The sequence below is a fragment of the Sorex araneus genome, chromosome 2 (genome assembly GCF_027595985.1).
Source record: "Sorex araneus isolate mSorAra2 chromosome 2, mSorAra2.pri, whole genome shotgun sequence".
Lineage (NCBI taxonomy): Eukaryota > Metazoa > Chordata > Mammalia > Eulipotyphla > Soricidae > Sorex > Sorex araneus.
Window position 1 is genome coordinate 192,673,826 of NC_073303.1, and position 143,158 is coordinate 192,816,983.

At 43.4% G+C, this 143,158-nt stretch overlaps 4 protein-coding genes and 1 pseudogene across 11 annotated transcripts in view; 3 read left to right on the forward strand and 2 right to left on the reverse strand.

The window, feature by feature from the left end:
- The first annotated feature begins 18,265 nt into the window (after positions 1-18,265).
- On the forward strand, positions 18,266-30,301 carry N6AMT1 (N-6 adenine-specific DNA methyltransferase 1). Its single transcript, XM_004618982.2, has 6 exons — positions 18,266-18,402; positions 20,372-20,458; positions 22,404-22,494; positions 23,714-23,797; positions 27,132-27,273; positions 29,116-30,301. Exons 1-6 carry the CDS (start codon positions 18,269-18,271, stop codon positions 29,220-29,222), a joined length of 645 nt encoding a protein of 214 aa, XP_004619039.2. The 5' UTR covers positions 18,266-18,268; the 3' UTR covers positions 29,223-30,301.
- Positions 30,302-33,793: 3,492 nt separating this feature from the next.
- On the reverse strand, positions 33,794-94,729 carry LTN1 (listerin E3 ubiquitin protein ligase 1). The gene is made up of 30 exons (XM_055127495.1): positions 94,582-94,729; positions 87,951-88,154; positions 86,868-86,966; positions 85,795-86,025; positions 83,635-83,687; positions 82,266-82,446; positions 80,150-80,323; positions 79,068-79,258; positions 77,383-77,518; positions 74,292-75,101; positions 73,076-73,117; positions 69,263-69,452; positions 65,788-66,027; positions 64,076-64,229; positions 62,931-63,075; positions 61,723-61,909; positions 59,113-59,272; positions 57,697-57,801; positions 54,362-54,504; positions 51,929-52,064; positions 51,596-51,740; positions 50,730-50,943; positions 49,546-49,783; positions 48,649-48,723; positions 45,800-45,986; positions 42,550-42,721; positions 41,425-41,645; positions 38,846-39,040; positions 37,268-37,435; positions 33,794-36,081 (listed from the first exon to the last, which is right to left on the reverse strand). The coding sequence occupies exons 1-30, from the start codon at positions 94,621-94,623 to the stop codon at positions 36,019-36,021; spliced, it is 5,301 nt and encodes a 1,766-aa protein (XP_054983470.1). The 5' UTR covers positions 94,624-94,729; the 3' UTR covers positions 33,794-36,018.
- Positions 94,730-98,064: 3,335 nt separating this feature from the next.
- On the reverse strand, positions 98,065-112,820 carry RWDD2B (RWD domain containing 2B). 5 transcript variants are annotated; one of them, XM_055126114.1, is made up of 6 exons: positions 107,014-107,159; positions 104,649-104,754; positions 101,797-102,023; positions 100,596-100,663; positions 100,111-100,473; positions 98,066-99,127 (listed from the first exon to the last, which is right to left on the reverse strand). In XM_055126114.1, the coding sequence occupies exons 3-6, from the start codon at positions 102,001-102,003 to the stop codon at positions 98,893-98,895; spliced, it is 873 nt and encodes a 290-aa protein (XP_054982089.1). In that variant the 5' UTR covers positions 102,004-102,023; positions 104,649-104,754; positions 107,014-107,159; the 3' UTR covers positions 98,066-98,892. The 5 variants fall into 5 exon arrangements, with proteins under 5 accessions (XP_054982092.1, XP_054982088.1, XP_054982089.1 ...); XM_055126116.1 differs by lacking the exon at positions 107,014-107,159 and adding an exon at positions 106,710-106,814; XM_055126117.1 differs by lacking the exons at positions 104,649-104,754; positions 107,014-107,159 and adding an exon at positions 112,652-112,820 and having other exon boundaries at positions 98,065-99,127.
- On the forward strand, positions 101,147-101,693 carry LOC105943356 (60S ribosomal protein L36a-like; annotated as a pseudogene).
- A 163-nt stretch (positions 112,821-112,983) lies between the features above and the next one.
- Positions 112,984-143,158, forward strand: part of USP16 (ubiquitin specific peptidase 16) — a 32,710-nt gene continuing 2,535 nt past the window's right edge. The window contains exons 1-17 of one of the 4 annotated variants that reach the window (XM_055126109.1): positions 113,002-113,110; positions 114,198-114,278; positions 116,621-116,722; positions 117,840-118,018; positions 120,151-120,254; positions 121,110-121,213; positions 123,271-123,458; positions 124,164-124,259; positions 124,814-124,944; positions 125,270-125,357; positions 129,108-129,186; positions 130,576-130,667; positions 131,560-131,616; positions 133,048-133,224; positions 136,017-136,683; positions 139,418-139,512; positions 141,416-141,502. In XM_055126109.1, coding sequence (XP_054982084.1) covers positions 116,662-116,722; positions 117,840-118,018; positions 120,151-120,254; positions 121,110-121,213; positions 123,271-123,458; positions 124,164-124,259; positions 124,814-124,944; positions 125,270-125,357; positions 129,108-129,186; positions 130,576-130,667; positions 131,560-131,616; positions 133,048-133,224; positions 136,017-136,683; positions 139,418-139,512; positions 141,416-141,502 — 2,205 coding nt within the window. In that variant the 5' untranslated portion in view covers positions 113,002-113,110; positions 114,198-114,278; positions 116,621-116,661. Of the gene's footprint in view, positions 113,111-114,197; positions 114,279-116,620; positions 116,768-117,839; positions 118,019-120,150; positions 120,255-121,109; positions 121,214-123,270; positions 123,459-124,163; positions 124,260-124,813; positions 124,945-125,269; positions 125,358-129,107; positions 129,187-130,575; positions 130,668-131,559; positions 131,617-133,047; positions 133,225-136,016; positions 136,684-139,417; positions 139,513-141,415; positions 141,503-143,158 lie in introns of those variants that run through there. The other 3 variants (XM_055126108.1, XM_055126110.1, XM_055126111.1) reach the window with 3 other exon arrangements.

Here is a 143,158-nt window from a genome sequence, read left to right on the forward strand (position 1 = left end):
CCTGCCTCTACACTCAGGAATTACTCCTGGCGGTGCTCAGGGGACCATATGGGATGAACCCGGGTTGGCCGCATGCAAGGCAAACACCCTATCTGCTCTGCTATTTCTCCAGCCCCTACATCTAGTTTTAATACATATCTCACGCTCATTTTTTACTATCTCTTGACCCCAAATGTTGTATTTCATATGACAAAATCTTACCAAGTAAATCCGTTTAAATAAATAAGTTTATTACAATTATGACTATAGAGAAAAAAAATCAATGATATTTTGGTGAAGTCACAGATACAAGTGAGAAATTATAGATAGTGAGCTAAGTATTACAGCTCTATTTGCAATGGTAAGGTTCGGGAAGCAAGTATAATTCCATCACTAACATTTTCTAATAAATATCATTTTCTTTAGCCAACATATAGTGAGAAAATGTGACCACATAGCAAACAATATGGCAAGTACACATTCAAAGTCAGGATGTTTCAAAGTTAGAAATAGTCATCCTTGGGACTGGAGCAATAGCACAGCGGGTAGGGTGTTTGCCTTGCACTCTGCTGACACATGTTTGGTTCCCAGTATCCCATATGGTCCCCTGAGCACCGCCAGGAGTAATTCCTGAGTGCAGAGCCAGGAGTAACCCTGTGCATCGCCAGGTGTGACCCAAAAAGCAAAAAAAAAAAAAAAAAAAGAAAGAAAGAAAGAAAGAAAGAAAGAAAGAAAGAAAGAAAGAAATAGTCATCCTTAAAACTATTAAACTGAGCGTTGTTTTTTTTTTTTGCTTTTTGGGTCACACCCGGCAATGCACAGGGGTTACTCCTGGCTCTGCACTCAGGAATTACCCCTGGCAGTGCTCAGGGGACCATATAAGATGGGAATTGAACCCAGGTCAGCTGCTTGCAAGGCAAACGCCCTACCCGCTGTGCTATCTCTCCAGCCCCCTGAGCGTATTATTATTGTAGGAAATTTCTTTTCCATTCTTGGCAAACGGAATTGAAAAAAATTCAATCTTAATATAAAAAGAAAGCAACAGATTAGGGTGGGGGACAGTGTATGTGGGTTGGGGGAGTGATGAAGGAGTCTTGAAACTCTGGCAGAGGGATAGCGTAGTACTCTGTGACTATACAACAATGACTTCAATCCTACTGTAAACTAGAAACTGAAGAAAGCAACTAGCCACACAAATATAATTTCAGTTACTAACACCTAGTTCTTCCTAAAGCTGTCCACATTCTACCTGGTACTTTGAGTTATTATTTTTAATTAGGACTCAATTAAATATGAGACTTAGAACTTTCTGTTAACAAGCTAGGTTAATCCAAAATTACCAATGATAATCATGGTGATAGTTCACCTATCGATTAACAATGTGACAAAATTTTAACTATGAATATCTTATTTTATTTCCACAACCCTACGTGAAGTGACTGCTATGATGACGTACGGAGAGGAAATAGTCTCTAAAGAAGCTAAGGTCACAAAATCAAGAAGTAAATTCTCACATAGCCCAGGTCTATATGAGCTAGCTCTACCATTTGTAACTCTCACCATTTAGTTACCTAAAAGTACTGAAATGCCCTTTTAAAATATATTTTATTTTCTCTTTTTATTTTAGTTATTAAAGAAATTTCAAACTCAATCATGAAAGCTTAGTAGCTATATCTCATGGTGATTCAATTAAAAAAAAGAGTTTGTGCTATATATTATGGACAAAGGAAAAATATTCTTTATTACGGGCTGGAGCAATAGCACAGCAGGTAGGACGTTTGCCTTGCAAGCAGCTGACCTGGGTTCAATTCCCATCTTATATGGTCCCCTGAGCACTGCCAGGGGTAATTCCTGAGTGCAGAGCCAGGAATAACCCCAGTGCATCACCGGGCATTACCCAAAAGCAAATATATATATATATGTATATATACATATATATATTCTTTATTATTAATATCTGTTAATCCTATCATTTCCTCTTCTAAAGGCCAGGAAGCTTGCCTTACAATTTTAGTATAATATTTTCCGGGATAAAAAATAGTAAACACTGGAAAAACATATCAAGGATAAATGCTTACATCTTAGCAAAATGTTTGGCAAGTAAAGGAATGTAAATATTAGTGTGAAAAACACAAAATATTTAATTATTAATTTCCCCATCAAAGTTTCACTTCAAAAAAACAGAGCATTGGCAGAAATCCTCCAGACTTATTACTAAAATATCAGAAATCCAAAATGCTCTTCATATCAACAATAGAAAACAAATTATCTAATGATGCCTTTCAGCAGGTCTGAGTGTTGGGGAAAATTCCAAATAATAATGGTGGATCTTTTGTCAAAATATTGAATGTGATCAAAGCAGAGAGTGAGTAAGGTGGAAATCATCTGCCACATAAGCAGGGGGGAGGGGCGGGATGGGGGTATACTGGGGTTCTTGGCGGTGGAGGGTGTGCACTGGTGAGTGGATGCGTGTTTGATCATTGTATGGCCGAGACTTAGACTGGAAAGCTTTGTAATTGTTCTCACGGTGATTCAATTAAAAAAAACACACACAGCAGACTAGTTAGTGTTTCATAATGAAAAAACAGCATACCTTAGCAACTAGTTCAGGAAGACACTTTACTTCCCTTGCTTTTTTTTTCCCCAATTAATCTTTTGCCATTTTATGCACTTCCTTTCCTTGGAGAAATATCTTGAATCTGATTTGATTGTTTTTTTAAGCCTTTTTCACTGTGCTCAAAGTATTTTTGGTATTTGCAAATTTACAAAATGTTCTTAACCTCAAGAGAAAATTAAAGCAAATCCAAATCATTAAGAAAATTTTTGAAATCCCTCAAGTATAGGAAGAATGTAGGTAGACAAGAACCAGAGACAGGCTTACGCCAAAACTTAGAGAAATCTCTGAAAATGTCAAAAACGTTTTCATATGAATAGTTATCTCTGTGGCGGGGAAGGGTAACTGTTCCTTAGAGAATTTAAAGTATTCTTTAAAAGAATGGGGGAAGATCTGGATTTAAAAAATAAGAAAGACATGATGAACCAGAGAGAGAGAGCAGAGAAGCTTGGGCACTTGCCTTATACCACAGCCAACCAGGTTTCAATCCTTGGCACTCCAGGTGGTACCTCAAGCTTGCCAGGAGTAAGGCCTGAGCACAGCTGGTTGTGACCCAAAAACAGAAGAAAAACATGAGGACTGGAAATAGTAGAGACATTAAGGCGTTTGCCTTACATGTGACCAACCCTGGTTTGATCCACACTGCCACACATGCTTCCCCAGGACCACCAGTAGAAATCCCTGAGCACAGAGCCAGAAGTAAACCCTGAGCACAGCAGGTTTTTGGTCCCCAAACACACAAAAATAAGCTTAAAAGAAGCAAGATTCCAAGATTTAGGGTTTGATGGGTTTGATGAGGCAAGATACTCTGGTATAGTTAGTCCCTCCCCCCCCTCAGCTCATCAAGTGAGCCACCTTAGAGAGGGACAGACCTAGAAGGACTGCCCTCATTTGTGGAATATAAAATAACATAATAATACACTAACGCCCAAGGACAGTAGACACAAGGGCCAGGAATATTACCCCATGGTTGGCAGCCTGCCTCATGAGCTGGGGGAGAAGGCAGCTGGGATAGAGAAGGGATCACTAAGGCAATGATGGTTGGAAGAATCTTCAGAATGGGAGATGTGTGCTGAAAGTACATAAAGGGCCAAACGTGATGGCTACTCAGTATCTGTAGTGCAAACCATAATGCCCAGAGAGAGAGTATGGGGGAAATTGTCTGCCATGGAGGCAGGGGGAGGGGTGGAAAGGGGGAGGTATACTGAGGACATTATACCTGGTATGGTGGAGAATGTGCACTGGTGGAGTGATGGATATTTGCTCATTGTATGATTGAAACTCAAACATGAAAGCTTTGAAACTGTATCTCATGGTGATTCAATAAAAAATAAATAAATAGGGGCTGGAGTGATAGCACAGCAGGTTAGGGCGTTTGCTCTGCACGCGGCCGACCCGGGTTCGAATCCCAGCATCCCATATGGTCCCCTGAGCAACGCCAGGGATAATTCCTGAGAGCATGAGCCAGGAGTGACCCCTGAGCATCTCCGGGTGTGACCCAAAAAGCAAAAAAAAAAATAAAATAAAAATAAAGAAATAAATAAAAATAAAAGTTAGCCATCTTAGTGAGATGGCCTTTCTTTTGGAGTCAATTGAAGGTTGACACGGAGTGCTAAGACTGCATAGAAATACAACTAAGACTGAATTCTTCTTTCGTTGTGGTGGTGTTGGTTTTGGGCACACCAGGCTGTGTTCCTGGATCACTCCGGGCAGTGTTCAGGGGACGGAGGGGTGTCCAGTGAGCTGCATGCAAGGCAAGTGCCCTACCCACTGTGCTGTGGCTCCCTCAGTATTGAATTGTTAAAGAGTTTGTGTTTCTCAAACAACTCGCAGGAACTGCTTAAGATGAGGAAACTGGTTCAAGATGAAAAATGATATCATGTTGTTTAAGATTAGAATATAATCCTATTACAAACAGAATGTTCCAAGTCATCTTCTCCCCAAAGTCAAGAGAATTGAACTTGATCCCCACCCACCTCACCCCCACCCCCACCGTGAAATCCTTCCAGGGCACTCTGAGGCCTCCATCTGTTTCAGACTCTATAAAACTTCTCGGTTTTCCTGCTGTTTATACCACAAATGTGATTCCATTTTAAATATTGCTCAATTTTAGATGTGAGAATGTGGAAAGGGCTGGATAGTGAATACAGCAGGCAAGATATTCGTATGCGGGCGACTTCCACTATTCACAGCCACCACATAGGGTCCACTGAGCACCTAGAAATTGTCCCTACACACAGAGCCAGGAGTAAGCCCTGGACCTTGAGAGGTATGGTTCAAAAACTCAAAAAATAAATAAAATTTTTAAAAAATGAAATGTAGGAAGAGTCCCAAGGTCTTACTTTCTGCTCCAAGGAAGAAGGCAATAGCTTAACATGCAGAGATTAACAGAGCCTAGGAACTTGCCAGGCTTGGCAGAGCCTGGCAAGCTACCTGTGGCATATTCGATATGCCAAAAACAGTAACAAGTCTCACAATGTAGATGTTATTGGTGCCCGCTTGAGCAAATTGATGGGCAGCGGGATGACAATACTACAGTGCTACAGGAACTAAGAGCATTGGACTTCAGATCCAGATGACTTTCAGAAATTCTAAAATTTTTAAATTCTATTTCTAAATTGTCACTGTCACTGTCAGTGTCATCTCGTTGTTCATCGACTTGCTCGAGTGGGCACCAGTAATGTCTCCATTGTGAGACTTGTTGTTACTGTTTTTGGCATATCAAATACGCCACAGGGAGCTTGCCAGGCTCTGCCATGTGGGTGAGATACTGTCGATAGCTTGCAGTAGGGCATTTGCCTTGTACACCACTGACCCAGGTTCTAAATTAAAAGTTCTAAATTTCAGAATCAATGCTAGACAACTTTGGGAAAGTTATTTTATCAAAGTCTTGATTCCCCTCCTCTTCAATGTGGGAATAGTAGCCTTTATTAGTTCACAAAGTAGCACTGCAGCACTGTCCTCCCGTTGTTCATCCATTTGCTCGAGCGGGCACCAATAACATCTCCATTGTGAGGCTTGTTGTTACTGTTTTTGGCATATCAAATACGCCACAGGTAGCTTGTAGGATGATCAAACAAAGCATAAAGGAAGACAAATGATGTAGCCACCGTACTCAGAAAACTAGCAGGCATAAGTGTTAACTACCCAAGTGCAGTTATTATGTTTGTTCTGGGTGTTCATTCCCACATTCCACAAATCTTCCTGACTGTCTTTTCTATTCTCACAGTGAATAAGACAGGCAAGGCCTCAGCCCCTGTGGGATGTCCTTTCACATCCCAAGGAAGAGTGCAGACACTCTCATTTTGCACATGCCAGTGCTTTGTACATATCATATTCTCTTGGTGTTTGTGTGTGAGAACTGCATAAAGAAAACATGCTTCGGAAAAGCTGGATTCCTGTGCAGAGACAATTCCAAGTCTGTGGACAAACCTACTATGATCTACTAAGAAGATCTAGAATCCCAGTCCATGGACATTGCTTAAAAGCCTTGGTGACTGAAAATACAAGGGATTACACAGAGTTTCCACTGCACTGTGCCATGTGTTTTCAACAGACAGAGACATGGCATGGCACACACTTTGGAATTGTGATGTGCAGCCAGATGAGCCCAGATCACTGTGAATATCACCACCTCGAGCATCTGACTTGCCAAGAAGATTCACTTGGCTTTGTTCTTGGCCAGGGAGGCAAAGGTATACCTTGCTATGCACTTTTCCTCCTTGAAAACTTGAGTTATTCAAACGTGTACACCTCGAGGGCATTAAAAAATCTAGGGTACCTACTATTTGTTCACTCTTCATAATAAATAAGAATCAGATTTTCAAACTCAGGTATGTGTGTTTTGTGACCAAAATCTCCAAGTTCCCACGGAGTCAGGGATGGGTGACCTTTCCCAATCCCACGATTCTTCCTGGAGCCTGGAAGTCATGGCCATGAACTGCCTCTGGCACTGTATGAGCTCATTAAAGGACATGATTCAGAGACTAACAAATAAATCTTGGAAGAGAACATCAAGCTGCAGAGATGCCTCCAGACCCCAAAGTCACCATCCAAATTCACCATCCAAAGTCACTAAATTCAACTCCAGCTATATGACCGCATTCAAAATTTTAGAATTCCTGGAGTGAAATCTCCCTCTGGGAGAACCTGGCAAGCTACCGAGAGTTTCCTGCCCACATGGGACAGCCTCACAAACTCCCCATGGCATATTCATATGCCAAAACCAGTAACAATGATGGATCTCATTCCCCTGCCCCTGAAAGAGCCTCCAATGCGGCATCATTGGGAAGGACGAGTAAAGAGAGCCTTCTAAAATCTCAGGGATAGGACGAATGGAGACGTTACTGAGACCGCTCGAGAAATTTGACTATCAATGGGATGATGATGATGGTGATGATGAAGATGGAGTGACATCAATGCCACTGATATACCACGAGTAGCATACCACAATGGATGGGATGTAAAGTGGAAGACAATCAATCTCGATTATGAAAATACTAGCATATAAAGCTTAACCTGTAACAACATTTAGTAATCTCTTATACAAGGGTTTAATTGCTCTAGGGCAAGATACAATGATCTACATACACTATCTTCTAAGGAAATCTTTTTTGATCATTCTTAGCAAATTATTATAATTGTTAGCAATACAAAATAAGTTATTTACACCAAGTAAAATGTGGTTGGGGATCATGGTGGGAAGGGAGATGCGTGCTGAAAGTAGACTAGAGACTGAACACAATGGCTACTCAATACCCCTATTGCAAACCACAACACCCAATTGGAGAGAGAGAACAAAAGGGAATGCACTGCCACAGAGGCACGGTGGGGTGGGGGAGACGGGATTGGGAGGTGGGAGGGATACTAGGTTTATTGGTGGTGGAGAATGGGCACTGGTGGAGGGATGGGTTCTTGAACATTATATGAGGGAAACACGAGCACGAAGATGTATAAATCTGTAGCTGTACCCTCATGGTGATTCACTAATTAAAAAAATAAATAGTCAAAAAGTAAGTTATTTAGGGCCTCCTCTTGGGACAGGCTTGGTGGTAGTTGGGATCATTGAAAATAATGGTGGTCAGAAGGCATAATTGTGATGGCACTGGTATTGGAATATTGAACATAATAAATTATCATGAACTATCTTATAAAATTAAAATAAAATTTAAAAAATAAATCGTATTTTAAAAAATATACGTATGTACCTAGCAGAGGAGATGATCACAAAGGTGGTTTTCTCAATAGATGGTGATCCATTGCCCTCTGGATGTGCTGGCCCCGGCAATTTCCTCAAACGTGGGAAATCTGACTGCCTCGTTTGCGGTGAGGAGGACTGTGTTTGTGCTCTCCCCTAAAAAATAACAGACTTGGTTTGCTCTTCAAGGCCGTGTTTTAACTTGCACGTGCATCTTCCTTGCTGGTCTCCAACTATCTTTGCTTGCTTTTTCCTCTGTGGAGAGTCCATGCTCTCTCTCAGACACACACATTCTCTCTTTCTCTCCTGTCACATCTTTCCCTTTTTTTTTTGGTATACATTTGTTTCTTTTGTTTGTTTCATTTTGGGGCCACACCCAGTGATGCTCAAGGGTTACTTCTGGCTCTGCATTTGGGAATTACGCCTGGCAGTGCTCAGGGGAATCACAGGGGACACTGCTATAGAACCTGCGTTGACTGTGTGCAAAGCAAGTGCCCTATGTGCTGTACTATCTCTCCAATCCTTCACTCTAAGTTTCTTTCCATTGAAAACCTAGATAGACTCACTAGAAGAAAGACAACTGAAAAAAAAAAAAGAATTAAAGAAACTTTAGGATAGACCCGAACGCAGCAGTCAAGCACATGCCTTGCATGCATGAGACCTGGATTCTGTTCCTGGCCCCACAAAAACAAATAAATACAATTTTTAATGTCATTTTAAAAATAGATCCTGGAGATTTTAGTTTAATTGTAAAAGTATGCTTGGTTCATTGAAACAAGTGAACGGTTTTATCACTTGTACACAGTTTTTGTTAAAATAAAAAATAAAAATTAGAATCCACAGAGAAGCGGCAGGCATTCTGGTGAGCAACGCGGCCCAGACAATGCTCCGGACCTGAATCGGGGCCAGCAACACCGGGGTGCCAGAAGGAGGAGGTGCCGCCAGCACACCTTCTCCAGATGGAACCCTGGCGACACTGAGCAGCAACTAACACGGCTCCAGGATTTGGGACTGGGACACATCCGAGCCGCGAGGCCGTTCTAAAATCTGAAAACATACAATCTTTGAATGGAAAACTAATTATCAAATGCCTCCTTATTGGGGTTATCTTGTTTGGGGATATAACTCCCACAACAATAGTGAGTTTTGTGTTGAAATATGGAACGTAATCAAGGTGAAGAGAAATAAAGTGAAATTCATCAGTTATACAGTTGGGGTGGGGGGCGGGGGGTATACCGGGGATTTTGGTGGTGGAATATGGGCACTGGTGAAGGAATGGTGTTTGAATATGGTATAACTGAGACATAAACCTGAGAACTCTGTAACTTTCCACATGGTGATAAAATTTAAAAAAAAATTAAAATAAAAATAAATAAATAAATAAATAAAATAAAATAAAATAAAAATTAGAGGAAACTTGCAAAAGCATTAGCCTGTGAAGTCAACTTGAGTTCTAGTTTTGACTGCGATTTAATAGTTGGTTGAATTTAAACCCTAAACAAGTGGAATAACATCTCTGGAGCCCAATTTCCACATTTGTTTTAAACACACACACACACACACACAAAATAACATTTTAGTGTATCACCTCTCAGGTCACTCCTCACTATCTTTCTTAAATGCTGTTTCAAAAAAATTATTTAATCATCTACCAGATTCCCGTCTTTTTATGCAGCATTTGAAATCATCGTGTTACATCTTAGTTATTTCTTAGTTACATCTATCACTGCATTAAAATCTTTCTAAAATATTAGAATTGGTTGCTCTCTAGTCTTCATAACCCAAAGAGTTGGATAAAGTTCTGCACAGCGATTGTGTTATACTATATACTACTAAATTCTACTTTGTCAAACAAAGCTGAGATTAATAGGGCTTTGGCACCTATTCTACCAATTCCAAAGTCTGATTTATAATGACTGCAAAACTGCCTGTCAGTTGGCTACTCCAACTGGCTTACTTACAGTCAGTGAGAATTATAAGCTTGTTTTTCCTAACAAGAAGAGACATCTTGTACCATGAATTACCTATCAACCCCCACATCACCTTGTCTAAGACCAATCCCATATTCTCTGTGGGAAAATTTCATTTTAATCCCAAACCTTTGGCTTCAATCCATCCATAGCTTTTAAATTACTAAGGAGCTGGACTTGTTAATACAATGAAATTGCAAGTATAATGAACAATTTGTATAAAGAGTAAAAAGAGTGAAGCGTCTCACAGTATATAGCAAGTCTCCTTAGAGAAAAAAGGGATTCCAGCCTCTGAATTATTTTGAGACATTTTGCCCTGTGACTTTCACTTCCATCAGTGCTAATGAGTTCTGCATGTCTTAGAAGAGATATGGGGTTGGAGAGATAATGCAGCAGGTAAGGCACTTTTCTTGCACATGGCTGACCTGGGTTTATTCCCCGCCACCTCCAGATAGTCCCTTGAGCACTGCTGGGAATAATTCCTGATTGCAGAGCCAGGAATCACCCCTGAGCATCACCAGTGTGGCCCCAAAATGAAATAAAACAGAACAAAAATAATAAAAATATGACTTGACTCTCTCTGAATTCTGTTTCTCAGTGTCCCAACCGTACCTAGCTTATAGAAATCCATCTTTCCAAATTGTAATTTAATTGTTAGCCCTTCCTTCTCTAGCTCATTAACTGCTCCCCAGGGTGGGTTAACACCACTGAACCCCAAAAGAGGTATCCAGTTGCTTAGCATGGGTGATGAACAATTTTCACCCTGCGTTTCAGCCAACAAAAATGTTGTGTCATTTAACGAGCAACAGAAGTCCCTGAAGGCCACACGACTGCATGGCATGGCATATGCAGAAAAACAATTTTAAAAATTTATGGCTCTGGGAGAGCTAACCAGTCTCAATAGTGCCCCGAGGTAGGTAAAGTTAGTGTGTTCTCACTCAGCCTCATGCTTGACATGAATTGAACTGAGAGCACCTGGACATGAAGCATTGATTCTGTGAACAGAAACATAAATAGTCCTGAACTGATGTAATCCCTTGCACTAACTTTTGCCTGTGTGCATGTATATCTCATTGACATGTTATCTAAGAAATGAGGGAAATCAGAGCTCTGTAGCACTGCCATCCCATTGCTCATCAATTTGCTCGAGCGGGCACCAGTAACGTCTCCAATGTGAGACTTGTTACTGTTTTTGGCATATCGAATATGCCATGGGTAACTTGCCAGGCTCTGCCATGCCAGCAGGATACTCTCAGTAGTTTGCCAGGCTCTCCGAGAAAGATGGAGGAATCAAACCCGGGCCGGCCGCATGCAAGGCAAACGCCCTACCCGCTGTGCTATCGCTCCATACATGAGAAAAATGAAAGCTTCATTATTTTAATCAATGCTCTGATTTTCTACCCTTGGACTGCTAAGGAATTTTCATTCCACGTCCCATTTGGAATGAAATAAGAGTTTTGCTCATGGGAGTCCAGTTGGAAATTAGCCTAGATAGCTGACATCAACTTAGTCCAGGTGTTCCTTGAAAAGTTTCTCCCTACTCCTTGATAATCTCCCTGCACCTATACCATAGTGGTAAATTTACACAGAAATGTTATCAGGATATGGGGATATAGCACTGTCGTCCTGTTGCTCATTGATTTGCTCGAGCGGGCATCAGTAACATCTCCATTGCGAGACTTGTTAGTGTACATAGGGAAGTCTTTTAAAAAGTTGCCACTTTACTTATAGGGCACTGTTCTTATTTTATTTGTTTTCTTCAAGACTTTTTATTGAATCACTGTGAGATAGACCCTTACAAAGCTGTTCATGGTTAGGTTTCAGTCATAGTGTTCCAGTACTCATCCCTCCACCAGTGTAACTTTCCAGTACTGGTGTCCTCAGTTTCCCAAACATCACCCCCACCCCACCCCCACTGTCTCTTTGGCAGGCACTTCTCTCTCTCTCTCTCACCCTCCCTTCTTCCCTCCCTCCCTCTCCCTTCCCTCCTCTCAGGCATTGTGGTTTGCAATACAGGTACCCAAATGTTGTGTCTATCCCTTTACCTACTTTTAACACTCAATTCTTGTCCAGCGTGATCATTCCCAGCTATTATTATCATACTGGTCCTTTCTCTCTCTTACCTACCCTCTGCTCCACACACACTTGTGGTAGAGTCCAACCACTGACCAGTCCTCCTAGCCCTTGTTTTCCCTGGCTTTGGATATTAGTCTTCTGCTGTATATTTTATATCCCACAAAAGAATGCCGTCATTCTATACCTGACCTTCTCCTTCTGAGTCCTCTCACTCAGCATGATACCGTCCATGTCCATCCATTATAAGCAAATTTCATGACTTCGTTCTTTCTAACATCTGCATAGTCTTGCCACCCCCTGCCTGCCTCTATGGCAGGAGCTTTTCTACTCTCTCTCTTGCTCTCTCTCTCATTGTCACTCTCACTTTCTCTTGCTCTCTCACTCTTGCTGACTCTCTCTTGCTCTCACTCTCTCACTCTCTCTTGCTCTCTCTCCCACTATTGCTCTCTCTCTTTCTTTCACTCTCTCGCTCTCTCACTCTCACTCTCTCTCACTCTTGCTTTCTTTCACTCTCACTCTCTCGCTCTCTCTCCCTCTTGCTCTCTCTCACTGTCACTCTCTATGGCTCTTTCTCGCACTCTCACTGTCTCTCTCACTCTTGCTCTCTCTCTCTCTCACGTGCTTTCTATCTCCCTCTCCCCCTCTCTCTTTTCCTCTCCCTCACTCCTTTTGGGCATTGTGGTTTGCAATAAAGATGCCCAAAGGTTGTTATTTCTATCCCTTTACCTACGTTAAACACTCAGTTCTTGTCCAGCGTGATCATTTCCAACTGTTATTGTCATACTGGTCCCTTCTGTCTCTTACCTACCCTCAGCCCCACATGCATTTATGGTAGATTCCAACCATGGACAGTTCTCCTGGCCCTTATTTTCCCTGGGTCAGCATAAGTCACTTTAGGTGGCCAACACACCAAGTAGGACATGCTGGATGCCACCATCCCCACAAAATACAGTGAAGAATTGGAAAGATACTCAAGGAAAAAATAAGATAGGATAAGATACTCAAGACAACTGAAGGACAGATCCTCTCACCAACAATCATGAGATCCACTCACATATTGACAGACTTGGTTTGTGGTCATATAGTCAAACCTTGTGCCTTAAATTCTTGGTGACACTTGGCATTCTCCAAATTGCATTAAGTACCCAGAAGCAAAGTCTACTTTTGTCTTTCACCAGAGTCTTCACTTGGGCTAGAGAGATAGTACAGTGGGAAGGGCATTGGCCTTGCACCTGGTCAACCCAGGTCTGGTAGCCAGCATCCCATATAGTCCCCTGAGCACTGCCAGGAGTAATTCCTGAGTGCAGAGCCAGGAGTAAGCCCTGAGCATCACCGGGTGTGACCCAAAAAGAAAAGAAAAGAAATCAGAGTCCTCTTTTTGCATTTATAAGCTGTACATTTAACAAAAATATTTTAAACATATTGCATTTATAATCTGTACATGTAATAAAAATATTTTTAAATATATTTTCATTTATTTTATTACATGATACACACTATTGAATATATGTATAATGTACATGTAGAATGTAATGTAGAATGTAATGTAATGTAGAATATAACATATTCCTAATACACATAAATGTTGGAATATAGCTCTAAATATATTAGGACTGACTTTGGTTCGTCCTTGCTCCCCTTGCCCAAGGAGCTTAGGTTTATCAGTCACACCCATCAAAGTGCTCCCGAGTCACTCCCATTCTTTTGTTTATCTGTAACCAATTCTACCAGTTTATCTGCTCTTCCCTTAATCAAACTCTGTTAATTGGTAAGGTCAGAACTTCCTAGGACACTGAATATTATAACATTGCCTTTCTCTCCTCTTTATGCCTTTTGAATAATTTACTTTAAAGCTATGTCTTTTTTGTATAGACACAAGAAGACAATATTATGTTTTTATAACTTAAGACTTAATTGGCCTCGAATATTATTCCCTTCTGGGCATCTGCTTTCTCCACTTAAGCCTCAGTTGCCCTCAGTTCCTAGCACCCCAAAGTAGGGTCCCCGACGTGGGACAGGAAGGATCCAGGGCAAGCGGTGAGTTATGTGCTACCCTGGCATCGAGATGGGCCTGGCCAAAGTGCCTAATTCTTAACTATAAGTTAAGAGCTTGATCAGAGACAAATGCTGTCATGATCCAATAGTAATTATGAGACTGGGACCCTGCCAGGGATAGGAAAGACTGATCTGGCCTGAGCACTGTAGTCTGAGATTGAGATGGCCCCAGGAGAGCAATTCTATAAGCTTTAATGCATCTCTTATTGTGTCCATACAAAATGATTAATATTATGAATTCTTATATGTTTGCTGGCTGAGGAGAAGAGAAACACATTCATGGGACTCTGCCCTTGGGTGGGTCTTCCTGCTGAAAGAGAGATTCTGTCCTAGTGAAGGCATTCCCCTAAGGGATAGAACTATACCCCCTATGGATTGTAACCACACCTTTAGATAAGCCCCAGGCTGCTGGGGGACAGGGAGATTTAAGGTAGCTGTATGAGGGGGCAGAGGGAGAGTTCCAGAGGAGAGTGTATAGAGTGAAGATTGGAATAAACTGCAAGTGAGACCAACCATCTTGGCTCCGTTCCTTCCTTCGCCTGCCACATCTTCGCCATCAACCTCCCCGGGGTGGGGGAAGCGGCTGGAGGCTACCGAACTCGGGTGGCGGGAGAGACAGCTGCTGCCCTAGGCCCTGTTCCTGGCTCGGTGCGGTGAGGTATCTCTTCCCTCTCCCGCGCCCTTTCTTTTTATTTTTATACACATAAATATTCTAAATATAGTAACAAAAATATTCTGAACACATATATGGATATGAAATAGAGATATATTTCTAATAGACACATATGTCATCTTTTCTCACTGAGCTCTAACATAACAACCTTCCAAAATCTAATTGCTTACAGATTCTGTTTAGTTTCCTAAGATTTCTTGATCCTACAAACATTAATCTGGTCCAGGAAATTGCACTGGCTAGATGCCTTCAAGAAACCTTGACTAAATTTCAAAAGAAATTCTGTTCCTTCAGGAAGAGAAGGATGTAATGTCCATTAAGTTTTTGTGAGAAGATGAAAAGATCTACGTGATTCAAAATTATCCTTACTGCCTGCAGGTGAAAAATTAAATGTACCCCCAAAGCAGAGCAATCATACTCATTGATCCTTATCTCTTAACAGTCCAGAAATTCACCAGTGACCTAGGCAGCTGTAACCTCATCATTCGTTTGATTGCACGTTCTGTTCTCATCCAGAACCGTTGTGTTAGTGAATTCAGAAGTTTCATATCTTTTCTAATGGCTTCAATTGGATGATTTCATCTAGGAAAGTAACCTTTTTATTATTATTAATATTATGATGATGATGATGATGATGATGATTCTCAAACTTCATTGCAAATATTCCTACACCAGGAGAAAATGTGGTTCTGATTTTAACACACACACACCCCATAAAAAAGACCTTTACATCACGTTTTTCATTACAACAATGGTCTCATATTTATAGGTCACCATTCCTTTATTGGAACAAAAGCAGCAAAAATGTGCAAAGATCACTTTTATCCAACACGAGAAGCCCAACCTTTCTTCTTGCAAAATGTCACCTTGAAGCTGCCAACAGTATGTCTGCATTCCACAAGGTTCTCCCTCCATATCTTTTTCCAGAATCTTGACTTACCTCACCACAAGTTAACTTGAGATGGTGCAGATCAGACTTTAGGAGAATGTGACTGCAAAAAGAAATGGAAATATTAGCTTAAAAACACATTAGATAAATACAAGTAAACCCATTAGCTGTCATTGCAGTGGCATGTTCACAAACCAATTGTACATTCATTGACACAGTAAACAAGCTGGATTGTGTTAGTATATCTTTGCAAGGAATTCACCTGTGTGGAGAAACATCTGTCCAAAAGAAACATTAGATGATCTCCAAGACTGTCTTGCAGTTTCCTATGTTTACTGTGTACTCACAAAGCAGAGAGAGACACTTTGAGGTCTGTTCCTTGAAGGATACTAATCACATCATAAGGGCCTGCCTGACCTTGCATGATTTCATCTAAACCTACTTATCTCCCAAAGGGCGCACTTCCAAAGACATAACATCCACAGACATAAGAATTTTTAAGGAGGGAGGATGGGGGGGGACACAATACAGCTGGTTTACTATGGATATAGATCTCTGTGCCCAAAAAAGAATGCATGCTGAGCAGCCATGATAATCTGTTGTTGTTTTGTTACTTGGCAGTGCTCAGGGTTTACTTCTGATTCTGAGTTCCCGATTCTCTGCTGCTGAGACTCAGGGAACTGTATATGGTGCCAGGAACTGAACAATGATAGGTGACATGCAAGGCATGCACCCAATCCAGTGTACTATCTCTCTGGTACCTTCCATGATGATTTTTATAAAAACTCAGTTTCAGAAAGACCCTAAACATTCATTCATAACTTCTCTCATTTTTTTTTCAAAGGAAATGACCACCATTAATCACAGAGACTGACTGGAAAGAGTAACTATTTTGTATTTGATTCTGGATATCCCCAATGTAATTATAACTAGTCATAAACTGAGATGAAGCATGATTTAATACTAAGGCAAGGGTGCTATTAAAATGTGAATATTAACTTTCCAATAATTTCTAGAAAATTAAAAGGAATCTGTTTGGCAATCACAGAACATTTTGGACATCAATGAAAATATTTTATACAGTGTGTAAGCATAAAAATAATTATTTTATAAACGTTTATCCCTCAGGACTTGTAACTAGGAAAAATCATCATAATTAACAAGATTTTGTGAGACAACCTTAAACCAACTGAAACTCATGAGGTCATTGCTGGTCTTAAATCATAAGATCTGACTACCTGGAGAAATCTTTTTAAAGCACTTGAAAGAATTTTTTCATCTACTATAGAAGTCTCCGTCTTTTACGTGGGCTTTCTATGATGCCAAACATATGCATCATCTCTTGACGAACTGTTCATATGGTGCACAAATGAATATGTGAACCCACCAGCACCGTCTGGAAAAGTAGACATAAAGGTATTATATCTGATGTATGATGAAGGCTAGATTTTGTTTCCAGGGTACTATGTACCCCAAACAATCCATTTAAGAAGAGGGTGTGAAATGACCCAGTGTATGAATAACCACCCTGACCAAATGACTGCTGCAAGTAAAGCTGTATTTTAACTTTTTAAAGTTAAATTGAAAGAGAGGGGGAAAGAAATGGAGAAGCATTCGAGGAAGAAGAAGTAAAGTAAGGGAAGGAAGGGAAGGAATGGAAAGGTGTGGGGGGGAACCGGTGTTATTTCCTAGCTGGTGCAATATCAACAAAAAAATCATAGTAATATCCAAGTTGGAGAAATAGTGTAGGAGGGAAGGTGTTTGCCTTGCATGTGACCACCCAGGTTTGATCCCTGGTACCATATATAGTCACCGGACCACCAATAGGAGTGACCCCTGAGCACAGTACCAGAAATAAGCCACAGTGATACCACTGTATGCAACCCAACCCCTCCCCACAAAATTAATTATATCTATTAAAGAGCACAGATAAAAGAGAACAAATGTGTTTGTTTTGGTTTATTTTGTGTTTGGGGGCCACATCCAGTCTGGAACTACTCCTGGCTCTATACTCAGGGATCACTCCTTAACTCATGCACTCTCTCTCCAATCCACTTTTTAAATTTGTTTTTTTTTTTAATCTTATAAAGTAGTTCACAATGTTTGATTACATTTAATATTCGAACACCAGTGGCCTAGACAGCTATAGCTTCATGGCGTGACCCAAATAGCCAGTAAAAAAACAAAAAACAGAAACAAAAAAACAAAATACCCTACTACGTTATCTTATTCAGGACACATGCAAGGTCAAGTTGATATAAATTGAGATTCTCGAATAGTAAAATAGAATTTAATAGTGAATCATTAAATAGCATGTCCGAGTAAACTGCATACTTAATAGTAAAATGAATCTGGAGCTGGAGCAATAGTACAACGGGTAGGGCGTTTGCCTTGTATGTGACTGACATGGGTTCGATTCCCAGCATCCCATATGGTTCCCTGAGCACCGCCAGGAGTAATTCCTGAGTACAAAACCAGGAGTAACCCCTGCGCATCGCCGGGTGTGACCCAAAAAGCAAAAAAAAGAAAAAAAAAGTAAAATGAATCTAACTTTTCAAACCTTTTCCAATTAGCTATAGAAAAGTTCTAGATATTAAAAAAAATAAATCTTAATAAGAAAGGGAAAAAAAAATAGTGCGAGTTCCCGTTAACCGCTTTTAACCCAGCAGAGGAGATAAATTGAAATCCCTGAGAGATTAACTACCAAGCTCCAGGCAACGACTGGCCGCCCTCAATGCCCCAGCGTCACAGCCTCGCCTGCGCCTGCGCGAAGGGTCCGCGCGCGCCTGCGCGTGGGGAGTGGCGAGCGAGAAAGATGGCGGCGCCCAGCCTGCCCACGCCGCTGCACGGGCATGTGGGCCGGGGCGCCTTCCGCGACGTGTACGAGCCCGCGGAGGACACGTTCCTGCTGCTGGACGCGCTGGAGGCGGCGGCGCCCGAGCTCAGTGGGTGCGAGGAGGCCGAGGGTGCCTGCGGGGAGTGGGCGAGGGCAGCCTGGACTGGCGGCGGGACGGCCTCGCCTATCCCGGAAGGAGGCGGTGTCGCGCCCCCTTGGCGACCTTTGCCAGCCCAGCTCCTGCAGCGATGCTTATTCCTGCAAAGCGATAGAGACTTTGCATTTTGTTTTATTTTATTTTATTTTATTTTATTTTATTTTATTTTATCTTATTTATTTTATTTTTTATCTTGGTTTCCTGTGGTTCAAGTAGTGGGGATACAGTGGTCTAAAACAAACAAACCAAAAAAAAGAAAAGACTGCTTATTAAGAAGTTGCAATTTTAGAAAATAGTAAATAGTAATAAATAAATAAACAGACTTATTGGCATTCTGTACTCGATCCATAAAATAAGCACCCCCTGGCCACGGTAGGGCGGGAGAAGGAGATGAGTTCTGAGATACTGGAGCGGGGTGGTCAGTTTCAGAGCTGTCAAGTTGCCTTCTCAGCTCCATAGCAACCGCTCAGGTGCTGTTGAGCAGCAGAAGTGCAATTGCAGAAATTAATTTTTTATTTTTTATTAAAAAATAGACAAATATTTCACTTAAGTTTTTATTTCATCGTAAACAATTTAGTTACGTGTAGCGAGCGACCAATCGCATTGGTCCAGTACATTAGAAATTCTCAGGATGTGCAGATGCTCTACTTGAAGTAACATAGACTTTTTCAGTGACCGGAATTGGGTTTAAGGAAGTCAAGATCTTTCAGTGCGTATCTAGACTTAAAATGGGGTTTCCCCAAGTCGCTGTCAGGTTTCCTAAGTTTGAATTGTATTTATTCCTCTTAAACACCATTAGATAGCTTTCCACATCATTAACCTGGATTTTCTTAGACTCCTTTTTCACTGTAAAAGATGAAACTTTGATGGTTACTGGAATATAGAATGGACCGGTATTGTTTTAAACCTCGTGCGTTGTTTGAATAGTCCCAGAAAGATTTACAAGCACAAATTGTATTGTAAAGTATTCTGTAAAGGGAGGTGATTTTGTTAGAGCTTCTTGGATAATTCTAGTTTTGGAAATCTCATTATGTATAAGACTGATTTATTTTCAAATAGGAGTCACCTAGTAATATTTAACATCTTTCTACAGCAAAATAAAGGATTGTCAGATGTATATATTGATTCTCACAATAAAATAAATTGAAATTAATTTTTAATTTAATTAGAAACCCCTAGAGTTTGCTGTTGAGTAGTTGTTTGGGTGATTAAGTGTTGGAGAGGCTTTTAAATCTCATCAATCCTATCTCTATAATGTATTTCTTGGCACTTTTGATGCATATTTAAGACTTAAGGCAAGGAAAATTAATTGAAGGGCAAAACAGTAGAATGTAAAAAAATTATAGTCTGTAGCATTCTTAGGATCATTAATATTATAAGATACCTGATTATTACCTAAATTCAAAGTATAGCTGTAAAAATAGGGGTATCTTTGCTCCCTAAATATACTATCATTAAAATGAGAATAACCCACCTCAGGATATATTGATGGGTTTATGAATGTTATATACTTTTACATGATTGAGAAGACATCTTCCATAAATATATTTTTTAAATTTATATTATACCAGCCATCTCATTTTAGAAAACCTGAAACCCTTGTCGGAATTGCTCATGTCTTTCATATTAATATTTTCAAGCTTGAATTAATGTTATTCTAAGGTTTTTATGTAATATTTTTAGAAATTAAAGGGTAACTATTGTATTCCTGTTTTATGGACTTAAACTACTCCAAATGCTAAAATTTTGCATCGTGCAATATTAAACACCAAGTGGAAGTCAGAAATTTGCTTATTTATAAGTTTCTTGTGTTTTCACAGAGGGTTAAGTGATTAATGATGCTGGGAAAGTTACATATTAAGAGTCACACTTATTTTCCGTGATTACAGAATAATTCAACTATACGTTTCTTCTTGGTCTTTCAGAGTGGAAATCTGCCTTGAAGTTGGTTCAGGGTCCGGAGTGGTGTCAGCATTTCTGGCATCTCTGATTGGTCCTCAGGCTTTATACATGTAAGTGTGAGTATGTCAGATTCACGCCAGTTCTTCCATTCACACCCACTGTGAATCTGCCACTAAAGAGATTCACAGTGGGTATGGTTTCTTGAATGAGATTATTAGTGTCAGTAGGTATTATATATCTGAAAATATCTACTGAAGTTTGTTAAGGGCTGAGATTACAAACTATGCTTACCTTTCATAAAAGCACAGTCAAAGCTGGTTTGTCCTGCATCATTGCAGAAATAGTTCAGCTCATCTCTATATTTGAATCCTTTTTAGGTGACTAATCTATGAAATTAGTCTGTGAGTACTTTGATCCAAGCAGAACATTTTGGGGGAGAAGGAGAAGAATTAAAAGATTTGGGGCTGTATTGACAGAGTGGTCAGGGAGAGTGTCCAGTGTCAGGGATTGAATCGAGGCCTTCCTTATACACCGCGTGCCTACCAGCTTTTTGAACCATCTTCTTGGTGCCCCCAAAAGGATGAAATTTTATTTGCTTTTCTAGAAGTCTGCTTGGGGAATAAAAATAATATATCTTGAAATAAGATCTCTGGATGTGTTCCAGTGTACTTTTTTCCTGTCAATGTATTTTATTTTTATTTTTACCTTGCACGCGGCTGACCTGGGTTCTATTCCTCCGCCCCTCTCGGAGAGCCCGGCAAGCTACCGAGAGTATCTCACCCACACAGCAGAGCCCGGCAAGCTACCCGTGGTGTATTCTATATGCCAAAAACAGTAACAACAAGTCTCAAAAGTGGAGACATGACTGGTGCCCGCTCAAGCAAATCGATGAGCAACAGGATGACAGTGACAGTGACAGTGACTTTTTTATGGGACTGGAGCGATAGCACAGTGGGTAGGGCGTTTACCTTGCATGCAGCTGAACTGGGTTCGATTCCTCTGTCCCTCTTGGAAAGCCCAGCAAGCTACTGAGAGTATGCGACCGCATGGCAGAGCCTGGCAAGCTACCTGTGGCGTATTGCCTATGCCAGAAACAGTAACAAGTCTCACAATGGAGATATTACTGGTGCCTACTCGAGCAAATCGATGAACAACGGGATGGCGGTGCTACAGCAGTGTGGCAGGCAGGCAATCTATGAAATGGTTTTGTAATAACTAAGATTCATTCTTAAAACATTTGAGAAGGGGCTGGAGTGATAGTACAGCAGGTAGGGTGTTTGCCTTGCATGCGGCTGACCCGTGTTTGATTCTCAGCATCCTATATGGTCCCCTGAGCACCGCCAAGAGTAATTCCTGAGTGTAAAGCCAGGAGTAACCCCTGTGCATTGCCAGGTATGACCCCCCCCAAAAAAAAACAAAACATTTGAGAATATGGAAGGTATAATGAAGAAAATAAAAATCAGGGCCAGAGCAATAGTATAGCAGGTAGGTCGTTTGCCTTGTATGCATCCAACCCAGGATCAATCCCCAGCATCCCAAATGGTCCCCCAAGCACCACCAGGACTAATTCCTGACTGCAGAGCCAGGAGTAACCCCTGATCATAACTGGGCGTGACCCAAAAAGCAAAAAAAAAAAAAGAAAGAAAGAAAAATCTTATGTAACTTTTACCACACATGCTCTTTTGGGTTTTCTTTATTTTCTCTTATTTAATATTATTATTTTTTTTATTTACTAATATTTTATCATGAACATTTTCCTTTCAAAAAATTCCTTTTGAGTTTCATCTTTCCCTAATGTCCTTTCGTTAAATTCATTACCTAATTAATCCACATATGTATGTGCCTATATTTATATTCCTCTACTCATAGACATTATATTAATGTCTTTTTAAAACAATATAACTAGTCTTTTTCCCCTTCTAATTCATTTTCAACGCATTCTAGTGTTCTTCTAAATAGTTGCTATAAACAGAATGAAGCATTCCTTCTACTTTTCAGTAACAGATTTGTCTCCTGAGCATAAAATCGGAGCTTTTACACTTTTCCTGTTTGCAGGTGCACTGACATCAACCCTGAGGCCGCAGCTTGTACCCTGGAGACAGCACGCTGTAATCAGGTTCATCTGCAACCCGTAATTACGGATTTGGTGAGCTGTTAACCCTTGCCCAATAATAACTAATTTCTTTTGTTGGCATGTTATAATCCATATGATTTTAGTTTAGAGCAAATTGAATGATTAAGTTTATTTTTATGTATTTTTTAATTTTTTAATTGAATCACCGTGAGATACAGTTACAAAGCTTTCATAATTGAGTCTCAGTTACACAATGATCAAACACCCATCCCTCCATCAGTGCGTAGTTTTGATGGCCAGTGTCCCCAGTATTCCTCCCGCCACCCCCAACCCACCCCATCCCCTACCTTTGTGGCAGGCACCTTCCTTCTTACTCTCTCTCTACTTTAGGTCATCATGGTTTGCAGTACAGGTACTGAGAGATCATCATGTTTGGTCCTTAGTCTTAGCTACTTTCAGCAAGTTTTCACTCACTAAGGATTATGCTCTGTGGGCTGGAACAATAGTACAGTGGGTAGGGCGTTTGCCTTGCACTCAACTGACCTGGGTTCAATTCCCAGCATTTCATGTGGTCCCCCAAGCACTGCCAGGAGTAATTCCTGAGTGCAGATCTGGGAGTAACCCCTGAACACTGCCGGGTGTGAACCCCCCCCAAAAAAAATTTTGATTCTCAAGCACAAAGGAGCTCTGCGTATGGTGTTTTAAAGGCACTCTCTTCTAAAAAGATATTTTTCTTGTTATTCTCTACATTGTACCCAGTTTGAAGATTTCTAAAAATGCCAGGCACTTGATATTTGCAGTCTTTTCACAGTATTTTCATTCTTGGATATGTCATTGTTTACAAGTACTTAAAGAAATAAAAAGCCCCTCCCCTCCGTGCCCATCCCCAAACTATTCCTAGATGTTTTCTGTCATCTCATAAAATATTTTTCTTGGTAATGAAAAAAATATTTAAACTGGCATAAAATTGTCTGTAAATCTATGCTACAGAGCTAGAGTTTCCTTCCTCCCTTCAGTCTTCTACAGGTGAGCCCATAGAGTAAACTATTGAGCTAAGGTCATTTCTTAGCATATATTTGTACTGCTACGAAGTTAATTTCAACAATTTTGGGCAAATGCACTTAATCTTTTCCTGAATGAAAATGAAAAAAAAAATACTGAGCTCCAATTCCCTTAGTGTATATTTCTAACATTTCCCCCCTCCCCTAAAAATACTGGAGAATACTTATAAATATCTGCTTGTTTCTTTAATTCAGTCTGGCTTAAAATGCTGCCTGTTGTTGAACATTAGGTCAAAGGCTTGCTACCGAGATTAAAGGAAAAAGTTGATCTTCTGGTGTTTAACCCCCCTTATGTGGTGACTCCACCTGAAGAGGTAAGGCTTATAACAACACTGAATTGTTAATATTATATTCAACTACTTTCTTTCTAAAATCAACTAAGCTTCATATGTTATCGGTCAGCTGCTAGTTTAGACAAAATGTTCTCTTTTAAATGTTTTTAACTTTATACACTTTACATGTTGCTGTATTTGTTCATAATATAGGGGCTGGAGCAATAGCACAGCGGGTAGGGTGTTTGCCTTGCATGCGGCCAACCCAGGTTCAATTCCCAGCATCCCATATGCTCCCCTGAGCACCGTCAGGGGTAATTCCTGAGTGCAGAGCCAGGAGTAACCCCTGTGCATTGCCAGGTGTGACCCAAAAAGGGAAAAAGAAAATTGTTCATAATATATTTTTCAGGCATTGAATATTCCAGCACCAATCCCACCACCATTGTGAATTGCCTCCACCAATGTCCCCAGTTTCCCTCCTGCCCCCCTCCTGCTTAGCAGACACGGAAGAATTCATCTGACAGTGCTCCTTAGAACAAGATGGCTAATGGAATAACTGAAAAGTACTTCTTTTTTTTTTCTTCTCTTTTTGGATCACACCCAGCGATGCACAGGGGTTACTCCTGGCTCTGCACTCAGGAATTACCCCTGGCGGTGCTCAGGGGACCATATGGGATGCTGGGAATCGAACCCGGGTTGGCCGAGTGCAAGGCAAACGCCCTACCCGCTGTGCTATTGCTCCAGCCCCCTGAAAAGTACTTCTTTTAAAGGAAAATTTGTGGAGATTGTTATATCTTACAGCGGGGTTATTCAAGTCATTGTCTGCGGGCTTACTGGGCCGGCTGTTGGCTCGTTGAGCCTTCTGTGTTCTTGTTTTTGTCTACTGAGCTTAATTGGCTTCTGCGCTACTTTCCCATCTAATTTGTTGTGCTCCTCCTGGGCTGTCAGTAGAATTTGGAGATGTGCAGCCACGTATGTGACCGTATGCTCCAAGAGCTCCAGGACCTGTAGAACTTGAGGCAGTTCTGGGCCGAGTCCTCTCCCTATGACCCGTGTACCCGTGACTCAAATCGGCCTGATGTGGCATCTTTTCGGAGATTAGCCCCAAAGCTGTGAAGCTGAGCCCTTGTCTACCCTGGCGGTGGCTGTGGGATATGGATGGCAGTTGGGGGACAGGAGCCAGACTGACCGGCACCGCTCAGAGAAGACCCTGGAGTTTTCAGCCCGAAAACTGGTGTACCCGAGCATTTCACTGACTCGGCGTCTTTGCAGAGATGAGTTGTGACGCAGTGAAGTTGGGCTGCTTGCATTGGTGGCACCTGGGGTGTGTGGGTGTGGCTGCCATGGGTCCCGGGGTTAGGGGGCTTGGTGGGGGGGACTGCCTGCCCCCACTCAGAGAAGACCCCAGAGTTTTTGGCCCAAACCCTGGTGGACCTGGGAGTTTCTTTGGCTTGGCGTCTCCGCAGCGCCCGCACACTGCTCTGGTTTACCCTCATTGCCCGTAACTGGGTATTTGGGATAGTAACCTAAAAGCAGTGGGACCGTAAACTGCAATCCAGACCTGTCCCGCACAGCCCCATCCACATCGGGCCGTGCTCTGTATGGATCTCCTCTGTCACTGAACTTTTGCATATTTGCAGAGCAAAATATTTGGAGTCACAGAAGAATTCCTCCTGATATCCTCAGGTTTCTGCACTCCTTTTATAGTATTGTCAGAGAGAGGCAGGGAGGGGGTTTCCTAATTCTCGTTTCTGTAGGAGGGAGATAACCTTTGAAAATCCTAGCGGCTGGGGAAATAGTACAGTAGGTAAGGGGCTTGCACACAGCTGACCTGGCTTTAGTCCCCTGTACTGCCTGTTGTCCCCTGGGCACCGCCAGGAGAAAGCCTTAAGCACAGCCAGATGTGCCCCCCACATAAAATCAGTGTATCTTAAAAATTGTAAGTCTTGGGGCTGGAGCAATAGCATAGCGGGTGTGGCATTTGCCTTGCACACGGCCGACCTGGGTTCAATTCTCAGCATCCCATATGGTCCCCTGAGCACCGCCAGGAGTGATTCCTGAGCGCAGAGCCAGGAGTAATCCCTGTGCATTGCCGGGTGTGACCCCAAAAAAAAGCAAAAAAAAAAAATTTGTAAGTCTCAGTAATGAAGCAGTAAGGTATTTAACTCTAATCCTGTTTAAAAGGAAAATCTTCAGGTCAGGATAGACAACGACGAACTAACATTAGCTTTCCCTGAGTATCTGTGTTTATTTATTCTTTAATGAGGATTCCCTGCCAGGACTAAAACATTAAAACTACTTCTACTGACACAGAAAAGGTCAGTGGTTAGTTGTTCTTCCCACTAAGGGTAATTAAATAACTAAAAAGCTGTCCTCCTGACATGAACCCACGAGAAGGAAATCCATTGCCCTAATATGATCAGCACTTGAGAGAAATGCAACTTTAATGCACCTGTCTAGGAAAATACTGTAGGGTGGGGGGGCGGGCAGAGTGATACTACAGCTGGAAAGGCGCTGGCCTTGCACACAGCCAACCTGGGTTCCATCCCTGGCATTCCATATGGTCCCCCAAGCCCACCAAGAATGACCCCTGAACGAAGAGCCAGAAGTAACCCCTGAGCATCACCAAGTGTGGCCCTCAAAGAAAAACAAAACAAGAAAGTTTGATTGGTGCACCGTGCTTCCCAGAGTTATTCATGCTGGGTTTCTTTCTTTCTTTTTTTTTTTTTTTAATTGAATCACCGTGAGATCATTACAAAGCTTTCATGTTTGAATTTCAATCATACAGTGATCAAACACCCATCCCTCCACCAGTGCACATTCTCCACTACCAATGTCCCGGTATACCCCCCTTTTCCCACCCTCCCCCTGCCTCCATAGCAGACAATTTCCCCCATACTTTCTCTCTACTTTTGGACATTATGGTTTTCAGTAACGATACTGAAAGGTTATCAGTATCGTTTATCTACTTTCCTTTATCTACTTTCAGCACACATCTCCCATCCCGAACCATCCCTCCAACCCTCATGACGGGGTTTCAGGCGTGTGGCTTCCAGTGCCCACCCCTCCACCAGGGTCCCCCGTTTCCCTCCCTCCCACCCTCCAGCTACTGAAGACCAGTCCTCAAGTTCTGTTTCCGCTGCCTCTTGGCATTTGATATTCCCCTACATGTTGATTTTCTGATTTTCCAGTGAAGGGAGGGAAGTAATTTCCAAAGATTACAAACTTATACAAGGTCACCTGGACCGGGGAACTGTGGGTTCGGATCCAGCCTGGCTGCTTCCTCTTTGGCTGTGCAGTAGCGCTTATGTAGCGGGGATGATTGTGATGCTGGCTGTGACATGAGTCCAAACAAAAGTCTTTCGAAATGTCACAGGTAGGAAGTCATGGGATAGAGGCCGCCTGGGCTGGTGGCAGACATGGTCGAGAAGTTATGGACAGATTCTTCCCCCTGGCTCTGGATCTCCTTTCACCAAGAGGCCTCTTCTACTTGGTCACCATCAGAGAGAACAACCCAGGTAAAACACACCACTTCATCTTTTCCCGCGCCCTTTGCTAAAATCAAACATTAATCATGTCAAAGACCCTCTAGAGTAACCCGGAACTGTCCTGGTGTAATCCCAACAGCCGTTTCACAAAACAGCTGTCCCCAAGGATACAAGAGTGTTCTTTTTAAAGAGTATAGCACATCGGTTGGACTTTCGGCTTTCACGCTGCCAACCCGAGTAAGATTCCTCCGCCCCTCTCAGAGAGCCCGGCAAGCTACCTAGAGTATCCAGTCCGAGCAGGCAAGCTACCCGTGCATATTGGACATGCCAAAAACAGTAACAGTAAGTCTCTCAATGAGACACGTTACTGGTGCCTGCTCGAACAAATCGATGAGCAACGGGGTGACAGTGACAGTGATTGCCTTGGGGGTGGAAAGCTTTTCCCATTATTTATGAACTCACTATAAACTCACAATCTCTTTCTTCTAACATCTCACCTTAATATCCAAATACAAAATTCAAAATTTCTTTTGCCGACTTCCCCCTCAGCTTTTGCTCTGTGCTGCCAGCCTCCATGCCGTTGGCACTTCTGCTTTCAGGCAGGGGGTGGACTCTTAGCTCTTGGCTGTCCGCTTACTTTGGGGCTGGCTCATCAGCAGATGGGCTCCTTCACGGGAACCTCAGATTTGCTTTTTATCATGTACCTTCTGTCCTTGACCTCTCACTTTTTTTTTTTGGATCACACCCACCGATGCACAGGGGTTTCTTCCTGGCTCTACACTCAGGAATTATCCCTGGTGGTGCTCAGGGGACCATATGGGATGCTGGGAATCGAACCCGGGTCGGCCGCGTGCAAGGCAAATGCCCTACCCGCTGTGCTATTTATTGCTCCAGCCCCTCTCACTTGGTTTTGGTAACTGGATTTTCTTGGATAGTCGTGTGTGTGTGTGTGTGTGTGTGTGTGTGTGTGTGTGTGTGTGTGTGTGTGTGTGTGTGTGTGTGTGTTTAATGTGTGTGTGTATGTGTTTAAAGAAAGGGTCAGAGAGCTCTTGCAGGGTTGTGGTGCTTACCTGTCATCCCACTGACTTGTTCAGGTCGCTGTCACCACAGAGAGTCCCCTGCACACTGCGGGGTATGCCATCCCCCAAATAAAGCAGGACAAAAAGTTGCCGGGAAGAGGGAGATTTTTGCTTTTTTAAAAAACAGCTGAAGGGGCTGGAGTGATAGCACAGTGGGTAGGGCGTTTGCCTTGCACGTGGCCAACCCGGGTTCGATTCCCAGCATCCCATATGGTCCCCTGAGCACCACCAGGAGTGGTTCTTGAGTGCAGAGCCAGGTGTGACCCCAAAAGCAAATAAATAAATAAATAAATAAGTTTTTTTTTAAATAAAATAAAATAAATAATAATAAAAAATGAAAAACAGCTGAGTAAAGAAAAAGTGAGAGAGAAAACTTCACTTACTTCCACTACGCAGTGTTCCTCGGTCACTGTGGTTTGTCTATACCTTCATTGACATTTTTGGTCCAAAACAATAATCAGAAGGCAGAAATTGGAGCCAGGCAACTAAAATACGAATCACCTCCTTAGTAACAAGTCTGACTCAAGATTCTGTGGCGTTCAGAGTGAGTTCCTGCTGTAAAATAGGCCGCTCGGGCTATTTTGTGAAAATTCTTGGAAATGCCTTGTAAAAATGAAGTGTTCCCATCAGTCTGAAGTCCAGGTTGCCTTTCCACAGAAATCACACCCAGGGTGCATTGCTCTCCCCTGGGAACAGAATTCACCACTAGTCTGTGTTATCATCTTCCGAATCCGTCAGTGAGCCCTCTAACCCACCGTGTGGTCTAATCGGATTCTTTCTATTTTCATTGTAGAAGAGATTTTGGAAGCAATGAAGACCAAAGGTCTGCAGGGGACCACTGCCCTTTCCAGGCAAGCCGGCCGGGAGTGCCTCTCGGTCCTCAAGTTCACCAAGTCCTGACGGCCAGTGTATGTCCTAGATGGTGGCAGATGGAGCAGATAATGTATTCTATTGAATACGTACACGAGTATATCGATAAGCTGACATTGAATGTTTTGATTCGATTTGGGGGCTTTGTTTTCTTGTTTTTATTTTGGGGATGGGGGGGCCACACACCCTGAGGTGTTCAGGACTTACTCTTGTCTCTGTGCTCAGGGATCACTGCTAGCAGACTTGTGGGACCAAATGGGGTACCAGGGATCGAACCCAGGTCTGCCCCTCGCAAGGCCCTGCCTTGTGGTGCTGTCTCTCTGGCTCCTGACGAGTTGACATTTAATTTAATTTGAAATAGAAGTCATTTCTTGGTTGATGAAAGTGTGTTGTAATATAGAAAAAGATGCAAGAGGATTCTCTTTCACCTGGGAATCAGGCCTACAAAAATACTTGTATCAAAAAACAAATACATATGTGTGTGTGAGTGTGTGTATGTAATTGTTATTTATATGTAAAATACAAATAAAAAATTAATTTCAGTATTACCTGTTAAGGCAAAATAATGAAATAAACTTAAGTGTCTCTAAAGAAGTTAATAAATGATAGTACATCCGTGAACAGAACACGAGTGACATATCCAGGCACTTACATACTTGTATCAGGTCTGTAGATACTGAACCAGAGGGGCATATGATGTATTACCAAGTATAAAAGAACAATATTATGCTGTAAATATACATATATTTTTAAATTAGGTATTATGCTGTATATATGTATTTCTTAAAAATCAGCGAGGTCTGTGTTATGTGTATTTAAGATGATCTCATTATAGTGAGGATGGAGGAATGTTCAAATTTGGGGGAGGGGGTAGTATTTGCACAGTAACATTTGCATGAAATTTTCATATTTTTTACTGGAAAGAATGTTTCCACAAACTGAAGTGCTCCCACCATGGCAGAGGTGGGTGACAGGTGGGTTCCTGAGACAGTGCAGGCAGGAAGCAGTGATGGACAGAACACTGTGAGCTTTATAAAGCCATCATTAGCAGTATTGTAAGTCACAGTGCCTCAAGGAAAACTGTAAAATAAAAATTTATTTTTAATGGTTTCACTTGCTATTTATTGTTGTTGTAGAATGCCTCCATTGTCCTTGGGCAGACTTTTCCTCTTATTTTATTTTCTGTTTTCTTCTGGGATGTCTATCCATCTATCTCTATACTGCACACTTTTTCCCAAGATCAGTTTCACTTGGACATCAGCACATTTTGCAAATGTCCTAATCACATTTTGCAAAGCTGATTGTGTCAAAACATGTGAAATTATCCTAAAATGTAGTGAGCTACTCCATAACTTCCACATGACTTAAAATACACTCAAGGCCAGATAGTGAGAGAATACAGGTCAGATATTCTTACGTGTGCCTTGGAGCCCACACACCTTAAATCCCCAAATTTCAGTCCCCTGAGTACTGCCATGGTCACACTGAAGCACCAAGCCAGGAATATCCTGGGAGCACCCCCAGGTGTGGCCCCCAAAGCAAAATACAAACATAAAATCTGTGAGCAGGCCTGTGCAGAACCAGAATGAGAAGAATCCAGAATTCCTTTCTATTAACATAATCAACAAGGGAAGCTTTTTAAGATTAAAATTTTCAACCCCACCATAGACGCATGAAAGCCTCTGAACAGACCTCAAGATAGTATTTTTTGTGTCTGGCTTATACAGACAGCGTCATTTACTGGGATAAAAGTTTCACTGACGCAAAGGCCATTTCGTTAGCATATCCTGCCGAATATTTGTTCTGAGGCCGCCCAGGGGCCAGCACATTGCTTGCAACAGCCATCTCCTTCGAGTCTTTCCTGAAGGGACTAGATCTCTGGGTCCTGGGAAGTGGGGGGTATCTTGGAACAATCCAGTGATTGCAAGTAGTGTGGAAGCAGCCTGGTCTCTCTCTCTCTCTCTCTCTCTCTCTCTCTCTCTCTCTCTCTCTCTCTCTCTCTCTCTCTCTCTCTCTCTCTCTCTCTCTCTCACACACACACACACACACACACACACACACACACACACAGAGGGCCTGGGAGCTCACCCCCACAAAAAAATTCAGTCATCTAAGAAATCCCTAAAGTATGAAGGAAAGGAAAGGAAAGGAAAGGAAAGGAAAGGTAATTCCTGTGAGGACAGATGGAAGAAAAGGATCGATGACTCAGGGATGTGGCTTCGTGGTAGAGTGTGTCTTCTGGGCATGTGTGTGACCTTGGGCTTGAGCCCCAGCATCATGAGAAAAAGACAAACTAGCAGAACAAGAGTCCCTGGCATTGGGGCTGGAGCGATAGTACAGTGGATAGGGCATTTGCCTTGCATGCGGACGACCCAGGTTCAATTCCCAGCATCCCATAGGGTCCCCTGAGCACCACCAGGGGTAATTCCTGAGTGCAGAGCCAGGAGCAACCCCTGTGCATCGCCTGGTTTGACCCAAAAACCAAAAAAAATAAATAAATAGAGTCCCTGGCACTGCTCTGTCTCCCAGTACTGCTGCATGTGACTCAGAAAAGAATCAACAGATGGTTTTGGAATAAAATCCAGGTCCTTCCCCACTCATTCATGTAGCCCCCGGAATGGCCTACTTGAGTAGTGGAAACTGTAAGAACCAGGAGACTGGCCACACTCTGCAGAACAGTCTCCTAATTAATATGCTAAGCATCTCGTTGGAGAAAATAGAATTCAAATAAAGTAGGAAAATAGGGACTCTGTGAGCAAAATTTGTAAAATGATGAAAAGGGCAAATATTTGAATTAAAAAAATTCTGATGTCAAAAGATGCAAACAAAAAGGCATTCTGAGAAACATTTTGATGCTAATAATTCCCTTTCTGCTGGTTCTGGCACCTGCTCCAGGGCTGAGGCTGTTCCCAGCTGGTTGTTCAGGGGTCTTTCAGTGGCATGAAATTCAGGCCTCAAAGCAAGCCTGCATTTCTCCAGCCTCATGCCAATCATTAAGTGAACCGTGCTCTAGAAGATCTTAAACTTCAGCTACTGCAGCCCACCTGGAGGAGGTGGGTTTATCAGATTACTGATCTAATGCCCTTAGAGCTCCTTGTTCACTAGGTCTGGGGAGGAGCTCAAGTATAGTTGAAGAATCTCCCAGGTGATAAAGGTTTCAATAACAGTCCTTCAAAACATCAAGTTGTGATCAAACCCAGTGGGCCACATGCAAGGTAAATACCCTACCCATTGTACTATCACTCAGGTCCCTAATCTCACGCTCAGCTGCTGGTACTCAGAGAATATACTTTGATTGTGGGTGTTTTTTTTTTTTTTTTTTGGTTTTTTGGTTCACACCTAGCGATGCTCAGGGGTTACTCCTGGCTCTGCACTCAGGAATTAGTCCTGGCAGTGCTTGGGGGATGCTGGGGAGCAAACCCAGTAGGCCGTGTGCAGAAATTGAGCTCCCATTTGACCCAGCAATGCCACTGCTGGGAATATATCCCAGAAAAGCAAAAAAGTATAGTTGAAATGACATCTGCACTTATATGTTCATCGCAGCACTATTTACAATAGCCAGAATCTGGAAAAAACCCGAGTGCCCTAGAACAGATGACTGGTTGAAGAAACTTTGGTACATCTATACAATGGAATACTATGCGGCTGGGAGGTTGACTCCATGGCTTGGAAGCTGGCCTCACATTCTAGGGAGAGGGCAGCTCAAATAGAGAAGGGAACACCAAGTAAAATGTGGTTGGAGGCCACGTGGGGCAAGGGTGATGCGCGCTGAATGTCGACTAGAGACTGAACACAATGGCCACTCAACACCTTTATTGCAAACCACAACAACTAATTAGAGAGAGAGAACAAAAGGGAATACACTGCCACAGTGGCAGGGTGGGGTGGAGGGAGATGGAATTGGGGGTGTGTGAGGGATACTGGGTTTATTTGTGGTGGAGAATGGGCACTGGTGAAGGGATGGGTTCTCGAACTTTGTATGAGGGAAACATGAACACGAAAATGTGTAAATCTGTAACTGTACCCTCACGGTGATTCACTAATTAAAAAATAAGTTAATTTAAAAAAATTAAAAGAAAAGAAAACTCTCCTGTGTTTGTTTTGTGGGCCACACCTGACAGTTCTCAGGGGTTGTGCCCGGCTTGCGGCTGGTAAGTCAGACGCAAAGACAGGAATCAAACCCACATTCTAGCATGCGAAAGCTGCACACTAACTCTGCACTATCTTCACTGGCCCTTCAAAATACTCTTCTTCAGGGGGGATGTGTCCTTAGGCAGCGGGCGCCAGAGGGGCACACCCAGCAGTGCTTGTAAGCCATTCTCAACAGTGCTCAGGGGAACATTAGCAGAGGAACTGGTAAATAAACTGAGGTGATATGAAACAGCCTTTATATTGAGTGGAGGAGTGTTATGAGATTATACAAGTGGAAGAGTATTATGAGATCATACACAACAGGATATAATTGTTTTCTATTATGTTTTAAAATGCTACGTAGTATGAATCCAAACACATGTAGTAAAGTATAGGATCTTAAATAGGAAACAGTCTTGACTTCAGAATAGGAAGTTAGCTCTGAAGAGGGAAAGAGTAGAGAAGCGCCGTGGAGTACAAAAGAGTAACATTTTATTTAAAAATCAGAAGCAAATATGGCAAAATAGTTTGCGAGGAATACAAGGGCATTTATATTATTACTACTGTTCTCCATATTTTAAATATTTTGTAATTAAAAAGAATTTTGATGGGCACATATGGTTTAACAATGAAATAAATAATAAACCAGACCACAAATATTACCAAGTAATAACATTAGTGATTTAAGCCACAGAAACTTATATACATACATCAGAGCATGAGATAAATTTTTAAATGGAAAATTTATTTACACTGGGATTTTAAATTAAAAATTTGGCTAATGAGCTTTGAATCTCATGCGATTTGAAATGTCCTATGGTAGAATTTGAAGGGACACTAGAGTTGTCAAAGCTCATAAATAAAATTCTAATTCAATGTGGGTATACGCAGTTTAGTTTTCTTTTGGAAAGTTTTTTCTTTAGCATATAAACAGGTACAAGCTTTACATTATATTTACAATTCTCCAAGATATATGAGTCCTAAATAGGGAGCAAGAATCCCACTTAATTACAGTATTTTATCAAGAACCTCATGCCCTAATTCTAATGAGGAAAAGCAATGCTGCATTACTCCCCTTTTCTTTTACTTGAGGGTTGGGGTGGGAGCCAAAAAGTACCAATACTGGAAAAGTCATAAACAAAGTTATTATAAAACCATTTTTAAAGGAGAAATGGATAACTTTCACAGAGAAGTAACACAAGTCTTCGGATTACTATGTCAGAGAGATATAGGGGTTATGAAGAGGTAGGAAAATTTTACTATTTGTACTTCACTTACTGACTCCTTGAACCTTAAACTAGAAGATAATAAACACAAGAGAAAAAAAATTGAAAACAGACAAAACTGGTTTGGAGAGTGCACTTATAAATATAACCCAAGAATCTGTTAAGTCACACGTAATACTTCACTCTCAACTATAATACTTTGACCACATTCATACTATTTCAATAATAGTCATTTTACCCAGTTGATGGTAAGCAGGAATTTTATTTAACAAGTTGCTTTGTGCCAATTAAACATTTGCAACAAAAATGATTAGATGATTTCTCAAGCAACCCTGCTATTAGCTAAGCTAATATTTCCCATGTAATGGAAGAAAGCAATAAAATTATTCCAAATTTCAAACTTCTGTATTTATATATTTGGAGCACAATTTTTATAGGTATTTATGGCAAGAGGCAATTTTTCACCTCCTTTACTTCAGCCTGTTATAGTCCATTTTATTTAGTACTAAAATTCTTTTACTTTGGGAAACTTAGAAAAGTTAGCTACGCCATAGCTCCAAGTAGTGTAACTTTGGCCAGTAAGAAAAGCTTAAAATCTGAAAGTTTACAACATTTAAATTTCTTCTCTTTTGTTCTTCACCAATATTAAGCTCAAAGTAATTTATTTCTTCTTCTCAGTAGAGGGTTAAGTACCATCCTGCCTTATAAACAAAATCATCCAAATCGTAGTTCTATCAAAGTTTCATCCTGTAGACTCACCCAAACAGACAAGTCAGCAATTCAATCTCATTAATACCTGGAAACTCTTCCACAGCAAAAGGTCAGTGTCACGAATTTTATTTTCTGAATTTCATGACCCTTAATACTGGAGGCACCTTAAACTTCAGTTTATACTCTTTATAAAGGATTTCACAGCATGCTTTAAAATAGCTTTAAGGTAAGCTATATTAATAGCTTAGTGTAATTTTTATCATTAAAATAACTTACAAGAACCAGAATACTAATTCTGCTGTCTTGATAAGGAAGTGTTAAAATTTATCTGTATATGTAAATCAAGCCTATCTATTCATTTGTCTCACTTGGATTTTTCTAGAGCATTTATCAACAAACTAGAGTTTTTAATACAATACAGTTTGCACAATACAACTGCAAATTCCAATTCTGAAATTTAGCAATCTTCCTTATTCATTTTTTTAATATATAGAGACTAAACTATTAATATATTTTCCTTCAAATATGTATTTCTCTTATGTAAAAGAAAAGGTTTCCAAACATTTACAAAGCAATTAAAGGAGAAGGAAGTCTGATTTTAGAATCATCACATTAACCAAAATAATTTTGCAGAGAAGGTCCTTTGTCCAGGTGATGTTCCCTGTCCTCACAGCAACCCTTTAAGCTGGATCCACATGCACTGCTTCCGTTTGATGGACCTCGGGGATCACTTCCAACGGGAGGAGGGGAAGGAAATCTCAGAAAAAGGTCTCACGACAGAGTGGACAGGTGGACTTGTTGCTAGACGTAAACCATTTGTACTAAAAAAAGGGAAAGGTTTAAATATTAAAAAAAAAAAAAGCAACCAGATATACCTAAAGTAATCTTAAAATGGTATACAAAAAAACTAGCAAATTTTGCTTCCCCCATCCACCTCCAATGTCAATACATCCAAGTATTGCTTCCCGAGTAATAACTGAGGCTGATGCACGTAACAGCAGCAAGAGGAGTGAGAAGACCTCCGAGAAGCAGATGCACATTTTCTTTTAATGATGAACTTTGTGGGATATTTAAAAAAGCATAGTATGAGACCATGACCCAAGGACAGTAGCACTGAGGGCAGGAGGACTCGCCCACAGTTGGCAACCTGCCACAGGTTTTGGAAAGGAGGCAGCTGGGATAGAGAAGGAACCACTATGACAATGAAAGCTGGAGATGATCACTTGGACAGTAACTGAGTGCTGAAAGGAGGTAAGGGACAAACATGATAACCTTTCAGGTGTCTGTACTGCGAACCACAATGCTGGGGGGTGAGGGCAGAAGGAGGGAGTGTGGGGGGAGAGGGAGATGGAAAGGGAGAGAAAGGGAGGGAGAAAGGGAGAGGGAGAGGGAGACGGGGAGAGGCAGAGAAGAAAGTGCCTGCCATAGAGGCAGATGGGATGGCAGTGGAAGGAGAAAAACTGGGGCCACTGGTGGTGGGAAATGTACTGGTGGGAAAACGGGTGTTGGGACATTGTATGACCATTGCATGATGAAAACCCAATCATGAACAGATTTGTGATTGTGTATTCTCAAGGTGATTTAATAAAAAAATTTTTCTTTAAAGATGAGTAATTTTTCTAATGAATAAGGTATTTTGAATAGGTATTTCGAGAAGGTAAGATATTTTGAAGAGGTATTTTGAACAGAAAATAAGAAAACAAACAAATAAAAACCAAGCAAAGGCCACTGATGTTGTCACATGGCTCCAGATCTCACTCTTTAACACTCTCCTTCATGCCCATATATTACCAGATCATGCACATTTTGGAGTGCTAAGTATATTAAAAAATATTCATTTATTAAAGAGCCTTGGATGAAACTAATCTTCAGTAAATTACTATTCTCTTAGAAACGTGAAAAAATGCTTGATGCCTGCAGGTGAAGAATGTAATATTCAGTGGTGCTTTAGTAACTCAGATGTGAGACATAAAACTCATAAAATACTGTAATTTTATTTAGACTTACCAAGCAGGCAGAATGGAACTTTTTCTTGCACGTTCTACAGGCTTTTTTGGGAAGAGAATAGTTGAAACCATGAATGACTGAGAAACAGATCATGCAGTCTTCAACACCTTCAAAACGTTTGTCCACATTATTTTTCCATAATGCTAAGCCTTCCATTATACTTCCATTCTGTTAAAAAGGAAAAAATATGTCAGTGTGTGTGTGTGTGTGTGTGTGTGTGTGTAACCACAAGTGTTGGCTATATTCACATATCCTAATTATATTATTGTTGGCTTTTAAAGTAACCTTCAAAATCATATAAATTTTCTCCAGTAATGATAGAACTGTCAGAAATTCAGTAACAAGGCATCGTGTTTTATAGTGTCAGCCTGTTGTTTAATGGGCTTTTAATAACTAAGTCATCTAGACCAGTTCTCCAAACTTCTGACCAAAAATGGAGAGATAAATTACTTCACTTCCACTATTCTGTCCTATTTCTACACTACTTTTAAATGTTTAAAAACAATTTTTCTGAGCTGGAGAGAGTACAGAGGGTTAGGCAGTGAGTATGGAGGGAAAGTACAGTGGGTCAGGCATCAGGTTTGATCCCCGGCAACACTTATGACCCCAAGCACCACCAGAAGTGATCCCTCTGAGTCAGGAGTAAGCCCTAACACAGCTGGGTGCAGCCCCAAATCCAAAATAATTTTTTTTTTCTTTTTGGGTCACACCCAGTGATACTCGGGTTACTCCTGGCTCCGCACTCAGGAATTACTCCTGGCGGTGCTTGGGGGACCATATGGGACACTGGGGATTGAACCTGGGTCGGCCGTGTGCAAGGCAAACGCTCTACCCGCTGTACTATCGCTCTGGCCCCTAATTATAATTTTCTTGTCCTGAAGAATGCATTACAATGGTGCACTGAGACATATCATAATGTGCAACCCAAACTAGAGAAGTCCAGTGATGTGCCTAAAAAGCAAGGGTCTTTTAAATTCCTAAAATTTTTTTAACCATAGAAGAGCTGCAATGTAAAAGTAACTTGAGAAGATATATTCAGTAGCTTACAGAACAATTCCTGCTCTCAATTTCCTTAGCACTATATATTATTATTATTATTATTATTATTATTATTTGCTTTTTGAGTCACATCCGTCGATGCACAGGGGTTACTCCTGGTTCATGCACTCAGGAATTCACTCCCGGCGGTGCTCGGGGTACTATATGCGGATGCTGGGAATCAAACCTGGGGCAACTGCTTGCGAGGCAAATGGGCAAATGCCCTACCCACTGTGCTATCACTCCAGCCCCAGCACTATGTATTATTGACTATTATTATTCACTTGCCACGCTGGGGATCGAACATAGGGTCTCAGGTGCGATACCAAAGCAGCATCCCTGGCCCGACTCCATGGTGGTATCTCCAGCGTAATTGCTCCAAAGTCTCCTACTCTTAAAAGGCACTTGTAGGGCCTCAAATGAATAAATGAATAAACCCCGCACTGGCAGATTCAAGTCATTTCGGCTTGCTGGTCCAAGGAACTGGAGCACGTCTCTGTCCTTGAAGCCAATGGCAGCTGGGTGCAGACCCCCACGCACCTGGTGGGTGAGGTACGTGCTCAGCTGCAGCATCCAGTTCCGCCACTGCTGCACGGCCACGCCGACCCTCTTCCCGCTCTCCACGGAGATGGAGCCCAGAGGGTAATTGGACGGCAGCTGGATGATGAGCTCGATGACTATGTCCTCAATCGAATACGTAGCCATCACCTCTCGGGTAGTAGCTCGGGCTTTAACCTGCAACACACAGAAGCATCCCATTTCCTTTCAGTCAAAATGTCCTCCTTTCCTTTCACTCCAAAAATCTCCATGGGGGGAAGAACGGGAGGACACCTGGCCACAGGAAAACCTGGCGGAGGGAAGTGGACACTGGTGGTGGGATCAGTAGTACAACCCTGCGTGTCTAAAAGCCAACTGAGTAATTTTGTAAATTATACTTCAGTGTAAGAAGAAAAAATTTTTTTGAATCTTCAGAGCTTGACTATTAGCAGGCAAAGTCTTCAGTTAAGAAGGATGCTGGTGGGGCTGGAGTGATAGCACAGCGGGTAGGGCGTTTGCCTTGCATGCGGCCGACCCGGGTTCGATCCCCAGCATCCCATATGGTCCCCTGAGGACCGCCAGGAGTAATTCCTGAGTGCAGAGCCAGGAGTAACCCCTGTGCAGAGCCAGGTGTGACCCAAAAAGCAAAAAAAAAAAAAAAAAAAAAGGATGCTAGTGAAGAAATAGGCTTATTTGAGATATGATATTAACATATTAAATACATATTATATAAATAAATATTACATAGTTTTTAAGAATTATGCATCGTAGGGGCTGGAGCAATAGCACAAGCGGGGAGGGCGTTTGCCTTGCACGCGGCCGACCTCGGTTCGATTCCCAGCATCCCGTATGGTCCCCTGAGCACCGCCAGGAGCAATTCCTGAGTGCAGAGCCAGGAGTGACCCCTGCGCATCGCCAGGTTTGACCCAAAAAGAAAAAAAAAAAAGAATTATGCATCTGTATAGTCATCTAGAACACTTAAAATCTGTTTTGAAAGACAATACAATGTGCATAAAAAATGTCTGTCATGTAGTATAAATTGCTTTTGAACAGACAAATGACAGAGTGAGCTACTTATTCCTCTCTTCCACATCCTGGGCATCAGTGTCTTTCTACTTAAGATGTCTCTCATGTCTTTCTACCACAGAATTCTGAGCTCTAGCGCCACCCATCATTTGCCAGAACACTTATATCTGATTTTGGATGTTGCATCAACATTGCAAATTCAACATTAAACACTACTTATCAGCCTTCATGAACTTATTCTTTTGACTCGTCTATTTCCAGTTCAACCACCATAGCCTTAGCTTAAATTGCTCCTTCTATTTCATCCCAGAAATTAACTGCTTGTTCAGATGGATCAACACAAAATTTCTGCCATTTCTCCCCTTTAAAATGCTCAGAATATCTATCATAGTCTATAACAGTCTCCCAGAATAACCATATGAGCCAGGCTCATGTTTTCTACTGCAAACACAGCAAGTCTAATAATATAGTTCTATCGCTGCCTCAAAGAAAAATTTCACTGACCTGTATTTAATTCTTTTTGTTTGTTTCTTTCGGGGCCACACCTAGAAATGCTCAGGGCTTACTTCTGGCTCTGTGCTCACTCCTGGCAGGCTCAGGGACCATCTGAGGTGCCAGGGATCAAACCCAGGTTGGCCGCATGCAAGGCAAGATCCCTACCTGGTGTACTATCACTCCAGCCTTAAGTGACCAATATTTTTTCATTTTTTTAAGGTCTTTTCCCCTTCAGCGTCCCAATTCACCAATGAATCAATCTGTTTTCTGACTATTCACCTTCACAAATGTTACTGTAAGTGATGACTGAGTTAGTCATTGTTTCTTGGGCCAATCACAGGAATTCTACTCCAGCTCCAAGGCTTTTGCATTTATCATTCTTTACACTAAAAGGTTTCCCCCTTCTACTCATGATAAAACCCTGCCCGGCCCAAAGTAATCCTCTGTAACATCCCACCTACTCACTCAGCCAGGTGGACCTTTCCCACTGCTGAGCTCTCTTCCCTCTGTGCCATACTCCATTTCACACCAAAAAGCAATTTCACTATGGTTCCTTTTCCTTTGTGAAGACTATATGTTAATATGGGACAGGAATCTGTCCTATTAAATGACTTAGTTCCCAGGTGACTGGCACACAGAGCCTGGCATCTATACACATTATAATGCACAGTTGGAGTAACTGGTGAATGTTTTAAAACACGACATGATGGGGGCTAAGGAAACTATAATAATGTTTCGATCTACAAACACTAAGATTTGATACTCTGGACCAGAAAGAAGACTATTTTGAGCCTGAGAAAAACGGGTTAAGGTGCTTACCTTCATATAAGTGATCATGGTTCAATTCCCTGGATACCTCTGTGGCAATTAGAAAGCACAGGGTGAAGAGTGGCCCCTAAACACTGCCGGGTGTGGCCTCCAAGCCCTGATCAGTTCATTAGTTAATTAATTTCATAAACAACTTCTGAGCTACAATGGTGAGGGCACTTCTACCAAATGACAGGGCGTGACCAATATTCGAGCAACTTCCCTCGGGAAAAAAAATTCAGGTCCATACTCACCGTCATGCCATTAAAGAGTTGTGTGCTTGTTTGCACAGAGGAGATTTCTTGGAAAGAAAGAACGTTGCTGACATATTTGCTCGTAAATCTATCGACAATGTTGAAAACCCGCTTCTCGCTGCTGTTCCACCACAGCCGCACCATGGCGGGTAGGTCCTTCAGTGTCATATGATAGACAGAGCAGGCCAAGTGTGGGATGTGGTACGGGAGAGTTGCTGTGTCTGAGGGAAAAGCAAATCCTTTGTTAGTAACAGACTGATCGTGGTATGCTCCTTAGAAAGTCATTTTCAATTACTCAGCATCAGTAATAGCACTCGTAAAACAAATTATACCCAAGGCATCAATAATCCAGCATGTTGGCATTCTCCTCGACATTCAAAAAGAAACACTAGAAAGGGAAAAAGAAGAGCCACAGGATGTGGCTCAAGGATAGAGCGTATGCCTTGCATGTGCGAGACCCTGAGTTTAATCCCCAGTATGAATGCCCCCGGCCCTAGCATTGCTGGATGTGGTCCCCGCAACAATAGGCAAAAACAAGAGGCAACAAAGAAGCAAGGTGAATGATGAGCTCTATTACCACTGGAAAGTATGCCGAGAAAATAATATTCCTCATAAAGTAATGCAAAACACATCTTGAGAAATAAAAAATAGGGGCCAGATAAATAGTACAGGGGTGTTTGCCTTGCATGAGGCCAACCTGGGTTTGATCCCTGGCATCCCATATGGTCCACTGAGCACAGAGCCAAGAGTAATTCCCGAGCACAGAGTCAGGCATAACCCCTGAGCACCGCTGGGTCTGGGCCCCAAACCAAAAATAAATCAGTAAATATTGCTTCTATAAAACACAAAAAAGATTTTGAGCCTCCTGGAGACTCCTCACAGTTCATCTCTTTCTTCCATGGTAGAATACAAAATATTGTCTGTAGCAAATGACAGTTTACACAAGAACATACAATAGTCTCAATCAACTCAACCTGAGAACTAATCAAATGTGCTATTTGGAGAACTATGTGAAGGTTTGCACTTGAGCATTCCCCCAACCAGGGTAGTTATTCTCCATACCTCCTGGATAAAGAAGAGTGATGAACCTCTGAAATGAGAGAGAAAACAAACATACTTACTAACCTCTGATACTCAAGTGGAGTTCTTCGGTAAAGAATGTCTTCGGCTCTTTGTTGGAGGGCTCACCAGCTGCCTCTGTATAGGTTGGGTTTTCTGGCATAAGTCTGAACAGGTGGTAAAGCAATTTATTCAAACTCTTCGTTTTCCGAAGATACATTGAATACAGGGCCCGAAGCTGGTGGAAAGCAAAGAATATTTGTAGTAAAGCTGAATTAAACCAAAACAACAAAATGATACAAGAAAATAATTTAAAAAATTGTGAACACTGAAAATTACATGGAAGTGTCTGACAAAGCATATGCCACATTCTTAATCTGCACATGCGCCGTTTGATGGAACTAGTATCTTTCCTATTAACTAACAGTTTTTACTATTTTCTCACTTAGACATATGCTTCGAGCAGTTTTCTCAAATTCCTTTTATTAGTAAGAATGTCTATCAGCCAAGTAAACTTATTCATCATTTTTCACAAGTGAGTCACTCACGCTCTCCTAAATCTTCCACATTTTCCTTTCAAACCATAGTTTCTCCATATCCTGTTTAAAATACAATTTTCTTTTCCTTTTTCTGGCTTTTGGGTCACACCCAGGAGTACTTAGGGATTACTCCTGGTCTTGTTCTCAGAAGACATGTGGAACCACACTATGGAAAGAATTTATGACTTTCATAGAATTATTCATCCAACTTCTCTATAAGTCTGAACTTGAAAAAAAAAACAAAAAAAATTAGAGGAAAAGAGAGATAGTATAGTGGGTAGGATAATTGCCTAGCACATGGCTGACCGGGGTTCAATCCCCTAGTGCCTTGTATGATCCCCTGAACCCACCAGGAGTGATTTCTTAGTGAAGAACCAGGACTAAGCCCTGAGCATTGCTGGGGGTAGTCCAGAAACAGAAAAACAAACAAACAAAACACACAAAGTGGAAAATAGAATTTTTAAAGCAATCACACTTATCAATTGGCCTTTAAAACCGAAAGCTTAGGGCTGGAGCCTTGCTTTAAAGTTCTATCCCTGGCACCCTAAATGGTCCCCTGAACCTACCAGTGTGCCAGAAGGAAGCCCTGAGCACAGTTGGGTGTGGTTAAAATACAAAAACAGGGGCTGGAGTGATAGCACAGCGGGTAGGGTATTTGCCTTGCATGCGGCCGACCCGAGTTCGATTCCCAGCATCCCATATGCCAGGAGTAATTCCTGAGTGTAGAGCCAGGAGTAACCCCTGAGCATCGCTTTTCCCGAAAAGCAAAACAAACAAACAAACAAAAAAAACAATAAAAAACAAAATAAAAACAAAGAATTTAAAAATCTACATCACTGTCACTTCTGTGATTTGATTTTCCTAAGACATGCAAGTGCAAAGATACCGTGTTAATATATTTCTACCTGGGATGATGGTGGGGCCAGACAGACAGCTCAGATGCTGAACACAAACTTTGCAAACAGGGGGCTCAGCTGCAATCCCTAGCACCAAATGGCTCCCTGGACAAACACTGCTGGGGTCAATCCTCCCCGCAAAACAAACAAACTAAAAACCCCAAAACAAACAAACAAGAAGAGGCAAAAGTGAATTTTAATTTGCTCATCCTAGAAACTAATGCCATAGTATTTATCTCCATATTGAGCTGTCAAAGAACCTACATTCGATCAGTTTAACTTTTGTTGTTATTGTTTTAGGTCCACACCTACTGGAATACTCCTGACTATGTGCTCACGGCAGGGCTCGGGAGGAACCACTGAGGTTCTGGGGATCGAACCCAAGTCGGACATGTGCAAGGCAAGTGCCTGACACACTATACTATCCCTCTGGCCCCTACCATTTTAAAATGGGCAACTACCAAAAATGAGAAGAAAACAAAGCAGGAGTAGATTTCTCACTCTCCTTCCTACACACCAAGGTCTTTTCTCCCTAAACATAAGTTAACAGAGACATCTAGTGGCTGGTAGAATAATTTGGGCAAAATAGTTAGAGGTTTTTTTTTTCTTAATCACTAAGAGATGAGTTTGCATTACACTGGATGATGTTTCATTGGTATCTGTCTAAACAGCAATTTGTTTTGGGGGGCCTTGGGGGAGTGGCACACCCAGCAGTGCTCAGGGGCTACTCCTGGCTCTACACTCAAGAATTACTCTTGGTGTTGCTCTAGGGACCATAAAGGGTGCTGGAGAGAGAAACCTGGTTGGCCATATGCAAGGTAAACACCCTACTCACTGTTTTATCTCTCAGGCCCTAAGCAGTGTGATCTTAAGGTAAATTTCCAATGAAGAGTCAGAAGCTGATCAAGGAAAAATTAGTAAAATCCAATTCTTTTAAAATTACTACCTGGATAGTAATTAAGACTGGAGCGATAGCACAGTGGGTAGGGCATTTGCCTTGCACATGGCCAACCTGGGTTTGATTCCTCCATCCCTCTCGGAGAGTCCAGCAAGCTACCGAGAGTATCCTGCCCGCACGGCAGAGCCTGGCAAGCTACCCGTGGCGTATTTGATATGCCAAAAACAGTAACAAGTCTCACAATTATTACTGTAAGACGTTACTGGTACCTGCTCGAGCCAATCGATGAACAACGGGATGACAGTGACAGTGCTACAGTGCTACCTGGGTAGTACAATATTGTTAAATACATTTTGCTTTCTTCATTAAGGACTAGATGGCTATCTGTGGTGGGAGCGGGGAGGGGGGAGATGCGGGGGTAGGATGAAGGCAAGCACATTCCTGAGACTATCTTAGCAAAAATTGTGTATCGGGTATGTGTGTGTGTGTGTGTGTGTGTGTGTGTGTGAGAGAGAGAGAGAGAGAGAGAGAGAGAGAGAGAGAGAGAGAGAGAGAGAGAGAGAGAGAGAATACGTGTGAAAGAAAAAAATGTGTGTATGGTGTTTGTGTGTATATAAAATACTGTGGGAGGTGAGAAAGCAGGAGCTGACATCAGCAGTTCCCGAGGCTGCTGATAGATTGCAATGCAAGGTACTTTCCCCTTTTCAAAGACAGTTGTGGGGAGAAAGGAAAGAGTAGGGGACCACTCCCAGCAGTACTCAGAGGCTAGTCCTGGCATTCTGCTCAGAAGTGAGCCCCGGTGGTGCTTGGGGATCATATGCTATGCCAGGGGTTCGAACCAGGTGGGCAGAATACCAGCAAGAACTTTCTGTCCTGTAGGGTCTCCCGGGCCCCTCTCCAATTTTGAACAAAAGGAAGAAGAGGTTTATGGAATTACGGAAGCACAGAGAGCACAGGACTGCTGAGAGCTGTCGCTTGTTTACCTGCGATGAAGCAGCTTTGAAGAAAGTAAGTATTAATTTCCAAGTGAGGAGGTATCCCAGCACATAGCAGAATTCTTCGCTCAGTGGCTTAATAGTGACTATCTGCCCAACAGGAACACATTCCAAAATGTTTTCTAGTAAGTCCTCTTGAGAGCTTAGAAGAGACATCAGCACTGCCGGTGGAGACCTCGAGACAAATGTGAAAACGAGTTTTTCTTCATGAATCATTCCTTAGCAAAGAGAACAGGACTTTACTTCGAGTCTTTTAAAGAAATCTTTCTCGACTTTCCAGAGGTCTAGAGCCTTAACGGTCTACCCTTAGATTTAATTTTCACTTTTAATTTCACTCAGTGGAACTGTAGAACAGGAAAACATACATACCTATTTTTCACTGTATAATCACTGTACTCCATTATTCAATAATGGTGCAAGCCTTTAAAAAAGAAAAGCTTTACAAAAGTATTGGATGCCATGCTTTTGCAAGAACAAACAAAAACCCCTCAAAATATCTATAACAAGGGATGGGGCGATAGCACAGCGGGTAGGGTGTTTGCCTTACGTGCGACCGACACGGGTTTGATTCCCAGCATTCCAAATGGTCCCCTGAGCACTGCCAGGAGTAATTCCTGACTGCAAAGCCAGGAGTAACCCCTGTGCACTGCCAGGTGTGACCTAAAAAGCTTAAAAAAAAAAAAAATCTGTGATATGCAGTAAAAGGCTATTAAGTAAATAATACAAATTACTGAGCTGGAGAGAGAGTACTGCAGGTAGGGCACCTGCCACGCATGCAGCCCCTCTGTCCCCACCTTCCTTCCTCAGTCCGTATCAACCGTCACAAACCTATGAACTCTCTGCCAAGAGTTCTCTGCACCTTACCCACTGCCCTCCGTGCTCCGGTACAAAGCTGCTGTGATCACACCCCTGCTTGCTTCTTTACACAAAGCATTTGCCCTTCCTACTCTCTCGCAGAAGCAGTGCTGAAACCCTTCTTCTAGTAAATAGTATCCTGGTCATAAAACTTGTTATTGCGAAGGTCCTTTGGCATCATAAGTAGCCCAACCTCCTGGGGCCGGAGCGATAGCACAGCGGGTAGGGCGTTTGCCTTGCACGCGGCCGACCCGGGTTCGATCCCCGGCATCCCATATGGTCCCCCAAGCACCGCCAGGAGTGATTCCTGAGTGCAAAGCCAGGAGTAACTCCTGAGCAGCGCTGGGTGTGACCCAAAAAGCAAAAAAAAAAAAAAAAAAAAAAAGTAGCCCAACCTCCTTTGCATTGCCCTGCCTGTCTTACACCTCCACCCCCACCACGCACACTTGTTTATTTAAAAATCCTTCTGTCCAACAAGCTCAAGTTTTCTTTAGGGGAGAAACCATTTTCAGTGCTGTGAATCTATAAAGTCGGGAATACTCGGCTCCTCGTGTGGCCGAGCAATGTCTCATACTCTACGCCACTGATGAACTAAGAGTAGCAGACCACATTTGATGGAGTGTAAAGCAGAAGGCAACCCATCTCAGGGGGAAAACAGATACGTAAGCACACAAGGCTCAACTTTAACAACGTGTTAATAATCTCTTACAGGAGAGCTTAAAGGCTCCTGGGTAAAATACAACAATCTCACACACTGCCCTCTCAGGAAAACTTTTTGAACTATTTTTAGCAGATCATTCATAACAAGCAATACAAAATTAATGATTTTGGTTCTGCTTTGGGGGTATGGTTTGGGGTTTGGGGTGGCAACATTCAAAATATGGTGGTGGGAAGGTGCAATGGTGGTGGGAATGTTGTTCGAATAGTAAATATGATGAATTATTGTGAACAACTTTATAAAATTTGAAAAATAAAAAAGGACAAAGAAAATGAGGCTCCAAAATGCCTGCCTTCACAGTTACTATCCCAGTGTAAGACCCAGAAAAATTTTTAAATCTTGCAGAGCCAATGATTCCACATTTTCCCTACACATCCCAAGTAATCACCCCTGTGTGTACACCCCTAAATGTAGATTGTCTTTCCTGTCCAGCTGAAACAGCACCTTAGCCTTCAGAGGTTCTGCATGACTGTCTCCCCCTCAGCGGGCTGTCTCTTCCCGGTGCTCTCCTAACAAGCTCTATCTATCCTTGCTCTTCACATTTAGTCACTCCCTTCCTTCAATCACAGAATATTAACTGCATTAGGATACAAACTCCTAGAGGGCTCAGATAATAAGGGGTGGAAAGATTTACTAAATATACTTATTTTCCTCAGCATTTAATGTTTTGCGTGAAGGATTCAATACAATTTCAAATTAATGTACTCTTTCCACTATACCATCTGGAATTAACAAAGTTTGATCAAACAGCATCAAATTGACTCCTAAGTTGATTAAAGAATTAACGGCAGAAAAAAATCCAATGTTTTTGGGTGAATTCTACAGTTTAGGGGGGACCATATAACTTTATAGATAACAATCTCATAAATAACTTTAAGAGCTCTTTTTAGTACCTGTATTGCAAACCATAATGCCCAAACGGGGGGGGGGGGGGGCAGAGAAAGAGAGAAAAAAAAGTGCTTGCCATACAGGCAGACTTGGCGGGGGTGGGAAAAAAAAGGGGGACAGTGGAATGAGTGAAACTGAGAACTGGGGAGACACTGTTGGTGGGAAATGTATACTGGTAAAGGGACAGGTGTTCGAACATTTCATGACTAAAGTCTAATCATAATTCTGTAACTCTATCTCATGGTAATAAAAATAAGTAAAAGCTCTGTTGAAACAAATACCTAAGTTTACAGTACTTTGTTCTCAGTCTTCTAGAGAGAGGCACTGAAAGTGGGATGAACTCTAAGAATTAAAAGAAAATTTTAAAACAACTTACAGAGCTGGTTCTTCTTCTTCATCTCCATATGACTTTAAATTATCCTGATCATATTGTGGCAATTCAGGCATTAATCTGCAAAGTAGACCATCACTTGATTTTACTAGGATATTTTTTTTGGGGGGGTCACACCTGGCAATCAGAGCTACTCCTGGCTCTGCACTCAGGAATTACTCCTGATGGTGCTCGGGAGACCATATGGAATGCCAGGCATCGAACTCCGGTCAGCTGTGGGAAAGGCAAACGCCCTATCCGCTGTACTACTGCTCAGGTCCCCATCACTTGATTTTAAATTAAGTGGTCCTGCCTACAAGAACAGAGGCCTGTAAATTGCTGATGCCAGCACGCAGTGCTTTAAGTAACACAAATGACAGCATTGGTGTCAATGTGCTGAATTCAGTTTTAAGTGTTTCTCTCCCCCAACCCACTCCCAAAACCACCAATGACCAGGACTATGTAAATGTAATTGCAACATATGACTTTTACTGTATGAGTTTTTTAAAGGTGTGAGGGGGGGTTGGAGGAGGCTAGCAAGCACATGATCATAAATTTGAATCCCGGTGCAACCCCCATGTACGGAGGTGATCCTGAGAGCTCTCACAGGGATTGGCCCAGAAGATGGTGAGGTGAGTAGGCACACTCATGGCAAGCCTCAGGCCCCTAGCTTAGTCCCTGGAACCATGCAGTCACCAACTGCTCCAGTCTACAGTCCCCGCTGAGGGAAATGAAATAAACAAAAACTAGAAATTCTGCTACTGCAAGACATGTTCAAGCTGACTTTGGGGGAATGTGTCTGAAGGACTATGGATTAACACTGAAGATGTATTCTGTTGTAAATTTCTATTCGTTGCTATTATTGTTCTATAAATACTTTTTTTGGTAAAGAACATCACTTACTTGTAGAGCATATGATACACAGCAATTTGCACAGGTCGAGCTCTGGAGAGGAGTAATGGGGCCAAAGTATTTAACAGAGTCTGGAGATTTTCTGGCAAGTTTGTTTTCTGGCCAGCAACCAATCTTGCAGGAAGTTTGTGATTCAACAGCTGATCCTTTGGGATATATGTTAATGTTTCACACATGGGCTTCAACACTGCATTCTGAAAGGACCTTTCAGATGTGTCTTTGTTTTCTCCTGAAGACAAAAATGCAAGCAACAAGTGCAACCCAAAACAAAGTGAGGGAAACAGAAAAAATGCAAACTGATAGAGTCCACTGTGATTTTAAAAAAGAAACATACCTGAGAAGTTTTAGAGAAGTCCTAACTAGAATCATATAATAAATATAAAATTCAAAGCACCCCAGTTGTTAGAAAAACTCCTGTTGTCTTAACCCTAAGGATACTCAAAGACAAGTTTGAATAATCACTTGGATCTAAATTGCTATTATCATTTGCAATAGTGTTCAGAAACACCATTGTTTCACTCAAGATCTATAAAGCAGAAGCACATAAGAGACTATTCATTTCAGGGACTGGAGTGACAGCACAGCAGGTAGGGCGTTTGCCTTGCATGAGGCAGACCCGGGTCTGATTCCCAGCATCCCATATGGTCCCCTGAGCACCGCCAGGAGTAATTCCTGAGTGCAGAGCCAGGAGGAACCCCTGAGCATTGCCGGGTGTGACCCAAAAAGCAAAAAAAAAAAAAAAAGAGAGAGAGAGAGAGAGACTATTCATTGCAAACTTCTCCCTGGTTCTTTTGTTGTTTAACAGTTTCTGTTTTGCTCTTTTCATGAAAGCTTTCCTTCCCAGCCCACCCACCCTGCCGCTTTTTAAATCGAATCACTTTGAGATATCATTACAAATCTTTCATGTTTGGGTTTCAGTCGTACAATGACCGAACACCCATTCCTCCACCAGTGCACATTTTCCACCACCAAAGTCCCCTACGCCACCCCACCCCCTGCCTCTATGGCAGACAACTTCCCCCATACTCTGACTACTTTTGCCCCTGCCCCCAATTTCAATGTAAAACTTCTCCCAGGTTCTTTCACTGTTTAACAGTTTCTATCTTGCAGTTTCCATGAAAGCTTTCCGACCCTCCACTTTTCACGTGCCACGCCCACCGCCTTGTTTCACTTGCCTGTAACAGTCACCAAAAGAGGCAAAAGCAAACTGTGGATGCCGAGGGAGAAAAATTCTTTCCATTCACTGATAAGATTTGCAGGAAGATTGCCAACCGCCTCCGGGGTGGTGGACTCAAAGAAAGCACTGAGCTCACAGGCTAAGTCGCAGCTGACACAGGCGAACAGCTGGATGAGCGGGACTCCATACAGAGCCTGATTCTCGTTTGTCGTCTGGAGAAGCAAAAAACACAATAGGGAAGCGGACTTCCATAGACCATCACAAATCAAGGCAATAAAGAGACAACCCTTGGGGCTAGAGCGATAGCACAGCGGGTAGGGCCTTTGCCTTGACCGTGGCCGACCTGGGTTCGATTCCCAGCATCCCATACAGTCCCCTGAGCACCGCCAGGAGTAATTCCTGAGTGCAGAGCCAGGAGTGACCCCTGTGCATAGCCAGGTGTGACACAAAAAGCAAAAAAAAAAAAAAAGAGACAACCCTTTCATTGCAAATTTTTAATTCTATACTTTTTTCTGTAGGGGGGAGGGGATCCCATACCCAGCAATGATCAGGGGTTATTCCCAGCTATGAGCTTAGGAGTGACTGATACCTCTGGCTGTGCTCAGGGGCCATATGTGGTGCTGGGGATTCAAAGCAGTTAGGCACAATGCAAGGCAGATGCCTGTTGTGCCTAGCCAAGTTCATTACAATCATGAAAGAATAAGAATTGGGGGCCAGGGTTGTAGCTCGGTGGGAGAGAATGTCTCTGTGACCCTGGCTGAAAGCCTGGGAGGGACAAAAATAAAGATGTGAAAGATTATGGATGAGTCGAGTGTTCTGACATGCAGACAGGCTGGCAGACCAAGAGAGGCGCTAACAGCTTACCTCCAACCACGCCAGCATGGAGCACATGATAAAGTCCCATTCACTCTCTGCTAAGGGAGAGGAGCAGTACTTCAGAAACAGGGAAAGGAACCGCATTATTTCTATATTTACACCCAGTGTCTCTGGACTTACTTCTGAGAGATTACTATAGTCAAGACAAAAGCAAAAGGAAAAAAGTATCAGAAAATTTTACAGCCATCCAGTTAGAAAATATTCCAAGTCCTGTAAGAATCTGGCTTAACTGTCTTAATCAACAAAACTGTGACTATAACATCCCAAACCTGGGTCCGTAATGTGTCAAAGGAGGAGAAAAGAGGAGAGAATATCACCTACCAACTGAAAAGGAAAATATCCTCATGATCTTTCTTCCAGGTCATTAGGATTTTTAAGATGCCATGTAATAATTCTCCATCATCTATACTTCTGGTTTTCAGACAAGAATTCAAAATGGCAAGATGTCCAAAACCTCCTAAAAATTCAAAATAAAATTACATTGCTTTTATTAAAAAAAAAGAGACAATCTACATCAAAAAAGATCAAAAACTTGGAGACACACGCAGAAAAAACTTCTATGAACATCAACAAGTGACTGTAAGCTTCAGGGGACAGAAACCCATAATCTGATCCCAGCAAAGGTCAGCAATGGGACAGAGATGGCAGGAAGTGGCTGAACCGCCCTCAACAATTCTATACTGTACCACTTCTCTAAAAAAAACCCAAATAAGACAAAAGAACACAGCCCAAGTAAACTTAAATATGGTTGGGAAAAGAAAATATTCTGTTCCCTAATTCATACATTTACCCTGAATTGCATTTGCTATAGCTAGAACCTGGGCTAAAGCGATAGCACAGCGGTTGGGCGTTCGCCTTTCACGAGGTCGACCCGTGTTCGATCCCTCCGCCCCTCTCAGAGAGCCCGGCAAGCTACCAAGAATATGGAGCCCGCATGGCAGAGCCTGGCAAGCTACCCGTGCGTACTGGATATGCCAAAAACAGTAACAATAAGTCTCTCAATGAGAGACGTTACTGGTGCCCGCTCAAACAAATTGATGAGCAACGGGATGACAGTGATAGCTAGAACGCGCATGTGTGTGTGTGTGTGTGTGTGTGTGTGTGTGTGTGTGTGTGTGGTGTCATTTTATTTATTTATTTCCTAAAACTCCTCTTTTTTAGGCAGAGGGGCCTCCTAACCAGGGCTCTGGGAGGGGCTGGCCATATCCAGAAATGTTTGCCCCCTGAGGCTGGTGGCAGAACTTCTCTAGTTCTTATTTCCGTCTCCCTCTACCAACATACTCCCGGGCTGTCTACTCCCTTGGAATCCTTCTTACGGTGGGTGAGACACACCATGACAGTGTCCGGGACCCAGGACCACTCCCCGTGATGCTCAGCCTGACCTGGCCGCTTAATGGCTGAGCTGAGTACATGCAGTAGCCACCACCAGCGCATCACACAACAGTGCCAGGTTCCTTTGGGGCAGAAGAGCACAAGGCACGGACTCCTCCCCACTGTTCCTTCTCCACTCCGCACTCTCCTGACACAAGTTTATCCTGACAAGACGGGTTTAAATTAGCACCAAGATGAAGTTAATAAACATCTTCTGAAGCTGTTCCAGTCCGGAAGCTACTGCCTCTTGACATCTAACCAGGATACGGCCCCAGCCTGCATCCACCCCCCCACCCTCCCAATTCAGCTTTCTGAAAGAACCAATGGTACTTCCGTCTACCTCCGATACAGACACATGACGAGAAAATCTCACCAGTTCTGCTTCATCTCTTTCATGCCCAGCTCTTCTCTTCCCTGAATGCCGTGATTTTAACTATCCGTCAGGAAGCCGGTCCCAACTGCTTCCTGCTGCTACTGCTGCAGTCCAATGTACACATTCTTAAGCATCCCAATTCCCTTGGCCTCCAACCTTCACCGCAAGCAGCTATCAAACAGAATTATTTGTACTGTTTTATGCTTTTGTATCCCTGACCCATTTACATCCATAAGGAAAATTATCCTTCAAGTGAAATATAAATATCTCTTTCAGAAATTGTCACTGACAGCCACCCTAAAGCAGTAAAGACTCCTTTCCTACCATTTGCACAAAGAATCAATTTCTTTGCTACATCAGTATCACAAGCCTTCTCTGTCTGCCTTCTCTACAAGAATTATAAAACCAGAGTTCAATATGTGCTTATGAAATTAATACTCAAGAGCCAGGGATGAAGCTCAGTGGGAGAATGCTTGCCTGACAAGAATGACCTTAGAGTTTCATCACTGGCAGGAGGCCAGTCAGGGCCACATTGCTAGCGTGACCCCAAGAACCACAATCTCTAACGACCCGCAACCAAGTCTGTGATCCTGGAAACTACTCCCCAGCATGAGGCAAGTAAGTGCTTGACCCCCGACACTGCAATAAGAACACCCCAACATTCCCGACAAGGGAAAGGAAACAAATGATAGAGTTCGAGGGTCTTAAAAAGACGGATAGAAAATAAAAGCTATTCATCTTCGCCTTTGTATGTTCACTCTTTAGTTAACTAAGAAGACAAGATGGAAATGGTATGACAGGATATTTGTGGTGGTAAACCCTCCCCTAATATAACAGTTAGTCTCCAATAAAACTCATCTGTCAAGCTGTTTTGTAATTAACCTATAGACTAGGAATAAATCAGCAATAATAACACCTATCTGTGAGATTTGGGGTTAGGTATTAAGAAACAAGTCTTTCCCGCCATGTAATAATTAAATTACTAAGATGCTTACTATCAAGCAACTAACCATTGGTGTTCCAAAGATCTTCCTTTGTCCAGGCCAAAAGGGCAGGTATACATTGAGCAATGAATTCCTTCTTGTCTTCTTTTGACAAAAACGGACAGAGACTCTGGATGGTATGCATATTACCTTCTGTTAGTGGGAAAAAACTGTTCAATGAAAAGAAAAAGTATAAATATGTTTATCCTAAACTGTTATTTCCAAAATTTTTGTTCACACAAATAAGCAGCAAAGAATCAATAATCCTCATTATACTAAAATACTAATGATATTTAACTATAGCAGAAATTGACACTTGTTAATTTTAAATAATGAAATCATGTATATTACCTTTTGCTTTTTGTTACTTTTTTATTATAGGCACATATAAAATTTCCCCATGTATATTTCTTAAAATTATGTAAATAACATGACTGCTCTTTTAAGAGTTAACTATTTCAACTTAAACAATTCCAGGTCTGTATCTTTCTACAAATGGATATCCATATATGCCATATAAGCCCAGGAAAGTACAGAATAAAACAGTTTAGGGTCTTTTAGATATAGAGGGCAAGGGCGGAGGGTAAAGACAGAGTTAGAAACTGTCACGATTTTATGCTTTAAGGCTGCCAGCTGACTGGTTCAGGGAACTAACTATCCCATTCCCTGCTCCTCACATACCCACTTAATGCTGATGTCTTAATGCTGATGTCTTCACTGTTCTTAATGTCTCTGTCAACTTAAAAAATAGCTCGTGTGAGGGGAGTGATTTGCTAGTGAATAAATGAGCAGCCTGGGAGACCACTCATAGCCTCCCTAGTGGCCCTAAAGCATGGACAGTCCCTGCATGCCTGTCTGCTTATGTATTTGCCTTGTTTTCTGCCACCGTCCCCTGCTGGACAGAGGCTGAAGGGGCCAATCTGACCGGCAGTGAAACATGCAGTGCTGGGGCTCGAACTCAGGTTTCAACGAATGCAAAGCATGCATCCTAAGCCCCTGAGCTGTCTCCATGACTCCATTCTAGAAATTCTTTAAGCCCTCATTACTCTCATAATCTAAAATGTGTGTGTGTATGTGTGTGTGTGTGTGTGTGTTTAGCTTACGCTGAATAAAAAAACCCTGTATCAAAAGAAACTATGGTTTCATGATTTTAAGCCCCTGAGCTGTCTCCATGTCTCCATTCTAGAAATTCTTTAAGCCCTCATTACTCTCATAATCTAAAATGTGTGTGTGTGTGTGTGTGTGTGTTCAGCTTACGCTGAATAAAAATACCCTGTATCAAAAGAAACTATGGCTTCATGATTTTATGGTTTCATGATTACTAAGTTTTATACAAACCATGGCAAAAAGATTATGATTCTCTGAAAGCCTAGATGGTGATTAGCAAGTTTTAACAGTTTTTTAAATTATGGATCTTTTGTCTGTTTGTTTGTTTGTGGGCCACATCTGACAGTGCTCAGGGCTTACTACTGGTTCTGCACTCAGGAATCACTCCTGGTAGTGCTTGGGAGACAATATAGGGTGCCGGGGATTGAATCTGGATTGGCTGCATGCAAAGCAAGTGCATTACCCACTGTTCTATCTCCCCAGCCCGTTTTGTTTTGTTTTTTAAAAATAATGCTCTGTTGGGGCTGGAGCAATAGCACAGCAGGTAGGGCGTTTGCCTTGCACACGGCCGACCCGAGTTCAATTCCCAGCATCACATATGGTCCCCTGAGCACCACCAGGGGTAATTCCTGAATGCAAAGCCAGGAGTGACCCCTGTGCATTGCCGGATGTGACCCAAAAAGCAAAAATTAAAAAAAAAAATAGTGCTCTGCCTCACTTGACTTAAAAACTCCAATATAAAGTGAATATAAATCTCATAAGCACTGAGAAGCAAAATTAGTTGTGTGATTTGATTTATGGCAGTGATCTTAACCTAAAATCACGATGATCTCTAATTGAACCTGCTCTGTATGATTCCATTTGATATCATCATGGAGAGAGATTATTATTGATTACTAGGGATAAGACAGGGAGGGAGGGAGCTGTAGCTATTAAAAAAGGTAACAAAAAGAGATCTTCATAATAGAATTTTTCTCTATCTTAAGCTGTGGCAGAGATCACACATGTACTATATACAGAATATACAAATGAGTGAGTGCAAGCCTGCTGTCTAGAGTGCAGCAATGCCATTTTCTTGGTTGTGAATTCAAAAGCATACTAAACTGAGGCAATGGGAGAAACTGAGAACAATCTCTTTGCATTGTTTATTTTAGTTGCAGGTAAAAAAAAATGGGGCGTGGGGGAGGCAGTTAAATCCAATGTTTTAAAATCAGATTTAAGTTCTCAATTTTACTACCATGCAATATACACAAATCAAACATGACTCTTGGGATATCCTTCAACAGGATGATCCTCATTAAACAACAACACCAATAATAATGATGATGAAATAAAGGGACTAGAGAGACAGAATAGAGGTTGAGGCATCTTGCCTTGCATGTGGCTAGCATGGGTTCAATCCTAGTCACTGCTACAACTGATCCCTGAGCACAAAGCCAGGAGTAAGTGCTGAGCACAGCCAGGTGTGGCTCCCAAGCAGCAACAACGACAGGAGAAATAAGCAGCTTTCACTGTCATTTCCATATGGGAAATAAAGCCATAGGAGAGTGGAAAAAGAAAGATGTCTGCCAAATGGGTTTCTAGAAGGACCTGAGCGGTAGTACGGCAGGGAGAGAGTCTGCTTGCACACAGCTGACCTGGGTTCAATTCCCAGCATCCCACATGGTTCTCCAACCCCATTATGAGTGATCCCTGAGCCCAGAGCCAGGAGTGAGCCCTGAGCACTGTGGGGTATGGCACCCAAACAAAAAACAAACCAAAAAAGATTTCTAGGGAAAAGAAAACATGCTTATGAAATGCTACTTGTTTAAAATAAGTAGAAAATTCCACAGCAATATTATAAAGTATTAAAAGCTTATTACAGGGGCCAAGGTGATAGTAAAGGGGGTAGGGCATTAGCCTTGCATGCAGCCAATATCGATCCCTGCCATTCCATATGATCCACGGTGCACTGCCAGGAGTAATTCCTGAGTATATAGCCAGCAGTAACCCCTTAGTATCACCAGGTGTGGCCCAAAAAGCAAAATAAACAAACAAACAAATAAATAAATAAATAAATGTATGTTTATGTATGAAGAGAAAAAGGCCTATCTTTAAGCTAAAATAATTTAAATTATTTAGTCTTTTTTTCATTTTTGTTAATTTTCGCACTTGCTATACTGTGCTTTCTTAAATTGTAAGAGACTGTTCATTAGCTGAAGGCTACCAAGGTAAAACTGCAGAAAGTTACAAAGCTAAAAAAATTTGAAGAATACCCTTCTTTTCTCCTGTAATGCTGTTTTACTTCTTCAGATGAAATACTTCGAGAAAGGATCAACTTAGCAATTATGAGAGACCAAAGGGTGCCATTTTCCATGGACCTAGTAAGAGAGAGAAATGCACATTGAATAAGCATCAAGATTTTTTTTTCAATAAGCTAGATTACTACAGAATTTAAAAAACCACTTTATGAAGCAGCAATTCACCTTGTATTTCTGCACAACAACCGCCCTGGCCAAACAAAACTGGGAGCTTAGGCTTCTTCACACTCCATCCACGCCCCAAATTCCCACACAGGAGATGACCCTCAAGATCAGACTTAGAGAGGCCATTATGCATAAGCCAGGGGTAGTGTGCAAAAGGTGCTGGGTTAAATCCCCGACAACAAGAAACAAACAAACTTCATGACAGTCGAAGATTTGACTTGAAGATGAGAGACTGACAGAAGCTGCAGGACCGAAGAGACTCTGATTGTCTAGACGCAGGAATAAAAGTGGAGAAAAGGGCTGGAGCGATAGCACAGCGGGGAGGGCGTTTGCCTTACACACGGCCGACCCGGGTTCGAATCCCAGCATCCCACATGGTACCCTGAGCACCGCCAGGAGTAATTCCTGAGTGAAGAGCCAGGAGTAACCCCTGTGCATTGCCGGGTGTGACCCAAAAAGCAAATAAATAAATAAATAAATAAATAAAAGTGGAGAAAACCTGTTCAGTCTGGGCCAGCCTCCGATCCTGCAAAGCTTACTCAAAGGAAAGGGAAGTGAAAATACTCTTAAAGCAAAAGCTGCTCAAAGGCCAAAGTGATAGTTCAGCAGGTAGGGCGCTTGCCCTGCACGCCGACAACCCGGGCTTCAACCCTACGCATCCTAAATGGGCCCTCAAGCACTGCCAGGAGTAATTCCTGAGTACAGGGTCAGGAGAAAGCACTGAGCACCACCAAGTGTGGCCCCCAAACAAAAAAGGAACCAAAAAAAAGAAAGAATTGTTCAACACAAAACTTCAATAAGCAAATAATCTAATGCCTATAACCTGTGTAACAACTGTTTCCACAATGGCCCTGGGATAGAGATGTGGGCATATTAAAGATGCGTTTGTAACAACATGCAAAGCTATAGGCTTCCCCACTTTTTGTCAGAAGCCCCTTGGGGTTCTTTTTTAGGTTAGTAAAAATGAACATCCCCAAATGAAAATTAGGAGCTGGAGCGATAGCACAACAGGTAGGGCGTTGGCCTTGCATGTGGCCGACCTGGGCTCGATCCCCAGCATCCCATATGGTCCCCTGAGCACCGCCAAGAGTAATTCCTGTGCATCGCCAGGTGTGACCCAAAAAGCAAAATAAATAAATAAATAAATAAAAAATAAAGAGTTCTTGTTTAAAAAAAAAAAAAAGGAAAATTAAAAGGGATACTTACCTATTAAACAACAGCTGTAAAACACCAGAAGTATTGCCAAATTCACATAAGTTGTCATATGTAATACTCATTTTTTGAAGCATTTCACAAAATCCAGTTAGAAAAATAGGCGGATCATCTAATTCTTCATACCACTGCAATGAATACAGCAGTTCTGCAACTAACAAAATAAAACCCGTATCACCCGACATGTATTTTCTGAACAGACCTTTCAATCAGGTTCCCTTCTCTGCCCATTCTTCAACATGCCTGTGTGTGTCCACTCAGTTCAAAATATCCATGAACAGATTTCCAACTGAGAATTTGATTAATTTTTTTTTAAAAATTGCCACTCCTCTTGAAATCCCACTTGGTTCCTTATCTAATTAAGAATATTTCAGGAATCTAAAATATTAGAAATACTAGAAGAATTGCATTGACATTTTGAAGCTCAATAAACAACAGTAACACAGAAGGCTCAACTAGCAAGGAACAGCTTAGGAAACCCTCAGACAATGACCCCGTGGTGAGATATAATAATTCTCCTAATTTTTTTTTATTAAAGTAGTTTTTTATAATCCTATAAGCCATTCGCTTCTAAAAAGCAATATAATATAAATTATTTTGTACCTATTAAGGAGGCAGGCCTGGGCGGGGGGTAGTTGGGAAAACAGGGACAATAATGGAGGGAAGGTGACATTGGTGGTAGGATTGATGCTGGAATATTAAATGCCTATAACAAATGTATGATGGACAACTCTGCAAATTATGGTGTTTCAATAAAGGGAAAAAATGCTGCGTACAGAATTTGGATACAGAAGACTTGAGACCTAGCTGGAACAAATCCAGGTCTACCTTTTATAAGCTAAGTAATGTGAAGAAGTCAAGATAAGAAAATATTTGCCCCACTGGGCTAATGAGAAGACTAAATGTATGTGAGATTTTAATCAGTAACAATTTAAAAAGGAATTATTACAATGTTGGAACACACTCACTCTGTGAGCACTGTAAACAATGGTCTAATTTTCAGGCCCTAATGGTATGTGGTACTGGCTACCTGAAAGAGGTATTTCCAGCTTTTCTTGTACAGGGCCAATGATCTCCTCTGCTAGTAACTGTTACAGCAGAGGGCTTAAACGAATGATACATAATTCTGCAGCTCCCCTACTTTCAACAGCAGCTCCTCCAGCTCACACTGTAATCTACAATTCTGTATCATTTCCTGGAAGGGAGGAAATTTCTGAACTCCTAAGTCTTTGGGATTCAATGTTAGAATCTCTACAGGAACATTAGAATCTCTACAAGAAGCCAGGCCGACTTCACTGGGGTGCCTCACACAGGGGCAGGCGTCGTCCCTCCAGCTGCCCCCTAAAAGCTCCGGTGGCCACCAACTACCAGACCCCATGAGAAAAGCAGGGACTCGGGTTCAGTGACGGCAAACTCCAGGCTTCAAGGGACAGGGGATGGGCTGGTTCTTCTCATCCCACCATCCCCCAGGGGACCCTGGCAGTCACTCCCACCAACTGCCTCCAGCTGCTGTTTAAGCTCCTTACTGGCCATGACCCAGACATACAAAAGAATCTCTGAACTGAGAGCTCTTGCAGAGATTCTTCCAGTCCCTAACCATCTAAAATTTTAAAATTCCAGGAGAGCTGCAGCCGTGACATCGTATGCTATTCATAAGAAGCAATACAAAAGAGAGTACGGGGAAGACTGCCTGCTATAGAGGCAGGGGGAGGGGTGGGAAAGGGGGGATACTGGGAACCTTGGTGGTGGGAGATGTGCACTGGTGAAGGGTTTAGTGATTGATCATTGTATAACTGAAACTCAAACAGGAAAGCTTTATAACTATACCTCACAAGGATATAAATATGTATATAATAATTTTAAAAAATTAATTTAACACTGAAAAAAAAGTAATGTGGAGTCCATGCCCAATTCAGTCAGCTTAATCAATGGCTGAATAAATAGCATACTCCTACATTATTAAAAGAAAAAAAAAAGAACTCCTAAGTCTTCAACATTAGAATCTCCACACCAAGAAAAGATTACAGTTCTATGAATACATAAGAGTGGTTCAGAAATAAACTAATAATTCTAGGCCCTAGGCCCTTGATGAACTGCTAGAGACAAAGGATTCCTTAGGGTTGTGCAATATACAAATTTCTTATACGGACACATGTTAGAGTAACTGATCTTAAACCAAATTCTTCACTAGAAGCAACAAGATTCTAGCCAGATTTTATTATGTTTACATCCAATTGCAATTGAACAGTCACCACTTTAAATAACCTCAAGTTTCTCATCTCAAAAATAAGACAACTCGGGGGCTGGAACGATAGCACAGCGCATAGGGCATTTGCCTTGCACGAGGCCACGACCCGGGTTTGAATCCCAGCATCCCATAGGGTCCCCTGAGCACCGCCAGGAGTAATTCCAAAGCCAGGAGTAACCCCTGTGCATTACCCAGAGTGACCCAAAAAGCAAAAAAATAAAAAAATAAGACAACTCAAGAGTCTAAACTCTTGAAAGATTTAAGTTGCACAGTGAGGAAAACTATTTTAAAATTGTACTCAAAATTACTTCCAATTTTACATTTGTACTTATTCCTGAATGCTCATATATACTTACTGATTTTCTCAAGTTCATTATTTTCTAGAACAATTTCCTTTTTCAAAGCGACTAGCAACATTTTGCTCAATAATGCTGAAGTACATAAGTGGCTGGGGAGAGTCTTTGTATCTTCTTCTTTAGAAGTGGCTTTGAAACACTCATAATTCAAACTCAGTCTTCCTTCTAAGAGTGGTCTGTGCAACCACTGTAAAAAAGAATATATTAAGTTAGATACAAAAGCATGGGACTGGAGAGAAAGCAGCGGGAAGGGTGCTTGCCTCGTATCCCTGGCGCCCCACATGGCCACCTAGCCCTAAGTTGGGGCTCACTGAGAATAGCCCAGTATGGCCCCCAAAACCATGATTATATAATTAAGACCGGGGTGAGGGTGCTTGCCTGCATGCTGCTCATTGGCACCCCGAAAGGCTCCCCAAGCAACTCTAGGAGTGGTCCCCGAGCACAGAGCTAGGAGTAAACCCTGAGCACAGCCAGGTGTAGCCCTCCCTCATCCCCCCCAAAATATAAACAAGTATCTTATAAACAAAAATAAAACTAATTTATACACAAAACTTCAGAATCCTAGAAGTTTGGTTTCTACAGAAGAAAATCACCAACGTGGGGGCTGGACCAAGAGTACAGAAGGGAGGGTGCTTGCCTCACATGTGGCCAGCCCTGGTTTCATCCCTGGAACACCATATGACCCCTTAAAACAACAACAACAACACAAAAGAAATGATGGATATGTGTGCAAGAATCTTTGACAACAGAACTCAGTTTTATGCACCTTGTACCATGGCTACTGCACTGTCAACTGGTATCTTGCAAGCAGCAAGCATGCATCATATAAACATTTAAGAGAGATAAAGTAAAATGATCACTTCCTTAGCTTATTATTTCTTCCCCTAGGTAAAACAGAATATACCCATTTGAAATTGACTTTCTTCCTCTGAATAAAACAAAAATTTGGGAGCCAGAACGATAGTAACAGCGGGGAGGGCATTTGCCTTGCATGCAGCTGATGTGGGTTTGACCTCCAGCACGCCCAGATGGTCCCTAGGGCATTGCAAGGAGTAATTTCTTAATGTAGAGCCAGGAGCAACCCCTGAGTACCACAGGGTATGACCCCAAAAGCCCAAAAAATAAAAAAATACAAATAAAATTAAACAAAAGCTTGTAGGAAATGTAAACTTTAGGCTGAGATCTGCAGTCTTCGATTTCAACCATACCTGCATAGGAAGAGACTGTCTCATATGCTCCCATTCACTACTGCTTGGCATTACGCTTCCAATATAAACTCCCAGAAGAGAAGTATCTTCACTTTCTAGAAATGCATTAAGCAAATCCTCAACAGTCGACAAAAGAACTTGAAGACTGAAAGCAGTACAAAAAAAATTTAATGTCCACGTGCTATGGAAATCTGAAAACTGCCACCAGAAACACAGTAAATACCCAAGAGCAGTGAGTAGCTTAGCTCAAGCAAAGAGAAATAACAATAAAGCTAGTGATCCCTAGAACACCCTCCCTGCCCACATGCACAAGTCAAATCAGGGACTTTAATCCAACTTTTGATTTGAAACTGAACGCCATTTTAATTTCAACACAAAGGGAGAACTAAGGAATTTCAGATCAGGTATTTCTGGACTAGTTGCCTTAGTCCAAGAAGAAAGCATAATGATCAGAAAAGATCTGACCAAACTCCAACCGACTCTGAGGCACTCTCTCTTCATTTTTACCAGATCATTATGCATGGATTTAGTTATGTGGTTTGGGCAGTATTTGCCAAGTTAAACCAGTAGCTATCAGGACCAGGTACAGCGGGAAGGGCACTTGCCTTTCATGTAGCTGACCCAGGCTCAACCCCCAGCATCCCATCTGGTGCCCAAGCCCTGCCAGGAGTGATCCCTAAGCACAGAGCCAGGTGTAAGCCCTGCACACAGCTGGGTGTGGCACAAAAAAACAAAACAAAATGAAGAACCCAGTATCTATCGACCCCCATAAATAAATACTGGAAAACAATAACTATGTTGTAACATTTCATGTCATGGTCACAATCCACAGTGGGTTGTACAAACAAGACATTAGGTGTCTAGAGTGGGTGGTATACACAAGAGGGTACCATGATCACATCACTATCCACAAATGAGGAATGCAGGAAATGAGCTATACTCCATTATTCTTTAAGAAAATGAGTGTGGATAACCATTAACATATAGTCCCTCTGGGAAGAAAATCTGTTTGGATCTTGAAGAGTCTTATAGATTTTTTTTTTTCAAAACTCTGTTGCCTTTCATAGTCACTCAGATTAATTGTGGAACTTTAAAAGGTGGAGATCATATGTTAGAAACTGGGCAAGTGGACACATAAAGACTACCTTTTTATATCCAGAGTGGAAGACTGAACTTGGTTCTTCAGCCACAGTGCAGATAAACGTAGGAAGGTACTCTGTTTATACGTATTGTCAGGCTGACGGACCAATAAATTCACACCAGAGAGCCATGTATTTCTCAATTTGCATAGAAGAAAGTCTAAAATCAAGGTGTCAACAGTAAGTTGAAACCCCATTAACATAACTATGATCAGTACAAAAGATCTGAAAGAATTCACTGGAGATCTGAGATTTTTAAGGTACCATTAAAAAACTAAAACAAACTTACTGTTCAATTGTTTCAGTAATTCAAGCTAGCTCATACCATATAAATTGCTTTTTTTTTTGTCCTGAGATTTGTTTATAAGAGTTATCCTTTTGGAGATTTGAAAACTAGGAGCTGGATAGCACAGCGGGTAGGGCGTTTGTCTTGCATATGTATATCTTTTCCTAACAGGAAAGTTAGTATTTAAAAACAGATTAGAGAGGCGAGCTCTCTATAAATCATTTTTTCTATTTCTTTCAGGTAACTCTGAGTTACTAGAGAGCAAGAATACAGCACTTCAGAAGGAAAATCTCAGGCTGGAGACAGTGCTGTAGGCTGAGCACATGCTTTGCACGCAGAAGGCCCGGAGCTCAATCCCGGGCATGGCCTGGTCCCCCCAGAGCACCACTAGAATAGACCCCCTCACTGCCCAGCCCCAAGCACAGAGCCAGGAATAGCCCCTAAGTGCTCAAGTGTGGCCCCAAAGCTACACACATACTGGGAGAAAAAAAAGACAATTTCATTTTTCTTTTTATAAAAAGTAAAACATTTTAACTACAAGTAGGAAAATGAAATATTAACATTTCCATTTAAGAATGGAGATTGGGGCCAGAGTAATAGGACAGCGGGGAGGGTGTTATATCTTGCACGTGGCCGACCAGGGTTCAATCCCCAGCACCCCATTATAGCCCCCTGAGCCTGCTGGCACTGATCCCTGAGCACAGAGTCAGGAGTAAGCCCGAACAGTGCCAGGTATGGCCCAAAAACCAAAAAAAAAAAAAAAAAAAAAAACCAAGATACTAAAATAGAAAGAAGTGACCTGGACCTGTATGTCACCTTGCATGCAGCAGAACCTGCCTTTATACAGTCCCCTGAGCACCACCAGAGGTCACGCCAGAACCAGGAATAGCCCCTGACCATTGCTGGGTATGGCACTGGTGGCTCAACCCCCGCCCCAAAATGGAATAAAATATTAAGCAATTTATCACAGTTAATAAGTGAGGGACTTAAGTCCTAACTGGGTATCTTGGCCCTTTTCAAAACTATTTCCTTACTATAAAGTAAGAATCTCAAATAGGTTTCAATATACATGATATACACTTGGTTTCAAAAGCTGAAATTATCAAAGATTCGTAGAGTTTACTTGACTCAAAATTGCTTTCAATTTTTAGGCTTTATGATTCCATTAATAAAGTCTAGGACCCAGAGGGCCAGAGCGACAGTTCAGTGGGTAGGGCACTTGCCTTGCACACGCCAAAAAGGCTTCAATCCCTGGCATCCCAGAATTGTCGTCTCCCCGCACCACGCCCCTACCACCGAGCCTGCCAGGTGGGGACTCAAACCAAAAAATAAAAAAATAAGAATAAATAAATACAAAGCAAGCCTAGACCCTTACACAATGAAGGTCAGAGAGGGAGATCTCCAACAAAACATTTGAGCAGTTCCATTTTACCTGGCAAATGGGTTTTCTCTTTGCTCTCAGCACAGAACTGAAAGAGAGTTAATAATAAATCTTCAGACGACGGCGTCAGTGAGCACCGTGCCGCAGAGCTGAAATAGTGATAGATCACATCACAGATGGAAGAGACGGGCGAGTCCTTATTTTCAACTGTCGACAATGTGTTTGTTTCGACTAAAGTTCCATGAAGTTTAACAATAATTCTTTCAACATATACTTCTCCAATCAAGTAATCTAGAGGGGAAAAAAATTCAGACAAACCCCCCCAACCAAAGATCAGCAGTATATTTTTAAATTAAGTTTGCAAACACTTGGCTCTTATTTATATCTATAATCACAAATACTGCTTAGGGCTCAAAGTAGTAGTTCTGGTGGCTTAGAAGACCCGATTGTAAGCATTAGGGTCACCATCTGGATCCCAAGTACAATGCCCTGCTCCTAAAGGGATTTCCATCATACAAGTAACCACAGCCAGGCATGTGTGAGCACCACAGCCAAAATGCATGGCCCCCAGCTAACAACAATGCAGGCAAGCCAGCAGTGCCTCCCAGGGAGAGCAACTAGTGTGACCACCACAATTGACACCTTAGTGAGCACTGCATGTGTGAACACTAGCACTAAAGATGTTGTGAAATTTGCTTTTAAGTGGACAGATGTGGAGAGCATCAGACTGAGTGAGATGAGTCAGAAGGAGAGGGACAGAGACAGAGTAACTGCATTCACTTGTGGGATATAAAAAAATATACAGCAGAAGACTAATATTCAAGGCGAGAGAAAACAAGGGCTAGGAGGACTGGTCGATGGTTGGAATCTACCACAAGTGTGTGTGGGCAGGAGGGTAGGTAAGATAGAGAAGGGACCAGTATGACAAGAATAGCTGGGAATGATCACGCTGGACAAGAGCTGAGTGTTAAAAGTAGGTAAAGTGGGGGCTGGAGCGATAGCATAGCGGGTAGGGCGTTTGCCTTGCATGCGGCCGACCCGGGTTCAAATCCCAGCATCCCATATGGTCCCCTGAGCACCGCCAGGAGTAATTCCTGAGTGCAAAGCCAGGAGTAACCCCTGTGCATCGCCGGGTGTGACCCAAAAAGCAAAAAAAAAAAAAAAAAAAAAAAAGGTAGGTAAAGGGATATACCTGATAACCTTCCAGTATCTGTACTGCAAATCACAATGCCCAAAAGGAAGGAGGGGGGCTGGAGCGATAGCACAGCAGGTAGGGCGTTTGCCTTGCAGGCGGCCAACCCAGATTCGATTTCCAGCATCCCATACGGTCCCCTGAGCACCACCAGGAGTAATTCCTGAGTACAGAGCTAGGAGTCACCCCTGCGCATCACCAGGTGACCCAAAAAAAGCAAATAAAAAACCAAAACCAAAAAACAACAACAAAAACAAACCAAAAGGGAGGAGGGAGGGGAGAGAAAAGGGAGGAAGAGAGAAAGTGGATGAGGGAGGAAGGAGAAAGGGAGGGGGAGAGAGGGAGAGAGCGGGGGTCTGCCAGTGGAGTCAGGCTGGGGTTGATGGGAAGGAAACTGGGGACACTGGTGCTGGGAAATGTACACTGGTGGAGGGATCGATGCTGGAACACTGTATGACTGAATTCTATTATGAACAGCTTTGGAAGGGTCTATCTCACAATGATTCAATTTTAAAACTACAAGAAAAAAAAGCGGCGACGATGTGTGGTAATGGGCCCCTCTTGGTGACCCGACCCATGTACAAGCAGCAGAACTATAGCAGTGCAGCCTCAGGGAGTACTGCAGGTGGCAGATGAGCACTACACTCTGATGGGTGAGCCCCAGGAAGCACCTAAAATATGCAAGCACCACAACCAAGCCCACAGACGGGGCCCCAGCTCTGCAACAACAAGAATGTAAGAAAGGATAGGGGTCGGGGGCAAACATTTAAAAAGAAGATTGGCGGGGCTGGAGCAATAGCACAGCGGGTGGGGCGTTTGCCTTGCATGCGACCAACCCGGGTTCGATTCCCAGCATCCCATATGGTCCCCTAAGCACCGCCAGGGGTGATTCCTGAGTACAGAGCCAGGAGTAACCCCTGTGCATTGCCAGGTATGACCCAAAAAGCAAAAAAAATAAATAAATAAATAAATAAATAAATAAAAAGAAGATTGGCATACATAACAAAGAACAAAAACAGCCAATGCTGGTACAGATGTGAGGCAAGGGGGACCCTGACTTTCTGCTGGTGGGGACATCAACTGGCCTAGCCTCTACAGAAAACAATATGGGCACTCTTCAAAGTACTAGGAATCAAGCTCTCATATGACATGGCAATTCCACTTCCTGGCATCAAAGCCAAAATCTCAAAACTCTATTCAGAAAAGACATTTGCACTCCGACACTCATTGTAGCACTACTCACAACAGCCAAAATCTGGTAACAACCCAGGTAGCCAAGAACAGAAGAATGCATAAAGGGATTGCTGGGAATGATCACGCTGGACAAGAACTGAGTGTTAAAAGTAGGTGACTCAGGCCAGAGTGATGGCACAGTGGGTAGGGCATTTGCCTTTTAAGTGACGGATCCAGGTTCAATCCCTGGTATCCCATCCCATATGGTTCCCCAAGCATCGCCAGGAGTAATTATGAGTGTAGAGCAGGGAGTATTTTTGGGTGTGACCCAACAAGCAAAAAAAAAAAAAAAGAAAGAAACTATGGCTCATATACACAATGGAATGCTACCTGGGTGTAAAAACAAACAAACAAAACACAACAATGAAATTGTGCCATTTGCTTCTATATGGGTTAACCTGGAGAGCATCACGCAGGGGATAAAGTCAGTCAGGAGAGGGACAGACACAGAATGTCTCATATGCAGGATATAAAGAAACACAGTAGGGGAATAACAAAAGTTCAAAGGCCAAAGAAATTGGTCTTGAATAGGAAGCTACCACATGGGAAGAAAGGGTGGAGGGGAAGACACTGGAGCACTCTGGAATGTGGCATGGGAACGTGTGAAACCTGAAACCCTGTCCTCAATAATACTGTACATTACAGTACTTAAAATAAAGTTTTGAAAATAATTAAAGAGGAAAAAAAGCTTTGTAAGCATCTATCTCACAGTAATTCAATAAATAGTCAACAAAAAAATTTAAGGAGGAAAAAAGAATAAAAAAGTAGAAATACATTCAAAATGTTTATGCATTAAGAGAAAGAAAAATGTATCAAATTAATTTGTTCTCACACACAAAAAAGTTTAAAGAGCAATGGTCTATAAAATCAATGTGGTGTTTACTCATTTCAAAACACTGTCAAATCTGAAACTAAAAATATTCGGTCTTCCAAATCATACTAAACAGATTATGAACATTTAAAGTTCTCATAAAATGAAGCTATCTGAGCGCTGCGTTTTAATATTCTTAACCAATCTATGCAAACTGTGCTGCATGGAATTTCCCCAACAGTGAAAAAGGAAAAAAAAAACAAACCCACAGAAGCCCTGTTGGTTCCTACCATTTTTCACATGCTGGGATAACACCAGACTTAGCAGAGTCCATCTTTCCGAGAAGTGAGATTCGGGTGAAACCGGGGATTCGAAGTCCTTGTTACAAAGCTGATCTGCCAGGGTTACCAGTTTCTCTCCAAGGATATCTCCTTTGAGCCAAAGAGTCACTAAGGCATGCTTATCTGAACTAGAACATGCCTAAAACCATAAAATTAAAGATTAGAAGCAAGATCAAACAGCACATCTGGCCAAAACAATCGCGTGTGTCATATTATTGCTCTTCATCGACAATGCTGTCCCATGAATCCATGCTTCTACACACTTTCACGCTTTGCTCATGGTGTCTTCCCAGTAGAGACATTCCCCATCTTCATTAATTGTAAGAAACGCATCCATTTTTTGTGGGCTGGAGAGACAGTACAGCAGGTAGGGCATTTTGCCTTGCAGGCAGCTAACCCAGGCTCAATTCCCAGTATCACAATATGGTCTGGGAGCACTGCCAGGAGTAATTTGAGTGCAGAATCAGAAGTAAGCCCAGAGTATCATGGGCATGCCCCAGAAAAAAAAATTTAAAAAAAAAGAAAAAGAAAACAAGAAAAGAAATTCATTCGAGATTCATTGCAAATCCCACCTGCTGCCTAATGAAGTTCTCCCATCCATTCCAACACACACTCATTGCTGCTTTTCTCTAAATTTCTCGAGCACTTACTGGACTGCATTTTTATTAAATGTTTCATCTGTGTATGTATGTCTTGTTTCCAGTGAGATTTAAGTTCCAAGTGAGCAGACTGTCTTAAACTTCATTGATACTTGCTATCAACAATGCAGATGTGTTCAATGAATAGTGCATGGAGGAATTTGGGAGACAGATCTACAAATGCTCTAGAGGTATTAAGAGTGTGCTTGTTAATTTTGCTAAAAAAAAAAAAAAACAACTGGGTCGGAGAGATAGTATAACGGATAGGGTGCTTGCCTTGCAGGTAGCCAACTGGGTTCGACCCTTGCCAATGCATATGGCTCCCTGAGTGGACAGCATAGTAGTAAGTCCAGGGAGGTACAAAATTGGAAGGAAAAAAAAAAGAAAAAGAAAAAGAAGGCTGGAGTGATAGTACAGTGGGTAGGGCATTTGCCTTGCATGCAGCCGGCCTGGGTTCAATTTCTATTATCCTATATGGTTTCCCAAGCACCATCAGGAGCCATTCCTGAGTGCACAGTCAGGAGTAAGACCTAAGCACTGCCGGTGTGGCCCCCAAACCAAGAAAAACAACAAAAAAATTAAATAATTGGTGTAAGTTACTGGTATAAATTTAAACAGTGGGCTTTATTTCTCCCAATTATATAAAATAGTTACTAGGCCAGACCTGACAGAAACTGTTTTATTTCCAGGTGGCAAAGCAAGGAAAGAAACTGTAAATCCACCCCCAAAAGCATGCTGATCCGTGTTCCCTGAGCTTCTTTTTGCTTTAAAGGCTGAGAAGAAAGGAATTTGGTTCATTTCAAAGCAATCTGAAAAAAGAAAAAAAATCCAAGTGCAGATTGAACAGTGACTATAAACTGTTTATCTTTATTATAAAATTTGTGGGTAACTAGACCTTTTATTTTAAAATTTTACCACTATTCCTACCTTACACTGGGCAACTTTCTTAAAAAACCACAACCAATTTTCTAATTTGAATAAAGGAAAGCTTAACCTAGAACATCTTTAAAGTCCTTTTTTACGTCATTACAAAATTTCAACCAAAATTCAGTTTGGTTTGAAAGGAGCGGGCCAGAGCGATAGTACAGTGGGGAGGGCATTTGCCTTGCACACGGCCGACCTGGGTTCAACCCCCAGTGTCCCATATGGTCCCCCGAGCACTGCCAGGAATAATTCCTGAGTGCAGAGCCTGGAGTAACCCCTGAGTATCGCTGGATATGACCCAAAAAGAAAAAAAAGAAGAAAAAAAAAGAAAGGAACTGATTTAGGACTCTGTTCATGAAGAATCACATTGCATAAAAACAAAGAAAACTAGAGTTTAGGAGATTACTGATAATGGTTTTCATATTAAAATTTCCAAATAAAGCTATCTGTCTTAGAGGGTATTGAAAATAAACTTCAAAATAAAATGTCGCTCACCTAAGCATATTTATAGAAAAAAATCTAGACAACTTTAAAGGAATGAGGAGGCTAGTTAAGGAGACAAATGTTGGCTATCGACTTTCCAGTGCTATCCTAGAAAAGAAAACTCTTCCAAACACATCTGAGAATTTGAGTGACCTGGCAGGTATATAGTTAAATGGAACTGGAAATGGATAGACTAGTCTTCTCTTAATAAAACTACCAACTCTCCTTGCTCTAATTCAAACTGTACGATTACACTGGGGTTTTTATGCAGATGACTAACAAGGATAAAAAGTACTGGAAACTAATGCAAATCAATGCCTGATAGGTTGTAATTCTAACTGAAAAGGAGTAAATTAATATTCTGTAAGCATTTTCTAAAAATAAGCTCCTGGAAGAAATGGGGAGCTGCTTAATGAGTCACGGTTTCAGTTTTGCAAGAGGAAGTTGTGGTGGCAACTCTTGCAATAATACAGCAGGCTGGGCGTTTGCTTTGCATGCAGCCAACCCAGGTTTAATCCCTGGCATCCCATATGTTCCTGGGAGCACCGCCAGGAATGATTCCTGAGTGCAGAGACGGGAGTAACCTGAGCATCACTGGGTGTGACCCAAAAAGCCAAAAATTAATAAACAGAATTTTGAAAAAAGATGAAGTTCTGAAGGTTGATTTCCCAGTAATGTGAAAATACTTAACACGTCTGAACTGCACACCTAGAAATGGTTATGGTGGTAAATTTTTCTATTAGGAGATTTTTATCATAATGTAAAAGTTGTCTATAAACATGTAAATACAAAACTTATGAAAAATAGTTATCTATGTAAAATTTTGAATGTTTAGAAAATTCAGATGGGGGTAGAGCAATAGCACTGCGGGTAGGGCATTTGCTTTGCATGCAGCCGACCCAGGTTCGATTCCCAGCATCCCATATGGTTCCCTGGGCACCGCCAGGGGTGATTCCTGAGTGCAGAGCCAGGAGTAACCCCTGTGCATCGCCAGGTATGACCCAAAGAAAAAAAAAATTCAGATGGTACTCATTCCTAAGACTTACCTGCTGTACTACTGCTCCAGCCCCACAGATTTCGTTATTCTTACCAGCATTTTTTAAATTATATAAGTAGCACTCAAATAAAGGCAAAAAGAATTTAACTGGTGGGGCGAAGGGATAGTATAGTGGGTTGGGCACTTGCCTTGCACACAACAGACCCAGGTTCAATCCCTAGCAATTTAATTCCGGGTTCAATCCATACGGACCCCCCCAAGCACAGGCTGGAGTGATTTCTGAGCACAGAGTCAGGAGTAAGCACTGAGCACTGCCACATGTGGCCCAAAATTGGGGAGGGAAAAAAGGACGGCATTCTATTTGCAGAGCCAACAATTTTTCAATCTAGCCAAATTGAGAACCAGAATAAGAGAAGAATCCTACAGCCTGAGTTTCAAGGAAAATAAAGCCTCTAACTCTTCCTCTGCTTCCTACTAGAGAAGAAACACCAAATCATCAACAGCCTGTTCATACTTTCCTGTTACCTCTTCACTAGAAAAATACTACAAGGGGACAGATACTTAAATGCCTTCCCAAATTTTGGGAAAACACTATAATAATAAAGGTTCTTTAACACTAACAAGCTGACCACATACTGGTGTGTGAAAATGATTGTTCCCATTTTTCTATACACCGAGAGACGATAAAAACAAAAAGAAGAAAAAAACTCATTAAGATACCTTTTCAATAACCTGAAGAATAGAATTCCATTTAAGTTCCACCTGAAAAAGAACAAAGAGAAACAATTGGCTGGGAGAAACAATGAGAATCACCATGGGGTAGTTACAAACTTACACATCTTAGTGTTTGCGTTTCAGTCATACAATGATCGAGTACCCATCCCTCCACCAGCGCCCATTCTCCACCACTAATGATCCCACTATCCCTCCCAACACCCTCACCCCATCCGCCCCCTCTCACCCCGCCTCTGTGGCAGGGCATTCCCTTTTGTTCTCTCCCTTCTTTTGGGTGTTGTGGTTTGCAATAGAGGCACTGAGTGGCCATTGTGTTCGATCTATAGTTTACATTCGGCACACATCTCCCAACAGGAGCAGGTCCTCCAAACACCCTTTACTTGGTGTTCCCTTCTCTATCTGAGCTGTCTTTTCCCCCAGCATGTGAGGCCGGCTTCCAAGCCATGGGGCAAACTTCCTGGCAATTACTTCTACTATTCTTGGGTGTTAGTCTCCTATTCTGTTACTTTACATTCCACAGATGAGTGCAATTTTTCTATGTCTATCCCTCTCTTTCTGACTCATTTCACTTAACATGTTATTTTCCATGTTGATCCACTTATATGCAAATTTCATGACTTCATCTTTTCAAACAGCTGCATAGTATTTTATTGTGTAGATGTACCAAAGTTTCTTTAGCCAGTCATCTGTTCTTGGGCACTCGGGTTTTATCCAGATTTTGGCTAACAATGAGAATTTTTACAAGTAGACAAAGTCACATGTAACCAAAACAAAATTATTTTTTAGCTAGTTGCTAGTTCATTTTTTTTTAAGTATGGGCTGAAAAATTTTACATTCACTAACAAGCTTCTGTCACAAAGTCTCATATACTTTCCAAAGTATGAGATACTGTCTTGAAATTAATATGTCAAAATAAATAAATAACCTCCATGTAGATTCCATTCTGCTTAGTATAATTTCAAGTATACCAGGGGCTGGAGAGATAATATTGCAGATAAAGCACTTGCCTTGCACACAGTTAGCCTAGGTTTCATCCCCGACATTCAATTTGGTCCCCCAAGCACCACCAGGAGTAATTCCTGAGTGCAGAGCCAGGAGCAAACCTTTAAGCATTGTCATGTGTGGTTCTCCCCAAAACACAAAACTAAAAGTGTGCCAGTACAAACTGTTAGCTTTGAAAAGATTTTACCCATGTTAATACCTCAGTGAGATCATCTAAGATGGCTTTTCTCTCCGCATTACTGTCACAGCAGTGGAGGGCACTGTACAAAATATCCACCAAGAAGCTGGCATCTTTCCTTTGATCTTCATTTAGCCAACCGATGAGTTTCTGGTATAAAAACTGCACAGCAGGATTCTTTTGCGCGAGTTTGACGATGTCTAGAGGCTTGCTTTTGACAGTACTATGTTTCTCGTCATTTAGCAGCATGTTAAATACTTCCTTTGAGGAGAAAGAGTTGAGCAGAGTAGAGAGAAATCTGAGGTGTTTCTCAGATTTGTGCTCATTGATATAATTAATACTCATTTCTGCCAGCTTACAAACCAACTCTTCCAAAGGCTTTTTCCTCAGCGGGGATAGATGGTTCGAGTCAGTATTAGTGATCGACGACTGGGCTATTAATTCAGAGCCTTCGCTACTCCGCGCTTCAGAAAATACAAGTGTTTCATTGTCCTTCGCATTTTCCGTCACTTCATCAGCAAACCTAACCTTACAGGCCTTTTTTTTATTGGACTTCAGTGAGCTCTTTGGCTTCTGCAGGACCTGTAACAGGTTGGACACGCCTGCAACAGACTGAACATCAGCTTCTGACCCATCGATTTTCTCCACACAGATCTCTGACAGCTTTTTCCAGAATTTCAGCAGCACCTTCTCCAAGTTCTGAGCCATTATGTCACCTTTTTCTGTATCTGCTTTGGCCTCCCAGGAAGTTAAGGTTTCTGCTAAATGATCAAATAGCTCCCCCTCTTGAAACCTGGGTTCTTGGAGAACTGAATCAATGAAAGGAATCAACTGAAACAGCAGAAAACATTAAGTTGAGTTTTTTTCAGGAGAAATAACATTTAACCAAGACATTAAGGGAAAAAAAAAATAGAACAAAATCCCAAAACACAGCCAAATTTTATACCCAGGCCAGAGCGAGCTCCATAGGCTCTTCATAAGGGAGGCCTGGCTCCATCCCTGGTACCACCTGGTCCTCTGAGCACCAGTTGTGAGCATCACCAGGTGTGGTTCCCCAAAACCGAACGTCCCCCTAAATTTCTAAGGAACAGTTTTTCCCCCCAAGAATTCAGAGAATAGGCTTGTAGATCACTTTTATATTATATAATCGCTTAATAATAACTTAATAACTTTATTTTAAAGTTGTTTTAAAATTGACCAAGATTATGGGGCCGGAGCGATAGCACAGCGGGTAGGGCGTTTGCCTTGCACGCGGCCGACCCGGGTTCGATCCCCGGCATCCCATATGGTCCCCCAAGCACCGCCAGGAGTAGTTCCTGAGTGCAAAGCCAGGAGTAACCCCTGAGCATCGCTGGGTGTGACCCAAAAAGCAAAAAAAAAAAAAAATTGACCAAGATTATTTCTACAAATAACAGTTCTCATTGTAGCTTTTGAATGTATTTAGATTTTTCTGGTTTCATCTAAGACAATAAGACATGTAGGGGCCAGGCGATAGTACAGCAGGTAGGGCAACTGCCTAAATTGCAGCTGACCCGGGTTTGATCTCCAGCATCCCATATGGTCCCCCAAGCACTGCCAGGCGTAATTCCTGAGTGCAGAGCCAGGAGTAACCCCTGAGCATCGCTGGGTGTGACCCAAAAAGCAAAACAAAACAAAACAAATAAAATAAAACAAAATAAAATAAAGAGACATGTAGAATCACAAAATTCAGAATACTTTTCCACGAATCATAACTATTTTTAAAAAATCAACTAAAACATCAACTAAGATCTGAGCTTTTATATCCTTATTGGTTTCCTAGCATATGGAACTGTATTTTAGAACCTACTGTTCACAAAATAAATGTACCTGAATATTTTCAAAATAACACTTCATAGTTTAAGCCTAATATGAAAGGTGATATAAAACCATATAAACTATAAAACCAAGCTCCAGGAAGCGCGCAGCAGCACTGTGTCCGCGCAACATCTGATAAACTAGTTCTCCCTCTTGGAGAGCCTGACAATCTACTCAGAGTTTACTGCCTGCATGGGGGAGAGCCTGGCAAGCTCCCCGTGGCATATTCATATGCCAAATACAGTAACAATGATGGGTCTCATTCCCCTGACCGTGACGAGCCTCTAATGCAGCACCAATGGGAAGGATGAGTAAAGAGAGGCTGCTAAAATCTCAGGGCTAGGATGAATGGAGACGTTATTGGGCCCACTCAAGCAAATCGATGATCAATGGTATGACAGTGATACAGTAATGAAAGACCACAAAATCACTTTTTTTCTTTCCTGTCTTTTTTTTTTGGTTTTTGGGTCACACCTGGCGATGCACAGGGGTTACTCCTGGCTTTGCACTCAGGAATTACTCCTGGCGATGCTCAGGGGACCATATGGGATGCTGGGAATTGAACCCGGGTTGGCCACGTGCAAGGCAAACACCCTACCCGCTGTGCTATTATCGCTCCAGCCCCATCTTTTCTGTCTTTTTGGGTCACACCCAGTGATGTTCGGGGGTCACTCATGGCTCTGCACCCAGATATTACTCCTGGCAGTGCTTGGGGGACCATACAAGATGCCAGGTATTAAATCTGGGTTGGCTGTGTACAAGGCAAACACCCTACCCACTGCACTCTCTCTCTGACTCATAAACATCATTTTCTAAATTCTATTTTACATTGCAACTCTCTAAAACAATCAGGATCTATACATTCAGAAACTGTTTTATACTCAGGAATTATCATTATTATGCTAAAAACTAATGAAGTACTTTGTTTTTTTCATCTGAAATACATATTAATTGCAAATTAAAAAAAAGTAAAGTCTTATCAAGAAAATTTAATGATAATTAGTAACAACACGCAATGGATTTTATTCTTCAAAGTGCAAAATCACTTGGCCTGGAGCAATAGCATAGCACGCAGGGCGTTTGGCCGATGTGGCTGACCCGGGTTCGATCTCCAGCATCCCATATGATCACCTGAGCACTGCCAGGAGTAATTCCTGAGTGCATAAGCCAGGAGTAACCTCTGAACATCGCCGGGTGTGACCCAAAAAGAAAAGAAAAGAAAACAAAACAAAACAAAAAAAGTGCAAAATCACTTATGATTTGCCATTATAAGTACCTGATCATTGATGAGCATCTCTTCAATATCGTCCTCACCTAAGTTTTGCTGCATTATAAAGCGTAAGCATTCAAAAAAAGCAGCTATGACTGCTGAGCACTCTGAAAAGCTGGTTTTTATTTTCTCTGTTGAGAGCCTAAAAAGTAAATAAATAACACTGGCTCAGTCTTTCATGAAGAAAACAAAAACTATGAAACTAAAATAAATGGCAATGCATTGTACCAAAAAGATTATTTTTTAATATTAGACTTGATTTATATCAAAATAGGAAAGACTATGGGGGGAAAGTATCTGTACAGACATTGTGCCGACAAAAACCTTTTCCTGTTAGAAAAAAATATTTCCTATTCATGAACCAATCCACATGCAAATTTAAGAGTTAATAATAAAATATAGTAGGGGGGTTAAAAAAAATGTTTTCAAGCATTAAAACACTCTATTTTTTGGCAACACCTGCAATGCTCAGGAACATGAAATCACGGGGATTGAACTAGGAGCTCTGGCATACAAATCAAATGCTTGACCTTGAGGTACTGCCCCAGACCCCAAACTGAGTCTCTTTTACTTATTAAGATGAACAATGCAGTAAAACAATTTAAGTGTAATTTTAAGAAATTGTTAAGTTCACAAAAGTTTTTGAAACTTCAAAGATTCATTTCCAACATAAGGACATCTGTATGTATAAACATACTGAAAAGCAGCATTAGCTATCCCTCTTAAGAACAGCCGTATTTACTCCCCTTTCTGCTGTGAACTACTAATGAAGTTTGGAATGCAACCAATAAGAAATTCTAATTGTGTTGGGGCCAGAGAGATAGTACAGAGGACAGAGGATAGGGCATTTGCTTTGCGTGCCGCTGACCCGGGTTCAATTCAATCCCTGTCATGCATTTTCTTGAGCCATGCTAGGAATGATCCCTGAGCACAGAACCAGGAGTAAGCCCTGTGCACACCAGTTGTGGCCCAAAACAGACAAACAGACAGACAGACAGACATTCTCTCTCTCTCTCTCTCTCTCTCTCCCTCTCTCCCTCCCCCCTCCCTCTCTCCCTTTCTCCCTCCCCCCCCTCTCTCTACCTCTCCAACTGTAATTTCCTGAAAGTTTTACAAGTGTGTAATGAGCAACAAAACATTTGGGGATATTTAAGCAAGAGTACATTATTCTGGCGATCTATGAAAAAAACTTAAACATCTTTTGTCTTAAAAATCAAGAATTCAAGGGTTGGAGTGATAGCACAGCTGGTAGGGCGTTTGCCTTGCATGTTGCCGACCTGGGTTCGATTGCCAGCATCCCATATGGTCCCCTGAGCACCGCCAGAATTCCTGAGTGCAGAGCCAGGAGTGACCCCTGAGCATTGCTGGGTGTGACCCAAAAAGCAAAAAAAAAAAAAAAATCAAGAATTCAAATTCCTTGCTGGGGCTATAGCTCAGAAGAAGTGCACTTGCTTTTGCATGTGTGGACTGGATCCCCAAAACAATCTGAATTCCTTACCCAGAGGGCTGGAGAGACAATACAGTGGGTAGTGTGTCTGCCTTGCACGTGCCTGACATAGGTTTGATATGGTCCCCAGAGCACTGACAGGAGTGATTCCTGAGTACAGAGCCAGGAGTAACTCCTAAGCATCTCTTTGTGTGACCCCAAAACCGAAAAAAAGAAAAGGAATAAAAAAAAAAAAATTCCTTACCCAGTAACTAGAGAGGTGAGAAAATTTTTGAAGAAATCCAACTTTGGCTCTGTAACGGTCTGAGGAAGTTTGCTGATAAATGGCAGAAGATAAGGGTAGATGACAGTCGCCAGGCCCCGGCCACCTTCACGGACAACAGCTGACAGCTTGGGAAACACACTCTTTTTTGCATTGACATGAAGCCAACAATCCTAATCAAAGGAAAGGTATAACAACCAGCACAGATGATAAGTGTACTTTTCCAAGTGAACAGCATACATACAAGCATTTAAAAATAGTCAACATAGAGATTTAAATCTCTCCATTAAAAACTCAAACTTAAAAAAAAAAAAACTCAAACTTAGAATGTAACAAATATATTACATGCAGCAATCATGTACACTGTGCTTCCAGTATAATATTAAAATTAATTTATTTTTAAAGGTTTTTATGGAGCCAGAGCAATCGTCCTTGGGTGCTTGCAATAGTAGGGTGCTTGCGGCTGACCCGGGTTCATTCAAACTGGAAAGTATGGGGTGATTCCCCACACATTCAATAAACTAGTCTTTGAATCAAAAAAAAAAAGTTTTAAGCAAAGAAAAAGGTTGTTATAGCATCTGCTTTGCAGCGAGGACAGTGGTATTCAATCTTAGTATGATTTAGATATGCTCACTTCACTGAAGACACAAAATGATTAAGAATAACAAACCCTGGCTAAACTGAAAGCAAAACAAAATGGCAGTTTTGTGATTATTATAAGATTCAGAACAAATCTGGAGCTAAGCATTTTATTTCCAAGAAAGTATTTTTCCGGGGGCTGGAGTAATAGCACAGCAGGTAGGGTGTTTGCCTTGCACGCAGGTGACCCGGGTTCGAGTCCCAGCATCCCATATGGTCCCCCGACACCGCCAGGAATAATTTCTGAGTGCAGAGCCAGGAGTAACCCCTGTGTATTGCCAGGTGTGACCCAAAAAGCAAAAAAAAAAAAAAAAAAAAGTATTTTTCCAAGAAGGTTCAAATATAATCTGACATGCTCTTGGTTCAAGCCAAGCCTTCTGAAACAGCTAATTCCCAGGTGTCCCAACTGCAGCCCTCTGACACACCTCAATAGTTGTGAGTGTATAAAGTACAGCTTCCCACAGAGCTGGGCACACAACGGGGTCACTGTCGTCAATGCTCAGAAGAACAGATGGGCTCACTTTGGACGCTTCCTCCTTCATCAACCGCGGAATACGTTGGCACAAAGCAGAAACTAACTCAAAATAAGCTGAGCGAACCTAAGAGAAAAGAATAAACAAAATCAGAAATATGAATTAAAGCGACAGTATTTTAATTCGTGATCACGGTAAAAGCATTATTCATACTAACCCTCAAATTTAAGAATATGAAATGTCAGGAATGGAGAGATAGTACAGCTATGTTAAGATGCTTGCCTGGCCACCCACTGGACCTAGTTCCAAATTCTCAGCACCACACAGGCCCCCTGGCATGACCAGGTGTGGCCCAAACACTTCCATCTCAAAAAAATCTGAAAATCTGAAAATCAGAAAAAAAGAAAACCTTTTTTTTCTTTTTTGGCCTTTTCAGGTCATACCCAGCAGTGCTCAGGGATTATGCTTGACTTTGCACTCAGGAATAACTCCTGGCGGTATTCAGGGGACCATATGGGATGCTGCAGAGAGAACCAGGGTTGGTCAAGTGCAAGGCAAATGCTGTACTATCACTCCGACCCCCGAGAAAAATAGAAAATCTTAAGAACTTCTGGATCAGAGCGATAGTGCAGCTGGTAAGGTATTTTGTCTTACTAGTTCAATTCCAGGAATCCCATACAGTCACTCACGAGTACGTACCACTGTTAGTGATCCCTGAGTGCAGAGCCAGGAGTAAGGCCTGAGCACTGACGGGTGTGGCACAAAAACCAAAGGAGAAAAAAAAAATTTCAAAGGACAAATGTGAGGAGAAGGCAGGAACAAGTTAGCAGAGAAGGACACACCCCAGGCTCTCAAGAAGACCAAAATGCGACCCAACAGAGGTCACCAAAGGATGATACCAGCAGTCACACGGAGGACATGCATGGCAATAACCCATGAACACCGATGAGAGCAGCTATAAAGTAAACAACGCAAAAGGAGCAGCTTGGAGGCTGGGGTAGAGGGGAAAAAGACAAGAGGAATAGCAGAGAACCAAAAGCAGTGACAGTGACACCGATGGGGGAGGGGGGAGGGCACTGGGTGCTGTGAATGCTGGCCACTGCAGCCCATTTGCCGTACGAGCTCTCAGCACCAGCTGGCTGCAACACCGACACAGCCATGCAAGCGAAGTGGTGAACCGGAACCTCGGATTGTGACCCAAACCTGCATGACACCAGGCCCTCGGCACTGAGCAGCAGACAATGCAGATGTGAAGTCCACCCCAAATTAAAGGGTGAAGATGGCAATCCAAAAGGTGGGTGGGTCCCCGCAGGCTCTATGAACTCTCGAAGGGGCAGCTTCAAAGACACCACCACGAGGTTGCTTCACTGTGGGGAATAACAGAACAGACCACCAACAAAGCAAAGGTCTGAGGCGGGACACGAGCACACTGCTACGAAAGTCACTGAACTGAAGGAGCATGGGAGGTGAGCAATAACCCCCCAAAACATTCCCAAACAGAAAAACAACTATCAAAAGTCTTAGCAGGGCCAGAAAGATAGTACAGCAGGTAGGGCACTTGCCTTGCATGTGGCCAACCTAGGTTTGATCCCAACCATCCCATATGGGTCCCCCTAGCCCACCAGGAGGGATCCCTGGGTGCAGAGCATCACCTGGTATGGTCCAAACCAAAAAAACACAAAATAAAAAACAGGTCTCAGCAGTACAGTGACAGAAACAGAATCAGCTACACAAGCAAAAAAGACATATATTAAGCACATTTAGAGTGATCAACAGGAAGAGGTGGACAAAAGGGAGACAGTGAAAAATGTGATAAGTACAATAAATGAGAAGAGATTTGCGCACATAACAATTTTCAGGAGCCATGAACAGGGGTGTGCATGACGATGGAATTTTGAATCTGAAGTCAAAAACCTGAAAATACATTAAAACTTTAGTAATCCAGGCCACTCATCCAACCACAAAGATGTGTTTGCTGAGGTTAAGCATAAACATAGCAAAAGATCTAAGATTGGAGTGGGGGAGAAACACAAAAATATCTTAAAATAAGAAAGAGAGACTGATATACCTGAGGTATACTGTGTTTTCCATATTTCCAAAATTTATTCTGTGATAGGAGAGACTTAAATTTCTCCTCAAGTGATTCAAGCTCACTGTCAGGTAACAGGTGGAGCATTTTCTTCAATGCCAGTAAGGAGCAAGTTACAACTCGATAGAATTTAGCTTTTCTTTCTTCCTCTGGAATAGTCCTTGATGTGAAAAGAAAATATATATAAAGATTGAGAATAAGTTACCTTACATATTTGGTACTCCTATTTTAAATATTCTAAAGTTGCCTTATTTGGTCCCACCGCCAAAACAGATATGAAGATTCTAATCTTATTTGGACCCTACCCCCGCCAAAATACACATTCTAATAATATATTTTCAACTAATACGAGATGAAGACCTTAGGCGAAATAAGTGTGCAAGAACAAAGCTCTCAGTAACAGGTAATAGAGTGAGCACAGGAAAGAGATCTCAATGCATTTAACATTACTTTCCCTTACAAACTACATTAATAAGGGGCTGGAGACAGAGAACAGTGGGTAGGGCATTTGCCTTGCACGAGGCTCACCCGGGTTCAATCTCCGGCATCCATATGGTGCCCCCAGCACCACCAGGAGCAACCCCTGAGCATCCCTGGGTATGACCCAAAAAGCAAAAAAACAAATTATACTAACAGTTTAACTAGCATATAAGGGAGGAAATGCAATGTTTTACTACTCCTTCAATAAATCTATTCACAAATCTTCAATTATTTCAACACTAACTTGAAATTATTACTGGTATGAGTTATCAAATGGTTAACATAGGAAAAATCCACAAACATCTGTGTAAAGGAATCACATGTTGGGACTGAGGAAGAGACAGCCTCGGATGCAACCATCCCAGTCGATCCACAGCACCATGTGTGATGCCCCAAGCATCACAGGATTGAGCCCTGTGCACAGAGCCAAGAATAAGCCCAAAGTTCAGACAGATGTGCCCACCCCCCCAAAAAAAAAGAAACCTAGTATTTCATTCCCAGATACCTCACACGAGATCGTAAAACAATTTACAAGTAAAACTCTCTAAATAAAATGACCCGCTGTATTTTCATCTTTACATTTAGCATCTCCTTTGTAAAACGTCAATAGTAGGACTAGAAAGATAGTACAGGCAGCAAGGCACTTAGCTTGCATGTGACCACTTCTACTATGACACTGGTTCAATCTTGGCCCCTCATATGGTTTCCTGAGCACTGTCAGAAACCATATGTGGAGCAGAGCCAGGAATGGCCCCTGAGCACTGCTGGGCATGACCCCAAAGCCTTTACCCACCTCCCTGCTCCCAATCAAAAAATATCACATTGCAATTATGTCATTACCTCCAAGAATTACAAAGATGCGACTTACTGTGGGTCACTGAGTGTATCAGGTGTTTCTTTTATAAGATGATCTTGCAGTACCTATGAAAGAAAGATCTTATAACCTGAAGGTTTTACTGAAATGTCAAGCATGAACCTAGCTTATCTTTCAGTGTCCAACCCGGAGGAGCAATTAGCAAAATGAAGTGGGGAAAAAAAAAAACCCTAAAACATTTAAATTTTACCCTCCCCCCTAGTAATATAATATGTAAGGTTGGCTGCTTTTGGAGAAAGAACACCCAGTTTCTACCAAAAGGAATTTTCCCCTAGCCGGGGATGTAGCTGTGTGGTAAAGCACATGAACTGCATTTGTAAGGCCCTGGGTTCAATCCAAAGCGCCTTATTACCACCACCACCCCTCAGCACCACCAGACCCAAGCATCTCAAGGAGTGCTCCTTTCTGCAGCCCCCAAAAGAGAAGTCTGTTTTTTGTTTTGTCTTTTTTTGTGGGGGGGGGCCACACCCAGTGATGCACAGGGGCTAATCCTGGAATTACTGCTGGCAGTGCTCGGGGGACCATATGGGATGCTGGAAATCAAACCCCAATCGGCCGAGTGCGCAAGGGAAGCGCCCTACCCCGCTGTGCTATTGCTCCAGCCCCCAAAAAAGAGAAGAAATCTGGACTTGGTAGTATAATGGGAAGCAGCCAAGAAGATGGATCAAAGTAATGAAGGGAAAACACTTAGATATTGAATGTTTAGACAATGAATGTTTACATAATGGTCATTATAGATGTAATGAAAATGCAAATACATAATCCTTATGGGAATGAATGCAATAGGATATTTTTCGTTTGTTTTGGTGTGGTTTTGGGGTCACATCCAGTGGTGCTCCGAACTTACCCTTGGCCCTGAGCTTGGGGATCACACATGAGGACTGAACCCAGGTTGGCTGCATGCACTGGCAAGCACCCTACCTGCTGTACTATCGTTCCAGCCCCCAATCTACTTTAACTTCTTCACATAATATTAACAAAATAGTACCCTCATTTTTCTAGTCCACGGAATAGAGAAAGAAACAAAAGAGGCAGAAAGAAATATACACAAATTTGGGGGCTGGAGTGATAGCACCGAGTGTAGGGCGTTTGCCTTGCACTCGGCCGACCTGGGTTCAATTCCCAGCATCCCGTATGGTCCACTGAGCACCGCCAGGAGTAATTCCTGAGTGCAGAGCCAGGAGTAATCCCTGTGCATCACCGGGTGTGACCCAAAAAGAAAAAAAAAAAAAAAGAAAGAAAGAAATATACATAAATTAAAACTCACCAACTATATATACACTGGATCATAGCAGTCTAGCAAGTGTTGGTAAAATATTGGAGAAATTTACCTTATCTGTTAATGGGAATATTCACTTGGCCCTCTGAAAGGGCCATTCATCAATATCAAATATTTCGAGTGTTCTACTCCGGCTCAGAGGATCACTGCTGGAAGTGAAGCAAGTATCACCCCTGCAGGTTGTGAGACATCTATTTGAAGAATGCCCACAGGTGGCCAGAGAACCAGTACAGGGATGAAGGGTCAGAGAAACAGATCAAAGGAATTGAGCAGAGGCCTCGCAAAGCATGCACAGGGCTTCAAAGTGTGACCCCTGCACCACACAGCTCCCGAGCACTGCCTCGTGCAGTCTGGGCAGTGTGGGGCCCCTCCACTTCCCTCGGGTGTCAGGAGTACTGCTTCCCTTGGCCTGAATACAATTTTCAGCCATGCTGGCGGGCACTGCCATGGAAGCCATCCCCCACAAAACGTCCACCAAAGCAAGGTTTGTTTTTCAATTTAAAAAATAATTAATTTTTTGGGGGCTGGAGCCATAGTACAGAGGGTAGGGCGTTTGCCTTGCACGCGGCCGACCCGGGTTCGATTCTCAGCATCCCATACGGTCCCCTGAGCACCGCCCAGGGGTAATTCCTGAGTGCAGAGCCAGGAGTAACCCCTGTGCATCGCTGGGTGTGACCCAAAAAGAAAAAAAATAATAATTTTTAAAAAACATCTGGGGGTGGGCAAACAAACTGTACATAAAAGACAAGACAAACTGTGGCCTATTCACACAAAGGAATACCAGACAGTCAACAACAATAATAACAACAAAGTATGCTGTATAGCCCCTTAAAGGACTGCGAGGAGGAAATAATCCAGATGCAGCAAGAACTTACACTGGCAATTTCATCCTTACAAAACGCGATGGCTTCCGATTGCTTGCTTGGAGGGAAGGCGGCTTCAAAAGCATCTCTGGCGGCAGATGCGGCTGGCGAGTAAGTGTCACACTGAGCCATGAGCCAATAGCCCATCACACTTTTTAAGTAGGGGGCCAAGTGTTTCTTCACTTTGAGGATAAGTTTTTCAAAAGCTTGCTGTGTGGCTTCTCGAACCCGGCGGTCATGATCCTGTTGAAAAGTAAGGAAAAGGCTGAAACCAGTTCTAAGGTAACTCACAAAGGAATTCAGAAATACGATGAGTTATTTATTTCCAGTTCTACAGATTCACTCTAAATGACCCAACTGACGAGAATCACCCAATGGATGTGGTCAAATAAAAGCAAAATCAGGGGCTGGAGGGATTGTACAGTGGGTAGGGTGCTTCCCTTGCACTGCCGTGATCCTTGGCATCCCATAGGGTCGTCTGAGCACGCAGAAGTGATCCCTCCTGAGTGCAGAACCAGGAGGAAGCCCTCAACACTGCCGGGAGTAGCCCCCAAATAAAACTAAAAATAAAGTAAAAAGCATGTGAAATAGTTGATATTTCCTTTTCCTCATAATGAAAAATATGCCTTGAATTAAGCAAGTCACACTCATCTACAGCAAATACAAAATTGTCAAAATTCATTATGACTAAATGATTCTCTAGTAATAACCAAATTTTGTTTTGGGGAACATCCAGCGATGCTCAGGGGCTACTCCTGGCTCTGCACTAAGGATTACTTCTGGTGGTGCTCTGGGAACCATACGGGGTGTTGGGGATTGAACCCAGGTCAGCCGTATGTAAGGCGAATATGCCCTATCCACTGTACTATCATTCCAGCCTTGTAATGACCGAATTTTTTAAAATAAAGATCTTATACAGTTTATACACCCCACCAAGATCTGATCTGTACTATAAACACTTCATAATATCAATGAAAATGAAGCTCATAAATCTACAAACTACTATTTTAACCAAATATATGTGTACACACACACACACACACACACACACACACAAACCCTCCTAGTAAAGCCTTAATACTTACAAGTGAAATTTTGCAGAAAATTCTTGGCCAGTAGGGAAGAACTCCTTTAACAATTTCTGTGTCTCTCTCTGTACACATAGTTCCAAATTCCTGCATAGCCTAAAAGTAAATTATCAACAGCATTATGTATCAAGAGTCATACAAGCGGCAACTAATTCTGTACTTAACCTTGTTAGAGAAGATCAGAAGATTTTTATGTATTGGGAGAAAACATTGTTTCAGTTTGTACCTTAAAAATGTAATTTGAAGAGTTTCTTCTCAGGCTACTATTTATGGTAGAAACTTCAGGAATCTTTTTTTATAAAAATAAAACATGTACTAACAAAAACAAACATATACTAACAAAAACAGGGGCCAGAGGATAATGCAGTGAATAGGGTTCAATCCCTGGCATCCCATATGGTCAGGAGCACTGCCAGGAGTAATTCCTGAGTGAAAAGGCAGGAGTAACCTTCGAGTATCACTGGGTGTAGCCTCAAAACCAAAAAAACAAATTTATGGGTCTAGAGAGATAGTACAGTGGATAAGGCACGTGTCTTGCACGTGGCCAACCCAGGTTTGATTCCCTACATCCCATATGGTCCCCTGAGCATTCTCAGGAGTGATTCCTGAGTACACAGCCAGGACTAACCCCTAAGTACAGCAGATGTGACCCCATGCAATTAAATTATAAGACAAAATTATATTCCCTAATAGGAAATATGGCCAAGATTCCCAATGATATTTTAAAATATAGTGCAACAAAACCATGCATGGGGCTGGACAAACAGTACAGTGGGTAGGGTGCTTTGTCTTGCAAAATGGTCAACCTGGGTTCAGTCCCACATGGAGCACCCCAGATGGTCCTCCAAGTTCCGCAGAAAGTGATCCCTGAGCACAGAGCCAGCAGTAAATGCCAAGCGCCTCTAAATATGACCCCAAAACACCACCCCCACACACACACAAAGGCCCGTGTATAACCCAGGAGATATATGCCAAGTAAACATAAGCCTATGTGTGATAGAAAAGTACAAATGTGAAAGAACTTATTAGTGATAGGCGATGGCTTAATTTTAACTAATAATTTATGAAAACAAAACTTGCTTTTAATTTTGTGGTGACATCTTTCTTCGAAAGTTTCCGCAGTACCATTCGGAAATCAGAATCCACAAGACTGTCTATTTCTTCAGCTCCTTGGATGGCAGGGACATAGCCAAGGTCACTCTGAGATGTTCCGAAACCAATAAATCCTGGCACTGTTCCCTTTTCTTTGGCTAAGAGTTCTGCAGCACGGCCACTGTTTGAAGGCTGGTAAGAAAGGAGGGGGAAAACGTCAGTCCAAGTGCAACTCTGACTGCTTCGAAGAGATTCCTCGATAGTTCCCAAGATAGACCAAGCTTTTATTTTAGGACTTCCTCTTTCCAAAGGTGTCATTATTTACAATACTCCCTAAAGATGAATGTTTCTATCAGCAAGGAATTAGCAATAAGGATTCAAGGAGTTACTTCTTGGTTTTCTAATCAGAACAACACCTTTGTTTGGGGGGTAACTATGGATATAATCCTATGGAGGCTGATGCCATCAACTGAATGCGCCATGGCAGCATTTTAAAGAAATAAGAATGACATTTCAAAAATCAAAATGCATTACCTAAAATTAAGGTTTATAAAATTTTTATACAATTCATATCTTTTATACAATTCATAGCTATACATAAGTATTGTGTAATAATACTTTGACAAAGAGAGACCATTCATTCATATATTCATTTGCTCCTACATTTAAGAAACTGCAAGATTGATGTTAGAATATTTAATGACTGTAACAAATCATCAAAAGTAACTTTGTAAACAGAGAGAGAGCACAGGGGAGAAAGGGAGAGAGGAAGCAGAATGGAGGGAGATTCGGAGAGGGGTGAGGAGAGAGAGAGAGAGAGAGAGAGAGAGAGAGAGAGAGAGAGAACAGCAGGTTAAAAAAAAAACCAACACCACAAGGGGTTGACCCAGGTTCAATCCCCAGCACCCCATATGGCCCCCAGGCCTGCCAGGGGTGATCCAGGAGCACAAGGCCAGGAATAAGTTCTGAGCACTGCCAGGTGTGGCCCAAAACAGAAACAAACACAACAAAAGAGAGAGAGGGGGGAAAAAAAAATACCATAAGACAAGAGTCCAGTGGCTGGTCCCAGGAGGAGCCCTGGATGGCATAATCATTTACACACACACCAAGCCCGAGCCACCCCTTTCACCTAAAATGGTTACAAACAGCCGTAGGCTCAGAAAAATCAATAAAACGGCGGCCAGGATAGAAGAGGCGGTTTTGAGTCAAAGTCAATGGTTAATTTGATTTAGGCTCCAAACATGACAGGAATTAGTCATGACAGAGAAAAAAAAATACTTAACACATTCACAAAATAACTTAATCATTTTCATCTAATAGAAAAAGTCTTCATTTTGAGCCCTAGACCATACCATGACCCAAACAAGTGAAAGTGGTGAATGGGGACCCTGGACTGCTCCCCAAACCTGCCCAGGATGCCTGCAACGGAACTCGGGTCAGCAGCATGCCAGGCGAGCGCCTCGCCTGGTCTACTCTCTCTCCAGCTCCATAATGTGATCTTGGGAGAATCTTTTTTCTCCACCCGCAAATCTTTCATCCCATTGCCCTAAGTAAGACAAACTCCTCCTTATCTTCCGAAACACATTTTTCCTCAACACTTACCCCTCTCCATTCAATCACAGTTCTTTTCTGCTTTCCTCCTCACACTTGAACCATAACACTCTAACGAATTTTATTTGCTCACTTATTGGTCTCTCTCATCAAACTAATGGCTTATAAACAGTAGCCCTGGGCCACTGAGTACAGGAGTTCAGAATTCCAAGTCTCTCCTTGAATGAAGGCCCACCGGCACTCTGTAGTTCAAATCCCAGCACTGATTTCTTGGCTCTATGACCTTTGGGCAAGTCCATTTCTCTAAGCCTCTGGAGCAGGACAGAGGGCACCGCAGTAAGGTGCTGGTCTTGTAACCCAGCAAGACCATGAAGTTTTAGATTACACAAAATCCATAAAAGTTAGCCATGCACAAAGCAAACACCTACACTATCCTCTTATTTTGTTGCTGTTTGGTTTTGTTTCTGGGCCACCCATGAAGATGCTGAGGAGTCACTCCAGCACTCAGGAATCAGTCCTGATGGAGCTCTGGGGCCCATCCGGGATGCCTGGGATTGAATCCAAGTTGGCTGTATGCAAGTGTCCTGTCCACTACACTATCTCTCCAGCCCAAATCCCCATACTATCTCTTTTTGGTCCAACAGAGTCAAAAAATAAGGTCAAGGGGCAGGAGCGATAGCACAGCGGGTAGGGAGTTTGCCTTGCACGCGGCCGACTCGGGTTCGATTCCCAGCATCCCATATGGTCCCCTGAGCACTGCCAGGGGTAATTCCTGAGTGCAGAGCCAGGAGTAACTCCTGAGCATCACCGGGTGTGACCCAAAAAGCAAATAAAATAAAATAAAATAAAATAAATAAGGTCAAAAAAACTAAACATTTGGGGCTGGAGCGATAGCACAGCGAGTAGGGCGTTTGCCTTGCATGCGGCCGACCCGGGTTCGATTCCCAGCATCCCATATAGTCCCCTGAGCACCGCCAGAGGTGATTCCTGAGTGCAGAGCCAGGAGTAACCCCTGAGCATTGCCAGGTGTGACCCAAAAAGCAAAAAAAAAAAAAAAAAAAAACAATAAAAAAAACAAAAACAACAACAAAAAAATCAAACCAAACATTTACATGATTTGTCTAGATTAAATATAAGTTGTTCTAGAGTGGAAGAGGGGTACACTGGGCAGTGCTCAGGGCTGACTCCTGGCTCCGCATTCAGGGATCAATCCTGGAAGGCACAGGGGGAAAAAAGAGGTGGCAGGGACTGAGCCCAGGCCAGCCTTGAGCAAGGCAAGTGCCCCACCCACTGCACGATCTCTGCAGCCCGAAATGTAATTTTTTGCTTTGTTTTTTGTTTGGGGGTCACACTCGGCAATATTCAAGAGTTAGTCCTGGCTCTGAACTCATGAGTCACTCCTGGACTATCACTCCGTCTGCTTAAACTTAATTTTTTTAGCCACCATAGCAGTAACTGATTGCAGCAAAATCATCAAAGAATGCTCAAACCCTTACATGAAAGTGCGTGGGAGAACAGACTATCCTCAGTCTCAAAGTACCACTCATATTGTTAGTAACCAATGTAAAAAGACATTGGTTTGGGGCTGGAGTGATAGCACAGCGGATAGGGCGTTTGCCTTGCATGCGGCCGACCAGGGTTCGATTCCCAGCATCCCATATGGTCCCCTGAGCATCACCAGGGGTAATTCTTGAGTGCAGAGCCTGTGCATCGCTGGGTGTGACCCCAACGGCAAAAAATAAAAAATAAAAAGACATTGGTTTTTATATCGGACATCACCTAACCAAGTAGTTAAACAAATACCAGTAATAATGGGACAAACAGTGCCCCAGGGTATAATACACTGTAAAAGAGAGACCATCTGTAAACATGAACCTAACAATAAGGAAAAATTATGCAAATCTAAATTAGGCAGGACAATTCACCCAGATTTTTCCAAATTGTCTGGGACCCTGTGCAGATCTAAATGAACGGAATGAGAGATTCCCTAACTAAACTTCGTGTTTTCTATAATGCCACCTCTAAAATAAAACTTAGAGAACACATTATTACATGGACCATTGACATCTAAATGCTGTGTATGACTAGGTGATTGTGATAGACATACTAAGCTTCCTGACATTTTTGCTCATAGTACTGTAGAAGATGGCACTATGTTTAAAATATAAGGCTTTAAGTGTGCAAGTGTCATTCATGATTCCTGCAAATCTCTTACAATTAGCAAAAATACATAGGCCACAAGAAAGCAAATGTGTCCAAAGACGAACAATTGCTGAATCTAGGTTAAAGAATGTAAAGGTTGTTGCTCTTTAGAGTCATGCAGCTTTTCCTCACATTTGGATTATTTCAAAAAGTAAAACACGGAGAAACCAAATTAGAGATGAAAGGAGAACAAAAAGCACTCAGCACAGCACTGGCACAGACAGTTACTACTACCACTGAAAACAGACTAGTGACATCTCTAGAACTGGATCAGAAATGGGCAAAAAAGCACGTTCAAAATTGGGCTGCAGCAAAACGAATTTAGTACCTTTAAACCTAGTATCTTTAGACGAATGGATATACTATGGCACATCTACACAACGGACTACTATACAGTTGTTAGGAAAAATGAAGTTACGAGATTTGCTTATAAAGAGATGGACATAGAGAGTATCATGGTGAGATAATGAGTCAGGAGAAGGACAGACATAAAATGAATGTATTCATCGGTGGGCAATAAAGAATATCTAGCAGAAGACTAATATCCACGGCCAGGGAAAACAGGGGCTAGGAGGATGGTCAATGGTTGGAATCACCCACAAGTGTGTGCGGGGTAATGGGACCAGTATGACAAAAAGAACTGAGAGTGATCACACTGGACAAGAACCGAGTGTTAAAAGTATGTAGAAGGATAATCCTGATGGCCTTTCAGAGTCTATATTGCAAACCACAAGGGGAGGGAGGGAGGGAGGGAGGGAGGGAGAGAGAGAGAGAGAAATATGCCTGCCATAGAGGCTGGCGGGGGTGGGGTAGGGTGATGGGAAGGAAACTGGGACACTGGTGGTGGGAAGTGTACACTGGTGGAGGGATGGGTGCTGGAACACTGTATGACTGAACCCTAATCCTGAGCAGCTTTGTAAGGGTCTATTTCACAGTGATTCAATAAAATTTTTTTTAATCTAGCATCTTTATGTATGTATGCATATTTGTATGGATGTATTTATGTATGTATGTGTGTATATACACAACCTCTCTCTCTTTTTTTTTTTTGTCTTGGTTTTGGGGTCACACCTGGAGCTGCTCAGAGGCTACTCCTGACTGCACTGAGGAACTAGCTCTGGGGGTGCTCAGGAGAGGGACCATATGTGATGCCAGGGACCAAACTGGTCAGCCACACTTGCTACCTATGTACATGCTTTCTCACGGCGCTGACACTGCAGGTTTCATCCTCTTTGGGGATTCAACAAGTCGAGTGGGGTCTCTACCATATGGCGGCTCTGGCTCCAAGGAGAAGAGGGCGCACAGGCAAACAACCTGCCCTCTAAGCCAGGGAAACCTAGGTCTCAATTACCTGCTAAATCAGAAGCCCTGCGAGGGTAGGGGGAAGGGCCAGGAGACCTGACCCAGTGGGGCTCGAGAAAAATTCAGGGCCACCTAGGGACGGCTGCAGGGGGCTGGAGAGAGGGGAGAACCAGGAGGGCTTTGCTTTGTACCCTGGGGTGCTCTGTCCGGTTCTGGAGCAAAGGACAGCCCACTCCTGGGGGCCGGAGCGACAGGACAGCGGGGGAGGGCGTTTGCCTGGCAAGCTGCCTACCCAGGTTTGATCCTGAGCATCTCATATGGTGAAGCCCCGAGTCCCACTAGGAGTGATTCCTGAGTGCAGAGTCCTGAGCATTGCTGGTGTGACCCAAAGTGCCTCTCCACCCCCCCCCCCAAAAAAAAAAAGCCAGAAAGAAAAAGAAAGAAGAAAAACTACTCCTTATACACTGAGACCACTGAACTTAACAATCCTGGCAAGAAGGAACCTCTGAGCATCGCGGGGTGTGACCCAAAAAGCAGAAAAAGAAAGAAAATGGAAGAAAGAAAAAAAGAAAGAAAGGAAGAAAGAAAGAGAAAGAAAGAGAAAGAAAGAAAGGCTGGAGCGATAGCACAGCAGGTAGGGTGTTTGCCTTGCACTCGGCCTACCCAGGCTCGATTCCCAGCATCCCATATGGTCCCCTGAGCACTGCCAGGAGTAATTCCTGAGTGCAAAGCCAGGAGGAACCCCTGTGCATCGCCAGGTGTGACCCAAAAAGTAAAAAAAAAAAAAAAAAAGGAAGAAAGAAAGTTAAAACACATTTCATTAAAAACATTTACAGAAGCTCAAAAAAAAAAAAAAGGAAAGAGAGAAGGCAGGAAGTAAAGGAAGAGAAAAAAAGAAAAGTCACTCCTTAGACAGCAAGATCACTGAACTTACTACTCCTGGCCAGGAGGAACCCCTGAGCATCGCCGGGTGTGATCCAATGAGTGAGTGAGATTGTGAGAGAGAGAGAGAGACAGAGAGACATCGAGACAGAGACAGAGAGAGACAGAGAGAAAGGGAAAAAGAGAAAAGGGAAAAGTCTTTTCTTACAAACTGAGCTCCCTGAGCTCCCTCCTGGCAGAGCCGGGAGTAACCCCAGAACCTCCGGGCGTAACCCAAAAAGTCAAAAGAAAAAAGAAGAAGAAAAGAAAAGAAAAGAAAGAGCAGCCACTCCTTGCCCAGGGAGCTCACCCGAACCGCTTGTCACCCAATCTGTCCTTTCCCACGCCCCCCCCCGCCTCCTCGCCCCTCACCCCAACACACCCCGCCCTCAAGGGAAAGTTGACAGCGAGCCGGGGCGGGAAGGGGCGACGCCGTGCGCACCCCTGAGAACTGTGTGCAGGCGAGGGGTCTGCCTGCGTCCCCGAGGACCAGCCCCGGACCCGGACGCCCGCGGCAGCGCCGAGAGGTCACTCCCCGCCCGCAGAGCCCCGGCTCCGTCCCGCCCGCGGCGCGCCACACGCGCCCGCGGCTCCTCACGGCGGCGGGCGGCGCCGGGCCGGGCCGGGGCAGGCCCACACTCACCCGCAGGTTCCCCTTAGTTCGCTGCTTGTTCTTCCCGCCCATGATCGCGGTCGCAGCGCACCGGGTAGACGCGGCAGCCCCGGGGAGGAGGAGGAGACGCCGCCGCCGCCGCCGCCGCCGGGCCACAACTTCCGGCCCCCAAGGCCGGAAGAGGGTCCTCTAGAACGACTTCCCCTCGCTCAGCTCTTCCGCCACCCTCCCCGCCCGCCGGTCCCCACCTGCCCACTTCCGCTCCCGCCTCCCGCTGCTTCTCTTGGCCAGCCAGCGCCGGAGACGTCATAATGATGGCCACGCCCCTCTCCGAGTGACGTCAGTTCTGTCCAATCGAAAAGTCCAACGCTGAGTTCCAGGCACCCGACGCTGTCTTCTGCGCTCTTCTAGGAGCAAGGAGCCAAGATTTGGCCCGTACTTCGCTACACTTAGCTGGCGCTAGGGAATTGTCAGGAGTCCTAAGGGGAATGTTTTTCAACTTAGAGTAGCAATATGAAAAAAGAGAGAGATGGGGCTGGAGGGCGTTTGCCTTGCACGCGGCCGACCCGGGTTCGATTCCCAGCATCCCATATGGTCCCCTGAGCACCGCCAGGAGTGACTCCTGAGTGCAACTGAGTGCAGAGCCAGGAGTAAGCCCGGTGCATCGTCAGGTGTGACCCGAAAAGCAAAAAAAAAAAAAAAGAGAGGAAAAAAGTTTTTTAAATAAGTAGCAATAGAATGAGACGCTAGCGGCTATAGGTAAAAGAATGTTCGACCTTTTCGAAAGCAATCATGAGCAGCATCTGGGCTTTTATTGAACTGCAGGCTGCCAGGTCCAACTCAGAAGTAATTGAATCTGAATCTGCATTTTAGCAAGATTTCCAGATCAAATCAAACTTTGAGAAAAGGTGATTTAAACTTTGAGAAATGGTGACATACAGTGTTTTCCCTAACCCCGTCCCTTCTCTCCCCCATATCATGTGCCCGTTACAGGAACAAAGGGTAATGTAGCAGTCTGAACACTTGAAAAGCACAAGTCTATATAATTTAGTGATTTGATTGCTGACACAGAGGTAGAAGCACTTGTTGCTGACAATTGTCTTTCATATCCACACGCTCTCTTTTATCCCAACCCTACTATGCTGGGACTCTGTAAATCGTGTCTCCCTTACTCAGCCAGATTCCTCATTAAATGGAGCTAGAAGGAACTTAAATCAGAAGTGAGGGGATTTGCTTGGTGTGTATGAGTCCATGTGGCAGCATGTTTTGTTGGCATGCTAAGCCACCACTTCTGGACACCAAGTCTAGTAGGGGAAAGACCACCTAAAGGTCAATTTTAGGCACTTAGAAAAGCTGACATGGTCAGTTGTGTTTCGTTGTGCCCCACAGTATTTATACAGGATCCAATAACATTCTGCTCCCCCACTTTCAGTTGAGATAAACTTGCCCAAAGAGAATAGCAGTTTGCGGGGCCGGAGCGATAGCACAGCGGGTAGGGTGTTTGCCTTGCACGCAGCCGACCTGGGTTCGATTCCCTGCATCCCATATGGTCCCTTGAGCACTGCTAGGAGTAATTCCCGAGTGCATTGCCGGGTGTGACAAAAAAATAGCAAAAAAAAAAAAAAAGCAGTTTGTATCCTCAAGACAAGGGCTGGAGAACTAGTGTGGTGAGTAGGGCACTTGCCTTGCACACACAGTTGGGTGTGGCCCAACACACACACACACACACACACACGAGCTCAGAGTGGGGAGACAACCCAGGGGACTGGGCTGCATTTTCTGCATGAAAAACACCTGGCTTGGTCCCTGTCACCACATGGTCCCTGATCTCCACTGGGATGACCCCAAGCACAGAGCCAGTGTAAGCCCTGAGCACATCAGGTCTGGCAACAAAACAAAAGGGTTGAGGCTCGGCTTATGCCTCAGCCACCTAACTGTATGATGAGCCCAGGATTATTAGAGAAGGGGCCAGTGTGACAATAATAGCTGAAAAGGATCACCCTGGACAAGAATTGAGTGCTAAAAATAGGTAAAGGGATATACACGATAACCTTTCAGTATCTGTATTGTAAACCATAATGCCCAAAAGAGGTATGGGAGAGGTATGGGAGAGAGAGGGAGAAAGAGGGAGAGGAAGGAGAGAGAGAGAGAGAGAGAGAGAGAGAGAGAGAGAGAGAGAGAGAGAGAGAGAGAGAGAGAGAGAGAAGAACTGGTGCTGGGAAATGTACACTGGTGGAGGGATGGGTGTTGGAACACTATGACTAAAACCTACTCATGAACAGTTTTGTAAGAGTCTATCTCACAGTGACTCAATAAGAAAAAATATGTAAATACTAAAATAAAAAGTAGGGGGGCTGGAGCAATAGCACAGCGGGTAGGGCATTTGCCTTGCATGCGGCCGACCCGGGTTCGATTCCCAGCATCCCACATGGTCCCCTGAGCACCACCAGGAGTAATTCCTGAGTGCATAAGCCAGGAATAACCCCTGTGCATCGCCGGGTGTGACCCAAAAAAAAGCAAAAAAAAAAAAAAAAGTAGGCGCTGGAGAGATAGCACATTGGGTCGGGCTCTTACAGCTGACTCGGGATCGACCCCAGCTCCCCTGAGCCCATCGCGAGTGAGCCTTGAGCACCACTGGGTATGGACCCTCAAAGAAAAGCAACCAGACAAACAAAAGAAAAAGAAACCTAAGAGAGCCTGGTGACATGCCTAATAAGCTGTCCAGAGATGGGCTGGCGCTGCTGTTGCCATGGAGACTTGCTCTCACAGTCCTTCACCCTTAGCGGAAAGTACCGCAGTGCTGGCCCTTGTGAGGCGCCGCAGGGGGAGACTGAGGGACAGCTGGGGTCGAGGATGAGTTCCTGAGACTTGACCCAAGTGGACGAGCGGTAGGGGGGCCCGTCCCCTGGCAGGGTCCCCTTGAGTTCCCAGCAGCAACTCCTCTCTTCTGCCTCAAATGGCCGGACGCAATGTCCAGTCACTATGTCAAAAACAAAACATCAGGGGCCACTGAGCAGGCTAATTGCCAGCCAGCCGGGGAGCGTGAGGAACCAGAACACCCTGTTCCACTGCCTGTGGGCTGTGCAGGAAACCTCCCCGGAAAGGTGTTCACTCATTGTTCTCCCGCTTCTATTTTTGCTTTTTTTGGATCACACCCGGTAATGCATAGGAGTTACTCCTGGCTCTGCACTCAGGAATCACTCCTGGCGGTGCTTGGGGAACCATATGGGATGCTGAGGATCTCTAACCCTGGTCAGCTGCATGCAAAGCAAATGCCCTCCCCGCCGTGCTATAGCTCCAGCCCTGTCTTTTTTTCTTTTTTTTTTTTTTTTTTTTTTGCTTTTTGGGTCACATCCGGCAATGCACGGGGATTACTCCTGTCTCATGCACTCAGGAATTACTCCTGGCGGTGCTTGGGGGACCATATGAGATGCTGGGGATCGAACCCGGGTCGGCCGCGTGCAAGGCAAATGCCCTACCAGTTGTGCTATCGCTCCGCCCCCTCCTCCTCTCTTTTTCTTTTAAGGTCACTGTCATCCCATTGCTCATCGATTTGTTCGAGTGGGCACCAGTAACGTCTCTCATTGAGAGACTTACTGTTACTGTTTTTGGCATATCCAATATGCACGCGTAGCTTGCCAGGCTCTACCGCTCGGGCTCGATACTCTCAATAGCTTGCCGGGCTCTCCGAGAGGGGCAGAGGAATCGAACACGGGTCAGCCGCGTGAAAGGCAAACGCCCAACCGCTGTGCTATCGCTCCAGCCCTATCCTAAGCCTGCTTGCACTAAACCGACTCTCCTCCCTGCAGAAGCTCCCAGAGCCGTTGGTTGTCCTGTCTCTCTTGTTTCTGTCTCTTGTCTTTCCATATGGCTCCTCGTACTCCTCCTCCCGCTAGGGGCCGTCTTCCTCCCCTGTCCCGTGCGCAATGGATGGGGCTGGACGGACTGCCATGGCCGGCTCTCTTGCTGGTTTCATGGACCCAACGTGGTCAGGATGACAGGCCCTCACACCGTGTTTGTGGCAGAAAGGGAGGCCAGATGCGACAAGTTACAGCAGCTATTATTTTAATTGCAAACATGAAAACCATTTCCACCCACAATCTGTAAGGTTATGATCTACAACTCTGTTCTCCTTTTAGTCCCGGCATCCTGAAATGAGCCTTTTCAAATGCAGCACATACATTCTGGCTGTACCACTTCATCTCTCCTCCCACTTTCCCTCACATTTCTGAATGGGACAAAAGTAAGCATCACTTAACCTTTGAAGAAAGGTGCTGGGGGGTGGGGGGTGGGAGCTTGGAGTCAAAAGGTTCAAAACGTTCAAAGGCTCTTCTGCTTTGGTCATTGTCCTTCCACGCCAAAGAGCATTTGGAAAACCTCTCCACACCTGTTGGCATTTAAAAATTGGTACAGCTGACCAAAATCCATGTGGTTCCCTCTGGCTCCATTAACACTGAACACTTTTTCTTCAAACATTGTAAATTTCCTTTCTCTTTCCATTTCCACATTTGCACCATCCAAAGGAATATCTTCTCGATGACGAACTAAAATTCTCTTCCAGTTTAATTTTCTGAGCCTGGAAGGAAAACCGTTTTTAAAGTAGAAATTTTGAAAATGCATATTCTAAATCCCTGAAAATAGAATTTTTTTTATCTGGAGGTAAGGTGGGCACACCCGGTGGTGCTCAGGGGATACTCCTGGTAGTGTTCAGGGGACCATATGGGATGCTGGGGAATGAATCCGGCTGAACAAGTGCAACACCCTACCTGCTGGATTGTTGTTCCAACCCCTGAAAACAGAATTTCTAAAAACAGATCCAGCAAGACTGTTTCCTAGAGGTAAAAAGATCTCATATCTCACAGGGATTTTTTTTTTTTTTTTTTTTTTTTTTTTTGCTTTTTGGGTCACACTCAGCAATGCACAGGGGTTACTCCTGGCTCTGCGCTCAGGAATTACTCCTGGCGGTGCTCAGGGGACCATATGGGGCGCTGGGACTTGAACCCGGGTCGGCTGTGTGCAAGGCAAACGCCCTACCCATCACTCCAGCCCCTCACAGGAATTTATTTTAATCCAATGCGAGTCTGGTCCTTAGCCTCATCCCCAACTCATGTATTACTTTTTTTTAATCACTGTTTTGTGTAAGCATTTCAGTAATGTGGAAATTACTGACTTTCAAATTCCCAAAGAGACTTCTAAGAAACATAGCTGGGGAAACAGTAGAGAAAAAGACTAGGAAGCCTTTGATTTCACAGGGTAAATAGAGCTAACCGCATAGCTGCGATGCGGAAAGGCCCAGGCCCATGGCAATGGAAAGGATTACAGCCCATTTCTCAGGGAGGGGCTGAATACAACATCTGCTTGTTATACGATCACCACCTGAGGGCAGTCAGGCGAGGTCGAAGGATGCTCTTAATCGGTGTATCCCTGTTTTAGCCTCTGAATTGAGACTGAATTTCCTTCAGATACAATGCCAGGGACATCCCACTTTCCACCTGTCTGGTAACTTCTTCGGTATGACAAGGATTGACCCAGCAATACAAAAAACGGGAGAAAACCAACCTTGACCAGAATTCTTCACAGGCACTTTGTGGGCCCTCTACACAGACGACACCAGGCTTCCCGGGCATGCTAAACCCAGAGAGGGACAGCTCTTTTGCCCACTCCAGAATATTCTTTCTTTTGTATTTGTTGTAGATGTGATGGCTATAGATCCACAGTCTCGTGAGAATGAGGTCTCCTGGCTGCACCGTGCTTCCAGGGGCAGGACCGGGTGTAGCGTCTATGCTGACGTAGCCAGATCCATGCTCTCGAACCCACTCCGTGGCATTCAGTATACACACGTCCCCAAGGCAGTTTGCTTGCAGGTAGGCAGTCAGGTCTGAGTTCAGCTGAGTCTGCTGGGATCTGCTCAGGATGGCTGATCTGAGCAAAGGAAAAGGACAGGGCGTCCAAAAAGGCAATCCCTTGTCTTGGAACAGAAAACCAACACGCGTGACTTTTATTCTCTGATAAATGACTCAAGTTCACCAATTTCTGAAACATACCTGACGGTGATTTCAGGCAGTACTGTAGGGTATTTGAAGGGGAGAACACAGGCCAGCGAAAACACCACCTGAAAAATAAAACGCCCCTGAGAGTTGTTTTAGATCTTGAGATGCTTCAGTTCTCCCGGACACAAAAACTGAGAGGCCAGGAGATAACTTAAGTGGTAGAGAATGTGCCCAACATGTACACAGTCTCGAATTCACTCCCTGGCTCCCCACTCCTCTACCCTAGGTGTGGTCCCAAGCTGCATGGGTGCAGCCCTGCTAGGTGGGGCCCCAGACTCCCCCAGCACTGTTAGGTGTGGTCCTTGCTTTAAAAAAAAAAATTAGGGGCTGGAGCAATAGCACAGCGGGTAGGGCGTTTGCCTTGCACACGGCCGACCCAAGTTCAATCCTCAGCATCCCATATGGTCCCCTGAGCACCGCCAGGGGTAATTCCTGAGTGCAGAGCCAGGAGTAAACCCTGTGCATCGCCAGTGTGATCCAAAAAGAAAACAACAACAACAACAACAACAAAATTAGTTTCCCTCTAGGATACTGCTCCCAAAAGCATGATGAACATACCAAAAACCTGCCAGACTTGTTTAAAGAAATGTGGCAAACATCAGCACCGCAAAGCCACACAGTACAAAAGGGCAAGGATTCTCTGTATGTCCAGGGAAAGTGGCATTATGACAGGAAGCAGAGTGCTTACAGGGGTCAGACTAAGCCAGTTTTCCAGAAAAAAGGCTAAAACCACAAAGAAAATTGTGTTGAGACTTGAACACGTCGAGCCAACCACAGATCTAACAGAAGGCTGGCCGTTAGGAGATGCCAGCATTTGGAACTGGGAGGTGATAAAAAGAGAAAGGGAGGGGGCTGGAGAGATAGCACAGCGGGTAGGGCGTTTGCCTTGCACGCGGCCGACCCGGGTTCAAATCCCAGCATCCCATATGGTCCCCTGAGCACGGCCAGGGGTAATTCCTGAGTGAAGAGCCAGGAGTAACCCCTGTGCATCGCCAGATGTGACCCAAAAAAAAAAAAAAAGAGAAAGGGAAAAGGGATCCAGTCCTAAGTTTCATCTTCTCTTATGAAGACAAAAATCCTGGGCTGTGCTAGACGGATGGTACAATCAGTGAGTGTTCTAGGAGGAAAACTGAGTAGTAACGTGAATAAACTCCCTGAGAGGGAAAAAAAATAATTGAAATAGAAAAGGAATTACCGTTGCTTCCTTGGATATGTCCAGGTTCATATTGAGAGTAAAGTAAATTTTTGAGGATCGCCCCTCCGTCGTCCTCTTTTCAACGCACTCCTTCAGTTCTGCCAGCGCCAGCTGGTCATTCACAATGAGCTCGTTCTCGCCTGGGAACATGCTGGCCAGCAGGTCCAGCTCCGACAGCTGGGCCTCCGCCTCTTCCATCTCTGTCATTTCCGGATATCCATTAGGGTCTAAGGAGGAAAGGGCAGGTGAGACAATTTGCATCAGTGGCCTTGGAGGAGCTCATGGCTACTTTCTACACACATATTTAATGTCTTCATAAAAGCTGAAACTGAGAGAGGGGTGGAGAGACAGGATAGCAGGTAGGGTGTTTGGATCCCTGGCATTCCATATGGTCCCCCGGAGCCCGCCAGAAGTAATTCTTGAGTGCAGAACCGAAAGTAAGCCCTGAGCTCCGCCAGATGTGCCTGCCTGCCCCCCACTCCCAAAACAACAACAAAAAATGCTGAAACTTAGAGTATCTCCCCATGATCCTACATTCATATATTCTTTTATGTTTTGTTTTGTTTGGGGACACACCCAGCAACGCTCAAGGGTTACTCCTGGCTTCAGGAATGACTCCTGGCGGTGCATGGTGGAGCATATAGGATGCCGGGGATTTAACCCAGGTTGACCATGTGCAAGGTAAGTGTCCTACTTGTTGACAACAACCCCATTTATTTTCAGATAATCTATGCTAAGGACCCCAATGAAAAGACAATGGAAAGGCGAGGAGGATTGAGAAAACTCTAATAACAGCAATGAGGCATCAAATTCATTTGCAGCGATAACACAGCGCTTGCCTGGTTCCTCGAGCCCTGCCAGGAGTGATGCCTGAGCACATAGCCAAGAGGAAGCCTTGAGCACAGCTAGGTGTGGACCCCAGATAAAACAAAAATATGTGTATATGCACATAGAATATTAACTATTATACTATCACATATTCATGGAAAAGGTGAGGAAGAGTGTTTGCCAAATGTTAACAGTTGATTCAATGAGAATACAGGGAAGAAGGGAGGGATTCTATGCATATGTTTTGGTATCGTCTGAAGTTTCATGAAGAGACTACCTATAGTCCTCCCAAATTCATCAGGGAAAGAAAATTCATCCTGCTTCAGAAAGGAAAAGCAGAGCTGAGCCCCACTGCTGAAGAGAAAACGGCTTACCTTCTCAAAGAGAAACCAAACAGCATGAGTTCTACTAATGGCACTTTCGTAGAAGTCTTTCTGTTCTTTTTAAAGGGTTTATTGAGCAGCTATTATATGGAGTACTTAATCACCCCTTCCTGAATGGTTCTATTTAACCTCTGGACCCAACCGATGTTTATCAAACTAGATACATAACAGTGAAGATTAAAAGAATAAGTATTGGGGTCAGAGCATTAGTACAAAGGGTAGGGCATCTGCCTTACATTCGGTTGACCTGGGTTCGATCCCCAGTATCCCATATGGTTCTCTGAGCACTGCCAGTAGTAATTCCCGAGTGCACAGCCAGGTGTGACCCCCAAAATAAAAAAAAATAATAAAAAAGGATAAATGCTAAGTGAAAAATATAGGTATTACCATGGGTCAATGAACTGAACTACCAGGAAAACGTGAAAGGCACAGGAGTTGGGATAATCATTGGAGGAAGGGTAAGATAGATAGACAGAGAAGGAGGCATTCTGGAGATAGAAATGTTGGTAGGAAAGGGAAGCTCTAGAGAAATAGTACAGAACTCAATCTGTGCCTTCCCCCATCACCAAAGACTCAAGTTTAGACTATATTCAAAGTCTCACTTTTTATTTTATTTATTTAAATTTTAAAAAATTTCTTGCTTTTTAGATCACACCCATCGATGCACAGGGGTTACTCCTGGCTCTGCACTCAGGAATTATCCCTGGTGGTGCTCAGGGGACCGTATGGGATGCTGGGGATTGAACCAGGGTCAGCCGCATGCAAGGCAAATGCCCTACCCACTGTGCTATTGCTCCAGACCTTCACCTTGAATTTCTAAATGGAGACCCTGGGGGACAAATGTTGGGGGTGGCTCAATGGCGAAAAATGCAGGCATGAGGCCTTGAGCTCAATCCCTAGTGCCAACCATGTATACTAAGTAAGGCTGAGTCCTGCTGTCTAGGGCCCCCAGGGCAGGATCTGATCTTTGATGATCTTTGGTCCTCAGTCAGGTGTGTATGTGAACATGGCAACTACATCTGTGGGCCCTGTTGAGCTCTGTGGCCAGGAGTGTGACCTTGGTGAGCATATGTGTATCACAGTGGCCCTCAGTGAGCATAACACGTGTAATGTGCAGAACTAAGAGAGTGGGATCCCTAGTGATCACGGGAAGAGGGGAAATATATATATATATATATTTTTTGTTGTTGTTGTTGTTCTGGTTTAGGGTCACACCTCGCAGTACTCATGGCTGACTTCTGACTCTTTGCTCTGGGATCACTCCTGGTTTCATTTAGGGGAACACAGAGAATGCCAGGGATCAAATCTGGGCCAGCTGCTTGCAAGGCAAGTGCCCTATCCACTGTACTATTTCTCTGACACCTGTGAACATTTAAAACATAAAAAATAAAGATAAGGGCTGGGGAGATGGCATAGGGACTGGAGTGTAAGCACTGCCTGTGGGAGTCTGGGTTCAATCCTGGAACCACCTGGTCCCCCAAGCCCTGCTGGGAATAAACCACAGGCACCAAGCCTAGAGGAGTCCTAGAACACTGCTGGCTGTATTTGCCCCAAACAAAACAATGTTCAAGCATGAGAGGGAGGAAAAGATAAAACAGCATTGGGGGCAGGTGAGATAGTGCAGCGAGTTAAGGTGCTTGCCTTGTACATGGCTGATCCAAGTTCGATCCCAGGTACTCCCTATAGTCTCTCGAGTCTTTCAGAGTGAATCCGGAGTGCAAAGCCAGGAGTAAACCATGAGCACCAGCTGGTGTGGCCCCAAAATTAAACAAACACAAAAAAGACAAATTAAATTTAAAAGGAGCTTTGGACCTGAGAGTACAGTGCCTTGCATACAGCTGACCTGGGTTCAATCCCTGGCATCCCTCATATAGTTCCCCTGAATGCCACTGAGTGATCCCCGAGCACAGAGTAAGAAGTAAGGCCTGAGCACAGTCAAGTGTGGCCCCAAAACAAAACAAAAACAATAAAATAAAACAAAACATGGGGCCAGAGGCATAGGACAGTGGGTAGGACATACAGACATAGGATAGTGGGTTTTCCTTGCACACAGCAGACCTGGGTTCGATCCCTGGCATCACATATATCCGTCCAAGCAACATTAGGAGTGATTCCTGAGTGCAGAGCCAGGTGTAACTCTTGAGCATTACCAGGTGAGGATTGTCACTGTCACTGTCACTGTCATCCTGTTGCTCATCGATTTGCTCAAGCGGGCACCAGTAACATCTCTCATTGTGAGAATTACTGCTACTGTTTTTGGCGTAGTAAATACACGATTGAGAGCTTGCCAGGCTCCAAGAAACAAAAAAACAAAAACGACCCAATTAAAAAAAAAAATCAGGTAATGACATGCATTGTGTGGCAGTTTACATTGGGACTCATAGGGCAAGGCAACACTTGGGCGGGAGAATTGGGATCTTTGGGCCACAGAAGTGATGCTCAGGACTGACTCCTGTTGCCGTGCTTCCACGTCACTCCTTGGTGTTTGTGGTGCTAGGGATTGAACTGGGGGTAAGCCATATGCAAGGCACATGTCTCAATTTCAGCCCCAGGGCATGCCAACATTTTATCCAAGACTGAAATGGAAGTCCACTAGAAGTCCAAGGGGCCAAGGGGCCACATTCACTGCTGTGAACAGTGTAGGACAGTGCAAAGGAGAAAGATCCATTAGGTACTTACAACGCCTGGAAAAGAGATTTGGCCCAGGTGGTGCCAAATGGATCATGATCTGGACGACAGAGAGTGGAATCCAAACAATTTACTGATGCCATATGTAGGAAGCGAAAGAATGATCCCCAAGGGGCTGAACTGATAGCACAGCGGGTAGGCGTTTGCCTTCCACGCAGCCGACCCGGGTTCAATTCCCAGCATCCCATATGGTCCCCTGAGCACTGCCAGGGGTGCTTCCTGAGTGCAGAGCCAGGAGTAACCCCTGTGCATTGCCGGGTGTGACCCAAAAAGCAAAAAAAAAAAAAAAAATAATAATAATAATAAAAGAATGATCCCCAAGCTTTAAGTAAAGCTTGCCAGTTATTTGCCTGGATGAGAGGACAATGGAAGCTGGAAACCTGAGTTTAGATATAGCAGGATCTAATGGCGCACCAACAAAACTGTCTACTAAGGGGAAACGGTCGACAGGCAGTAGTTTGTACAGCTACGGAATTTGCGAGCGATCCAAATCCAGCTGGGGATGGAGCAACTTTGGGAGCAACCAACACTTGAACAAAGCACATTCCTTTAGCCACCCTGGGAATTAAGTTACTTAGGGAGAAGGCCATGCTTTGTCTGAAAGTCTGGAGGGTGCATTGCCAAGAGGCGAAAAAGTCTGGGACCAAGGGATCCGTGAGCTGGACCGCTCGGTATCAAGTCGCTGCTTTTACCCGCATCACTGTCATGAGATTTCAGACGGGGACGGAGGAAAGATGATATAGCAGGTGAAATTGCTTGCCTTCCACGCGTCCAACCCGGGTTCGATCCCCGGCATCCCATATGGTCCCCAGAGCAATTCCGGGAATAATTCCTTAAGTGCAGCGCCGGGAATCACCCTTGAGCATCGCTGGGTGTGACCCCCAAAACGAAAAACTAAGTAACTATAAAATACACATAAAAAAAATTCTCGGGAGAATTCTGACTTAAGAATGCTGTGAGAACAGAGAATAAAATGAGATTTCCCCCAAGAGGAAATATTGCTTTTCCTCGCACCTCGTTTCATTCTCGACAGCGAAATATCAATTTAGTAGATTAATCCGGGGCATGTGGAAAGCGTCCTCGCCAGATGCCCAGCATTGGGCCTAGCGCGCAGGCGCCGTGGCCCCTCGTAACTGACAGGGCTCGGAGGGCGGGGCGGGTCCCGGATGGGGGCGGGGCTTCCGTTGGCTCTGACCAATGAGCGGTGTGCACGCGTGGGAAAGCGGCGCCCACCGCAACTCACGACGGCCCCAGGGTGGGATTGGCCGCCGCACTGGAAACGCTGGGTTTGCTGCACGCTCGCGAGCAGAAGACTCACCTCTAGCCACGGAGACCCCCTCACGGCAGTTACCCGGGGGTTCTTGGCTGCACAAACATCTCGATTCACAGTGTCAGGGCTAGACGGCCCCGAAGCCGGCGAACTGCACACAGGCGGGCGGGCCGGGGGGAGTGTGGCAGGGCGATTCCAAGCTGTGCGCATGCGTGCGTGACCCGGAAGCCCACGCAGACCCGGAAGGCCGTTGGCCAGCCCGCTGCTCCTTGGTCCAGCTCGTGCATCGCAGCCCTGGAGTTTAGGGACTAGCCCGTTGCTACTTTCCAGCAGCTGACAACGACAAGAAGCGTTTGCCTTGCACGCGCTGACCAGGGTTCGAGTCCCTCGAGCACCGCCAGGAGTAATTTCTGAGTGCATGAGCCAGGATTAACCCCTGTGCATTGCCGGATGTGACCGACCCAAAAAGCAAAAAGATAAAAATAAAAATCATAGCAGGACTGGAGCAGTTAGTACAGCGAGTAGGTAGGACGTTTGCTTTGCACTCGGAGGACCCCCGGCATCCCATAAGGTCCCCCTGAGCATCACCAGGAGTAATTCCTGAGTGCAGAGCCAGGAGTAAGCCCTGAGCATTGCTGGGTGTGACTCATTTAAAAAAAAAAAAGCCCTCCCCTGTCATAGAGCAGGCAATCATCACAAGTTGGCCTATTGATTTATTTTCTGATAATTCCATTTGCTATGCCTTTAAGAGTTTTTGTTTGGGGGCCACACCTAGCAGTACTCAGGGATTACTCCAGACTCTGCACTTAGGAATTACTCCTGGCAGTGTTCAGGGGACCATATGGGTTGCTCCATATGGAACCAGGGATCTAACACTGGTTGGCCACGTGCAAAGCAAATGCCCTACCCATTGTACTTTTCTGCCATTGCTCTGGCTCCCGAGTCCTTTAAGTTTTGTTGGAGCAAGTGATATGGAATATATTTGTTATAGTCCTGCCATGGGGACAGGGGTTAGAAGGGAACCTGGGAACACTGGTGGAAGGAAGGGGACACTGGCAATGATAATGGTGTTGGAACACTGTATGCCTGAAATAACTGTTATAGACAACTTAAAACGTGGTGTCTTAATAAATATAAAAAATTACACACGAGTTTAAATTATCGTTGGTATCACTGTATCACTGTCATCCCATTGATCATCAATTTGCTCGAGTGGGCCCAGTAATGTCTCCATTCATCCTAGCCTGGAGATTTTAGAAACCTTTCTTTACTCATCCTTTCCAATGGTGCTGCATTGGAGGCTCTTTCAGGGTCAGGGGAATAAGACCCACCATTGCTACTGTATTTGGCAAATGAATAAGCCATGGAGAGCTTGCCAGGCTCTCCCCCCGTGTGGGCAGTAAACTCTTGGTAGCTTGCCACATTCTCCAAGAGGTAGAACTAGGCTATTAGATGAGCAGCTTCCAGGCGCTTGGTTTTATAGTCTCTGAATATTGGCCATTGATGGGATTGCACCGTGTTGGGGTCAGTTTCTGGATGTGACTGCCGAGCTGCTGGAAAATGGGGAATCTGAGTGGAAGAGGCCCAGTCCCTATCCGAGCAACCTTAGAGATCTCGACCCCAGGTCCCACACACTTTGGTAACATGTTGACTTGGATCTTATAGTCTGTGATCCAGTATTCTGATCTTGCTGAGACCAATCTTCCTGTTGGTCCTGGAAGGACAGAGTGGAAGGGCATTAGGGAGCAGAATGGGTGGTCTCTGTGAACACTTTAGGCAGAAGCACCTGCCGGCACATAAATGTAGGTTTATGTAGGGAAGAGTGAAGGCGACTGATATCAACATTTCTGCAGAAGCATTTTATTTCTAATGGCTGATTGTCTTCATTGAGAACTTATTAAAGGGGTCAAAGCAATGTACCATGGCTAGGGCACTTGCTTTGTACTTGGCTGGCCCAGGTTTAATCTGTCACCACTGATGGGTCCCCAAGCCTCACCAGGAGTAATCCCTCAGTACAGAGCCAGGAGTAAACCTTGAGCATCTTGTTGAGGGTGGCCCCCTGACAAACAAAACTCTTATTATACATTTAGTATGGTCCTGACACTTCTAGTTTTCATAGCTATAGCCCCAAGTAAGACAAGGGTATGCTAAGTGCTTACATTTACAGGTTTTTATGTATATATGGACATAGGAGGAAAGAGGGCTGGAGCGATAGCACAGCAGTAGGGCGTTCGCCTTTTACGAGGCCGACCCATGTTCAATTTTCTGCCCCTCTCAGAGAGCCCGGCAATCTACCGAGAGTATCGCACCCGTACGGCAGAGCCTGGTAAGCTACCCATGGCATATTCCATATGCCAAAAAACAGTAACAATGTCTCACACTGAGAGACGTTACCGGTGGCCGCTTGAACAAATCGATGAGCAATGGGATGACAGTGACAGTGACAGTGAGGAGGAAATATACAGAAAAATAACGAAGAAAAATAGTGATAACAGCTAGGCAAAGATGTAGTATAAGACTAAGAGTGGTCAGTGGCTTTTAGACATAAACTGCTCAATTTCTCTGAGAAAGTCACTTTCAAGGAGTGAACAGTTACAAGAGGACACCAACTGCAAAGGCCGAAATTGTGGCTCAGTGGTACAATGCAGCCTTGTAGGTGAGTTAAAAAAAAGGTACATGAGAGGGCTGGAGAGATAGCACAGCGGGTAGGGCATTTGCCTTGCACGCGGCCGACCCGGGTTCAAATCCCAGCATCCCATATGGTCCCCTGAGCACGGCCAGTCGTAATTCCTGAGTGCAGAGCGAGGAGTAATCCCTGTGCATCGCCAGGTGTGACCCAAAAAGCAAAAAAAAAAAAAAAAAAGGTACATGAAGGTACATGAGAGGCTAGAGCGATAGCACAGCGGGTAGCGCATTTACCTTGCAGGCAGCTGACCCGGGTTTGATTTCCAGCATCCCATATGGTCCCCTGAGCACCGACAAGGGTAATTCCTGAGTGCAGAGCCAGGAGTAACCCCTGTGCATCGCCAGGTGTGACCCCTCCCAAAAAGCAAAAAGAAAAAAAAGTACATGAATTACGTTTGTCAAGGGTTAAGGCACTTGTAGGTGAGTTAAGAAAGGAACGTGTGTATGGGGAATATTGTCTGCCATAGAGGCAGGGGGAGGGTGGAAAGGGGGGGTATACCCGGGATATTGGTGGTGGGGAATGTGCACTGGTGGAGGGATGGGTGATCATTGTGAAATTGCAACCCAAACATGAAAGCTTGTAACTATCTCATGGTGATTCAATAAAATTAAAAAAAAAAATTTAAAAAAAGAAAAGAAAGGTACGTGCATTGCATTTGTTAAGGGTCAGCTGCACTGCCTTCCTGTTCTGAGTGGGCTGGGAATGGCGGGCTGCCCTGGGCCTCTGCGGTTCCCTTGGATAAGAGAGTGGGAATGCTGACGCTGAAAAACAGCTTGTTAAGAACTCACGATGGAACTTCTGTAAATTCCGGTAGCCATCAGGCAGCTAATATTCAGCTAAGTTGATTTCCTTTCCACTTCCTGGCAGCAGAGTTGGGTTTTGTTTAAACTCCTGTTACTGGCCAGGGAGGTAACTCCATGGTAGACTGTGTGCTTCGCATGTAGGAGCGCCGTGTTTCAGTTCTGGTCCCCCAAATAATGGAATGAAGAAAACAGCATTTGCCCTGTACTTAGTGATGGAGAAATTTCCATGCTGCGAGCCTGGATTCCTTAATTCTTGTTTGTTTGGGGACCACACCCGGTGGTGCCAGGCCCTCCTCCCAGTGTTTTGTTGCCCAGGATCACTCAGGTCATTGGTGGTGATGCTCGGAAACAGGCAGTGCCAGGGACCAAAGCTGGGCTTCCCGCAGCCACGTGGGATTCTAATATTTTGAGCTTATTTAAGCATCACTGTCCTTCACATAGAAATTTCAGGAAACGACTTCCTTCTTGCCCCTCCAGACCTGGGGCAGTTTGCTTAAAGTACAGGATCATGAGAAGAGCTGAGAGTAGTAGCCCCATAGGGATGTGGGGTGAGGGGTGCTCCTCTGACGGGGTGACAGTAAGGAATTCACCAGCCCATTTCTCTGCTGACCGCTTCCTGCAGTGCCCTCCTCTCCATTTCAGTGTTCCCCAGTGTCGCAATCACTACACCCTTCAAATCCCTGTGGCTACTGGGCTAAGCCAGGCTGCGGTGGTAGTCTTGGGTATAGTTGGGGAGAGGCAGTTTCTATTTGTTGGCTTCAAGAAGGTAAATTTAAAAAAAATTAATTAAAGAGTTGTGATTGTGGCCAGAGTGATAGCACAGCGGGTAGACGTTTGCCTTGCATGCGGCCAACCCCGGTTCAATTCCCAGCATCCCATATGGTCCTCTGAGCACCACCAGCAGTAATTCCTGAGTGCAAAGCCAGGAGTAACCCCCGTGCATCGCCATGTGTGACCCAAAAAGAAAAGAAAAAAAAAGTGTTGTGACTTATGAACTTAGTGAGCGGATAGGGTGTTTGCCTTGCATGCAACCGACCGGGGTTCAATTCCTCCATCACTCTCGGAGAGCCTGGCAAGCTACTGAGAGTATCCCACTCAATAGGCAGAGCCTGGCAAGCTCTCCGTGGTGTATTTGATAATGCTAAAAACAGTAACAAGTCTCACAATGGAGACATTACTGGTGCCCGCTCGAGCAAATCCATGAACAATGGGGCTACAGTGCTACCGGCTTTCTAGGCTCAGGAAGTGGATAGTACTGTAGTTCTGAAACTTTTAGAATAGAAATAAAATCCTGTTAAGTGATGAGAGCTTCAAAAACCACTATCAGCTGTGGGCGAAGAGATAGTACAGGGGCTCAGATGTACGGGGGTGTTGCCTTGCATCCAGTATCACCCGCTCCTCACAGCACCCCCATGTCAGCACATGATTTCCTCAGGGCAAGACACTGTGTATGTGCAGGGGATGGGAGCAAAAATATCATATCAGAAAAGAGCAGTAGGACCAATGTCCCTCCAAATTTAACCATCGTTAACCTGGCCAATTTGCAAAGTCAGGATGTAACCTATTTTCCCTGTTAAATTACAAGAAGAAGAATTGAACATTTCTTCAGATCTCTTTCAAGATCGATTGCTCTTTTGTTGTGACTCACCTCTCTACATTCCTTACCTATTATCCACGTTCGTCCTTTTATAAAAGTTAGCAATTGTGTCCTCTACTCGATAAACCCCATGTCAGCAATCCATGCATATGTTACACTTATATGATGTATACATACATAGATATTGATATATATTGATATTGCTTGCCTACTGGTCCCTCTCGGAGAACCTGGCAAGCTACGGAGAGTTTACTGCCCACATAGGGAAGAGCCTGGCAAGCTCCCAGTGGCGTATTCATATGCCAAATACAGTAACAATGATGGGTCTCATTCCCCTGACCCCGAAGAGCCTCTAATGTGGAACCATTGGGAAGAACGAGTAAAGAAAGGCTGCTAAAATCTCAGGGCTAGGACAAATGGAGACGTTACTGGGCCTGCCCGAGCAAATCGATGATCAATGGGATGACAGTGATAGTGAGATGTACATAATAATATATATTTATAAACATTGTTGTATCATAAATATATATATTTAAATTTCATTCGCAGAGTGTTTGGGACGCGCACATAACTTTAAGAGATCAAAGACAATTCCCGTACCCAACTTTAGAAATCGACAAGACTGGGGGCGATGCGCAGAGTGGAAAGGCTCTCTTCTTCACTTTCAGATGGCATATGTCAGCGTCTCGGGCCCTCTGGCCTCCACCAGGCTTCCATCCTCGAAGCGCTTAACATCAACTACAGCCGAGCGCGACAACTCGCCGACACTCCGCACTTCCGCGCCGCAGCCCCAAAGATCCTCCGGGCCACCGTACTCAGGGCTTCCGGCGCGGCCGCGCGCGCAGACGCCAATAAAAACCGCGTCCGCGCCGCGGGCCCCGGGGAGCGCCCTCGAAGCCGCTTCCCAGAATGCCGCGTTCCGGAAGTTGCTGCATTCCAAGGGGTCAGCTCTGGCCCCGGCGCCGTCGCTCTGTAGTCGTCACCGGGAGGAAGTCAGAGCTGGCGTGCCCGGCCCCAAGGCCCATTGAGGGGATGCAGTTATGGGCGCTGTCGCCGTGGGTGAGTGCTGATCCCGCGGACTCGCGGTCTCCCCCTCCCCGGCGCCCCGGCACGCGGGTCGCGCCGCCGTCCGAGAGCCCAAATCCCCTGCCCCGATGTGATTCTCGTCTCGGAGGCCGCTCTTCCTCCGAGCACGTTACCCGGCCTCGGCCCCGCCCCGGGCGGGGTGCTCATTGGCTACGTGGCCTGTCCGTTCCTGGAGCTGGCCAATGAATGGTCGCTGCCGGCAAGCCGGCCAGACCCCGTGGCCCCGAGGTCTCCCCCTCCGGACCCCCCCACCCCCCGCCGCCACCACCACCGCTGTGGCACCTGAGCAGTTGGGGAGAAATGGGAGGTTTGGCAGGAACTGCGCGCCGAGGGGCACCTCGGGGATCGGAGCTGGGTTTGCGGCCACGTGCGCGTTAGTAGAGGGCGGGTGGGTGGGTGGAGAGGAAGCAGGACCTGTCGCTTGACCTGGTTTAGTGCTGTCAGGGGAGCACCAGTCTACGCCCAACTCGAAATCCCTGCTGGAGACCGGCTGACAGTTTTCCAAACGCTTCCATTTTTAAAAAAATTATTATTATTAGTTTTTAATGGGACCGAGCAGGCATGGCAAGCGCCGGAGGCCCGCCCGCGAGGGGCAGGTGAGCGGGATGAGTAAGAGAGTGGGTAGCAGGGCTCTCTTTGATTCAGGTTTTGTGGTGGAGTCCGGCGGAGAGTCGCTTTGATGAAGAAGCTGGTTGGGATCTGACGGCTCGCCTGAAGATGCACTGATGTTTGATTTTTTTTTTTTTTTTTTTTTTAACAACTGCCAGTTCCCGCCGAACTCCCTTTAGATGTGCTGGCGCTGTTCGTTTTTTTAATTGATGCTCTTTCCCACCGCGTTGAAGTGACCCCTTGACCGCCCTCTGCTTGCAGCAATGACAGTTCGTCTTTCGGGTTTTCCTTTTGGAGTCTTGGTGACTCGAAGTTCCCAGCCCAGCTTTGCTAGTGCTGTCTGCGCTGCAACCGACTTCATTCTTGATCTGTCCTCCTTTTTTTCCCACTGGCATTTGTATTGCTTCATTCTTCTGTACCTGCCTTTGGCTCTTATCTCTTAATGCCTCAGAGATACTCGTTTTCTGTTTCAACGCGAGAAGTGTTTGTGGATGACGGAGTCTGCGCTAAACTACTCTACTCGATGCCATAGGCAAGTGAGAAGGAATGCCTAAATCCTTTCCCTTTCTCGTAGAACTTCCAATTGCAGGTCAAGAAATAAATCACACTGGGCCATGGCGAAGATTTAAGAAGCAGCCTTTCAGCTGGAATAGAGAAGGGATCACTAAGTCAGTGATGGTTGGAGGGATCGATTGGGATGGGAGATGTGTGCAGAAAAGACCAAACATGATAACCTCTCAGTACCTATTGCAAATCATAATACCCCAAAATAGAGAGAGAGAATGGGGGAAATTGTCTGCCATAGAGGCAGGGGGAGGGGTGATCTAGAGAGGGGGGGAGACTGGGGACATTGGTGTTGGAAAATGTGCACTGGTGGAGAGATGGGTGTTTGATCATTTTATGACTGAAACTCAAACATGAAAGCTTTGTAAGTGTTGCTCACAGTGATTCAATTAAAAAAATAAGAAGACAAAGCAGCCTTTGATAGTATTTGATAGTCTTCAGGCAGGGGAGAAGAGCACTCCACAAACGCTGGGGAAGTTCTGTTGGGAGGCTTTTCCCTAGTAGAATGGTTGTCTCCATCTTGAAAATGAAGATCAAGGCGGATCGGATTGACATTTGGATCAACATTTGGTCAGTGCAGAGGACATCCCAGCCAGAGACCAGCGGCATAGGATGGGGAGCAAGGAGTTTGGGGGTGGTGGGTGCAGTAGAGACCGTCTTGATTAGAAGAAAAAGAGGGAGATGGTCTGGATTCCAGAAATCTGTGTTTTAGTTCATTCTTTTTTTTTTTTGGTTTTTGGGTCACACCTGGCCATGCACAGGGGTTACTCCTGGCTCTTCACTCACGAATTACCCTTGGCGGTGCTCAGGGGACCATATGGGATGCTGGGACTAGAACCCGGGTCGGCCGCGTGCAAGCCCTACCTGCTGTGCTATCACTCCAGCCCCTAGTTCATTCTTTTTGAGCTGTCAAAGTTTTGGTTCTGAGTTTGCTCCATTAGGGAAGTGTTCCCTTGAGTCGTGTTAAAAAAAAATCAAGTGAGTAGTGTGTATGAAAGAGGTTGGGACCAGAACATCCTTTATCAAAAGTTTAGAAGTTTCTGTTGAGAAGCAAAGGGACTCAGGACTACCAGTGCTTTTTTTCCTTCTTTTTGAGGTCACACCTGGCGATGCACAGGTGTTACTCCTGGCTCTGCACTCAGGGATTACTCCTGGCAGTGTTCGGGGGACCATGTGGGAATGCTGGGAATTGAACCTGAGTCAGCCGCATGCAAGGCAAACGCCCTACTCGCTGTGCTATTCCTCCAGCCCCTACCAGTGCATTTTATAAAAGATTTCATAAAAGACCACTACCAGTACATTTTATAAAGGCACAAAGCTTAGGGGAGTGGATTAAAGAAACTATTAAATGCTTTCAGTCAAGAAACTAATAGGATGAAAAAGGCATATTGAAAGCTTTATCTGGTACTGGGGTGCAGTGTTTGTTAGAGGGAGTAGTACAGAAGCAAGAACTTGGGTTACTATTTTTTTTTCCTAAAATCTATAATTTTGGATAAGTAAACTATGATATGTTACCTTTAGGATAAGGAAAAGGACTTGAAATTTACCTTGTGTTAAGTGCTCCCAGATGTTTCACGTTCATTTGTTATCAGATGACTTATTTTGTATATACTGAGCCTTGTTATATTTTAGGTATCCTGAGAAAGGTTAATAGATATTTCATGTGGTAACCATCATAAAACTTTTTTTTGGGGGGGGGCTTGTGTTTTGGGTGCCCAACCAGCAGTGCTCAGAGTGCTCTGGTTCTATTTCTGGGTGTTGCTTGCGATCAGGGGTGCTAGAGGAATCACCTAGTCCTGGGAATTCAGCTTGGCCCTCCTTTTAAAAGGACTAAAAGACCGTGATGAGAAATAGCAGAGTATCTTTCCCTGATACTATTTTCCACTTATGCAGTCAGAACTTTAATAAACATCTGGATTAAAATAACTATTAGAACACTAAGTTATTTTAAAGTATGTGAAATACTTCTTTTCAAAAATCATTGTTAAAGTTACAAAGACTTCTGTGTACCTTATATTTTTTCATGAAGAGTAGATGTGCAGCTAGATTTGTCTTAACCTTCCAAACCAAACTTGAAATAATACAGCAGAATAAGTAGTTGAATAGCCTAAGCTTTAAAAGGTAGGAACAATAATATCCTATCTACTTTGGAGTTCTTACTAAAAAGTAGGTGTGTGAATGATCTTTGTACACTATACAGTATGATAGGCATGAAATATTGTTATGTGGCCTGCTTACGTTACTACTTGTTTCAGAAATATAAACTATATTCTGTTTCTTTTGTAAAACTGACGTTCTTTTGTTTTCTAGATTTTTGTGTTGAGTCAGTAATTAATCTATAAAGTGCCAACATGGGAAAGAAAAGGACAAAGGGAAAAACTGGTCCAGTTGATGATTCTTCTGAAATTTTAGGTATTTTTCACCAATTGAATCTTTAACATTTTCTTTCCTAAAAGGGTATGTCTTTTAATTTGTAAAAATGAGATCAAAGTGTCCATTGATATTGTTCATTAACTTGCTTTTTGATTAATTATTTTGTATCTGCATGGCATTGTCTTTTGTACTTTTTGTTTATATTTGGGCCACAAGTGGCGATGCTCATGGGTTGCTCCTGGCTCTGCACTCTCAGGAATCACTCCTGGTGGTGCCTGGGGAACCATATGGAGTGCCTGATTAAACCCAGGTTGTTCACATGCAAGGCTAGTGCCCTACCTGCTGTACTAACCCTCCAGCCCCCGTCTTTACATTTAATGATGGTGTTCTGATAGTAAACCGTTTTGTTGCTAAAGCTTTTTCCATCCCATTATCTTCTTAGTACAGATCTTAGAAATAGAAATGCTGAATTGAATAGTGGAAATCTGGGGCGAGGTGGGGAGGGTGATGGTTTGGGCCACACCCAGCAGTGATCACCCCTGATGGGGCTTGGAAGACTATTTGGGGTGCTGGGGCTCAGTCCTGGGTTGACTCACATGCAAGGTAAGTGCCTTGCCCGCCGCACTATTGCTCCAGACCCCAGTAGTGAAAATATTTTACACCTGTTTTGGTTCTTTTGCCAAATTACCCTCCAGATAAATTTTACTAATTTATAGGCCTTCTACTAGGATAATAAAATCCCTTTTCTTTGGACATTTATCAACATTGGTTTCTGCCATTTGTCAAAAGCTTTGCTGAGTTAACAGCTGAAAAAGGGTATTTTTTAGTTTGTTTTTAAGTACTTACTGGGTAGGATTCAGTAGTTTTCCACTCTTTTTGTTGTGGTTGTTATTTTTTGTTTGTTTTGGGCCACAGCTAATGTTCACCTGTGTTTACTCTTGGTTCTGCACTTAGGGCTCACTCCTGGTGGAGGTTGGGTGGCAGGGATTGAACCCAAGTCAGCTGCATGAAGGAGAAGCTCCCTAACCACTGGACTATCATGTTAGCCCAGAGTAAATAAATTTTTTGAAGTTCATATGAAGGATAGTTTTTAATATCAGCTGAATAAAACTGTAGTTTACCTCTTCATTGATTCCTTTATTATTTGTTTTAATAGAACCTGTATGCAGACATCTTAGAAAAGGATTAGAACAAGGTAACTTGAAAAAGGCTCTAGTGAATGTGGAATGGAATATTTGCCAAGATTGTAAGACGGACAATAAAGTAAAAGATAAATCTGAAGAAGAATCAGAAGAAAACCCTTCCATTTGGCTTTGTCTTAAATGTGGCCATCAGGTATGCTTACAGTTTGATCAATATGGGATTCTAGAAACTTTTCTTTTTCTTTCTTTTTTTATTTGCTTTTTGGGTCACACCCAGCGATGCCCAGGGGTTCCTCCCAGCTCTGCATTCAAGAATTATTTTTGGCAGTGCTTGGGGGACCATTTGGGATGCTGGGAATTGAACCTGGGTCGGCCTTGTGCAAGGCAAACGCCCTACCCGCTGTGCTATTGTTTTGGCCCCTCTAGAAACTCTTGACATTTGCTTTTGATGGTGTTTCTTCAAAGCACGGCATGAATGACTAAGATGCAGACAAGGATTTGTGTGCAGGTGGTTTATCGAGAGGTGTTCTTGGGTACCATCCAGGAGAAGTGTGAAAGAAGTTGGGTTGTGCAGAGAGAGACGCTTCAGTGTTATAGGACCTCGACTCTCTCCTCTGATGCTCTGGCCTTCAGAGACGGCCTGGCTGGAGGCGAGTGACCAGGCCTTTGGACTTGTGCATCGATTGGTCTTTGGATGTGGGCTGCCCCTGGGGAAATGGACCATGTGTGAGGCAGCGCTTTTCCACTGAGTTGTGAGCTACCAGACCATACTTCTGGCCGTTGGGGGCACGAATACCGTGGTCCTTGGCCTGAGGGGTATGTGGGTGGCAGAACAGTGTGCCGGTACTACAGTGGGGCTTACTGTGAGGGCCTCTTAGTCACCCTGAGAGCCGACAAGTTAAGGTTATGTTAGGAAACTGCACAGATCTGTCATGAAGCTCTAAGGTGAGGCAGAGGGAAATTCTTTTTTTTTTTTCTTTTTTTTTTTTAAAAAAACAAACTTTTCCAGTTGAATTTTTGAACTGAAATAATTAGAGTTCACATGCAGTTTTAAAATAAAGTAGGTGTGTTTGTACATTTTGCCTACTTTACCTCAGTGGTAGTGTTTTACAGTCTAATGTCCCACTGGGATATTAACGCTGACACAGTATAGCAGTCTTCATCGGATCTCCCCACTTTACTTCTGCATTTGTGTGCACATGTGCGTGTGCCCTGATGTAAATGATTCCTATAAGATGTTGTCATCTGTATAGAGATCTGTGTAGTAGCTACCCCAAAGTCAGCCTATGAAGAGTTCCAAGGGTGTCTGGTTTTGCCCCTTAATAATCATACCTGCCTCCCTACTGCCTTTTCTCCTCCAATCCCTGACACCCACCAGTCTTATTTTTATTTCTAAAATTTGCTCATTTCAAACTGTCCTGAGTAAAATCAGACAGTGTTCAAGAGTTTGGGTTGATGGAACCCAAGCTTCCTCCAAGTTGTGTCTGTCAACAGTTCCTTCCCTCTGTCCTGCCCAGCCGCCAAGCCAGAGCCGTCTGCTCGTGAGCCGTGTGCCTGACCACTGAGCCACCTCTCTGGCCTCGCTCTTTCTTATTGCTAAGCACTATTTCCGGCACAGTTGTGCCACGGGTTTATCTGTTCAACTGTTGGAGAATATCTGGACTTGGTCCCCTGTTTCGGGGAGGTGGACGCCGTAGCCTGCCGTGCTCAGCTACTCAGGGCTGGCACAGGTCATAGCTGTCAGTGCTCGGGGACCTTCGGTACCAGGGGTCAGACCCAGGCCTCGTGCATGGCGGTCTGTTTAACTACCTTCCAGCCCCGATCTCATTTTGGGGCAATGACAAATAACTATGGTTGCACTGAACTTGCCTGTACAGGTTTTGGTGTAAACTTAGGATTGCGTTTCTCTGGATGAAAAATATCAAAGAGAACAATTGTCAGGGGATATGATAATTGAGAGTTTTGTATTTTAAGAAACTGCAAAGCAGCTCGAGTGCTAGTGCAGGGATTAAGGCTCTGGCCTTGCAAGTGGCTGAGCCCAGTGTGATCGCTGGCACCACACAATCCCCAATCCCCCTGGGTGCAGCTGTGGAGCCTCGGAGCATCGCTGGCTGTCTCTGGAGGCCCCCGCGAGCTGTGGGGATGGCCTGGGGAGCCCCCCCACCAGCTGCTCAGAAAGCACTGGTCCTGCAGGCTCATGGTTCTCATTTTTACAATTGTCAGCGGTAGCGTTTCTCGACCCGCATGATCACTTTAGACTATGAATTTTTCTCTTCATTTTGTGGGACCTTTGTGGCTTTGCAGCTAACAATTATGGCATTTTAGGGCTGCGGCAGAAATTCTCAGGAGCAGCATGCCTTGAAGCACTATATGACACCGAGATCAGAACCTCATTGTCTGGTTCTTAATTTGGACAACTGGAGCGTATGGTGAGTTTCAACTCATTTATTATTAATTGCGATTTACTTGAAATATTGAAGAATTGGAGGTACTGGGAAAATAAGAAAAAAATTTTTTAAATTGTAATGTTTTGCAGTGTTAAGAGCTTTTGCTTAGTGTTGCACTAACACAAAAATTGTGTGTATAAGACATTTTACTCTCCTGTTGTATTACGAAGTGTATGTTGGGCTTTTAGTTTAAAGAAATACAACACTGCAAATATATTCCAGATCAGCTGAGATTACAGTAAAAATTTGGAGTAAATTGACTGAAAACAGGTGTCAGATTAGCATGTGTTTCCTGTACTCAAGAATTTTCACATCTTTAAAAACTTACTATAAAATGTGTTTTGATGATACAGTATTTTAAAATACATATAGAAAAATACGTATAGATTTTGTTTTAAATAGTCATTCCAGGGCTGGAGCGATAGCACAGCAGGGAGGGCATTTGCCTTGCACGCAGCCGCCACGTGTTCAATTCCCAGCATCCCATATGGTCCCCTGAGCACCTCCAGGCATGATTCCTGAGTGCAAAGCCAGGAGTAACCCCTGTGCAATGCCGGGTGTGATCCAGACAGCAAAAAAATAAAATAAATAGTCATTCCAGTAAAATATTTTCATTTTCTCCAGCATAATTATGTGTAATTAAATTAGGGTGAACCTTATTCATAATATATGAAGAGTTAATATGGATAGCTTTCTTCAAGAAAACAGAATTTTTATTTCAGCTTCTCCACTAGGATAATTTCATGCTTGTAGATTTTGGTGCCAGAAACTAAGATTTGGCCCCCTTTTTGGTTGTCAGTTTGTCATTTTTCATCTTTGTGCTCTTTTGGGACGTAGGTGTTACCTATGTGATGAAGAAGTGCAGTATTGTAGTTCAAATCGATTGGGTCAGGTGGTCGATTATATTAGAAAGCAAGCCGCTCTTACCACTTCAAAAGCAGGTAAAAATGACTTATTTCTCCCTTTCTATTGTAATGTTGGTTTGTAGGTATCCTGACTTGCTGTCCTGCCTGTGTTGTACGTAGGCAGCGTTCGTGATTGCAAACTGCAGAATGATTTCTGGTTAATAGTTTGAGACGGCCTAAGGGGTTGTAGAGATCATATAGGGACTAGGACCCTGGCCTTGTGTTCAGCTGACCCTGCTTCCCTTGCTCTGACATTTGATGCCCTGAGTAGCCCCGGGTGTGGCCTTGGGCTTTCCTGAGGAGGGCCTGTGTCTCTTGCAGCAACGCCCTCCTGGGGTCCTCACATTGAACATCTGGTGGGAGACCCTCTGCTCACCGACCCCACTCATCCCCAAAATAATGTTAGAGGGCCTTTGAGGAACGAGAGGTGCTGGTGAGTCCGGAGTGTGGGCCATAGAGCCCTGTGCCTGTGCCTGTGCTCTGACACAGTGGCTTAAAGTGCACCAGCTTTCTACTGAACATTGCTGCATTTATGTGGAAGATACAGATTTCGGGGTTTTGGATTTTTTGTTTGTTTGTTTTTTTCTTTGTTTTTTTGGGTTACACCCAGCCATGCTCCGGGTTTACTTCTGGCTCTGCACTGAGGAATTACACCTGGTGGTGCTCAGGGGACCATATGGGATGTTGGGGATCGAACCGGGTTGGCCGCATGCAAGACAGATGACCATCCACTGTACATTGCTTCGGCCCCCAGGGTTTTGTTTTGTTTTGTTTTTCCATACATTAATTGAACTTGCATCCATCATCTACATTGCTTTTTGTCGCTTTTTGGTTGTTGATGTTTTGATTTGGGGCCACACATGTTGATGCTTTGGGGTTACTTCTGGCTCTGTGCTCAGCAGTTTCTCCTGGCAGGGCTTGGGGGCCCATTTGTGATGCTGGGAATCAAACCTAAGTTGGCCACAAGCAAGGCAGATGTACTATCCTCTGTATGATGCATCATTTGCCTTAAGCTTCCTCAAAACTTTTTTTTTATTTGGTGTTTGGGCCATGTCTCGTGGTGCTCAGGGCTTTTTCTTGGCTCCACACTTAGGAATTACTCCTGGCGGCCGTATGGCCAGTTACTCAGGGGACCATGTGGAATGCCAGGGCTCGAATCCAGGTTGGCCTCATGCAAGGCAAACGCCCTCCCCGCTATACTATCTCTCTGGCCCAGGCTTCAAGTTTTTTATACTCTCAAAAGTGTTTTTGGCAGAGTCAGACTGTTGGTTCCTAAGTTCAGGTTTGGGTTTTGGGTTTGGTGTGGAGCCACACCTCCGAGCATTTGGGTGCTCCCTCCAGCTTTGAGCCTGGGGACTCTGCAGGGAGGGCACTGAACCGGGGACTCTCACGAGCCCGCTGCTCGGGCCCGCAGCGCTAGAGATTGTCCCGTCCACACCGGGGGTGCCTGGAAGTCTTCAGGGCTGCACCCAGTGGTGACCTTATGCTGGGGATTGAGCCAGGGTCCGCTGCCTGCAAGGCATGGGCCCTAACCCCTGGATTCTCTCTCCGTCCCCCCAGGGCTGGTGTTCGAGTTTTGTTTAAAAATTTATTTCTTGGGGCCCAAAAGATACTCCGTGACTTAAAGGCAAGTGGGAGCTTCATGTACCTAGACCACCCCAGCAGGCCTGCTCTGGGATCGCTGGGGCGGGAAAGGACTTTGTCCCGTGCATAGTCTTGACTGTTGCTTTATCCACAACTTGCTTTTGTGTGTGTGTGGCGGGGTGGGGGCGGGGGCGGGGGCTTGAGGGGTGCATACCTGGCCATGCTCAGTACTTATTCCTGGCTCTGTGTTCAGGGGTCATTCCGGGTGGAATTCGGGGGAGTGGAGGACACGAGGGCCACACCCAGTGGTGCGCGGGTGGTTTTTGATCTCAGTGGTCATGTACTTACCAGTATTAGAAAACCTTTTGAATCAAATTGGCAAATCACATTTGGTCAAAATAAATTCTATTGGTAGTATGAAGTCCCAAGTATGGTTTTACATTGGTGTGGTGACTGTATTACATATTTTGCTAAATACGTTTTCTCTTTCTCTCTCTTTCTTTTTGAAGCAGCAAAAGATATTGGGAACATTGAACTAGAAAATAAAAAATTAGAAAAGGAGAGTAAAAATGAACAAGAGAGAGAAAAAAAGGAAAACACGGTTAAAGAAAATCCTTCCACGAATTCTGCTTCTCAGATAACTGTGAAGGGACTCAGTAATTTGGGAAACACCTGTTTCTTCAATGCGGTTATGCAGGTGCCAGTGGTAACTTTTTTGCCTTAAAAAAAAAATCTGTTGCAATATGTTTTGTGTATTTGTTGCTTACAGTAGTGAGTTTTTTCTTCCTTATGTAATTTCTTTGTGTGTGCTTTCAAAGAAAATGCAAGGAAATGTTTACTTTTCATGAGATGAAATGTGTGCTAAGTACTCAGGTACAATAGGGTTTAAAGATATCTGGCCTTTGACCTCTTAAAAGTTGTGTTCTCTACTGGTGGCGGATGTCCCGGCTCATCTCATACAGAAGTCATAAGCAATGAGTAATAAGATGGGGTGACAGCTGTTTGGCGGTGGTGCTGTAACTGCATCAGATTTGATGATGTGAGGAGACTGCCCCTTTGCAGTGAGGAATAAGCTTAGAATTGATTCTTTTGGGACCATACCTGTGTTCCTCAATTACTGCTTCCACTGGTGCTCAGGGGGGCATGTGGTACCAGGGTTTGAACCCAGGGCTCCCCAATGCAGTATTTGTACCTTAGTCCCCTGAGCCGTATCCCAGACTCAACTGAATTAGCTATGAGCCACAGGGAGGGGTAGAGGAGGGAGAGCATGCCCTAAGTTTTTGTGTTCTAAGATAAAGATTGTCATGCTATTACTGATTTTTTATTTTGCTAGATTAAACATTTAAGAAATGTTTCATTGATTTACCCTTAAATTATTTTTCTTTTCTACCCTGATTTCCAGAATTTGTCACAAACACCAGTGCTTAGAGAACTACTGAAAGAAGTAAAAATGTCTGGAACAATTGTGAAAATTGAACCCCCTGATTTGGCACTAACAGTATGTACTTAAAATTTTTTTCTTTTGTAGTCCATAATTTTCCTATGAAAGTAATGTGTTAAATTATTTTAAAAGAGTTGGTTTTTACTTATTTCCAAATTTCTAGTTTGTTTTGCTTCTGGTTATCATGCTCAAAGTGTTCAGATTAATAGAAAATATAAGCAAAATATTATTTTCTGCCCTGCTTGAGTGATTTCTTTCTTGGAAACATTCTTGATGTTTGAGTATTTCAGGGTTTTTTACGTAAGGAATGAGTGCATTGCTTTTTTGATGTTTTTAAGGCAACTGTACTATTATAAAGTTAGATTTGCTGTCTTCATTTCACATTGCCTTTTTCAGTTCTTCTGCTCAGTGTAAGGTTCATGATACTGTAAAGCTAAAAGTAGGATTCTATTGTTCATCAAATCTCTGCCACTGAAGTCTCTCTCTTTTGATGTACATTTAAGATGGGGTAGCTGTCTGAGGAGCATTGGCAGTAGGTTGATGGGTTGCAGTTGGTAAAGTAATGATTCCTAAATTTGACTGAGGAATATAATTTCTATTCCCATATTCAGGAACCCTTAGAAATAAACCTTGAGCCTCCTGGCCCTCTTACTTTAGCTATGAGCCAGTTTCTTAATGAGATGCAAGAGACCAAAAAGGGAATCGTGACTCCTAAAGAACTCTTTTCTCAGGTCTGTAAAAAGTGAGTATCTGCTTTGATTGTCTTTTGATGCATCAGTATGATGCTAAGAAAATAATATTAAAAAAATTAATAGCATTAAAGTAAACCTATATATATGTGTATATGCGTATATACATATATATGTGTCACAACGTTGCTTTTTAAATTTAGATTTAAAATGTGCTTTATGTGAAAATTGAATTTTCCAATAGTATTGTTAGACTAGTAATAGAAGAAATTTTGATAAACTAAGCTATGTCAAGATTTGGGGTGTGATCCTGATGCATATAAGAACAACTGCATGTTTTAGTGGACTCATTGTTGCTTTTCTTGCTATCCTTTGTAGAGCAGTGCGGTTTAAAGGTTATCAGCAGCAAGATAGCCAGGAATTACTTCGTTATTTATTGGATGGGATGAGAGCAGAAGAACACCAAGTAAGCATACTTTGGGTAGTATGTGTATATGTGTGTATATGAGTGTGTGTGTGTGTGTATTTTTTTTTAAGTTTTTGGGTTATCTTTGGGGCTCAGGGGTTACTCCTGGCAGTGCTCAGGGGACCATATCGGATGCTGGGGATCAAACTCAGGTCTGGTGCATGCAAAGCAATTGCCCTACCTACTTTTGTCTAGTATATTTTTAAGTTCATCTGTAAAAAACCTCTGCCAGGGGCAGCCGTGGGAGAGCTCTGGCTGCTCTTCCCGTCTGCTCCTGGGCTCAGGGGGTGGTCCCAGGCCACTTGCCCAGCCAGAGCGGCCGGGCCATGGGGCAGACGGAGGAGGAAATGAGGGCCAACCCGGTTGATTAGTTGCCGTTTATTCCATTCACTCCTGTCTCTCTCTGCTGCTCTCCTGGCCTCCGGATCTGATGTCCCAGCACACTCTAAAACCTAGTTAAATCCCCCAAGCATGAGGGGTTGGGGCTTACACAGAGGTGTGGTCACAATCAATAGGGTAAAAGTTCTTTCCCTCAGGGGATGCTGCTTCTAGGACAGATTCTCTTTCAGCAGGACGACCCACACAAGAGTGGAATCCCATGGGTGTGTTTCTCCTCTCCAACAAACACAGAAGCATTCATAATATAAATCATTTTGTATGGACACAGTAAGAGATGCATTAAGCTTATAAAATTGCTCTCCTGGGATCATCTCAATCTCAGATTACAGTGCTCAGGCCAGATTTAGTTTTTCCTATCCCTATCAGGGTCCTAGTCTTGTCGTTACTTTGGATCATGACAGCATTTCTCCATGATCAAGCTCTTAACTTATAGTTTAGAATTGTGCTGCTTTGGCCTGGCCCATTTCGATGCCAGGGTAGCTCAGAGCTTGCCCTGGGTCCCTTTAGTCCCTCGTCGGGACCCTGCTTTTGGGGTGCTAGGAATTGAGGGCAACTGAAACTTAAGTTGAGAAAGCAGATGCCCGGGAATGAATAATATTCGAAGCCAATTAAATCCCAAGTTACAGAAGCATAATATTAATTGTCTTCTTGTGTCTGTACAAAAAGGACATTGTTTTAAAGTAAACTATTCAAAACTAGACATAAGGAGAGGAGAAAGGCAATATTAACTTACAATACAAGTTCAGTGTCCTAGAAAGATCTGACCTTACAAATTAACAGAGTCTGATTAGGGGGAAAAGCTGATTAACTGGTTAGGGAAGAGAGCACAGAGAAGTGGTTACAGATAAACAAAGGAATGGGAGTGACTCTGGAGCACCTTGATGGGTGTGACTTAATAAACCTAAGCACTTTGTGGCAAGGGAGAAAGGACAAAGCAATGTCATCCTACATTCATCTTAAGTTTTCTGTCACTTGATGTCTTGAGAGTTAGCAGAAATAGAGAAATCAGTTATTGAAGCCAGGTATTCATGTATTCATGTTATTTGAGGGGGCCAGGGAGGTCAGTGGGTAAGGCTCTTGAATTGCAAGTGGCTGACCCGAGTTTGATCCCAAGCCCTGTATATGGTCCTTGAGCACCAAGTCAGGGGTAAGCCACCCACTGCCTGGTGTGACCCCAGAACAAAGTTTTTTGATATTTCTGTGTAATTATTTTTTTAAGTGAAGGAAAATAATTTAATTAGAAAATTATAAGGAGACTCAGAGAGAGAGTGAGTACATATTGTTGTTTGTAAGGTAGACAGCAGAGAATGCAGCTCCAATTTGGGGATGGGATGCGAGAGGAGGTGTAGGAGGGTCTCCAGGAAGTTCTCAGTAGGTCTAGAGCCTCTTCAGTGATACACAAATCTGCCCATCAGGCCCATGGTTCAGGGAACTGGGCTGGCCGCAAGCACAGTAAGAACCTTAACCCCTGTACTGTGTCTCTGGCCCTTTAACCGTTTTTTTAAGTCATTAGAACGCATGAAGAAAACTAAAACTGTTTCTTCTTTTCATTACGCGGTTTTACTTGGTGCACAGAGCATTATACTCTTAATGGTATAGTTATCTGCAGAGAACAACAGAATTCTGGAAAGCGTTTCTCTTGAAACAACTCCCTGTTTTAATAGATGCTTACTCTTTTTTTTTTTTTTTGCTTTTTGGGTCACACCTGGCGATGCACAGGGGTTACTCCTGGCTCTGCACTCAGGAATTACTCCTGGCGGTGCTCAGGGGACCATATGGGATGCTGGGAATTGAACCCGGGTCGGCCGCGTGCAAGGCAAACGCCCTACCCGCTGTGCTATTGCTCCAGCCCCTAGATGCTTACTCTTAATTTGAGTGTGAGTTAATGTAGATTTTTGAATCTTGAAAGTATTTTCTTTTGGTAAGAGTCAGGAATCACTTAATTGCATTTAAAATCTTTTTGTTATTTGCACGGATATAAAATAATGCCTCTGAAGATGTGATTATAATTAATAGTAGTGCTAATGTAGTGATGGACTGAAGCAATAGCACAGTGGGTAGGGCGTTTGCCTTGCACGCAGCTGACCAAGGTTCAATTCCTCCGTCCCTCTCGGAGAGCCTGGCAAGCTACCGAGAGTATCCCGCCTTCACAGCAGAGCCTGGTAAGCTACCCGTGGCGTATTCGATATGCCAAAAACAATAACAAGTCTCACAATGGAGATGTTTCTGGTACCCACTCAAGCAAATCGATGAACAACAGGATGACAGTGCTACAGGCAGTGCTACTAAGTAGTAGTGATAGTAGCTAAAATGTATTTTGCTCTTATTTATTTTTGTTGTTGTTTGGATCATATCTGACGATGCTCAGGGGTTACACCTGCCTCTGCACTCAGGAATCACTCCTGGCAGTGCTCGGAGGACTATATGGGATGCTGAGGATTGAACCGAGGTTGAGTGTGTGCAAGGAAAACTCCCTACGCACTGTATTATCTGGCCCTGTATTTTGCTTTTACTTCATGTCAAGCACTCATCTGAGTATTTTATGTGGATGACTTTGCTCAGTGCTTAAAGTCATTCTGTGCCTAGTGTTGTTACTGTTTCTCACTTTAGATTCTGAGGTTTGGGTGTTATGAAGTTCAGAACCTGTAGTAATTACTTGGCTTTGAGCACTGGGGTCTTGACTGTAGCTCATTTATTGACCCTGCATAGCTACCGCGTATTTCAGTGGTCTTTCCAAAGGATGTTCTGAAACTTGGATTTGTTGAGGTGAAACAGTTACATTTTCCTCTGGGAGGTCTTCACTCTTGGGTACTTGGCAGCCACTTGGCTCCTGCAACACTGGGGATTGAGGGAGCTCTCTGGCCCGTGTATAAGTTCACATCTTTTGGGCAGTGGCTTTCCCAGGCGGTGCCCCAGGAGCTCCAGAGCCTTCCCTGGATTCCCTGCCCGCCAGGCAGGTGGGTCACTGCTGGGGCCCAAGGATGTGGCGCTGCTCAGGCCCTGAAATGCAATGCTTGGGGACCTTTAGGGCTACACCTGGTGATGCTTAGGGGACCCAGAGGTACCAAGCATCAAACCCAGTTCGGCCACATGCAAGGTGTGTGCATTCCTTAGCCCTTACATTAATCTTGGTATTTCATGCTAGGCTAAAATCTTGAAATGGTAAGACAGTGTGTTGATGCAGGGGTTAATAATTGCTGTATACTTCTTTTTAGCTATATAAGTTAATTTTGAAAATATGAGTTTGGAAATGCTAAGTTTTATTCATAAGCTTAGGGAACTACATTTTGATTACTTACATATTTTCCAAGAAAATAATTTAAACTTTTGTGTCCATTTTATTGTTTTTAGAGAGTGAGTAAAGGAATTCTCAAAGCATTTGGTAATAGTACTGAAAAGTTGGATGAAGAACTGAAAAATAAAGTTAAAGGTAATATCTGACTATTTGAATTAAACCACCTGTCATTTGAATAAAGCTTATATCTTTCATGTACTTAGAAAACTAGTCATCTCATTGGGTAGTGTTACCTTCTGTTAAGGTTATTAAGAATATTTCCAGAAATACAGAAAAATTACAGGAGGATTTTGTGTAAAATGTTTTCCTTGTTTTCTGGGTTTTTAAAGTTTTAAATGGAGTTTAGCCTTTTAAAGTTTTAAATGGAGTTTAATGTATGTGTATATGCGTTATATATACATATGTATGTCATATATACATATATATATACTTCTGTATATACGTATGGATGTATATCTGTGTGCATATGTATAAATAACAAAGTATTACAAAGCTATATAAATCATGCCTACTGTTAGACTATAGGAGTAGAAATGATCTAGAAAATAATCAGCCTAGTTCAATCTGCTCATTTTATTTTTAATGTTAATTATTTCTTTTGGCTTTTTGAAATCATACCCAGCAAAGCTCAGGGGTTACTTCTGGCTCTGCACTCAGGAATTACTCCTGCTAGTGCTCGGGGACCATATGGGATGCCGGGGGTCGAACCTGGCTGTACTATCTCTCTGACTCCAATCTGTTCATTTTACTAATAGGATATTAATATATAGACAATCTCAAAAAAAAAAATACAAAACAAAAAACAGCCAGGAGCCAGAGCAATAGTTCAGTGGGGAGGTTTGATCTCCAACATCTCTGAGTACCATCAGGAGTGATTCCTGAGTATTGCCAGGTATGACCCAAAAAGCCAAAATAGGAGTAAAAGAAAATCTCACTGACTAGCATTATTTTCCACTGACTTAATTTTGGATAAAACCTTTTCTTTTCACAAGATGGTGATATTGTTAAATTGTGTTCTAATCAGTTCTAAAGTCTATGCTGCCAATTATATAAGAAAATTAAATTATGGCAATTTTATATGAAGAAAAAAATGAGTTTATGGAATTAAAAATAAAAAATGAAATGTTGTTTAAATGTATTTGTTTTTTATTTAGTCACCATGGAATTACAAAGTTGCTCATGATTGGGTTTCAGGCGTACAGTGTTTGAACCCAGTTTCTTATCCAGTGTCCACTTTCCTCCACCGATGCTAAAATACTTTTGTTTTGTTTTGTTTTGTCACACCGGCAGTGTCCAGGGCTTACTCCTGGCTCTGCACTCAAGGGGTCACTTCTGGCAGGCTCAGGGAACCATCTGGGGTACTGGGATCTAACCCAGGTCATCTGCATTCAAGACTAACACCCTACATTCTCTATGATCACTCCAGCCCCCAATAATAAAATTTGGGGGGCTAGACAGATGAAAAAGTAGTTTTGCCTTAGTTAAGTATATAAAAATAATTGGTAAACTTTCTTTCCCTTATAGATTATGAAAAGAAAAAATCAGTACCAAGTTTTGTAGACCGGATTTTTGGTGGTGAACTAACTAGTACCATTATGTGTGATGAATGCAGAACTGTAAGTGATTATAGTATGGGTGAGATTTTATTAATAGTTTTTTTCCCCATGGTGGTATTTAGGGCCACACCCAGTGGTGCTCAGGGCTTACTCCTGGCCTGTGCTCAGGGATCACTCCTGGTGGGCTAGTGGGACCATATGGGGTTTCGGGGATTAAACCTGGGTTGATGGCATGCAAGGTAAGCGCTTCACCTGCCGTACAGCCCCAATTTTTTTTTTTTGTCTTTTAGGGCCACACATGGGGATGCTCAAGGGTTACTCCTGTCTCTGCACTCAGGAATTACTCTTGACAATGCTCAGGGGAACATATGGGATGCCAGGGATCAGCCCGGGCTGGCTGCATACAAGGCAAATGCTCTACCCACTGTACTATTGCTCCAGCCGCTGAGTAATTTTAGTAGGGGACAATTAATCACTTGATTGTTGAACTATCCAAATATGTCTAGTTCTTTGTAGGAACTATCAGTATTCCTTATATCTTGAAGAAGTTATAAGGAGTTGTGAGTTAAAATTTTTTTCAATCTAAATTCCTCAACTGTGAGTAATGTTCTTTAATTATTTTGGATACCGTGGCAAGTGGTGATTTTTTTGGAAGGTGGGGCAGGATTGAACCCAGGCCTCTGCTGTAGTGCCTGAATCATATCCTAGCCCAACCATGTGTAATCTTAATTTAAATTTAGTTTGGGGTTTAAATGATTTTATGATGGCCTTTAGGAGAAGATTACAATCTCACCATGATCTTTCCAGCCACATAGCTGCAGAAAGTTACCTTCCTAAGTTGTAACTAATCGTTCCCCATTCTCTCTTACCCATTCCCATCAGTTATTCTTGCTGTTTAGTATTCACGGTGAACCTTTTTCATCCTTTCATTTTTTTTTTTTTTTGGATTAAGGTCTCCTTGGTACATGAGTCTTTCCTTGATTTGTCTCTACCAGTTTTAGATGATCAGGTAAGACAATTGAGTTTATTTCAATAGTTAGTTTCTTCTGTTCGATTTTAGTGGAAACTTTGTCCCTTTTCTGTGTTTGTGCATTAGGAGTTCGTGGAGAAATTTTTCTTAATTTGTTTGAAATATAATTTAAAATTATGTATTTGTTTGTGGTTTGTTTGGGGGACATACCTGGAGGTGGTCAGGGCTTACGCCTGCCTCTGCACTCAGGGAACAGTCCATGGGAGCTCGGGAGACCATGTAGGGGCGCCTGGGGTTGAACCTGGGTCAGCTGCACGCAAGGCAAGTGCCCTGCCACTGTACCATTGCTCCAGTCCCAAGATAAAATAAATCTTAGATTTGAGTAAGACATGGGATTTTTTTTTTTTTAAGAGGATGGTGTGCCTTGAATTTGAGGGGAGCAGAGGCCCACATCAGGAGATCAGGGGCCCTGGTTTTAGGGGTTATTCCTGGTGTTATCCTGGGGGCCATGTGGTGTCAGGAATTGAACTCTGACCTCCCACATGCAGAACATGTTCCCCAGCCCCTTAAGCTCACCCAAGAATTTTTAAAAATTCTCTTTCCACTCTAGTTGTATTGAGAAATAATTGATTGTAATTCCTTAAAGATAAATAACTTACGGGGAAATGGTTTATTTATGTTACAAGTTACGATTTCATTATTTAACAGTAATCACAGATCCCTTACAGTCTTAAGAGTACTTCAGTTTTAAGCTATATTAATTTGGTTCTTTTGAAGTAATAATAGGAAAAGAGATGACAGGTAATGAATATTGAATATCATTGTTCAACTTAATATGAATTAGCACTCTTAGTAGTGATTAAATTTTACCAGACTGGTTCTTTTCTTAAAATCGCATGCAAAAAAATAAGTAATAAACAAAAAGGAATTGTGGTATTTACTCAATTATAAGCTAAGAATATTTAGATATTAATAATTAAAACATAATCAGTCTATCTAATAAAATTAGTTGTATTCCTTTGTATTTTACTTGTCTGGGTCTTTCATTTATTGTTACTTTTTTGGTTTTTTTTGTCTTTTGGGTCACATCCAGCAGTCCTCAGTTTACTCCTGGCTCTGTGCTCAGGGAGCACTCTGGTGGAATTTGAGAGACAATGTGGGGTTTCTGGGTAGGACCTGGGTTGGCCTTGTGCAAGGCAAGTGCCCTACCTGCTGTACTACCACTCAGACCCTGCCCTGTTTTTAAAAATTTTACGCTAGTTTATCTGTTTTCTCAGTGTTCGCATATTGTTTTCTGGTTTTGAGATGAATGCATTTTGTCCTGGATATGTTTTCAGTCATGCGGTGGGGAAGAGAGCACAAACATATTTGGAATAGAAACATATTTGGGTAACATGAAGTTTCTTTTCATCAAACAGTGATTGTAAAATTCAATAATTGCTCATATTTTCTATTATCTTCTTATTAAAGAGTGGTAAGAAAACCGTCTATGATAAAAATCTGAAAAAGACAATGGAGGATGAAGATAAAGAGAGTGAGGAGGAAAAAGATAATGACAGTTATATAAAAGAGAGAAATGATATTCCTTCAGGAATGAGTAAACACTTACAGAAAAAAGCTAAGAAGCAAGCCAAAAAGCAAGCCAAGGTAAGAAGGAAGAAGCTATACCTCCCTAATTTAAAATTTTGAATTATTTAAGTCAGGATGACATTGGTAAATATGTCTATTTTTAATATATAGTACTTTTTACTTGGCAGACAGTACAAGCTGTTTCGTTTTCTTTGCAGAGGAATTCATTTTAGCATGCTTTTGTTCTTTATTTTTAATCCTGCATTACATATGGTAGCTTTCCAAAATGTTTCTTGATTTTTTTCCCATATTTTAAAAAATTAAATCATCCTGAATTTCAAAGTTATAAAATTATTCATGATTGAGTTCTGGTCATACAATGTTCCAACATCAATCCCTTCCTCAGTGACCAATTCCCTTCACCAATGTTTTTACATCTTATGGTAACTTTCAAAAAAGTTTCTTATTTTTTCCCCCCTATTTTAAAAAATTTAAATCACCCTGAGTTTAAAAGTTACAAAATCATTATGATGGAGTTCCAGTCATAAAATGTTCTAACACCAATCCCTACATCAGTGACCACTTCCCTTCACCATTTTTTTTTCTTCTGGTTTTCTCTTTGGGCCACACCCAGCAGTGCTCAGGGGTTGCTCCTGGCTCTGCACAAATGAATTACTCCTGGTGCTTGGGGCACCAGATGAGATGCTGGAGATTGAACTGGGGCTGGCCGCATGCAAGGCAAAAATGCTTTGCTCTCTGTACTATCTTTCCAACTTCCCTTTCTTGATTTTGTTTTTTTAAAACAATTTTGGAGTTATAAATACATCGACGTTCGAAAGTTAAAAAACAATGTAACAGGACTAGGGATGGGACTCAGTAAGAGATGACTTACTACTTGCCTGCATGTGTGGGGTCCTGTTTGCAAGTAAGGGAATACATTGCATCTCCTTCTACTTATGACCTTTATGACATAACGACTGGCTTTTTAGGTAGGTATCATTTTGCAGTTTCTTCTGGAAAATATGATCAAATATAAATTTTTTTTTTTTTTTTTGCTTTTAGGGTCACACCCAGCAATGCTCAGGGGTTACTCCTGGCTTTGCACTCAGGAATTACTCCTGGCAGTGCTTGGGGGACCATATGGGATGCCGGGGATTGAACCCAGGTCGGCCGCGTGCAAGGCAAACGTCCTACCCGCTATGCTATCGCTCCGGCCCCCACAAATTTAAATGCAGTCTTGGTCCTTTTGGCTACAACTTAATTTTATTTTCCTTTGCTCTTTATTTTGAAGTAACATTGCATTATAACATATATCAGTTTTAGATGTGTGTCATGCATTCCATATGGTCCCCCAAGCACCGCCAGAGGTGATCTCTGGAGTGCAGAGCCACAAGTGCAGACCAGAGGGCCTTGGGGAGGGTGCTTGCCTTGCACAGAGTGAACCTGCACCTATAGTCCCAAGCACCTTCAGGAGTGATTCCTGAATACAGAGCCAGGAGAACCCCAGCATTTCAAGGCCCCAAAACAAAACAAAAAAACAAACAAAAAAAACGGCATCAGGACTCCTATCTCCTGATCTCAGATGCAGAGTTCCCCAAGAGTCTGGTTGTGCAAATTTGGGGTCACGTCAGAGTTTTTTTGCATTCACTGATTTCTTAAAATAGCGATCCAGGGGGCTGGAACAATAGCACAGAGGGTAGGGCATTTGCCTTGCACACGGCCGACCTAGGTTCGATTCCCAGCATCCCATATTGTTCCCTGAGCACTGCCAGGAGTAATTTCTGAGTGCAGAGCCAGGAGTAACCCTTGTGAATCACCGGGTGTGACCCAGAAAGCAAAAAAAAAAAGTGATCCAAATATGATTGTTCTCAATAGTTGAGTTTTTTGGGTACTGCTTTCCTTTTGCACTCCATGCAAGTGCCTCCCCACTCCCCCCTCCCTTTCATCTTTGCTGTTTCAACACGGTAGGCGACACGGTGCTTCCTCACCCTCCATCTCTGGCAGAAGATGCAGTAAAAATTATCTAAAATGGGCTCAGGTCACTCCTTGTAGTGCTTGGGGAATCATCTGCGCTGCTGGAGATCAAACCAGCGTCGGCCACATGCAAGACAACCTACCGGCTCCCTCTGGCTTCAAAGCTTTCCTTTTTTAAATATTTGGAAACAGGCTACAAATGGCAAAAAGATGCTTTTAGAGGAAGAAGCCCTAATTCTCAGACTCACCGCAAGCTTGGTTTAACATAGTACTCTGTCTCGGCTGCTACTTTTAGAACAGAGATCATATCTAAGCTGCCCAACTAAAATATTTTTTTTTTTTTTTTTTTTTTTTGCTTTTTGGGTCACACCTGGCGATGCACAGGGGTTACTCCTGGCTCTGCACTCAGGAATTACCCCTGGCCGTGCTCAGGGGACCATATGGGATGCTGGGATTTGAACCCGGGTCGGCCGCGTGTAAGGCAAACGCCCTACCCGCTGTGCTATCTCTCCAGCCCCTCAACTAAAATATTTTTTGAGGATTGGTAGTTTATTCCTGCTTCTAGTTAGGGGACTTCTCTTCCGTTCGACCCATAGTAAGGGAGCTTTTGTTATTGGTGCCGGAGAGAGAAACCAGGGCTGTGCTCTGTTGTTGAGCTATATGCCCAGAAAAGGAACTTTTAGTCTCAGAATTCTAGGGGTGAATTCTTTGTTCTTGATCTCTTGGGGTCAATGTGGTATGTATTAGTATTTTCTCTCCCGGTCTCCTTTCTGTTTGGATTGAACGTAGGGCCTTACACAGGCAAGGCGTGTGCTCTACCACCAGACTTCCCCTCTGGCTCTCCTCTTATTTATTTTTCTTTGTCTGAGAACTATTTTAATATTTTTTTATTACAGAACCAACGACGGCAACAAAAATTTCAAGAAAAAGTTCTTCATTTAAATGAAATAGGTACCCTTGATCATTCCGAAGAAATTGACCGTGATATTGACGTGTCACTTCAGGAAGACGGGGATAGTAAGCCCAACCATATTTCAGACGAAGACCTTATAGACAAAGAATATTGTATTAACAATCAGAAGGATTTGGATGACCAAGAGAAAATGATTCACGGTGTAACTGACAATCAAAAATTCATAGAGGAAGTAGACACGAGAAATGCTCATGTGGAGAAGGACCGGGAGGGTGTGGCGTCTCCTCCCCCTGAATGCACCAAGCACTTCAATGGTGCCTACCTGCCGGAAGTGAGCAACGGCGAGGTAGACCTCTCTAGTGATTTCGAAAACCTTCAGTTGAATGCTGCTCTCCAACCTGATGACATCGATATCGAGCTTCTAAACGAGAGCCCGGCCCCCGGGTCCCCGGCCTACGAGGTGGTGAACGAAGACCCAGAGACTGCCTTCTGCACGCTGGCCAGCAGGGAGGCCTTCAGCCCTGACGAGTGTTCCATCCAGCACTGTCTGTACCAGTTCACCCGGAACGAGAAGCTCCGAGACGCCAACCAGCTGCTTTGTGAGGTGTGCACCCGGAGACAGTACCATGGACCAAAGGCCAACGTGAAAGGTACTGAGGTCCGCAGGGTGAGCAGAGTGACAGTCCCTTCCGTGAGACTGGGGATGGGGCGAAGTGTCTGCTCGGCCGCTGCCCCACCCTGGTCGAGAAGGCAGTGTTCCGGGGCGCAGTCGGCATGCCAGCAGGCACAGTCCTGCTGTCCTCACGATGCCAGGGTTGGTTGGCGTCAGTAGGCTCTCACTTCCTCGGAAGTGTTTCTGTAGGAGGGCGGCAGCGGCGCTCTCTGTTGCGGTCACAGTGGGACAGTTTGACTCTCTGCCACTTCTCCCTGGGGCTAAATATTTATTTATTTATCCATTTATTTATTTATCTATCTATTTATTTATCTATCTATTTATTTGTTTATTTATCCCCTCACGAATGAAGGGACCAGCAGAAGAACTCAGGTGTGCAGGACTTGGGGCTGAGATCTCCAAGCCTGCTCGGATTGGGACTGGGCCTTCTCCATCCAGACCCTCCATTTTCCAGTAGCCTGGCAGCCACACCCACAAACTGCCCCCGGCACCATGTAATCCCACCAAGGACCAACATCCAGAGACTATAAGACCAAGCCCTCAATATCTAATAGCCTTGTTCTCCCTCTTGGAGAACCTGACAAGCTGCCAAGAGTCTATTGCCCGTATGGGAGAGCCTGGCAAGCTCCCCATGGTGTATTCATATCCCAAATACAGTAATAGATACATACATACCTCTCGGAGAGCCCGGCAAGCTACTGAGAGTATCCCGCCCGCACAGCAGAGCCTAGCCAGCTACCCATGATGTATTCGATATGCCAAAAACAGTAACGATAGGTCTCATTCCCTTGACCCTGAGAGAGCCTCCAGTCATTGGGAAAGACGAGTAAGGAGAGGCTGCTAAAATCTCAGGACTGAGTGTAATAGAGACGTTATTGGTGCCCACTCAAGTAAATTGACAAACAACAGAATGACAGTGATACAGTGATTTATTTATTTATTGCTTTTTGGTTCCCACCTGGCGATGCACAGGGGTTCCTCCTGGCTCTGCACTCAGGAATTACTCCTGGTGGTGCTCAGGGGACCTTATGGGATGCTGGGAATTGAACCCCAATTGGCCGCGTGCAAGGCAAACACCCTACCCGCTGTGCTATGGCTCCGGCCCCTTGCCCACAGGATGTTAGCACAACAGGATTATCACAGATAGCGGCTACTCCTCTGTAGCTATATTTCCTTGTTAGCTTTATTTTATTTTGCCACACCAGGCAGTGTTCAGTAGCTGCTCCTGGCCTCGTGCTCAGAAACCTCTCCTAGTGGTACACAGAGGTACACACAGTGCCAGGGATCGAACCTGGACTTTGGCACGCAAAGCATGTTGCTCCTGCCGATGGCTTCTGGGCTCTCCTGTTATCTTTTGCACCGGAGTGAGATCTCCACATCCAGACAGTGGGAGCACAGTTCAGAAACATGTTGATAATTCCCTCCTCCCAGTCCTCCACTTTCCCCTTTTGAGTTTGGCTAAATGGAGGAGGTCATCAAAATATTTCAGAGTCTTCTTTTATTTATTTACGTGATGGTGCGGAAGGTCAGTTGTGTGGCTTTTTACTTTATTATTATTTTTTTCTTTATTTATTTTTATTAGTGAATCACCGTAAGGGTATTTACTTTATTATTAATTTATTTATTTTGCTTTTTGGGTTACAGCTGGTGTTGCTCAGGGGTTATTCCTGGCTCTGCACTCAGGAATTACTCCTGACGGTGCTCAGGGAACCTTATGGGATGCTGGGAATTGAACCTGGGTTGGCCGCATACAAGGCAAATGTCCTACCCACTGAACTATTGCTCCAGCCCCCGTGTGGCTTTTTAAAAGAATTGTTTGTTTTTGAGAAGCCATTGGCAAGCTATAGTCCACAGGTCAAATTTGACCTTTTGCCGTTTTGATATGATTTCTGAGGTCTTAAAAATGTATTTTGGGGACCCTAGCAATAGTACAGTGGGTAGGGCATTTGCCTTGCATGCTACTGACGCTGCTTCGATCCCCAGCATTCCGTATGATCCCCCTGAGCACTGTCAGAAGTAATTCCTGAGTGCAGAGTCAGGAGTAACTCCTAAACATTGATGGGTGTGACCCAAAAAGACAAAAACAAAATAGTATTTTTATAGGGGCTGGAGAGATAGTATAGCAGATTTGATCCCCAGCCTCTCATATGGTACCCTGGGCATCGCTAGGAGTGATTCCTGAGTAACCCCTGAGCACCGCCACGTCTAGCTGTGACTCAGAAATTGGCACTGCACTGTCGTCCTGTTGTTCATTGATTTGTTCGAGTGAGCACCAGTAACATCTCCATTGTGAGACTTGTTACTGTTTTTGGCATATCGAATATGCCATAGGTAGCTCTCAAAAACTAAGAAAAGAAAAAAAATTTACATGAGCATTTAAAAATGACTGAAAGGGACTTTGACCCACTTAAGAAAGTATTCTCACTCCAAAGCAGTTCTGATAGTGTTCTCTTCAGCAGGTGATGCTTGTATCAGTTAGGATTCTGTTTTGAAATCCATCAGTCAAAATTTGTGAAGATTTTTCTGTCATACATAAATACCCACCAAGTATCCTTGATGTTTTTCTATTTATTCACAAGCCCAAAAATACTGTCTGACCCTTTATAGGAAGTTTCCTGTTCCTTATTTTAGCAGTTTGAAATGATTTTTATAGCAAATCAGACGACTTGAGGCCTAACATGATTTTCATGTCCTACTATTTCTTTCTTTAGGTGAAAAGAAACATGTTTACACCAATGCCAAAAAGCAGATGCTGATTTCTCTCGCTCCTCCTGTTCTCACTCTTCATTTAAAGAGATTTCAACAGGTACCCCTGGTTTGTTACCCAGATATCCTTGAAATGTAACACCTTTATTTTTGTGTCAAAGTACTGCTGTGTTCCTTTGGTTTTCTGTTACTTCTTAATTCTGACCTCAGAGAGGGAGGATATTTTTTAAAATATAGGTACTTGGATAAGAGAGAATGTTTTGTGTGTGCATGTCAAGGTGGAGGAGAAATGTGTCATAGTCCTTTAGTTTCATTTGAATTCATGTTGATCTTTTACAAAATTACTATTATTATTATTATTATTATTAGGGTGGGGACGCCATACCTGGTGGTGCTCAGGGCTTATTCCTGGCCCAGCCCTCAGGGATCCTTCCTGGCAAACTCGGGGAAAAGTATGGGGTGCCAGGATGGAACAGGGGTCAGCCTCATGCAAGGCAAGTGCGCTGCCCACCGACCCCAGCTCTCTTTATCAATGGGAACCTCCCACTCTGACTACAGGCTAACATACAGAGATCAGTTAACTTGCTGTATTTCATATTTAGGAATTTCAGTGGTATTTTTTCAGCTTTGTGTATAGTTTTAATTCCCTTTGATAAGCGGATTCTACCTTGGAATTTCTCCCCTCAACCCACCAAACTTTGCCTTTTTCCCTCGTTTTAAAAAATTTCAGTATTTGACTGCTTTTTGGTCCATTTTAGGGGACTCACAGATGGTGCACAGGAGGCTTGGGTCAGACTGGAGGGTCACTGTGATGCTTACGGATGCGTCCCTGCTCAGGCCCTGAGTGCCGGGGTCCCCTGGGCTGCACCCAGCAAAGCCAGGGAAACCTCGCAATCGAGGGGATTGAACTGGGCTTGGCTGCTTGCGACACATGCACTGTAGCCTCCTCAGTTTTCTCTGCATTTAATGCAGTGTTTGGATTCTTGTGAAAATCATAAGTATATAAGCATATACGTTTTTTAACCATTTACTTTTTTTAACCATTACCAGCGAATTTTCCTTTTTCATTTTTAAATTGCAGCTCAGAAACATGGCTACAATAGCGTTAACTTGTACAAACTTTACGCACCTTCACTGCCACCAAAGTGCCCCAGATCCTCACCATGATTCTTAGGTCACTTCTAGTCTTCCATTTCCTTCTCCCGCCCCTCCCCCGACCCCCAGGACCTTGAATTGTTATTTTGGTGATGAATACTGTGCTCTTTATACCAAAATCTTTTCTGGAAGATTTTGGCATAATGAGCATAGATTCATGAACAGTTCAGTTCATATTCTCAAAGTCCCTTCGTCCTTCTTATGACAAATAGGATAGGACTTTGAATAATCTACTGGTCAGTTGCAAGACAAGCGTTCAGCCTACTGTACTATCTCTCTGACCCTGAATAAGAATCATTTGGTCCAGAATGAGGCTAAAAGTGTTTGACAGAAGCATTCTGGGGTCCCAAGAAAGTGCAAAAGCTTAAAACATGCACTGCATGCAACTGACATAGGTGTGCCCTGGAGACCCCCACAAGCCAGGGTTGCTCAGGTGAACCCCGGCCCTACGGGGCAGTCTGCAGTGTATTCTCAGGCCACTAGCACTGACCTCCTGGGTACCTCTAGGGAATAATACCTCACCTTCCAAAGGAGTATTCTGATGGCACTAATTTTAAGTACTCAAAACTTCTCATCCGTTCTGACTTTTCCAAGTGGCTAAAGCAGGAATACTGAGGATTTTCACATGGGGGCCTTTAAAAAAATTGTGTGTGTGTGTTGGGAGGAAGAGTTGTACATGCACATGTGCACACTTAGTAAAAACAAACCAGCTCAAAATTAATTTCTGGTTAGGAAAAATAGTTTCTTAAGATTGAATTTGGGCTGGAGGTGGTTCTCTGGGACGTTGGAGTGGGACTGCAGTTACCTAAAGTATTTGACTTCTCAGTCTGTTGTCTTTCTCTTTTTAGGCTGGTTTTAACCTACGCAAAGTCAACAGACACGTAAAATTTCCTGAAATCTTAGATTTGGCTCCCTTTTGTACCTTGAAATGTAAGGTAGGTGAAAGTGATCTTTTTAAGAAATACTTTATTTATTTATGTATTATTATTATTATTATTATTTTGCTTTTTTTGGGTCACACCCAGCAATGCTCAGGGGTTACTCCTGGCTTTGCAGTCAGGAATTACTCCTGGCGTGCTTGGGGGACCATATGGGATGCCGGGGATTGAACCCGGGTCGGCCGTGTGCAAGGCAAGAGCCCTACCTGCTATGCTATCACTCCAGCCCCTTTAAGAAATACTTTAAAGGGAAGTCAAAGCTCCTAAAGATGCCCCAGCAGTGATGTGTAGCCGCTGACTTAGGTACCACATAAGAAGTACTAACAGTGGGTCTCTGACCCACGCAGCTCGCTGTTTTCAAGCTCTTGTGGTATATCATTGGAGCATTAGGTTGTTAATTCAGCTCAGTGCTTCTTGGAACTTCCATAATCGTGAAAGTCATTGTCTGGGGAGCAGAAGAATAGCTCAGTGGACTGAGCACACGCATGCTTTGCCTGAGGCCGGTGTTCGAGCCCTGTCATTGTCACTTGGTGCACAGGCCTTGCTGTGAATGATTCTTGAGCAGGAGCCCCTGAGCACTGGTTACGGGTGTCACGGAAAACAGAACAAAAACGATTGTCTTGGCTAGCCAAGTCAACAGAATGAAATGTAGACAGGTAGATTAATGGGTAATCTCAGTTTCACCTGGTTGAGAGTTGAGACTGTGGTGATAATGCACTTCACCACCGAGCTTGGTGGTCAGTCATCGAAGGCCCACTCGTGAACTGCTGTTTCAGGAAGAAGTGAAAGTCAGTGAAGGAAACAAGAGGCGCAGTGAACCAGGCACAGAAGCAGTTAGCAGTGCAGTGTGAAATGATGTGGCCGAAGCTAATTTGGATTTTACAGTTCTGGGTCCAGGGACTCTTGAGAGATGAAGCTGAAGAAGTGAGATGACAAAGGACTTCTAGAGGCTTCTTGTGATGCGGTGCTTGGGCTTCAGGGGGCACGCCGTGGAGGGACCGAAGAGTTTAGAGGATGGGGTGTGTGTAGGTGTGTGTCTGTGACGTGCCTGTCAGACAGAGGTCTTTAAAATAGGGACTAAGAGCCAGGGAAATGTTGCCACAGGTCGAGGCGTGTCCTGCATTTGCCACGCCCTCTGTTTGATCCCTGACACCGCATGCACCCCCAGGCTCTGCTGGGATGACCGTGCTCTCAGCATCCCTGGGGATTGAGCACCGAACCTCGGGATTGCTTGGAGTGACCCCTGGCCCCTGAGCCCTTCTGGGGAGCCCCTCACCCAATTCACTTAAACACAAATAAGGTGTAGGAAGAGGAGTCGAGTATGATTTCCAGGGCCTGGCCTTAGGGACCGGGCAGATGGGCAGGTAGGAGCATTAGAAATGGAAGGGGGAAGAGAGGAGGAAGAACAGGCTCAGAGGGGGAGAAAGGTCAGTGAGTTCTATTGGGGGGAATAATGGTGCAGTTTTTAAAATAGAGACTCAGTATGGGCCCAAGGCAGCTCACGGAGCAGAAAACAAAAACAAAAACCTGGTGGTTTTTGTTCTGGGGGTCCCACAGGAGTACACCCTGCGGTTCTGCTGTGCAGAGCTGGGAGGCAGAGTGGTGGAGGTCTCTTCTGGAGCCTCCACCATGTTTCCTGCTGTTCTCCTCGAG

Excerpts from the sequence above, each read along its gene's own strand:
- N6AMT1 (XM_004618982.2), top strand. The coding sequence starts at position 18,269 with ATGGCGGCGCCCAGCCTGCCCACGCCGCTGCACGGGCATGTGGGCCGG. Across the intron at positions 20,459-22,403 it reads GGTCCTCAGGCTTTATACAT|GTGCACTGACATCAACCCTG; the intron begins GTAAGTGTGAGT and ends TCCTGTTTGCAG. Across the intron at positions 23,798-27,131 it reads TGGTGACTCCACCTGAAGAG|GTAGGAAGTCATGGGATAGA; the intron begins GTAAGGCTTATA and ends GAAATGTCACAG.
- LTN1 (XM_055127495.1), bottom strand. The coding sequence starts at position 94,623 with ATGGGCGGGAAGAACAAGCAGCGAACTAAGGGGAACCTGCGG. Across the intron at positions 64,230-65,787 it reads AGAGAAAACCCATTTGCCAG|ACTTTCTTCTATGCAAATTG; the intron begins GTAAAATGGAAC and ends CCTTGATTTTAG. Across the intron at positions 48,724-49,545 it reads GTGTATCATATGCTCTACAA|ATTAATGCCTGAATTGCCAC; the intron begins GTAAGTGATGTT and ends TCTACTTTGCAG.
- RWDD2B (XM_055126113.1), bottom strand. Across the intron at positions 100,664-101,796 it reads ACATATCCAAGGAAGCAACG|GTGGTGTTTTCGCTGGCCTG; the intron begins GTAATTCCTTTT and ends TTTATTTTTCAG. Across the intron at positions 100,474-100,595 it reads CTGCCTGAAATCACCGTCAG|ATCAGCCATCCTGAGCAGAT; the intron begins GTATGTTTCAGA and ends TCCTTTGCTCAG.